The sequence below is a fragment of the Notechis scutatus genome, chromosome Z, assembly GCF_049901735.1.
Source record: "Notechis scutatus isolate UNSWTSFEM ecotype Mainland chromosome Z, rNotScu1.2, whole genome shotgun sequence".
Taxonomy (NCBI): domain Eukaryota; kingdom Metazoa; phylum Chordata; class Lepidosauria; order Squamata; family Elapidae; genus Notechis; species Notechis scutatus.
The window spans coordinates 77,774,310-77,910,448 of NC_142025.1; the positions used below are offsets into that span (position 1 = coordinate 77,774,310).

The 136,139-nt window shown below is 36.4% G+C and overlaps 1 protein-coding gene across 16 annotated transcripts; it reads left to right on the top strand.

Moving 5' to 3' along the window:
• Window positions 1-27,144: 27,144 nt before the first annotated feature.
• Window positions 27,145-116,135, top strand: IKZF1 (IKAROS family zinc finger 1). Of its 16 annotated transcripts, XM_087946451.1 has the most exons (10): window positions 27,168-27,326; window positions 45,928-45,981; window positions 57,029-57,148; window positions 86,149-86,208; window positions 89,660-89,914; window positions 98,064-98,231; window positions 99,484-99,609; window positions 103,235-103,369; window positions 105,861-106,381; window positions 115,347-116,135. In XM_087946451.1, the coding sequence occupies exons 1-10, from the start codon at window positions 27,179-27,181 to the stop codon at window positions 115,407-115,409; spliced, it is 1,650 nt and encodes a 549-aa protein (XP_087802577.1). In that variant the 5' UTR covers window positions 27,168-27,178; the 3' UTR covers window positions 115,410-116,135. The 16 variants fall into 16 exon arrangements, with proteins under 16 accessions (XP_087802580.1, XP_087802581.1, XP_087802577.1 ...); XM_026678352.2 differs by lacking the exon at window positions 86,149-86,208; XM_087946446.1 differs by lacking the exon at window positions 115,347-116,135 and having other exon boundaries at window positions 105,861-107,737.
• The last annotated feature ends 20,004 nt before the right edge of the window (window positions 116,136-136,139 follow it).

A 136,139-nucleotide genomic window follows, 5' to 3' on the forward strand; every position in this document is an offset into this window, starting at 1 on the left:
ATGCTGAACAGGAAAAAAAAATAGGAAGATGGTTTTAGCTGAGCCCAATGTTATAGTGTTAGTGTTCTTAACACTAACTATTGAACATCACACAGAACTTTGGCCACTGTGTGCAGCACAGATTCTCATTGTGCTACATATTAACTGGCTGCAGTTACATAATACACATGAGTTCTGTGAAGAAGAAATTTCTTTCCCATACCTAAAATGTCTGGTTAGAACAGGGGTGTCAAACTCACATCGTCACGGCAATGTCATGTGATGTATCGGGACTTCCCCCCCCCACCTTTGTTAAACTGGGCGTGGGTGTGGCCAGCACATGATGCATCTGGCCCCCGGGCTGGGAGTTTGATAGTCTTGGGTTAGAAGCTTTTCACTCTCATCCTCTCCATAGGTGACTCTCCTGTCTTGTCAGAAAAATATGCAGACTTTGCAGATGTAGATGTCAGGATGAAGAGAACTCTACAATTCCTAGCATGGCCCATCAGAACAGATGAGAGAGTAGCCTCTGGAAGGACAGTCTCTCCAGCTCCATCCACTTCTGGTTGCAGGACTTGCCAAGTAGTTTGAAAAAAAGGTTGGGAGAAGACAATGAATGTTGGCACAGATAACACAAGAAGGGGAGGCATTCTACCTCTACATTAAAGGGCCAGTTGTTGGAAAGCTACCAGCTAGGCTGGAAGGAGAGTTCAAGCAGAAACCCAGCTTGGAATCATTGCACAGCGATAAGCTTGACTTCCCCCAAGATCCATGAAGCCTCATCTAGTCATTCCCAGGGAAATGCAAGCAGTCAATGGAGATTCTTATAAAATGAGTAAAAGATAACCAGCAGTGTGTTCCCATTTTTTAGTTTTCTTTACACAAAGGAGGGAAGATTAAGTCTAGTATGGGCAATGATATAAGAAGTTATGAAGACAATCTTAAAAAGATCTCCAAAAGCCATAAGAACAACAGGTGCTGAAGCATGAGTTAAGCCCAGGGAGGCAGGAAAGTGTTAGAAAAATATTTAAACTGCCCTCCCCTGACTTTCTTGCATATAAGAAGTGAAGAAAAAGCAAAGTAAGAATAAAAGAATCAGTCCCCTAATCACCCTAGTTGTTCTTCTCTGTACTTTTTCTAGTCTCAACATCTTTTTTTATAGTGTGGTGATCAAAACTGGATACGGTGCTCTAGGTGTGGTCTTACTAAGGCTTTATAGAGTGGTATTAGTACCTCCCTTGATCTTGATTGTATCCCTCTGTTAATACAGTTTAGGATTCCATTAGCTTTTTTGGCTGCTGCTGCACACTGTTGGCTCACATTTAACTGATTGTCCACCAAGGCTCCAATATCCCTATCACAGTTACTGCTATTGAGCCTGGTTTCACCCAGTCTGTATGTGTACTTTTGGTTTTTCTTGCCTAAGTGTAGGACTTTACTTTTCTCTACATTGAATTTCATTTTGTTAGATACGACCCAGTGTTCTAATTTGTCAAGATCCATCTGGATCTTGAGCCTATCTTCTTGGGTGTTAGCTATTCCGGCCAGCTTAGTATCATCGGCAAATTTGGTAAGTTCCCCTTCTATTCCCTCATCTAAGTCATTAATAAAGATAATGAAGAGTACCTAAGATGGAACCTTGTGGCACCCCACTGCTTACTTCCCTCCATGTAGACTTAGACCCATTAAGCACTACTCGTTGAGTACGACCAAAATTTTATTATGTTTTATTTAAAAATTTATTTAAAATTTTTATTTTATTACAACCAAAAATTATTTATTTTGGGACCAAAAATAAATGTAAAGATAATTAAACTAACGACAACAGGAGCAGTAAGGTGACTCAGTATTAACTGCATTACTCATAACAAAAACAATGAAAAGGTGGATATCTTCTGCCTTTTAGGTTTGATCATCAACAGCAAAGTATCCATCCCAGAAATATATAGAAATAAATAGAAATAGAAAAAGGATGGCAAAGAAATAACAGACAGTAAGAAGAAAAGATAATTGTTTAACTCATTCTTTGCATCAGTCTTCAAAACAGGGGAGGAAGGGGTCAACAGACCCAGGAAACTACAGACCAATCAGCCTAACATCAATACTTGGGAGTTATAACTAGCAGCCAGCAGCCAGAGTTTGTTAAAAACAGATCATGCCAAAACCAATTTTATTTCATTCTGTGACAAAGTTATTATTAATACCACTTTATAAAACCTTAGTAAGACCACCTCTGGAATACCGCATCCAGTTTTGGTCACCACATTACAAAAATTATGGTGAGACTTTGGAAAAAGTGCAAAGAAGAGCAACTAAGATAATTAAAGGCCTAAACCATATGAAGAACAGTTGTAGGATTTGAGTTTGGCAAGTCTGGAGAAAAGAAGAACTAGGGGGAACATGATAGCAGTATTCCAGTATTTGAGAAGCTACCACAAAGAGGAGAAGGTCAATTTATTTTTCAAAGCACCAGAAGGCAAAACGAGAAACAGTGATGGAAATAATCAAGGAGAGAAACAACCTGAAATTAAGGAGAAACTTCCTAACAGTGAGAACAATTAACAAGTGGAACAGCTTACCTTCAGAAGGTTTTGGTTTTTAAGAAAAGTCTGGACAGCCACCTACCTATCTGAAATAGTATAGGGTCTCCTGTTTGAGCAGGGAGTTAGACTTGATTGAGTGAGTGAGTGATAAACAATCAATTTAAACAATTGATAAACAATTGATAAATTGATAAACAATTGATAAATTGATAAACAATTGATAAACAAATCGATAGACAAGCACTTGCAGAGTTCCAGTGAAGCCTTTGGAAAATATATTCAAATACAGTGATATGTCCACACTAACCAAGAATTGCCCTGACTTTTTTTTCTGGGACACTCTGTGACTTGGAGGAAGCTGGATAGAAAGAGTACATTCACATTTGAACTTTAATGATGAATAAGATTTTTAAGGATACCATGGAGAGCCAGGAAAACAGATAAATGAATCAAAGAACAAATCAAGCCAAAATTCTCATTTGAAGGACTGAATATCAACATTTGGGCACATAATGTAGAAATTCATTTCCATTAAGAAATCTCTAATACTTAGGAAAATCAAAAGAAAATAAGAAAGAATTTGCTAGTGGCAAAATAGATGGACTTAATTACAATATCAATAAATGCACCACTGAGAGACTTAGAAGTCACTTTGAAGACATCTATCCATATGATCATTAAGAATTGACAGCAACTTGATGGCACTTAATCAGCATTCATTCATTCATTCATATATATATAAGACTCATTATACCACTATCCTCTTCCAAAAACAGAGCTAAATTTATGTTTGAGTAATGGATAAATACAGACTTTTATTTGTATACTTCTGTAGATATGATCATTCAGAGTGATATTCCATGTATCTAATGAAGTCACCTCTGGGTTCACAAAAGTTTATGTCATAATAAACACCTTCATCTTTCAGGTGGCCAAGCAACAGCAATATTTTAATATGCCAATAGATATTGCATATCAGAAGCTAAGTTATGATATTAGTCAAAAGTCTCTTCTTGCTTGAATAGTCTATACTTTAACAGTTTCAACAGGATGAAACACTGGAGTTTGCTTCATATATGTACATGAATTTAAAATTGATGGAATTTAAACCCATGAATATCTAATTTACAGTCCTCTCCCCTAAGACTCTCTTTTGGCCCTTAGGAGGAAAAAAAGTTCAGTTCTGTGAGGAGCAAAAAGCCTTTTCCATATTGAAATATTTGAATAACTTTACAGCAGTGGTGGAATTTAATTTTTTTTACTACTGGTTCTGTGGGCGTGGCTAGGAGGGCGTGGCAGGGGAAGGATACTGTAAAATCTCCAGTCAGAGGTGGTATTTGTCAGTTCTCCGAGCTACTCAAAATTTCTGCTACTGGTTCTCCAGAACTGGTCAGAACCTGCTGAATACCACCTCTGCTTTACAGGTTTAGTTTTAAGCAGCACTATAGATATAGCTTTAAGCAGCTCTCATAGTATAGGGGAAGGTGTCGCTATTAGTGAGAAAGAAGCCAAGCCCAATAGCTTCTTCCTGTTTTAGAATGCAATTGCCTTGTGTTGAGAGGGTTTCCCCCCCCCCCCACCCAATAATATAAAAATGTCACTTTAAGGAACCACATCCTGGACTACAAGCTTGCCATAGAGTTACCCAATCAACTTTGCCTTGCACATTTCTAGCATGCAACCCCTGATGTATTCCTTAAATGTTTACAGTATATACTAACTGTACAGTTTAAATATTTTAGCCTAACTAGAAGTGGTAATAGTAGTGATAAGGACAGAGGTTTAAGTACAACAGGTTTTATGTTCCCCACAAGAACAAAAACCTGCGTTAGTATGTATTTCAAATTAAGGTAGCTTAAATCTTGGGAATTCTGGACTCCTTCTAATGCAGTTATAATCTTACTCAGGGGTGGGATTCAAAATTTTTAACAACTGGTTCTGTGGGCGTGGCTTAGTTGGTGGGCGTGGCTTGGTGGTCATGTTATTGGCTGGATGTGGCCAATTCAATATCACTCACATCGAGGCACGTATCTCCTCACCTGGCCTCTCATGACTGTTGGTATGCTGCAACAGTCGTAAGTGTGAAAAATGGTCATAAGTCACTTTTTTCAGTGCCATTGTAACTTTGAATGGTCACTCCACACAAGCAAAGTACCAGCAAAGGAAGGGAAAAAAAACTGTTCCTGAGACAGGAAGTCTAGTCCTGCCAAGAATGTAATAAGGGTTAACGGAGAGGCAGTTTCTGTAAGCAACACCAGAATGTTTCCTTCCTGCCTTCCTTACAGGATTAGGCCAGTAATTTCTTCTAACAACCGGTTCTCCGAACTGCTTAGAATGTTAACAACCGGTTCTAGCGAATAGGTGTGAACTGGTAGAATCCCACCCCTGATCTTACTCATCTAACAATATGTGCCATATTGCAAAAGACTTAGCAAATTAAATTCAACTAATTGGAAAGCTGCAGGCACATAATCATGAATCTCACAGTTTATAAATCAGTTTATCGTATTAGTAGCTTTTTCTGCTGCAGCATCAGGTTCAGAATTTCCAGTTTGAACTTTGTTGTGACTCTATTGAGGCCAAGCAAAACTGTTGATTCAAACAATAATGGGGACATGAGTCTCTAGTCCATTTGTATTGACAGGCAGATATAATTCCTCATGGAAAAATAAAATTACATTTGTCTGTTTATCTTCCACTCTTTATCTAAAATAGACCTAAATAAAGTGAGGTCAAGCAGGAATTTTTAGATTTTGATGTGTGAAGGGATAAAATCAACACATCACATTTCTGCTACAATAAACTCACATATCAATCTTTTACCACCCCAAAATATTTTTATCATATCCTTGTGCCTTCCACAGGAAGCACTGCTAGCACGCTTAGATACTCTGCCCTTCACAGTGACACCAAAATTGAGGCAAGTGTACTCTTGTGCCTAACATGTATTTTCCATTCCTGGAACATAGAATTAATTCTTCATCTGATCTGACTAGTCCAACAGAAATTTTGAGTGTATCCTCAATGACCATGAACCACAAAGTCATCAGAAAATTGGCCAAATTCAATACTGGATCTAAATATGACCTCAGTATCCTTGTTTCTTCTGCAAACAAGACATTAATGATGGAATATTTATATTTTATCTCTGTACTTTAGAGATCTATTATTTTACATAAGCCAATAAATATAAATATAAGATTAACATAGTAAATGAACACTGGATGAGGAAAAAAAAAGCAGAAAATAGATGTGCAGGATTGCTAATTTTCAGGGCTGCAATGTTTGATGGACTTACTTTTGGCGTTGTTGGTTTTTTTTTTTTTCCACTCTAGCCTTCACACAGGAAGATGAAGTCAGAGAAACAGGGAAAATAATTACTATTCATGACTTTTCAGATGAATAATATTTTTCACCAAATTCAGCTGCGAGCTGTCAAGATCCATTTGTCAGCACAATACAGTGTGAGTAGGTAACTTCAAGATTATTTGCTTGTCTGAAGGTAAGTCCAGAAACTCAATAGCTGTGTTCTCATGTGATTCATCCACTCAGGCACTTCTAGTTTTCCTCTCATACAAATTACATAGAAGTAAGTTTGAATTATATAAACTAATTATAGTGTAATGGGGCAGTTGTAGTAAATGTTTCTTTTTCTGACATTTACTCTCTACCTTCTAATAGTCCCAATATTATATTAATCATCCTCTGCTGATTTTCTTTCTACAACTAATTTCCTCTTCATAAAACTCTCCTTCATCATGTAAGCCAAGGAGCACAAGCCACAATGATTGGTACTGATATTATATGAGAAACTACCATTCTGCATTCATTTGCATTGCTTCTGGGATCAGTAGAAGCATGTTCTATAAAAATGAACAGCCATGTTCTGTAAATGTTGTTTAAAAATCTCTACTTAGAAGAGAAAGTCATTGTTTTCTGCAAAGCTAGGTTTCCAGGAAGTAATACAAGAAGCTTGATAATATGCCTGTTAAAGGTGCTGTAAATAGACCTGCATGAGGAGTAAAGGAAAGTCACAGCCTTTGATGTCTATATATGTCTTGAAGTAGGACAGCTTTGAACAGATGGCCTCAAGTGATGGAAGTATCTAGACGTAGCAAGAGAACATTTCTATTGAATCTTGCAATCAATATCCCTTCATCCTGCAAAAAAGGAACTACCTCATAAAACTTTGCCATTTTAATTTTTTTTACTATGGACGTTTAACAGTTGTGAACATTCATGTGCAAGATAATAATTCTTGTACCAAAATAATCAAGAACTAGCTATATTATATTTATGATATAATCAGGTTATAAATTATGATACAATGAGTTTAAAAATGACTGCAGAGGGGAAATGTTCAGAAGCTCAAATCTGAACTAAAGGAGACAGGGAAAAGAAGAAAAGGGAGAAATTATTTTGCAATCTACCATCCACTGACCAGAATAATGGCTTACAGCTTTCCCCTAGGGATTGTTCTCTATAAAAGCCCAAATCTACTTTCTTGTTAATCTTTTTCTATAAATGCAAAATGCTAAATACAAAAACTTTTTTTCTATAGTTCCATTTCAGTGAGAATTTCATTTGATTTTAGGACTGATACCACATTGGTCACCTTTGGGATTGCATTTCCTGAAACAGAGAGAAGAAGAACAGTCCTGTTGTTGCTTCTGGACTTCTTGTCATTTTGGGGATCATCAGACATGGCAGTCTCTAGAGAGACTATTTAGACTGGGGTTAGATAGAACTAATGTATGGTGGTTCTGCTAAGATTTGAATTAGTGTTTCAAGATTCTGGCAATATCTATCCAGCTCCTGATATTTTCATATATGGTGTTTAACAGATACATCAAACCACTGGTTGAGATAATCTGGACATTTAGTCCTTATTATATGATTACAGTAATGGACAGGAAAAAGCTAGTGAGCTTAATCTATATCAGACCCAAAAACTGATGGGTGTTTTATCTTTTCAGGAGGAGGACATTTTGTCTATTTTAGAAGAGGATAGTCTCCTCATCAAGCATTAAGTGTGATCTCTTGTGAGTGCTTCTAGATCAGGGGTGTCTAACTCACACCATCATGGCAGCGTCCCCCTTCACTAAACCATGCATGGGCATTGGCAGCACGTGACGCCTCTGGGCCATGGGCCGGGAGTTTGACAACCCTGTTCTAGATCCATATTTAGATTGAAAGACAAATGAGAAAATAACATGACAAGACATGAAAGTGAAATGGCATGCAATGAAATGAAATAAAAATGAAGTGCCAGCTTCATACTTAGCTAGAAAAATGGTAATTTAATTACAATATTTTATAATTTTGTAAGATTATTTCAATATGTTATATTTAGGATTGCTTTTGAAGATAATTCATAAATTCCAGATAGTACCACATTAATGTGTAACAAATATTCAAAATTTTATTTACAGTTCAAAACCAAACACAAGAAAAAGATCAACAGTACAATAGCTGTAAAAAGATTTTTAAAATTGTGAGAAAATCCTAAAACAATTAATAACTAACAATTAATAACATGAAAGAAGGAGCTTCTACCTCTAGGTCTGAAGAAAAACAAATTGAAGTTCCATATGGGAGAATTAGACATCTACAAGTTGTTGCCCAAATAAATAGTACCCAAATTCAGGTAAGAGAATAATTAAGATTTAAATATCTAGGAAAAATAATTGTGCTATAAAAGAGATATGAAGCACTGAGTGTTATGATTACATTGTTGCTGCATTGTTTTAGGATTATGTAAATAATATATAGTAAATTGTTCTGTTTGAATTTAAATGTTTTGGATATAGATTTTATTATGTTTTTCAGCTAATGTGTTATGTTTCATGCTTAAACAAATAAACAGCAGGAAAATGTGGCACATTAGGACTGTTTTGTAACGGAAATTCAACTTTATTAAAGAGTTGGGACCACTTTTCTAAGTGGCTGAAAGACAGCTACAATTTTGTTCATCAGCTTTTTGGGAGAGGGAGCTAGAGAAAAGCCCATGGTCCTAATCCTTCCTCTTTACCCCTTTAAATTTGGCTTAAGCTGTTTTAATATTGAAATATACTGTCAGATGCTAAATCATATAAATTTATGATCTGTATTGTTTTTAAATAAAAATTTAAGCATGATGTTCTATTACGAAAAGTAGAAAAAGTGGAAGCCTGCATTGTCTGTATCACCTTCCTTGAGAAGTTGTCCTTCTTCAGGAGTCTCCTCTCAAGTGCCAGGCGGTCAAGTGGAGCCACTGACGCTTTAGATGTTCCAAGACCCTCTGGCTTCTGAAATTAATGTTAAGCATGTACAAATATGATTAATACCATATACTTGGTGTTTCCTGTGACACTCTATGGAAGTGAAAATTGGACTTTGAAAGGTAGGAAGTGTGGTTGAAGCCTTTGAATGTTGGTTTTGGAGAATAGTCCTGAGAATATTGTAGACAGCCAAGAACACAAAAAAAATGGATCATTGAAAAATCAAAATCAACTCACGAGTTCTCACTCTAGGCACAAATTCCTTGGGTCAAATTATCCTACTTTAGACTCATTATGCAAAGATCAAGTTTTCTGGAAAAGACTGTAATATTTGGAAAGGTGGAAGGAAAGGAAAGAAGAGAATGACCAGCAGCAAGATGGATGAACTCAGTTACTGTAGCAATGGTTGCTAATGGAAGACCTGAATGACCATGCTAGAGGCAGATTTCCCTGGAGAAAATCCATCTATGGGGTCAGTAAGAGTCAACAATTACATGATGGCATGTAACTGTTTATTTTATATTTTTGTTCTATACCTCTCAGAATAATTTCTTGTGAGATGGGTGACCATATAAATTTGATATATAAAAATAAATGAAATAAATATAAATCAATCAAAAATTACAATGGTCAAACGTGAGAAGGTGGCACTAAGGAGTGCAAATCATATCAGGCCTCTAAAAAAAAAAACCATCTAGAAGACTGGGTTCTCAGAATACATATAAAATTATTAGGATTAAGAATCTTGCAAACTGGCTATGTGGTGTTTGGCATCATATTTATCAGTAAGTTTGCTAGGACATAGCTTCTTTCATCCTCTTGCTGATTACCTCTTGAAGCACTGAGGAGGTTGCAACTTGATTCCCTGAAAAATATGCAAATGTTCTGGACTTATAATACCTTGTAAATTACTGACTTCTTTTCTAGGCTTTGAAAACCACATATCTTTCTTGCTATCATCCAAACAGTTGCTCCCATCCTGGAAAGATAGACCAGACTATTATCAATATCTACTGGAAAAAAAATAAAATTATTATTTCCTTCTCTGCACTCTTTGATCTCAAATCACTTGACTTTGCTCAAAAATTTACCTACCATTTTCAGCAAACTAGGCAGGTGCAAATTGTATGTGTAAATTTGCAATCCTGTGACTTTGCCTGGAATTTCAGCCCTCCCTGCCTCCTCACATTCATTGGCTCAGTATTTTTGCCTTTTATATAACCTGATTGATTCACAGTGATGTAATTTTAATCCTTTGGTTAAAATATCTAATTCATAAATAACATATGCATTTCTGCATCTTATTCTTCATTACCAAGGATTTATACGATTTTTAGAAATGGAATTATTTGCTGCTCTTGTTTTATATTCTGGGAGATTAATTGAAGAAGTCCGTTTTTCTGGAGGTGTCTTTTAAATGCAATTCTCTATCTTCAGTCACATAATAATGATTACATTTAAATCTTACATAATATCTTTCTATGAGACATAATTATTATACACATAATTACACATTTACTAGTCAGTGACCATAAAAAAGATTATATAATTACAAAGAGCAAACTAGCTCCCAAGGAGATAAATATAAGGCATCTTTAATTGTAAAATTGAGCACCTCCTTTTTGACTAACAAACTCATTCTGTTAATGAACCACAGAAACTTACAGACCCTCCCCAGATTGAGGTACTATTTTGTTCATTTGCTCAGTTTTGTAAACCTTTCTTTATCTTTAATAAAATTAGAAGTTGCTACAAAATTGGCATTTGTTCATCCATTCATTCTGGAATTTGTTCTTCCCGGCTTTTTCTTTCATGGATTGTGGTGAATTATCATAAGTGGGATGCGATCTAAAATGTTTGCTTTTTTAAAGATAGTTGGCTTGCACATGGTCAAAACCATTGCAAATGAAACATTTCCTTTTCCCCCCTCCTGATCTGATAAAGAATTGCACTTTCATATTTAGGCAGATTACAGCTTTAGAAATTATTTAATATGAAATTAAGATCTACTTCATCTTTTAATTCTATTATAGGTAACATAGCTTGGCATCATTTAAGCAATGAATATCAGATGAAGACAACTAATATTTCTTTTTCTACATGTTTGTTTAGCTTCCCAAAATGATTTGCAACATTTCTTTATTTGATTTATATGCAGAGTTAAATCCCATTCTAGACAATTAGCCTATTACCTAGCTAATTATCAGATGGGAAGTCCAAGTACATCTTTTTTTGTGCATGTGTGCCTGGAAAGAAAGACAGGATCAATGACCTCAGATTAGTAATCTCTTGGACTAAAAGGCAAAGTAGCAGACAAATAGAGAGCATGAAGTAAATCATTTTCTACCTTTCATGTAGTCATCAGGTCTAGAAGTTCTGAAGAATTAATAACACTGGATTCAGTTCCAATAGATGGCTCACACGTATAACATGAATCTTTCAGCTCAGGTTTTCTTCTGTTCTGATTATATATAAATTGATTTATTCTCTAACCAGTTTTTAGATGCACTAGTAGAAAAGTGAAAGAAATAAAGTAAAGCTGAAGATGTTGGAGTGAGGAATTTGCATTTTGTTAAAGGTATTAAGTGCACTAATATAGGTAGTCCTCAATTTATAAAGGTTCATTTAGTGACCATTCAAAGTTACAACAGCCCTAAAAATGTGACTTATGACAATTTTTTCACAAGTGGGACCTTTGCATCATCCCCATGGTCATGTGATCAAAATTCAGATGCTTGGCAACTGATCCGTATTTATGACCATTGCTGTTTCCCAAGGTAATGTGATCACCTTTTGTAACCTTCTGACAAGCTAAGTCAATGGGGAAGACAGATTCACTAAACAGAGTTGCTAGCTAATCACAGTGATTCATATAACAACTGTGGCAAGAAAGATCGTAAAATGGAGTAAAACTCACTTAACAAACTTCTCACAACACAGAAATATTGGACTCAATTGTAGTCGTAAGTTGAGGACCATCTGTACACTAGAGCACCATGATGACAATAAACATAGATTGTTGAGGGGAAAAATACATTCTTGTGTTGCAGGGGGCCCCAACTCCCAGTCCACTGCCTGTTGGGAACCGGACCACACAAGCAGTGGTCGGGCATGCAAAGCTTCATCCTCTCCATTGCCACCTGCCGCTGCCACTGGTCAGTGGAGCCAGAATACTTGGGGACCAAGCATTGTATTGTATTTAGAAATAAGCACATACCAAATTTAAAAAAAAAAAAAAATTGAGGACAAACTAATTACATAGAATAAGAGTATATGGCTAAATGTCTATGGAGATTCTCAGTCATCCAGGTCACAGTTGTACAAAAGGTACTTTTTATCAAAAGGACATTTCACTTCTTATCCAAGAAACTTAATTGCTTCTGACAGGATGCGGGCAGGGGCGGGGAATTGAAGGATCATTTTTCTTTGCAGTGATCTGGTCATTAGCACACTCTCCGAAAGCCATTGAGACAATAGGGAATTTATCTGTGCACTCAGGTTCTCCAAAGACATTTAGCTATATACTACTGTCCTATATAATTAGTTGTCCCCAATTCTGTATTTTTTTAAAAAAAATTGGTATGTGCTTACTTCTAAATGTAATACCATAGCAGTCCTCAACCTTTCCGGCTCCACAGAACAGCAACAGCAGTGAGCTGCAGTGGGGAGGATCGTTTTGCATGCAGAACCTACATCTACATGAATCAAATGGATGTGGAATTTTCTTGGAATTCCTGAAAGGATTGCATTGTAGACAGGAGGTGGTGTCTTATCCCTCCCCCTCTGCTCAATTTTAACATAGAAAGCCTTTTTTTACCCCTCTTTCAAACCAATGGTCCTCTCTATCCACATTCCACAAAGTCTACATTCTGGACAGAGAGGGGTAAATAGAAAGATGCTCCTCATGCATTTTTCATTTTGTCATATCTTCATAGGCATAAGTCATATGGATCTCTTTGTCTAAGGTCCTGATTTGTACCTAGAACACCTAGATCTAATGATGGTGGAACTGAGTAGTCACATAATATCTGGTATGAGGACCTCAGAAGACTAATTTAATACCACTAGCTAATGTAAAGAGATTGGTTCTAGTTCCCCTTATAGTATAGGTAAATTGTTGCTAAAAGGGTCTCTTGGTTCTTCTATTATCAGATATTCACTCTTTGGCCTCTTTCTTAACCCTTGACTGTCCACATATTGTTCTTATTTTTGATCCTAAGTGCTACAGAAAGGAGGCACATCAACACAGCATTTTCAGACATAAACTAAGGCAATTATTTCCTTTGCTCTGAGGTAAACAGAGGTCCTGAACTCTACTCTGATAGGAAGTAAAGTGACACTCCCAAATGACATAAAATATGCTTGGTCATTGGTAATAAAGCAATTTGGGATCTTCTAAGGAAAACTGCAAAGTTATGCAACTAAGTGTAGATTTAATTACTACACAAATAGGAAGTTGGAACATGTTTAGAGGTGAGAAAAAACATGTTATGAAAGTGCAACATGTGAGGGGAATCTAAAGAGTAGGTTGCATTTAACCCAAAGAAACTAACTTAACCACTTTCAGAACATAGTATGAAGCAATTGTTCTTGCTTTGCCACTAAGGAAGTGAGGCTGACTGAAGAAAGTAAGACTCAACTTGTTTATCCAGAAAAATGTCATAATTCCAGAAATTGTGAGTCAAGCAACGAAAATATATTGCCTGTAGAGACTGAGGAATCTTCCTTTTTAGAATATTTTGAGAATCTTGCTTGCAGTGATACCAGATCCAGAGAAACATGTCCAATAGACAAAGTGATTTAAAAATACTTTGCCAGTCTACTGAGTTTTCCCAGTTCATAAGTGTTAATTCAGAATGTAAATGTATTCAGTCTACAGTGATTAGATAAACCACAACTCAACTATATTTTTGAACACTCTCTAATAAACCCCAATACATCAGTCTTATGTTACTACAGACATTATTCCTTATAAATACATTTTGCTAATGCTTTTGAGCTGGTACAAGTTGCAGAGATGGCTGGAGCTATTTCTCTGTTATTTATCTGAAAATTTCTCTGCAGCCTCTCTGATTAAGAAAAGACCAATGGGAGGAGCTCCTTGAGGAATGAATTGAAGTGGAGAAATCAGGGATTTGGACATATCTGAAGAAAGGTAGTAGGATATTACACAAATTTGGCCACTTCTTAATTTAAGCAAGTGAAAGAACCGTAATCCTACTTATAAGAAATTTAAGGGTTTTTTGTTTTGTTTTACTATTTGAAAAAAAAAGTTTGAAAATCACTTATTTTCATTGAATAGAATAAGTATGATTAAAAACATGTAAAATAGCATGTCATTCATAAGTTTTCTCCATTTCGGAATATGAAATAAGATTCAGTAGGTGCACCTTCTCTTGAAAGGCTAAATCTAAATCACATATAAAGAATAATTGTATAAATACTTTTATATTTGGCACGCTTAGAAGAAGAGGCGGAGGCAATATAAAGCTCTAACAGGCTTTATTGTTAACTTGTAACTCAGCTGCAGCTGAGAGACAGCTGATTCCGTTTGACAGCTCCTTTTATAGGGAGCTGTCAAACGGTCCAGCCAAACAGGGACTTTCCCGGGTCCCACTTAAACAGCGGACCGGAGTGAGGATTTGCTGGCCGCAACAAATACCTACTACTAAACAGATTGTTTTAGATTATATAGTCTGATTAAATTTAATTTAAAGCAGTCCTTTTGCAAATTAGTATCCTCAAAAGGTACTAAATGTTATCTGTTACGTCTCTCAGCTATCATGGAAATTTAAATTGCCAAGATTATTGTAATAACATTCAACAAATTTATAGGGCATTGTACTGGAAAAAATTAAAAATGATAGATTATCATCTGCTTATAAAAATTTGGAGCACAAAGTTGAAGATTCAGTACAAACTTCATGTGACTATGAATTAAAGTGGAATCCATGACTATTTGAAAATTCAATTCATATATATAATCTGAATGTTTCCATCATAAAGCCTTGACATTTTAGTCACTCTCAGTCCTATGGTATAAACCTCTATCATCTTGCATACCATAATGATTGTTAATTATCATGTACATTAAAATATCCTGGATTTTTAAATTTTGTTTTCTTAATTTGCCATTTAATAAAATCAGCAATCACTTCTTTCTAAAAAAATTGACACTTTTTCTTTGTTTGATTTTGATTTAGTTCTTTGCTGATTTTCCTCATAACAATGGGTTATGACATAAATTGGGCTGGGAGAGAATGACCGGCTCAATGGCTGAAGATGGGCCTGAACTTCGGGTGTTCCAACTGTTCTATCACTACATCACACATATTTTTAAATGTTATTTTAAACACCTCTTTATCATTTATTGCTATCATTTTATATTACATTACTTCTTAGAGGAACCCATGGAGATGTTTCTATTCTTGTGTCCAGTTTGTACTCTTAATTTAAGGAATATCTCCTGATTAGGTGCTGGTCCCAACTAGAATCGACAATGTATCCAATATCCAGATATTTTTCCTCACAACAACAATTGTTGTGGGTTGAGCTCAGCCAGAGTGACAGGCCCATAGTTACCCAGCTGGCTTGTACCTGAACATGACATTGTGGGCTGAGATAAGATGATTGGCACAAAGTCATCCAGGAAGCTATCATGTCTAAAGGCAGAACTAAATCTACTGCATCCTGATGCCTTAACACCGATGCCTTAACCACTAGATCAAACTATACTATTGTATATTATTAGACTGAATGATTCCATTGTGTAATTCAGTATTTTATAGCTTCTACTATGGCATATGATAGTCATTCTCAAGTGCTACACAACTCACACAATAGATTCCTTTACTCTGTAAGAATGTGCCGTAATTGTCCAGATCTTCAGCTGATTCAGATGATTTTAACAGCAAAGAAAATATTACATGTTTAAGAACATGTAATATTTTAAAGATCCTGAAGAATATGAAGGTCATATGTAATGTTTTGGACAAATAGTGGTGCTAGATCTCCTTTGATAACACATGCAGTATAAGATTATTGACACATTGTTCCAGACTCATTGCTATGGATAGTAATCCAGGCACATGAATGGGTGTGGCTAGCTACAGGAAAAACAAAACAACTTCAATTCCTTACTTGCTTGCAAATATTGCATAATAAAGTTTGCTGCAAATAAAATTCAGTACACTCCCCGTTTGACACTGTTTCTAGTCACTTCCCATTAATACAATTTCTTTTTCTTCAGAATTCATGAAATAAAGTTTTCATCCTACTCGTCTTAACTTATAACAGCCATTGCAATCTTGTTCTTTGCATGCAATTGTTTTATGTTGTGGTTATGAACACTTCTATGGCTTTCTTGAGCGAACTTAAATTAAGCATCTACAATATAAATGTATAGTGTTATCATTCTCTAGGTACAACTTGAAATTTCTTGTGAATGAATCCTGGAATACTGTTTCTCTGGGCATCATTTGATAGCATTCTGATGGCCTTTTAATCAGCTTTCAATTCTCATACATAGCTTGTGCAGTTTTAAAAGTATGTCAGTGCACTGAATATATAGCACCTTCTAGGCCAGGGGAGTCAAACTCACGTCGTCACAGCAGCATCACGTGATCTATTGCGACTTTCCCCCCTTCACTAAACTGGGTGTGGGTATGGCCAGCATGTGACGCATTTGGTCCGCAGGCTGCAAGTTTGACAGCCCTGTTCTAGCTGGTTTGGTAAGGAGAACAGTGTTTGGTATGCAATGGTACTATCTACAACAGAGAGATTCTATCTGGCATAGCATAGTGTGAGTATGCTTGGAATAAAGCTGGATTCAGATTGTAGTGCAGTATAGTGATCAATACATTCCACAAGTGATCAGTGCTAGTTTTACCATTAGTAGGAAATGTTGCATAGGGCATGAATACAATTAACGCTGCTAAAGCTAAACTAAACTTCATTGATCTTATGAAAAACATTATGAGAAAATCTCAATCAGAGAAAGCTGTTCATTCAGTGATGATCAATTTTTGTATGACACTGCAACTTTAAGGAGAAGTAACATTAAAGTTCATAAATTAACAAATAAAATGAATAAAAGAAAAACCTGCATATTGTTTGTCTATGAAATAAGAGAAAAGGGAAAGATGTAGTATGTTTTGTAGAGTGGAATTAATGAATACATGTAGGATATAGATATTATGAATGAAAGGGCCAAAATGTATGTCAGAAAATATGAATTAGTTTCATCTAGGTGTTTGGGGAGGTGGGGTGAAGGTGGAATCCATAGGTTGGTGTCAGTTATGCTTCAGTAATTCTAACAATGGAAATGAATGGGGGTGTAGAATTATTCAACATTCCAAACAAATATAGTTCAAGAGAAAAAGAATTGTTGGTTTGATTGTTTATGATGAAAGATAGAGAGTGAAAAGTAAAAGGGTGGTGATAGAATATGGGATCAACCACTTTTCATTAGTGCAAAGTTCAATCTTTGGAAAAATGGCCTCGAAAAAAGGAAGAAGAAACAAGAATGAAAGCAAACATTCATGTAAGAAGTAAAATTATAAGTCCTACATTAAAAAAGTATTAGGAGGCAATTAACTCTTCCAATGTGTGTATCAGTTCAATTTCTCTGAAGAGATAATGCTCTTGGATTGCGAGGGGAGGGGGCACCACAGAAAAAATTATTTCATTGTAGCAGTCCACCTCACTTCTTATGTGAGGAGGACCTGGAAGAGGGTCTTATTGGAAAATCTTGAAAACTGGGTTCCATGTATAGAAGATCCTGGTTCTAAGGAGTTCAAGATCTAAAAGGTCAAAATCAGTACTTTGAATTAGGTCTAGAAACAGCCAGAGTAGATAATAAGGAAATGTCATAATACAATTGCACTGATCAGCCCCAGTAAGCGATCTAACTGCTCTATTTTAAACCAAAGGAAGTTTCTAGATAATTTTCAAAGGCACCTCCACATATAATACATTGCAATATTCCTGCACTTAAGTGTAAGTGCAGATCTCTCCAAAATAGGCAAGGCACCATTCAGCTGGACAGACAAAACATCCACAAACAACATCTCGACTGAATTAAGTTTGGATTATCCAAGTCATTATGTTACAAAATTCTATAGAAATGTCAAGAGTTTCACTAATGGGCAGTATGGAAGTATAATAACACAAGCTATGGATGAGAGAATATGCATGTAAGAATATGATTGCTAAAAAATGAGTATGAACATAAGGACCTTCTTCAGGGTGCAGAAACACTAAAGAAGTTTAGCTCTCTTCTGCATGTGGAAGGGAACTCCTTTGGGGAGGTGCAGGCAGAATTCAGATCTTACTGCACAGATATATGAGGATTCAGTAATTAATTGCCTTCAGATATCCTAATTCTACCCCATAAAGAATGATACTAGTTTCCACATGGCTGTAGCCTTTCCCAAGACATCTGGGGAGACAACTCCAAGATAATATAATGAGTAAATTGGTGATCTCCAACATGTGAAAAATTATCTTACATTTTTAATCTAGTTCTTATTCTGTTTGATTAAAAAGTACATATTTTTAAATTGATTTAAATTTAAATTCTCATGAATGAAAAGTACTTTTTCATGAGAGTCCCTATCCACGGTGTGTATATTCAGTTTTTCATCATATAATAAATTTCCATTGCTTTGCAAGTTACCTGCCTTCCACATTTCTATGAAATTCAAGGTAAGAGGCCACAAGGAAACCCATTAGGTTTTTTTCAGTTGTTGTTGTTAGTCACAAAGTCATGTCTGACCCATCATGACCCCATGGACAATGCCTTCCTGTCTCTACCAAAGTATTTGAGTTTCATCTTCAGGATCTGGCCTTCTAAAAAGCAGTCAAGTTGATCTTTTCTAGGACTGATTGGTTTGATTGCTTAGCAGTCCAAGGGACTCGCAGGAGTCTTCTCCAGCACCATAGTTCAAAGGCACTCAGCCTTCTTTATGGTCCAACTTTCACAGCCATATATTGCAACTGGGAAAACCATAGCCTTGTCTATACATATTTTTGTTGGCAAGGTGATGTCTCTGCTTTTTAGTATGCTTCTAGATTTGCCATTGCTTTCCACCCCAGGAACAAGCATCTTTTAATTTCTTGGCTATAGTCCCCATCTGCGGTGATCTTGGAGTCTAGTAAAATAAAATCTGTCACTACCTCCATTTCTTCCTCATCTATTTGCCAGGAATTGAGAGGACCGGATGCCATGATCTTAGTTTTCTTAATGTTGAGTTTCAAGCCAACTTTTGCACTCTCCTTCTTCACCCGCATCAAGAGGCTCTTTAGTTCACTTTCTGCCATTAGAGTGATATCATCTGCATATCTGAGGTTGTTGATATTTCTCCCAGCTATCTTAATTCCAACTTTTGATTCATCTAGCCCCGCCTTTCTCATGATGTGGTCTGCATATAAATTAAATAGGCAGGGACAAATTAAAGACAATATGAGAGTAATCTTGGACACTTTGGAATACTACGAGGCACATCCTGAAAAACAAACGGCTTTGATATTTCTAGATGCACAGAAGGCATTTGATAATGTGAATTGGCGATTCATGTTATTACTGCTGGAACAGATGGGCTTTGCTAGAAAATTTATTCAAGCAATAGAAGCTATATATCATAAGCAAATGGCAAAGGTAATGATAGAGGGAGAACTGACAGACTCTATTGATATAAGAAAAGGAACAAGACAAGGGTGCCCACTATCACCTCTGTTGTTTATGTTAACTTTGGAAGTGCTAAATAGAAATATTAGAGATGAAAAGAATATAAAAGGGATGAAAATTAAAAAGGAAGAATTTAAGTTGCAAGCATTTGCAGATGATCTGGTTTTTATCTTAGAAGACCCACTAGAAACAGCATCAAAATTGATAGAAAAGATAGACATATGGAAAGGTGGCTGGTTTGAAAATAAACAAAGATAAGACAAAGATCTTGACAAAGAATATGCTATCAAGACAAAAGGAAGAACTGGCAGACCTATTGAAAATTCAGGTCACGAATAAGATCAAGTACTTGGGGATATACTTGACAGCAAGATGCAGTACACTAAAAGAGAATAATTATATCAAACTTAAACAGCAGATAGCACTAGATTTGGCAAAATGGGAAAATTTACAACTGTCATTAATAGGGAGAATATCAACAATCAAGATGCATATATTACCCAGAATTTTATATTTGTTTCAAACAATTCCAATTAGGCTTGGAAAAGACTATTTTGAAGATTTAAATAAAATTGTGTTTAAATATATATGGCAAGGTAAGAAAGCGAGAATAAAGTTAAAACTTTTGCAAGATGCTAGAATAAGAGGAGGATTTGGTTTGCCTAATTGGGAGTTGTATTACCAAGCTACACATTTGATGTGGGTTAAGGAATGGATAACATTAAGAAATACTAGATTGTTGACATTAGAAGGACATGATCTGTTGTTGGGGTGGCATGCTTTTTTATGGTATAAAGGAACTAAAACACAGGGGTACTTTAGAAGACATTATATACGGGAGTCTCTGTGGTTAAACTGGGAGAAGATTAAAAGACAATGTTATTTGAAAATTCCAGTCTGGCTATCGATTATTGAAGCATTTCTTATCCTATAATATACAAAAAGGAACAAACAGTTAGATATGGTAAAATATTGAATGAAAAGGGTGAACTTAAATCTATACAAAAACTAGAGGAACAAGGTATAAAGATGAATTGGTTTTCATATGCGCAAATACATTCAAGGTATGATAAAGATTCTAAAACAGAAGGTTTCTATGATAAACTGACTGATTTAGATAAGATTTTGACAGGTACTGATGAAAAGGTGATTAAAAAATTGTATGGATATTTATTAGAAATTAAACTAGAAGAAGAACAAGTTAAAGAAACAATGATTGCTTGGGGGAAGAATTTTGGATATGGGATTGATCTAGAGAAATGGCAAAAATTGTGGTCTCAAAATTATAAAATGACAATGTCAACAGCATATAAAGAAAAATTGTATAAGATGTTTTACAGGTGGCATTTCCCCCCGACAAGAATAGCAAGAATGCTCAAGAATAAATCCGAAAAATGTTGGAAATGTCATCAGACACCTGGCTCATACTACCATATGTGGTGGACTTGTGCGGATGCTAAAAAATACTGGACTAAAATCCACACGTGGTTGGAAAAAATGACAAAAAAACATATAGATTTGAAACCAGTGATATTTTTATTGGGAATTTTACCTGAAATATATAGTAAAGACTTGAAAGACCTGATTGTAAATGTATTAACAGTGGCTAGGATTGTATTTGCTAAAAACTGGAAAAATGAGAAAACACCATCACAGGAGGAAATCATTAAGAAAATATTGGAATGTTCTGAAATGAGCAGATTGACATTTGAAATTAGAGAACAGGATGATAAACAATTTTATAAAGTTTGGGATCTATTCTATCAATGGTTAGACAATAAAGTATAGTAATCAAATATGTAGACTTTTGGAAAATACTAAATATATAAAGATGTATTCTTTCCTTATTATACATCTACAAAATGATTTTAGGATAGATTTGGGATGATAATATGAATTGTCACAAAACAAATTAAGTAAAATATGATTATTTCCTAAAGCATGAATGAATAAAAGTATAGTCAAATGATTGATTAATAATGATACCAATGTATTTAATATTGGATTGAAAATACGAGATCATATACAATGTAATTGTAATTGAAGACTACGAAATGGAAGCACAAAACAATTTGTAAACCAACCGGCACACTGTATGTACATATATGGAAGATGACCTGATGTTTTTATGTTTTGTTCGTTTATGTTTGTTTTAAAAACCAATAAATTTTTTTTAAAAAAAATGTCTGATGGGTGGAACCTTTGGCATTGGGCCAAAAAAGAGAACACAGTTCTCTTCACCCTGTTTTATTGGCCAGGCAAACTAAGGTGAAGGTATTTTCTTGTTATTTTAACATTTTTCCCCATCAAGATTTAAAAATCTTGTCTCTAGTGATTACATACATTTAATAGTTACATAAAATAGTTACATCAATTTCCCTGTAGTATTTTTCATTGGGCAGGAGAGGGTTAACATAGTTTAACCTTCAACCTTCCCTCCTTCTCCTGGCTATTTGGTTGGTCCTAGACAGGCAAGGAGGAGATACATTCCATATTTTTTTTCTCTATAAATCAGTTCTTATCGGCATGATTAACTCATCTTTTCATATCAATTCCTCAAGGATACAAAAAGACTTTAACATGTGTACATACGTACACAAAGACAAGAGAAAAGGAAAATAGAACTCTTAGGTTTACACACTCTGGTCATTTTTACTGTAAAACTAGAAAAGATAAAAATCACAATAAATATATTAATTGTTCAGTGATTGTAAAATACAAAGAAGTGGAAAAAGATCAACGTTACTACATTTTTTCCTTCTAAGTACCTTTATTCCTGCCTCCCACAGTGAGAATCCTTTTATTAGATCTCTTGCAACAGTGGACCAACTCTCTCTCTTGGAGTCCTCTGGACTGAAAGACATTTTTTCAGCCTTACATCAATCCTGAGTTTTCAGACAAAAATGGTCTGGGAGGACTTCTTTTTACAGAATACAGGCCCCTCCTTCTAAGCAGGACTTCATTCAGAGATGGAGATGCAGCTGCCCAGGTGTGAGCTCTGTATGTGTGTGTGTGTGTGTGTGTGTGTGTATGACTGTGAACTTGGTACCTCACAGACATTCTGCCATTAAAGACTGGGGGTGGGCAAGATGAAAGGGCAATAAATAGTGTGGATATGTGATGGGAAATAGGAAGGAGGGAATGACAGGTGATAAAGACCAGAGCAGCCAGATCCTATTTGTGCCAGCACCCCATGGGCAGGCACCCTGGGAAATATGCAGATTATCCCAAAACATCTCAGCATCCTCAAAACATCTTGGAGAGCTCTGGTTGGTTGAAAATAGACTGGATATGTGGGGTGGGATGGGCTGTGGGCAACCCTTTTTTGATACCTTGGTAGGAGAATTCAGAGCTGGCTTGATTTTACTGCAACCAATACCTTTAGTAAAACAACCCTTTGCTTGAACCAAATGGAGTCAAGGGATCAGATTGGAGCAGATCTGATAGTAAGCCGGTTCTGCAGTTGTGGTCAACCTGGAAAGGAAACTACCTCTACTATGGAGGCTGTGCAAACAATGGCATTGGAGGAGACTACAGCTGAATGCATGGTCCCGCACAAAATGAATGAGTTTCCCGTACAAAAACTGGCATAGTTAATCCCCCTTTTTTCCTACAGGCCACCCACAGATCATAATGTCCATCAATGGACATTATGGTCACCACTCCTGTCCATTTTGTTATAGGAAACAGCCTGCCATGCCAGGACATCTGCTTGGTGTGTCCTTGAGATTATCCTTGCATTCTATTCACCAATCTACTTTATCACAAAAGCTTGGGTAATACAGTAATTTGGGTGATAACTGATTTGTTTTCCAAGCAAATGCACTTTACTGAGTACCCTATCAAAAAATTCCCTCCTTGCACATTTTGGCTAAGCTATTTGTGCAGCACGTCTACCAGTTGCATGGTGCTCCAGAGAGAATGATCTCAAATCACAGAATCCAATTCCCTTCCCAGTTTTGGCAGGAGTTCCTAAAGCTTCCTGAAGCCACTCAGGGGCTCAGCTCCTCACATCATCTGGCTATTAATGGGGGTTGTGAATGGACCAATGGCATCTTGGAGCAGTACCTCAGATGTTTTATTAATAACCAACAGGACCATAGGACAGACGTCCTCCCTTTTGCAGAGATCACCTACAAAATTTGGTGCACAGTAGCACCAGGTTCACTCCATTTAAAATGGTTGCAGGACAAGCCCTGAATTACCCCAGGCCACCCCATTAATAGTATTACTGAAAGATTGGGTTGTGCAGTTACAGAACACCTGGTCAGTGGTGATAAAAACTTTGGATGAAGCTAAGGAAGCATACAAAAAACAGGCCAGTAAAAATTGCATTAAGCCAAAGGACTTTAGGGTAGGAGACAAAATCTATTTATCTACCAAATTCTTATAATCTAGAAAACTGTCCCAAAAAATGGGGCTGAAATGCGTTGTATCTTTCTCTATTAAAAGGATTATTAACCCAGTGACAGTAGAACTTGAGCTGCCAAAAATGCTCAGACCCCTATACCCGGTATTTCATTATGGCCTATTGAAACCAGAAATCACATCTTCTTTGCATTCTGAACCGCAAACCATTATAATTGAGCAGAACTTTAAAGTAAAAGACATTTTGGACTCTTGTATACATCAGGGAAAAAACCCACTACGTGATATCCTGGAAAGACTTTTCCCCCTCAGAAACATACTCAGAAACTGAATATGTTGACCAGTGGTGGTATTCAAAAAATTACGGGTTCTGTAGCTTGGCTTGATGGGCGTGGCTTGGTGGGTGTGGCAGGGGAAGGATACTGTAAAATCCCCATTCCCTCCCCACCAGGGAGTGAAATTCAACCACCTCACAACACCTCACGGGAGATGGTAGGGACGATTGGGTTTGGTTCTCCAAACCAAACAATCTCCCCTGGTTGGCCATGCCCATGCCCACCCGGTCAGACCCATGTTGGCAATAGGGCTAATACTGGCAGCAGGTAGACTGATGCATGCAGGGAGGGAGAGTAGTGCACAGGAGATCGCAGCATCGGAGCTCTTCCCAGGTGTTCCCTGGCCTGCAAGGGGAGGGCACGATCTCCTCCTCAGGAGTCACAAAGCACTCACTGCTCCTCTGCCACCTGCCAAGCCTCCTCTCCACTGAGCTTCTCTTTCTCCTCGCCAGAAGAGTTTGCATGCCCAGCAGGAAGGAGGAGACTTGACAGGTGCCAGAAGGGCAGCAAGCACTTTGTGGCCTGCGAGGGAAGCCCGGCTGGTGGTTTCCGCAGCAACCAGTGAGAGCCAGCCCATTGGGTCCACTTGCACCTACTTGGCACGGTTGATTCAACTGCTGGGAACTCGGGCAATGGAGAAGGTGCCGGAGGGACCCCTGCCCATTGTGACTTTCTTCCAAACCCATGACTACCAAGTGGTGGTGCTGTACAGTGAGGAGCGGGCAGGGGGGAGAGATGGGGGGGGAGGCACCACTTCTCCTTGCCCCTTCCCCTCTCTGGTCAATTGCTGCTTAGTGCAAACCCTTTGCTTCCCCCAAAAAAGTGTCAGAGAGAGAGAGAGAGAGAAAGGGAGAAAGACAGAGAGATGAGAGAGAAAGAGAGGAAGACAGACAGAAAGGAGAGAGAGAGAAATGAGAGAGGAGAGAGAGGAAAGAGAGAGAGATGAGAAAGTGATGTCGACTTGGCATGCCCACCCACCCAGTCGCATGACCACCAAGCCACACCCACCAAGCCATGCTCACAGAGCTGGTAGGAAAAAAATTGAATTTCACCCTTGCTCCCCACTCCACTAACCTGTTTTCCAGCTCTGTTCTCCTGTGCAGAGCAACAAAAGAAGACCCAGCCAATCAGCTGGGACTCAGGAGGCAGAGAATAGATGGGTGTGGGGCCAACCAGAGGTGGTATTTACCAGTTCTCTGAACAATTCAAAATTTCTGCTACTGGTTCTCCAGAACCTGTCAGAACAGAATACCACTTCTCATTTCAACTCCCAACAAATTAAAGCCCTCAAACTGCTTTAAAAATTCCATGACTGATACCCAGATAAGCCCCATTGAACTGTACTAGCCCAGAGTCCGCAGTGACAACAGCAAGTGTTTCTGGGGACAGATGGCAAATTGGTCTGGTCAGTACATGAGTTTTTATATATTTTGGGGGTTTTGTAATTGAGATGTTTGTCTCTGTGTGTCCTTTATTTTTTAATTGTGTTGCAAGATTTCTATTATGGTTTGCAAGATCATGATCAGCCCTAAAGGTAAAGGGGAAATGCAAATCATAGGTGTTTTTCTCCCTGATCCTGTCCATCTAATCTTGTCAGTCTTTTGCTTCCCTTATAGCCTTCATAAAATAAGATCCCTTTAACTATTTTTCAGATATTCACCAAAGACACACACACACACACACACACACACACACACACACAGAGAGAGAGAGAGAGAGAGAGAGAGAGAGAGAGAGAGAGAGAGTCTTGGCAGCATCTAAATTTGATAAATAAAACTAAATATACACATACACACATAAATATCTATATACTTATGAATAAATTTCTTTAATAAGTTACATTATAGTAACAATTAAACAGGGCTTCCAAACTTGAAAACAAATCAGAAGCTACAAAGTATCTACCTTATCAGAAATTAATAAAGATTAATAAATTAATAAAGTTTCCATGGAATGAACCACTTCCGTGGGCAGGACTTAATTGGGTTATTTCCCCCCATGGAATAGGCACCAATCCCATTTCTATTAAGTGTCCATATAGTGCTTAATGTTGATGTATTTCTTGCCTACCTTTCAGAATTTTAACTATCACAGAATGAATCACAATTAAAATTTGTGCACATAAATTTGATAAATGAATAAATAAAATTATTGGGTCATTTTAGCATTTATCCATTAAACAGGATCCACTCAAAAGAACAATTAAAAACTCATCAGAAAATGAATTTTTCTTGGTAGAATCATCATGGCTGCATAGCTACTTTGCCTTGACATATTATGTGTAAAAATCAGTAATAGAAACTAGAGGTATCTTTCAGGAACATATTCAACACCCCATCACCACTGACAGGCTACAGATATAACAATAATTCTTAATAATACTTCCCACATGGGAATTCTGGAATACGCAAAATGTGCAGTCTTTGGTACATTTAATTGAAAGTATGTTGAACTGAATTCAGTGAGTTGGATCCAAACACAGACCTATATAGAGAAGACTTGTTTTAATCTGGAGACTAAATCTATCAGTCGCTTCAGCTTGGATCTTATGCTATTAAGACCTTTTCTAGCTAACTGTATTTAGACCCAGGACATCATTTCCAAGACTATTCAGAGAAAAATGATAGGCTAATATGGGATTCCTTTTTAATTAGGATATAAGGGCAACCCTCCATCATCTTGGGCTTTAATGTATACTGGTGGTGAAGGCTCCTTTTTCGCCAGGCTCACTATTGAATGAAAAGACCTATCTTTCTCTCTCGATTTTTCTTTCACCAACTAAATCAATACTTCCACACAAGGAGCATCCATCAGGATCCTAGAAGGCAAAGTGCGCCCTTGCCCCGCTTAGGAGCCTTTGATAACAGCAGAAGGGGTGTTGCCTTCATCATCTGACAGGCATGACAAGTCCCCCGCGCGCTCTCCCTCCTGCCCACAAATGAAAAAGCTCCGCGCACCCCGGTGCAGGGGCGAAAAGCCCGTAGGAGCCACCGGCCGCCTGCAAAGATGATGCACTGGAATGAGGAAGTGGAGTGGCGAGGGGAGGGACTGAGAGCGGAGCTGCCTCCTGTCGCTCTGCTTGGCCGTGGAGCCGCAGCACATGGAAGCGGAGAGAGCTGGGCGAGTTCTTTGCATCCAGCTCCGGCCAGAGCAGGTACTGTATCTTCGCGCCGGAACGCGCCCATCTAAATTGGTCCTGTCTTATTCTACTCTTCGGACAGATAGCGGTTTTCTTTCTTTCTTTCTTTCTTTCTTTCTTTCTTTCTTTCTTTCTTTCTTTCTTTCTTTCTTTCTTTCTTTCTTTCTTTCTTTCTTTTCTTTTTCTTTCTTTCTCTTCTTTTTCTTTCTTTCTTCCTTCCTTCGCTCCTTCTTTCCTTTCTTTTTCTTTCGGAGCTGTTTACTCTATGGCTGCAAACTTTTTTGGGAAGGGAGTAAAAAGCAGAAGTTTTATTAAGTAGTGAGAAGCAGACGGAGAGGAGTGAAATGGGTGCGCTTTGAACAAGTGCTAGATCTCTCTCTCTCTCACACACACACACACAATGAACAAATATCGCGCCGAATTCTCTATTCGGATGAGGGAAAACTTTTTTAGCGCCAGTCTGGCTTTAAACCTGAGAAGATAGTTGTTTGTTTCTTGGGCCGAGTTTACTTCTTTTTCTTTTCCCATTACAAATTGACCCGTTAGTTGTAATCTGTGAAAAGGAGATTATGAAGTTTTGCTCTTGCTCCCAAAACCTGAATTTCTGAAAAAGATAAGCAAAGGGATTCCTGTATACTTGCATTTTAAACTCTAAGGGAAAATGATAAGAAATTCAAAATAAATTCGAGGCTGAAGGGCTGAGTGGAGGATTATGAAAAACATTAAGCTGTAAAAAATAAAAGCTATTTTCAGAAATATTTTCTGTCATTAATTGGGGCAATTTCTCCCTCTTTTTAAGCTGTTGCATCACCCAAATACAAGAAGATGAACATTTTTTCTGAACTTTACAATTATATTCTCTCCCACTCTCCCAAAAAACAAAACATGAGGTAAAAAATCAAGAATTCTTAAGATACCCAATATTAAATAAACAAGTTAAACCCTAAGTTTCCACAAAATGCCCATTCCAACACTTTGGAGTCAAACCAACAGAGTCCTGAGTTGCAGGCATGCACTTCCAGTGTTAGCTATAAATAATCTGTTAAGGTTTATTCCAGAAGAAAATTAAATTTAAGGGCTCTTCAAACTTATGTATTAAAGACTGACATCAAATGAATTTTGTCACAGTACTGCAACACATAGAAAACATAACCAAATACTGGTAGCATGTTTATAAATTCATTTTACTGAAAACATTTTGTCTCCCTTTTCTACTAATGCTGCCTATTAACTAGTAAATTTGTTTAAACAAACAGGTTTGGAAAGTTATATGCTGTATAGTGAGGACTGAAATGTAGCATTTTATGCTCTAATCAGCAACTTTAGTTATTGAAAGAAGGGGAGATTTCAGTTTTCCAATTAGGAATATATTTGCCCCAATAAATAATTTTTCATTTTTATAGATTCTCTATACTTTATAAGGCAGCCATAAGTATGAAATTAGCATTTCTAAAACAGTATTAATTACTGAAGCAAAAAATAAAATTGATTCAGGATATAACTATTAAATCTGCTTTTTAAAAATAGAATTATTGTACAAAGAAAGTTTACTTTCTATGGGTAATGCCATGCAGCTCTATCAATCTTTCCTGTTATGTTTATATATAAAAACAATGAAAAAGTGAGGAATCCACATTTTTACTGGGAGAGATTGAAATAGAACTGTTGTTAAATGTTTCTAATAATCTTCCCCTACCACCTTCCCGTTTATAAAGCTGTATCTCTGGATCTATGAGCAGGAAACATTTAATTTGTACTGTTTAATCCATTCTTAATATATACTGAGTGCTAAAATTAAACTTCGGGCAAGAGAATAAAGCAATCTTGTACACTCTTCTTTCACAGAACATCTACTAAATCCAGTCTGACTTATGAATCAAGAAAAATGGCATTAAATTGAAATGCATAGTTAAGTTGCAGAAACAATTGCACACACTTAAATTTGACATTTAATAGGAAGTTTTAAAAAACAGGATTGTCTGCATGCCCAGATTTTTTTTAACGAAAGTCCTGTTCAAGAGGAGCTGAATTAATAGTCCTTACCTTTCGCTTGAATTCAGCTGGCATAAAATATTGCTGGAGGCGATTGTGATTTATTCCAGATAAGAATAGGTATGAAATGACAGTAACCATAATAATAATCCAACAGCACCAGAGAATGAGTTCAAGAAAGAAATCACATCCATTTTCAGTGAGGTCTTTGAGACTCTGCATTATACAAGTTCTCAGCTATTTATGCACTGAATTCTATTTGGGCTCCCTGATTTAACTTGATTTTCTCAAATATTCTTGCCAGACAAATGTGTTCAATTATTATTATAGTAATTGAATGGAAAATATACTTACAAAATGCTTGGTTTAAAGGATTAAAGTTGTAGTAAGTAGTGCTTTAGTAGTAGTGATGCATAACTTCACAGCTTTTTCATCTTTTTAAGATCGGGCACCTGCTCAGAAAAATGAAAACCATTTATTTTACATCAAAGTCTATATAAAGGTTTATTATAAGTGCACTAGATCTAAAGTAGTTTTTAGAAACAAAGCACTGAACTGCATCCCTTAAAAATGCATGAATGTTCATGTAAAAATACTGATATTTGTGAGAAGTGTTTGTTCTGTACCCCATCTCTGCAAAGGTTTTCCTTTATATCTGCATAGATTCAAAATAAATTTTCTTTTCACACAAATAATCCACAGTAGCAATGAAGGGAAGATTTGGGAATCTTGATAAATATCTTCTATAAGCATATTTTGAAAAGTTTTTTTTTTCTAACTGCACCACTAACTCCAAATGTTTTACACTGAAAATATATTATTAATTTGTACCACAAACTTACAATTTTATTTTTTTAACAGAAAACTAAATTATAAATTAAACAAAACATTCAATCTTAACATTTTAAGATTTAATCAGCATTCTTAGAATTGTAATTTAGTTGCAATATGGGAGTCAGGCTTACATTTCTTCTTGGAAATGTAGCATGCAAATTAATATAGCTTGAGCAGATAGAATTGAATGTAACACAATAGCATATTTAGTGATTGAAATGTATAAATAGATTCAGGACATTTTCCTCTTATTGTGAATTCAAGTATCAGTGTCCCAAACTTTTTCAGATTGGTTGAATGCTGACACACCAAGATAGTTGATCTTTCATACGTAGAGTTAGATCTTTTTAAGACTGTCAAATATATTTGGTTCATTAACATCTCTTTTTAAACAAGCTAGTGCATCAAATAAATCTGCACACTATAAGGCACGCCACTGTAAAACAGACCTATGAAAATATAAAATTTCATTCATTAAAACAAGCTAATTCATTCATTGCTTAAAAATAAAAGTATATTTAATTTATGTTATCAGAAAAAACATGTTCAATATGTTTAATATCAATATTTAATTCATATTAAAGTACAATACCCCATTACAATTTAATGTGCTAAATTAAATACATTAAGAATCCAATACTAACAGATTATTTATAAATATATATAATGGGAAGACCTACTGAAACATATAAACTCTATTCTCTGCAGTGCAGGTATATTTATAAGAAGATATTAGAAAGTTTTCTGTAATTTAGCTATCTCTTTTCAGAGAATAAATCTATTTTTGAAGAGCCAGTGTGAAAATTTATTGAGTCAAGTTCTGAATTTTAACTTCTGAAGGTGAAGAGAACAAAACAAGCATTAAAATTCAAAAGGATGATCACTTAGAGAAGTTAGTTGTTTTTAATGTCAGTATGAACTTTTCAAACAAGAAAAAAGGTTTCAGTGTGGCTTTTTGATTAAGAGTACAACAAAACAGTCTGGCAAAAATATATTGAACCTGAATCATATAACACATTATTAGACTCTGATTTTGATTGAGGAGTGCTGTAGTATTTCAGTATGTTCCTGATGTGCTGTTTCTGGATCCAGAAGTAACTTACCAACTCCATTGTTTTTTGCTTTTGGTTAAAAATGAATCATTTTCATTATGTAGGTACAACAAGCATTGTATTCAAACGTTCTGAAAGTTATGGTGATAGGAAAGTCAAAGACAAAAGTAAATTGTTCAAAGGTAGTTTGGCACTATTTCATCAATCATAAAAGATACCAGCCCTTTAATGAATTATTGTGGTCCAGTATAAACACATGTTGGGATATGTGGCATAGTTTCCTCAATTATTACTGGTTTCTTAATTTGAAGGATTACTTGAATTTGCTTCATAACCTAATGTTATTAATTGGGGATAAAACTGATTTTTTATAATGTAAAAGATAGGAAAGTAAATTGTTCTCACATTACTTGCAGAAATACAAGCTGCTGATTCTAGCTTTCTGGGATTTTCTTTATTATGTGTGTGTGTGTATAGATAGATAGATGATAGATAGATAGATAGATAGATAGATAGATAGATAGATAGATAGATAGATAGATAGATAGATGATAGATAGATAGATATAGATATAGATATAGATATAAATATATAGATATATAAATATATATCTATATATATATATACATATATAAAATTGTTATATCTATATAAACTACAATTGTTCAAATATTTTAGGTTTATATCATTACTAAATGTTTAATTATGTTAAGGGAGAATGCCTATTTTGGGTCATACATACAAGTTGAAGAACCTGGGTAAAGTCCATTTAATCCAGGAATCTTTTACCCATCTTTGGAGATGCTCTGAGGTGCAGAAAAAGTGCCTATAGTTGAGTGTGTTCACTCTGAAAATAGAGATTGCTGCACAAATTTGCATCTTTGAGGCAAGATTTGAATCTGAATTTTGTTAAACCTAAATAACCAGTACTTGTCAATTTTACATTATTTACTCTAGATAGAATCATGGTTCTTTACATCCCCCAAAGTCAATATATACACATTCATTTTCTGCCTTAAAATATTCATATATCATGGTTTATACTAATAATTATAAATATAAACAAATAAATGAAACAAGAACAATTAAATGAAAATTTTAGTTTATAATCTCATCACACTAGAAGGTTTGACAGCAAGTTGGTATATACGATTTTCAACTTTGTCTTGGAAGTTTAGCTTCACAGGAAAAAAAAACTTCAACTGTTTTAATTTTAATTAATAGATACCTATTTAAATAATCATTGGATCAGATCTACAGGTATGCTGCAATTTAATTGAACTATGTTCAGTAGTTCCCCTGTATTTCTCCTGTATTTCTCCTGTATTTCTCCTGTATCTAAGTCACATTTAAGTTCAGCCTTTTCCACTGAGGTTAGATGTAAACAAGATCTACTTTTTTATTCTGATTTAGGTTTTCATATTCAATAATAGATCAGTTTGTAAAGAGAAATGTTTCCTTCCTGAAGTCCTTTTGCATAGATGACTTTTTGAGGCTGTAGCCTCACAACATTGCAGGTTAGAATTATAAACTGACCGAGAGAACCAAAGACATCTTTGCAGTGTTTCCTCTAGAACTAGAAGATACACAGTTTTCCATTTATATAAACTCCTCTTGCTTCCTTGGATTTCCCTCCCTTTCTTCTACAGCCAGGGTGTCCTGGCAATTTACTTCCATTCCTCCCATTTTCCCCAGCCACTTGAAGGTTTATAAAAACTTATTTAGTCTTTTGTGAAATGAAAACACAATGAAGAACAAAGATGGGGGTGCCAGGTCGTTCCTGATTTTTGTGACCTTCCCAGGAAGGCCAGAAGGAATGCTGCTGTTGTTTAAAGATTGGAGCACAAGTAGTGAGAATACTTGCCTAACCGTATGAAAATGTTGCAAAGGTAAGAGATGCAAGACCAGTGTCTATGTGGAAGTGATAGCCATTCTCCAAAGAGATGGACAGTAGATTCTGAAACGAATTCAGACACCTACTTTGCAACCTGAAATCCAAATAACTCCTCCCACACTAAAGCAAATGTATTAAAAAGAAATCTTGCTATGCATCAGACTCTAAATCCTGCCTTCATTGCTTGCTCTGTGAGATCATCTGATGTAAGCCATTTCATCACCTTGTAGTAGAAATAGAAAAAGATGCAGACACGCATAGATTACTCTGTCTGTATTTCCATTCAAAGTAAAGTTTAAAAGTAATTACTGACCAATATTTGGTTTAGATTTACTTCCGTAAGGAATATTATCAAAGGGGCGTGGGGAGCCCCCATGGTTGAATAAGTATGAAGCTAATAACTGGAATGCAGAAATATTATCCTTTTTTCAGAAGATTTCCTCAAAATGTTTAGATACCTTGATTTAAGTGTGTAGTTTATATGTCTGTGAAATTTACAAAATCATTTTTAAATCAATAATCCTATAGTGCTTTTCAGTTCTATTAATATCTATCACTCTTTGCCATCTCTCTTTAAAAAAAAAATCACTTAGAACATTATATAACCCTTCAAAATTCTGTCTCCTCTTCAGTCTCAATCAAGTCCAATTTTCCTTGATTAAAATGTGTTCCTGCAAAACTTAGTTTTATGTCAACTTAATAACTACAGAGGAAATAAATGTGAAGCATTAACTTCTGTAATTTGTTCAACTATATTGTTTAAATTTTATGCCTATAACAGCATTAAAGCTCATGTGCACCAGTATCTATAACTACCTATAACTTTCTAGGAGATTTTTACTCTACTTTCATACAGAACTACTTATAATAAGCTCTTAATCTATACCAAAATTAAAATATGAACATGCTGTCTTGTTTAATGGGGTGAACTTTACATATTTGTTCATCAGTTTGGCAATTTAGTTTCAGTGGCTGTAATCTCAGGGAACTCAGGAGAGGAAGAAAAGGGGGCTTATCAGCTGCATGACAGTGCTAGTTGATCAGCCCGATTTGTTTCTATGAATGCTGATCAAGTAAAAGCTATGTTGCACTCACCCATAATAAAGAAATGCCACAGGAGTCATGGTATATGATGAGGATTTCTCAGTGAATAGTCTCTGCCATATACACTTTAGAATAGCAGATAGTTTATATAAAGCCTTTAGAATAAAGAAGAATTAGAAATAGAGCCTATCACTTTAAATAAATACAATACAAATATTTCTTATTAATTAATCTGTGTGGAATGCTTACTTATTGCAGAAAATCAAATATATGGCTATCCAAAGTGCACAAATGAATCTTGCTGCAATATGCCTATGCATTTCTACATTAGTATTCTGTTCCTTCCATGAACCAACTGCCACATCTGCCACAGAGAAGAGAGGGTTGATTTATTCTCCAAAGCACCTGAATGCAGGACAAGAAGCAATAGGTAGAAACTCATTAAAGAGAGAGCCAACCTGGAACTAAGAGAAACTTACTTACTTACTTACTTAGTGAGAATAATTAATCAATGGAACAGCTTGCCACCCGGAGTTGTGGGTGATCCATTGTTGGAGATTTTCAAGAAAAACATTGGACAACTATTTTTCTAGGATGATATAAGTTTTCCTGCCATGGGCAAGGGGTTGGACTAGAAGACCTGTAAAGTCGTTCCAGTCTTGTGAATCTATAATTTTAACTCACTTATTTGCCTACTCACAAATAAAAGTGTAAATTTTGGTAAATACTATTCTGAAATAGAGCTTACTAAGTCACTCCTGCTAAGACAGGTGCCAACATAGTTTTAACTTCATGCATCATTAGACTTCCCTGCCTTGGTCTTTTTCCTGTATTCTTAGTGTCTGAGATATCAGTTCATGAGCATATGGCTCTCACACCCATTTTACCCACTTAACATTGCTTGAGCACTCCTTTCTAGTGAGCTGCTGCTTTCATTTTTCAGAAAAATCCATTTTGCTGGACATTTAGATATTATTTCTTTTTAAAATTATTATTGGTAGACATTTTAAAGAATAAACAGACCCCAAAAAAGAAACAATAAACAGAGAAAAGTACAATAAATGAGATTAAATTTACAGATTAAAATACCATCAATAATTATATTTACAATATATTATTATATAATTATGAATAACTAAATATATTATCAACATGATTTCTAATGGTCCAATGGCCCTTTGTGGCCCTGGAATAATGCCAATTGCTTTATAAAGTATGCCATTATCACTTGAAGATTTTTCTAGAACAGGACTTGAGATTGATTGAAATTGGAAAAAAAATACTTTCAGTTTTCCCCCAACTGCAGTATTATTATGTTAATACCTCTAAGCCATATGCAAACCCAAAGTTATATATGTCTTCCCAAGAAGTAGACACTAAATTTTGAGTTAAAAGGGGGCACATTATTTTTTTTCCTAAAGGGAAACATAGGTCAATTCAAATGAAACAAGTAATACTGAATACAGAAGGTAAATATTTAAGTAGCTTTACTTACATTTGTGGGAAAGATTTAAAATGAACATGTCTTTTCCCTTCCCTCATCAACAATGAATCTTTCTTTGTGGCTAATTGAAATAGTGAAAAAGCCTAATGCCTGGTCAGAGACCATAGCATCAATCATATTTAATCCATCCCATTGAAATTAAGGGGATGTCACTCATTTAACTCTGACCTGGAGTTAGAGTCAGTTAGTTCTTAAAACAAGTTAACTTGAAAGAGCTGGGTCATGGAGGCAGAAGGTAAGTTGATTAATTCATTTTAGGAATCATTTCAACTATTTAAAGTGCAAAAATCTAAGAGAGGTTTGTTTTCTTTTTAACATGGAATTCCAGTCCTTAAACAGTCCTAGAGAAATTAGAAAGCAATGTCAGAATTACGCATTCCATTAAACATTTTGGAATACGAATAAAACAGGTACACTCTTATTGTTATGCCAGGATGTTTTGTAATTTCTTTAAAATCTTACCTTTCATGTAGCCTTTTTGTGATCCAAATACAGCCACTTGTTTGAAGAGAGCACTAGCAGGCTCTTTTCAAACAAAGATAACCTACAGTCTTACTTAAAATGATACTTTTCTGGATTGGTAGCGATGTGACTATACTGACGCAGACCAAATCAGGGCAAAATGGGACTTCTTTATCCCTTATTTTTGTACTGAATTAGCAGGTAGCAAGTGGTGTTTTTTTTACTCCTCTATCATAAGCTGTATGTGTCAAAATGTCTTCTTTTATCCAAATGTTCAAAAATCTAATCGACTTTGCATCTGGTTATCCCACGTTGTGATAGGTTAATTTTACCTAGTAAATTGAAATAAAAGTAATACTTATGGAATTTGCACATAATCAAAGACTAGGAAAAACTGCTTTAACTGGACAGTGTACTGATCTCAAATTCATGCTGCATGAAGCAAATTTCTTTATCCTGGGAAAATGATAAAGAGTTAGACTTGCATATGGTTACTGATGTCACTATATAAAACAACTTGCATAGGATTGGGTTAATTTATATAGCTTTTTGACATTTGTAATAATTTTCCCATACCATATTTTTAATATTAAAATGTGAAGAGCAAATAAGAGAATTTAAGTGCCACTTATAAAGGGAATTTATATTTTCTATCAACAGGATGTAATGTGAATTAATCTAAAATGAGGGAAATGTTTTTAATAAATTATTTTCACAAAACATCTTGCTAACATGTGAATTTGATAACAAGAAATTAATTCAGAATAATGAATTATATAGAATTTTCTGTACATATTTGTGTTTATATTTTTAATTTTTAATTAAAAAAAATGGAAGCAGAAAAGCTTCAAATCTGGCCCTTGAAATTGAATTCCAGTTAATACAGTGCGGCTTTCTTTCATGGATATGACTGTGATTTTAGTCATATTCCAATTTGGGGAACAAGGGGAATTTTCAAAAAGAAGGATACAAATTGGATTCATTAGGTAGGTAGTGCCTGATGTGAAACAGTATGCTTATTACTATAACCGTCAATTCATCTAACTTCCTGAGAAAGAAACTATGACTAAATATGCTCCCTTTTTTTCTATAAAAAAGTTTCATATAGACGTGTTAACACTGCAGAGGAGGAAATGAATTGATCTTAATTATAAACTTGGTTTCTTGCACATCTTGATAATCTTGGATAGAAAACTTACTTAATGGAAATTTGAGAAAGAAAGACTACTATGTTTCTCAGTTTTTGTTTCTAGAAAGGACTTTTTTTGTTAGTTATTATTTGTAGTATGCTGGAAAGGAAATTAAAAATAGAATTAAAATGGTTCTAAAGTAGAATCTTTCATTGGGATTGAGAGGTCTATTTTATTAAATTCCAGTAATAAAGTTAATTATCAGCTGCTAGTAGAGATATTGAATACTTTTAATTAAAGACAGTTTTCAATTTTGGACAAAGGTTTCCAGCACATTCATCCATAAGAATCTGTATTTAGTTCAGCAAAATTGTCTAAGTGTAGGACTGCCCAAACTTATCAATGCATGTCTGGGTCTATATAGGTGGATAGAGCTATTAAGATAATAAAAGCTTGGGTTTTGTTTTGTTTTGTTTTGTTTCATTTTTTATTTTTGTCAGGTCAGTGTTGACTTTTGACAACCACCTGGACTAATCCCTGCAGTTTGTTTTGGCAAGGTTTTCCAGAAGTGGTTCATCATTACCTCCTTCTTAGTAGAATGGCTGATCCTTGGGCTAGTTTTGTGCCTAAGGCAGGGCTAGAGTTCACAGTACCCCTGTTTCTAGCCTTAACTATTACAGCAAACTGTAATGTAAGAGCCCAAATGCTTCTCATTTATTATCATTATCAAGATATCATCCCAAGCTTTGCTCTTTGCTCTTCAGGAGAGATTGGCCCTTCCACAAACCAGAGAGAACAAATTGTGGAGGCTGGAAGCTCTTTCTGTTGCCAAAAATGCTGCCACTTAATTTTCCTGCTGACACTATTTATCATGCAATTGCTGCTCTTAGGGTGGCAGGGACAAATGTGTTACTTTTTAAAGCTGCCAGTGGGCTGCCCAAAGCTGCATGGTAGGCTGCATGTTGTATAGACCTGCTTTAAACTAACATTTTGAAGATCCAATCCCTGTTTGAGTGCTGTGGCAACTTCCTCAGCAGGAAATGGCCAAAGAGTTTCCAGAATGGCTGATGAATATGGACATCTTTTTCTGAGGAGTGTTTACTCAGATCAAAACTTTGAGACCACGTAATAAGACTGGTGATCTTTGTTTGGAACAGTGCCAGCACGATAAGTTAGAAGAGTGCAGTGTGTGATGATTCTCCTGGTGGTAGACTGATAAGTAAATGTCCTTCATAATTCTTCCCAATGCATTACCCATTAGTCCTGATTCGGGGAACAGGCAATACAGCTGAGGATTTCCTTCTATTTCCTGCTAATTGGCCAACTTTTTGTAAAATATATAAGAAGGATAAATACATCATTTGCTGCCTCATATTTTCCCTATGTTACCTACTCTACAGGTAATCCTCAATTTATGATCATAATTGAGCCCAGCAATTATGGTTTTAAGTCATGATAGTTGTAGATCACCACATGACCAGACCTGATTTTTTTGCAATGGTTGTTAAGCAAGTGTGGAGGTCTTATGCAGTGGTTCATAAATGAACACAGAAGTTGTTAAGCAAACCCATTGTTTGCTACTGGACAATTTTTGCCAGAAACCATAAGTAAATCCCAGTTTCTGACAAAGACATCATAAATAATAATCATGAGACTGCAGGACACTGCAAACAGCAATAAATGGGCCAGTTGCCAAATGACCAAAATGCAGTCATGTGACTATAGGGAAGTTACATTAGAATTTCAAAAATAGGTTGTATGTCTCTTTTGGGAGAGGTTCATTAGAATTTCAAAAGGTCACTGGGCACTAGTCATAAATTGAGGACTATTTGTAAAAAAAACAAAAAATGGAATGTTGCAAAGCAAAGTGCCTGCTTCCCATTCTTTAAAAAAACCATTAACATATACACAGAGATAATATTAGAAAATTTAAATGATGCCAGTCTGAAAACAATAATAAAAACAAATTGGAATGGCATTGAACACCTTCAGTGGGCAGAAAATGGGGTGGATACAGTAACCTTTCTGGCAAATAGCCTGAAAGCAAATAGCCTTCTCAAAATAGCTAGGCCTCTTGCAGTAGCAACAAGTTGTGATCACTTGCCCTTGAAATTCCAGTAAACCTGGGCCACGTGAACCTTTCTCAAGTTTATTAAAATGGCTGATGTAGTTATATGCAACAGTGACTGGGTTCACTGAGTGATAGGCTTTGGTGGTAAAGATACCATATCATAAAATACCTTTGATATCTGTACTAAGTTTTCTTACCCAAAATAGCTTGCTCTGAAGAAAAACCTTTCAAATCAATATATTGACCACAACTGCTAATAAAATAGAGAAAGAAACAAAAGAAAATAGAGGGGAACTATTTTATTTCTTGCTACATGAAGTAAAGGAACATAAATCAATTGTATTCTCAATATTCTACAATCCATAAATACACTTGCTTAATACTTCCTTAAAATAGCTGACTCTCATCAACACTTAGGGCAATGAATTCCATATGCTCAATGATATGAATCACAGTTTTTCCTTTTATCCATTCAAAGTTTGTACTGGGTGACAATTTGTACTGGGCAAGTTTTAATGGTTTTACTAGTTTAACAGTTTACCCTACCTAAACTCATGGCGTACTTTTTTTTTAAATAGATGTCACACAATGACATCTAGATGTCACACAATGTTGCTATAATTTTTTTAAAAGAGTGATTTAAAAAAGAAATTTTTTGAAATGATAACAGTAGATTCTTCCAACTTTGGATAGACTCAAGATAGTTTTATGAGTGGTTAATAATTTATTTGTTGGTATTAATTTGATAAAATTTCAAATTTTTAGATATAAATTTAGAGGGCTTTTTTCTGAAAGATTGTTATTCATTGCTGTTTCCTGAGTCTTTACTCTCTTTTTTCCTAAATGCCATATAGAGTTTTGTGAATAAGGTTAGGGAAGCCAAGTTTCCTCCTGATAATTCCCATAATTGCCATTCATTCTGATGTAACTCGCAATGAACTATTGAAAGATTTTTCTAATATTTTGGAAAAAATATTTTCAAGGGTACCAAATTGGGGAAGCCCTGGTGACAATTTGTGCATCTGAGTCCTGGCTTGGGTATGATAAATTGTGTAAAGTTCCTTCACAAATGGTCAGGATAAATATCTATACTGTAGACCAGGGGTCCCCAACCACCGGTCCGCGGACCGGTCCCGGTCCGTGGAACAACTCCTACCGGGCAGGCTTTGGGCGCCGCCATCTTTTTGATGAAAGTGCTTCCGTGAGCTTTTCCGGGTGAAAGCTCACCGGAAGCACGCTTTCATCAAAAAGATGGCAGCACCAGCGCTTCGATGAGCTTTTCCGGGTAGAAAGCTCACGGAAACACATTTTCATCAAAAAGATGGCGGCGCCAAGCCCGTGAGAGCTTTTCCCGGTAGAAAGCCATTTCTACCCGGAAAAGCTCACCGAGCATGCGCCGCCATTTATCCTTTGATGAAAACTATGCTTCCAGTGAGGTCACCGGAAGCACTTTTTCATTAAAAAGATGGCGGCGCCCAGCTGATGCTGGTACCGGGCCGCGGCGTAAAAAAGGTTGGGGATCACTGCTGTAGACTATGTCTTTGCAATTCATTCCGATTTTTCTAAGAGGCAAAACCATCAGTGTAGTAAGCAGAGTATAAAAATATTTATTATCAACTCTACAAGTTAAATTCTAAAGACATTTTAGGGCAAATTAAAAAAAAAACATGCAAATTAATGGTAATATCATGAAGTTTACATAGACAAGAGTTTTTATGGAGGTGCCGTGATGCTTAAGGCTTAAGTCAAATCAGCCTTGCCCTTTTTGTAACTAATTTGATTTACAGTACTAAAGCAATGTTTTGTGACCTTTGACATAAATATATTGTTGTAAAGTGGACTTTTATTTTCTTTTCATTCTCCACATAGCATATGTTTCTTTAAAAACATATAAAGGGTAAAATAAAGTCATCTTTTCACTTTTGGGTTAAGGATAATGTAAAGATAATTGTTACTCTCTTAAATGGTTAGAGATCATATCTGCTTTGCTAGAGTGTTATCTAGGTAGACAGGATTGTCAAACTGATCTGCAATACACATTTATGTAGGAGAAATTCCTATTGTCTTTAATGAAGCTTACTAACAATACTATAGATTTGCAAATAAGCTCCACTGAAAGTGGAGAATTCACAAAAAAGGCAGTGAAAATCTTGTTTAAATTAAGGTAATAGAGTTCAATGTTCCAAATGACTTGGATGGAGGATCATGTTATTCCAATCTTTAAATATACTGAGAAATTCAAAGAATGTTTTCTTGACATAGATTGGAACATATATAGCAACAAATCTAAAACTACAAATGGAGCTGCAGCTTATTCTGGTTGAATTCCATCTGGGAAACATATACAAAACATAAATTGCTGCAAAAATAGAGTATTTTGGTGTATAATGTTACATCTCAGGATCAAATAGATTTTAATGTTTTCTTGGTTCTTAACTAGGATTGAGTCAAAATCTTGTAATGGAGACTAGGGAATTTTTAGCTTTTGGTCACTGCCTAGGTACCAGTTTGTCTATGAGAGAGTGCTCACCCTGCTCCTTAATAAATAGTAGGTATGATCTGGATCAAAACTACTAATAGAATAAATGTTTCAAATCTCATTTTGGGGGGATCCCAGTTTAACCAGAGACCTGAACTGCAGTACTGAGTGACAAAAATCTAACATCCATAATCTCTATTACTCCAAGATTTTGCAATTATGTTCATTTTACAATTATGCATTTCCTTTATGGGAAAGCTGTGCATAATGGAAATTTGCCGTATAATATGCAAAACAACATTTGAGATATTCAGTTCCAGTGTATTATATTGCAATTTTGCCTGTGGATTTTAAAATATATTAGTATCCTATCCTTAAATAACAAGAATTATTAGAAAGGCAGAACAATAATAAAATAATTATTATTTGTCCATATCACAAGAAGGAAAGTAATAATGTTGAAGCAGTGGATCTTTTCTGTTTATGTACAATTTAATTGATGTGCATGTATAAAAAATATATATTTCAGTTGTGAGAAGATTCTGGAAAAAACATCATTTGGTTACCAGGCAAATCTAGTTTTTTAAGATAATTGTCATTCATATGTAATATAAAATAAGTATATATAGATATATATTTTAAAAATATAAACTATGATATTACCAAAGATGAACTGTTTTAAGTTTCTTGACTTCAATATAAAGGTATTGCATATTTACAACCAGGGGTGGGATTCTACCAGTTCGCACCTATTCAGTAGAACCGGTTATTAACATTCTAAGCAGTTCGGAGAACTAGTTGTTAGAAGAAATTGCTGGCCTAATCCTGTAAGGAAGGCAGGTAGGAAACATTTTGGTGTTGCTTACAGAAACTGCCTCTCTGTTAACCCTTATTACATTCTTGGCAGGACTAGACTTCCTGTCTCAGGAACATCTCTGGAGTTTTTTCCCCCCTCCTTTGCTGGTACTTTGCTTGTGTGGAGTGCCCATTCAAAGTTACAGTGGCACTGAAAAAAGTGACTTATGACCCTTTTTCACACTTACGACTGTTGCAGCATCCCCACAGTCATGAGAAGCCAGGGGAGGAGATGGTGCCTCGATGTGAGTGATATTGAGTTAGCCACACCCAGCCAGTCACATGACCACCAAGCCACGCCTAACAACTTAGCCACACTCACAGAACCGGTTGTTAAAAAATTTGAATCCCACCCCTGTTTACAACTCACCCATGGATATCAAGGTCCTTTGATAGAACTGTAGCTGATAATGAGAGTTATTTCCTTCTGTTTGCCTGCTAATTTGGAATATTTATTACAATACAGGTATAGTGAAGTGAAATCTGCAGAAACAAAGCTGGTTTTGTATGCACAAATGTCCTTATATGTATAGAAAAAGGTAAAGGGCTCAGGCCCTATATGTATAGAAAAATCAACTTTTATTTTACTATGTATTGATTTTTAAAAATTATAAGCATCTCTTTTCACAATTTGTGACTCTGAATGGCATACAACAATGATAAAAAGAAAATCAAGATCTAAAAAGGGAAAAGTGAAAACAACATAAGAAAGCAAATACAGGTAGTCCTCGACTTACGAATACAATTGAGCCCAAAATGAACATTTTACATTTGTTGTTAATTAATCACTTACAAGTGCTTAGCATTAAATGCATTATAGCCCCATAACATATGGACGTCTTATAACATATAAACCATCCTCATATGAACATGTCTGTTCCTGTGAATCTTTCCATATGTGGCTAGTCCTATCACTAAGGACAATGAAAAGCTGGCTTGTTGTTCTAAATAAGGCTCCTGTCCTCAGCTGATAGAGAGGGCTGTTTTGTTGCTGATAGTGAAGTACACAAGTTTTTATGCATCCTCATCTCTTTTATTTACGGGTTCTGTGGTATTTTAAATCATAGGTCTAGACTCCTTTTCCAAGCCGTGGAATAGTCAGTTCTTCATTTTTCCAGGAGTGCCATCTATTTGTAGGATGTCAGTAGGCTTAACTTTCAGCAAGAGAAAAACCCTTATACTTTTTCCCTTCTGAATTCTGTATAGGTATTTGCCAGATAAATGTTTGCTAAATATTTGCCAGTGCTCAAAAGAAATATGTTTTAAAACTATCCAAACCTTGTACAAACCTTGGGCGGAAAATCCATAATAGATCCAGAAATATCTGTTTGAACAAAAGAGTGACAATTGAGTAAAATTGAAGGAGGAAATAGAGATTGGTTTGTCTCAGATCAAAAGGTCTATGTAATTCTTGTATCATGTCTTCTTTAAAGGAATTCTGAGCTGCATTTTATTATTCATTTTATTCATTAAAAAAGTGACCCCAGTATTGTGAATTTTAGCATGAGATAGTCTCAATAAAATAATTCAACATAATTGAAAATAATTTAATTAATTTTAAAAATACCAAATAGTTACCATCATTATAATGTTATCATTTTTAATAAAAAGTCAAAATACTAAAAGCAGCACTCAGGAATGATTGACCTCAATTCAAAACTTGATTATTTAGATAATGTCAATTATTCAGTCAAAGGGAAGAACATTCATTGCTCAGGTACTACATATTCCAAACCATTTAGGATTTTAAATGTCTTGAACAAAGGCCTGATGGTTTCTTTCAAGCTAGTGTTAAATGGATTTCAGAATGGATTTCACTGCTGCATTCTATCCTTGGGAGTTATAGAAATCCCGTAAGTTCAGAACAAGTCATAAAAGTTTGTCCAGAATTCAATATACCTTTCCTAACATCCAGTTCCAATAACTCAGAGCAACATAACATTTGACTCACCAAGCCAAATGCAGCCCACCATCTGTATTTTTGGCTTACTGGAATTTGACAACAATTTTCTTTTGTAAACTAAGGAAAATAAGGATTTCATATTTTTTGTTCAGCTTTGTAAGTCCCAAGCTAACCAACTGAAGAAAACAGTATTCTATTAGAAATCATTTGTATATTGTTCTTCAAAGATAGTTTCCAAAGTTTATGTAACAAATCTATCAAGTTAGAATTCTGTAGGTATCTGAAAAAGAATACTGGATAAAGCCCTTAGTAGTTTAAAGAAGGTGTAGGGAGCCTGATCTGAACTGTGTTTCTGAAAAGAGGCTACCTGTGTTATTGAATGAGTTCATTCTTGAACTCATAAATGCTGAGAATACCAGATTATTATTTTTTTTGCCAAAGAGCCAGCAGATGTCCATCCAGACTCTAGAGAACTCAGACCTCTAGCCTTATGCTCCAAGGCCAGAGCTAGGCTTTATTTCTGCCTCACTACCTTGGGCATGCTTCTCCCTGGTGTTTGTGACCACTTTGCAACTTTATTCTTTGGAACTTTACATGTTGAAACAGAAGGGCAAGCAGCTTCCCACTATTGGTTGCGTATCTGTGGAGTCAAGCCATCTGTCAGTAAAACAGAAAAACCTAAGTTCCTTTTCTCTCCAGAGTTCAGTTTGCTATTTTGGGGAGGGCTTCCATTCCCCATGTGGAAGAAAGCTAGTGTGGTTTGATGCAAAGATGGTTGAAAAAGAGAAGGCCAAAAGACTGAAGCTGCTGTTTTGCCCATCTGCCACTGCTTGAGGTGTATTCATTATTAATGGAGGTAGTAGCGTTGCTGTTCAGATATGCAGGCTTGCCTGGGTAAATGAGACATTCTTCAGCAAATTGCTTCGGTTTTTGATTGCTGATTGTACGCGTGTCACCAAGCTGACTCAAGGTTCATCGATGCATGCTCAGTAAATTAGAAAGAACATAACTATGGATCAGCCAAGAGAATGAATTCTTTGCCTACAATGACCCAGGGCCATTTAATTTTCTGCTTAATTTTGTTGCAGTCAGTTTGCATTTTGGGTTATTATGCAGTAGGAAATTAACAATAAATAACAAATTTGGTCCTCCTGTGCTTGTAATGATATTTTTATAAATCTTTGTAATGCTCTTTTTAAAAGGATCAAGGTCTGCACCAGGCTGATACCCCACAAATATGCAGGATTGGAAAGAAAAGGGGGGTGGGCATTAGTCCTGGCAGATAATCTCATAGTTAAATAGCAACTCCCTTTTCTTTCTTTTCTCTCAGCTTTCTCCTATGATTTTATATTTCACATTAAGCTTAAGGTATTTCTTTTTTCTTTTTTTTTTCCAGATAATTTAAGGAAAATGGAAACAGATGAGGCTCAAGATATGTCCCAAGTTTCTGGTGAGATGGGATATATATAAAGAACATGACTAAAAAAAATGTGGGGAATCTTCCACCCAACTTCAAATTTGTTTGGTTCTCTACAAGACCATAGCTGTTATTGTCAGGATAGGTGCTTCAATATTTTGTAATGACTATTTGCAGATCAGGATATCATTAATGTTTAGCATTTCATATCAAACCCAATAATGGTTTTTTTTAAAAAAAAAATGAGGGGGGAATTGAAAAATGAGAAGTATACCTGTTGGTATGGATAGATCTTCCTTTCTCTCACAGAGCAAGGAGCTGATGTGACTCGTATGTTACTTTTTAAATTCAAAACTAGACAGATTATACGTTTCTTTAAATATGAAACACAGAAAATATAAACTGGAGAAACAATTCTTATTTTATTTGTCAAGTACTATCTATCAATATTTTTCTAAACGTAATGACCTTTTGTTTTATAATTAGTCTAAGACTTGATTAGATTTCCTTGCTTAGATTTCCTTAGATTTGAATTTTCATTTTTATGTAGTGAAATTGGCTTACACAATTTTTTGTGTGAAAGTGATTTGTTACATTTGGAAACAATTGTAAGGGGAGACACTTGAAGGGGCATTACTGTATGAGGAGAGAGAAAATAACATGCGAATTGGAAATCTACTAAAGACCTGGGTATTTCATAGTCCATTAGAGCTGGAATTTTAATCCTTCTAGATACGTCTACAATATATATCTCTAAAGACTATATAAAACATTTAAGAGATAGTCATTAAATTGTACATATTAAAGAATAAATAATACCCTTATCTAAATGCAGTAGACAAAAGACAAAATTAAGATTTTTATTGTAGCTGAGTAACCAATACAGAACAGAATCATAGAATTTTAGAAACGCAGAATCATATTGCTGGAAGGGATCTTTATATAATCCTGGAAATAATTGTCCAGCATTTATTGAAAACCTCCAGTGGTGGAGCACCCACAATTCCATGAGGCAAGCTGTTCCACTGGTTAAATGTTCTCTCTGTCAGGAAAATGCCTCTTTAGTTCTAGGTTGGATTTCTCTTTGATAATCTTCCATCCCTACTTCTTATCCTATCTTCAAATGCTATGGAGAATAAATTGACCCCTTCTTCCCTATGACAGCCCTTCAAGTATTAGAAGATGGCTAACATGTCACATATAAAACTTCTCTTTTTTAGGCTAAACATACCTACTTCTAGTAGCCATTGCCTCTTGCGATTTAGACTCCAGATCACTTATCATCTTTGCTGCTCTTCTCTGCATACTTTGTAGGATCTTAGCATCTATTTGTATTGGGATGACCAGAACTGGATGCAGTATTCCAAGTACTATCACTTCTTGTGAACATGATACTATCCCTCTGTTAATGCAGTCTAGGACAGTATTGGATTTTTGACAACTGCAGCACACTGTTGATTCATACTTAAATAATAGTCCACCAGGACTCTCACAGGCACTGCTCTAGAGCCCGACACTGCCTATTCTGTACCTTTTCTTGTTTTTCCTGCCTAAATTACTAGACAATCACTTGTATGAAATGGTATAGGGTCTCCCGCTTGAGCGGGAGGATTGGACTAGAAGAGCAAAGTCCCTTCCAGCTCTATTCTGCTTGATATTTATACCACCAAACTGCATCTTATTGCATGGAGTTCAGTGCTCAAGTCTGTCAATATCCTTCTGAATCTTGAGTATATCTTCCAAAGTGTTGGCAATTCCATCCAATTTGGTATTATCAATAAATCTGATAGTGCCCCTTCAATATCCTCATCTAGGTCATTTATGAAGATATTGAGTAACAGAATAACAGAGTTGGAAGGGACCTTGGAGATCTTCTAGTCGAACCCACTGGTCCAGCAGGAAGCCTAATATCATTTCAGACAAACCTGCTGTCCAATCTCTTCTTAAAAACTTCCAGTGTTGGAAAATTCACAACTTCTGGAAGCAAGTTGTTCCACTGATTAATTGTTCTAATTGTCAAAAAATTATCTTTAATTCTAGGTTGGTTCTCTCCTTTATTAGCTTCCATTGTTTCTTGTCCTGCATTTAGGTATTTTGGAAAATAAGTTGACTCCCTCTTCTTTGTGGCATCCCCTATTACAACATTGCTATCCTATCACCCCTAATTCTTCTTTTCATTAAATTAGACATACTCAATTCCTGCAACCATTTTTTATATGTTTTAGCCTCCAGTCCCCTAGTCTTCTTTATTACTCTTCTCTGCATTTTTTTCTAGAGTCTCAACATCTTTTTTATGTTGTGACCAAAATTGTATGCACTGTTCCAAGCGTGGTCTTACCAAGGCATTACAAAGTAGCATTAATATTTCACATGATCTTGATTCTATCCCTGTTGGACTGCTTTGGCTTTTTTGGTAGCTGCTGCACATTGCTGGCTTATTTATGTAATAGTCCACTAAGACTCCAAAATCCCTCCCACAGTTACTACTATTGAGCCAGCTATAACCTATTCTATATGTGTGTATTTGGTTTTTCTTGCCTAAAGGTAGAATTATACTGGGCCCAAGATGAAACCTTGAGGTACTCCACTGCATTCGTCCCTCCACCAGATCTGCATCATTGAAGTGGCTAGTCAGCCAACTGCATAACAGCATAACATTATAACAGGACAGAGTATAATCTTAAGAATGTCAGCAAGTATTACTGGTCTTCTCTTTATGTTAGACACTCTTAGGTTCTTTATTGTTTAGGCTTTTTAATAAGGTTGTTTCTGAAGTGTTGAAACCCCCAAATCACTCTTTAAGCTCAGATTGCATTTTGGAAAAAAATGAATCCTTAAAAGCAAGTGATATGTCAATTGTATACGACTTTTCAGATTGTGTTTTTTTCGAACGGTGTGATAGATATGATTTTTCTGAGTAAGATCTGTGTAGTTTGTACAAATCTATAGTAGGACAGTTAAGATTCTTCTTGCCACAGTTCATGGATCAGCATTTAGGATGCTTTTTAACTGTGCTCCCAGCCACTGTGATCCCAGGTTGTCAATGCTATTGTGCGATAGAGCCTGTTTACTTCCAGTTTAGCTGTATGAGTCAAAATGAGTTATTTGAGACAGTTTTGTCTTGTGGTTAGGGTACCTGGAGAGAAAGTGAGAGACCATGAGTTCTAGTCCCTCCTTAATCATGAAAGCCAGCTGGCTGACCTTGGGCCAGTCACTGTCTCTCCAGCCTAACATGCTTCACAAAGTTGTGAAGAAAAATAGAAGGATTATTAAGTATCTTCACTGTATTAAGATGTTTATTGAAAAATAATAAATGTGTGATAGAAATTAAATACATACATACATTCATACATACTTTTCCATATTTCAATCTGTGACAATGGAATTGTGCAACTTGAGGTAGATTGCTTTCCTTGCTGCAGAAACTCCTGCCTTACCCCATTCCTCAATACTTTAGTATGCCCTGACCAGAATGCTACTGTGGCACTTTCCATTGCTGGGCTGATCTCCCTTTCATGAACTCCTTGGTACCTTCAATGAAAGCAATCATAAGTCATTGTTCAATAGTTCTTAAAGTCTCCTGAAATTTGTGGGAAAGTAGCCATGGCTGTGTTAAATTGCTTTTAATTTCTCCAATATAAATTATACCCACTTGCTAACTTTCTGCCCATGATATCACCTAGATCTGGCCTAGACTTGTATTTCTAATCTAAGCTACAAAATTACGTTTGAGTTCTGTTCACTTTGTGCTTACCATTCCATAGGCCTATATTAATATAAAATGTAATGGGGACAGAATAGTTTGAAGAGTGAACCTAAAGAATTTTAAAATCTTGTATTTATATCTAAGTGGAAAATTCAGCTAAAACCAAATTGAGGAGGAAATGAAATTCAATTTTTGCAGTATCTCATATGTGTGGTTTCCTGTAAAAACACCTGCATCAGAAAGCAGGATAGGGCTTGGGTGGAGTAAAAATTAAGTTTTTAGCAAGTCTTTCGTAAGCCGGATGTTAGGAGAGGGACAAGTGACTTGTGACATCACTTATTTCATGCTAAGATTTGCCATTAAAAAATTGGAACAAATTAATAGAGAAAATTAGACCAAATTTAATTGAATTTCTATTTAACAAAGAAATATTTCTCTGAATTCCAACTGCATGGAACAGACACTAGGCCTGAGCACATACACAGTTTGTAAGCATCAGAGAAAGAACTTGTTACCAATGTTTAGCTTAGGTAGTCCTCGACTTACAACAGTTCATCTAGTTCAAAGTTACAATGGCACTGAAAAAAGTGACTTATAACAATTTTTCACACTTATGACCTTTGCAGCATCCCCATGGTCATGTGATTTACATTCAGAGGCTTGGCAACTGACTCAGATTTATGATGGTTGCAGTGTCCCAGAGTCATGTAGTCTCCTTTTGCAACCTTCTGACAAGCAAAGTCAATGGGGAAGCCAGATTCACTTAACAACTGTGTGACTTAATTTAAGAATTGCAATGATTCACTTAAGAAATAAGGTGAGAAAAGTTGTAAAATGGAGCAAATTCACTTAACAAGTTTCTCACTTAACAACATACATTTTGGGTTCAATTGTGGTCATAAGTTGAAGACTACCTGTACTGGATATTCAGCATGAAATAATATAAAGTGTATATTTTTACAATACTGAATGCTGGCTAAAAACAGCACCACTGCACTAATCCATTATGGCCTTGTTCTTTACGGGATTGGTGAGTGCTTCAGCTCACAACTTGGAAAAGGTAATGCACCTTGCCCACAGGAAGACATGGTCTGAAATCCTTATGGAATTACTGATTATTTTAAGCAGACAGAGAATAAAACTGCTTTCTTTATTAATATAACCTTGTATATTTTGGGCAGTATAGTAGATCCTGTTTTTCCAGAGGGGGTGGGGAAAAGATAATGAATGTTACCAATTATCTCCTGCAAAAATTATGGTGAAGTTTAACATTGTAAGTAGGCTAGTCAGCCCCATTAGGTAAACCTGCCTAGGAAAACCACAAGAAAGGCTGACATTACTTTTATTGAGATTGACCATAATAACAGAATCTTGCAGGTCTGTTTTCTTTATTATCTCCCTTCTTGTACTTCAGTGAATTGGGGAGGCATATGCCTGAACCACTTCTGAATGTTATCTGTTTTGATTTTTTTAAAAAAGCTTCAGTCTCTTTTGTCTAGGTAACAACTTATTCAACAGCATATTCATATACAATAATTTTCCTTATTCCTTATCAAGTAGATAAATGCAATTGGCTGATAAAGGATGCAGTTTTTGCTTGTTTACTTTTGTTTAAACCAGAAGTAAACAACATGATTTCCAAAGGCAAGATTAGTAAATTGGTTTATGAGGAGCATTCCCTGGATATTATGCTGGAAAGATGTGGCCAAGGAAATGGGTGGATTTAGAGATCTTTCCAGTGAGATTTTTTACTATCCGTACTTTTACACCTGGTGTAAAAGCACCTGGTGTACAAGTGCCATTTGGAATTATCATTTCCCAAGACTTGACATAAACCTTAGCCTGTGTTTGAACACAACTATTATATGCCTTGTAGTCCATATTTACCAGATGATTTTTCTCTGTAACTAGCTGAAAGGAATCCGTCTCCTTCCATATGACATTTCATTGGGTGCCAGGTTTGTGTTAATTTGAGTAGAAGAACATTTTATAAAAAATGAACGTTATTGCCCCCAGTTTATGAAAGTTATTGGTAAGAAACATAGAATAACATTTCCCTTGACCAGGGAAGTCTATCATATGAGGAAAGAGAAAGTTGGGAAAAATGTATTTCATCCCTTGGCAGATGTTTTGCTTGGAGAGTTCCCACCCCCTACAGGTTCATATACTAAAGGATCGGGTCAACAGCAACAGTGATGGATTATGAAAGACATTTGGTCTAAGAGAGGATGGAAAAATCTCAGTGAAAATGTGCTGTCTTCAGCATACAGAGCCCTATACGACTTAGCCTAAGTTACCTACTAGATTGCATATTTCTATACAAGCCAATCTATCCTCAAATCTTCAATGGAATTCCTTTTGTAAATCATGACACAACATTAAATCAATTATCATTACTATTTCTGTATCTATGTTGAGAAACCACCTGTTATTGCAGCTGAGCCAGGACTGGTCCTTTTTTGTTTATAGGAGGATTCAGATTTTTTTAATGCTGCTATCTTTTAGTTGTTAAGGTACCTGTTTTTGTAAGATGCCTGGAGTATGCACGCACGCGCGCACACACGCACACACACATACATGCAAATAACTTGGGGAACAACAGAAAAGTAGAACATCCAGATGTCATTAGGCAAGAAATCAAAAATGAATCTGCCATTATTGTACTCCTGTCAGTCATTTCCATTACAGTGACATCTTTAGCACACTGTGATTTCATCAAAGTGACAGTGTGAAATGGGTGTGATGATCCTGATGTTTGACATAAGCATATAAAAGTCATGACTTATGAAAACTTGTCATCTCACCTCAAAAGAACATTCTGTAATCTAACACTGCAGAATATGCAATTATCAAGGAGTTGGAAGAAATATTATAAGTAAAAATTACAATAACTGGTGGTTTTAGCTTAAAAAAATGAATGAAGTAAGATCATGTTGATATTATACATAGTGTCAGAAAAAATGCTTCTCAAAAATATTAGAAACCAGGACCATCTAAGATCATACAATTAAGATGAATACACATTAAGTGCCATGTTAATACATATTAACAGATAAAATATATAATAACTCAGTGTGTATATTCATCACATTTAATAGATGTGTCTGCTTGGAAATTTGCATATTTTAGCAATATGTTATGCCTGTCATCATGTGCACTCCTTAATAGGTCTTGAGTAAGAATCCATATTTAATAACTAAATGATAAATACATAGTTTCCTCTTCTTTATCACTTGAGGCTAATTTATTGCAGCTAATGGCATGGTTGTGGTTTCATTGTTTAGGGAAAAAAATAGGTCAAAATTATGGCTAAAGATACCTGAAGCACCATAGTTTTGTCCTCTTGATTTGGAATAGCAGATAAGCATTATCATATTATATTATATTTATAGCATTTCTTTCTACTCCTAAAAGAGGTTAAGCTGTAATGTTCTTTTATATGTGTAGATTAAGATACGTATATATGCATGTGGGAAGGTGCATTGTATATGTAAGAGTCCAGACAGACACAGTCATAAGTATAGTTTCTAAACGATATTCAGATCCTGATAGTTTCCTCTGAGTCAACAACATTATCCGTCCTTTACGAAGTAGGAGTAATTGTAATATATATGAGCCATTCAGCAGGTAATGCCTAAAAGGTAGAAACTTCCTAGCAACATGGGATTAAACCAGAAGGAAATCCTTCTGCTTCACTTACTGTGTAAGTAGGAAAAGGATCAACAGCATATTGGCTGACAAAAGGAAAAAGCAGAATGATTCCATGCCTTAAAATAGCTGTAAATTTATATTTAAAATCGTAGATATACAACCATAGATTAATTTGAAATGAGTTTCCTACATGATAAGCTTCCCATTCACACTTCTGTCCACTACAGAAAGCAGTCTTTTTTGAAATGAGCTATTTCCCTACTCAATTGAAAATATGATGACAGTGACCCAGAGATTACAGTGTATCCTCGACTTATAACCATTCAGTAAGCAACCATTCAATTCAATCGAAATAGAGTTGGAAGGGACCTTGGAGGTCTTCTAGTCCAACTCTCTACTCAAGCAGGAGATTCTATACCATTTCAGACAAGTGACTTTCCAGTCTCTTCTTAAAATCCTTCAGTGATGGAGCGTCCACAACTTCTAAAGGCAAGCTATTCCACAGGTTAATTGTTCTCACTGTTAGGATGTTTCTCCTTAGTTCCAAGTTGCTTCTCTCCTTGGATTAGTTTCCATCCATTGTTTCTTATCCTACCCTCTGGTGCTTTGAGAAATAAGTTGACCCCCATTTCAATCAAAGTTTCAGATATGCTGAACTTATTATATGTACCCAAACTTATGCATTGAAGAATCCCAATGGTCAAAGGATCAAAATTTGGCACTTGGCACTCTGCCAGCACTTAGGATCACAGAGGTGCTTCAAGTCCCCCATCTATTTATCTCTCCCCCATCTATGCACTCCCCACCCTTCCTTCCTTCCTGTGCTCCACTATCCCAGGTGACCTTCACTGTCGTCTTAATCCCACTGATGATGAGATGTTCCCAGCTTAGCTGCTGGGCTGGGGTGGTGGTAGGGCTTGGCCCCAGAATTGTGGCATGCCGAAAAGTTCTATTGTGCTCCACTTCTAAGAATTGCTTTTTTCTTTTTCTTTTCATCAAGTGAAACCCAGGCTCAGCCAATACAGCAGCCAGGCCAGGTACAGCTGTGGCAGGGCAGCAAGGGTTTCAGACTGCAGGTGGCAAAGGCAACTGCGGCTAGAACTGGGGTGAGGCAGCTCTGGCTTTCGTGATTGTGGTAAGCAACACCAGAGCCACACAGTTCTGGGGCTGCTTGCCATCCCACAAGACAGCATGCAGGGCAGCCAAAAAGGCAGAGAGGAATGAGAATTGGGGGTTGAGTTTAAGTCAATCCAATATCTTACTGAGGCTCAGGGCTGGGAGTAATCAAGTTCAGAATGGTTTGGATTGAGATGGGTGGGTTCTTGCTTTATGAGTCGTATTTGTTGGCCCTGTCAAGATTACAATTGTTACGTGATGTGGTCATATGATGTCTTGCTTTATTACAACATTGGTTAATGATGGAAATTCTGATGCCAATTGTGGAGGGCTCCCTGTATACTGTTATTATCTGATTTATGCAGCATATATTTCTCCTGTGATTTCTTTCTGTATGCTTAATTTTTTCTTTTGTTCTAACAGGTGAAAAATGAATACTTAGCTATGGTATATTATAATGGGATCTCTTTCATAAACCCATTACAACTTGTTTGGACAACTCTGTTCCATAACCTCTTTTGAAAAATGAAGGCTAAGAATACCAGAATAGGGCTATCATACTTAGGCTGCAAAAATTCTGAAGGGCACTAGATGTATGCAAGGAAAATAGATTGTCTGCTATTCCGCCCCCAAATATATTATATCACTCTTCTCTGTTATTTTGTGGTCTGTCTTTTCTTACAGAGTGAAATCAAGATGTTATGTCACCATTCGCAAGAAATGTTAAAAAAAAAATTCCTCCCATTCAGGGATCAAATGGTTATTTACAGCCAAGATCTAGTATTTTTAATTGAAGTATTGTCAGTCGGATAACAAAAAACAGACTCCCCAAGCCAGGCTTCTGGGACTTTATCTTGGCTAAAAGAATTGTTTGATGTGACTAGTATATGATTTGCCAAGCTGAGATGGCATGGCAATAGCAGGTATGGCCCTGCCAGAAAACTAGTCTCAGAGTTTTGTTTAAGAAATTTTTTTCTAACTAAACAGAGAGAACAAAATGCATGGAGCAGACTTGAAACATGTATTTGGGACTGGTTGCTCTCAAGCAGCAAAGAAACATGTTTGGAACTCAGATGTCTAGATGCCATTTAAATATTTTGTCCCAGTGCTTACTTCTTTGTTTGCAATTGCACCACCAGCTCCAGTTATTATTATGAATATGCTTCTTAAAAATTAAATAGGGAATGACTATTTTCCCCATCTTTCCATTTTGAAAGTAATCTGCTAGAAAATGTTAGTGTGATTACGTATCTATTAGAATTGCCGCACAACTCTGACTTATCTGGGTATAACAATGTAAACTATGTAAAGGCATGAAATATGAATACCAAACACTTCTTGGTGCTCAAAAGAAGAGGCAATATGTAACACATTAAATAAAATGTATTTATTTACTTGGTTATATATTTCAAAAGGAAGGTTTTGCTGAGGAATACCCAAATTAGAAAAACAAATTCTGTTTATTTGACAAGTACTGGTAAAGCGGAATTTAGGAATAGCCAGCAGCAAACTAGTGTTTGCTTTCATGTTAAAGCTATTTACACAAGAAACAGGCTAATGTCTTGTAATTGTTACAATAAAAGTAGTTAAAGAGTGCATGTTATACGTGTATTCTCCCAAAAATATACTTCAATCATTTATGCAATACTTCATAAAACATTGTGCAAAAAAGGTAGGAATGAAGGAAAGCGGAAATGAATGTGCACTTCCCTTATCTGTCCTTTTTAAACATTTCCTTTCAATAAATAGAGGATTAATATATGAAACAATGTGGAGTCAAAATAGAAATAGGTCCAAAAAGGTGTTCCAAATTCTCCATAATCTGTTCCTCCTTACTCAGCAATCAGATATATTAACCCTGTTGCTCTTAGGGTCATACAAATCAATATGAAAAGTTAATCATTACTGCAACTTTTCTTGACTTCAATAGAATTTAATTGAATATAGACCTGCTTCAATTCCATGTGTTAAAAGAATTGAAAAGAATGATAAATTTTTTTGTACTGTGACTTGATACAAAAGGAGAGAACACAAATATACTTAAAAATCTTTAGGCTTTGTTCAATTCAAAACCTGCCTTTAGTTTTAAAATACCCTGTTTCTCCAACAATACGGCCTCCCCCAATAGGAAGTCCCAGCATGTTTTATAGGCATGAAATGAAATTAAGCCCCTCCCCCCAAATTAAGGCCTATATTAAAACATGTGAAATGGGAGGGAATGGCGGGGGGGGGCTTGCCGTTAGGAAGTACTTTTGTGGCACACCCGGATATGGTGCTGCCTGCGTTGACCCCGATACGAAGTGCCCCACCAACGCCAAGGTCAACATCCAAGCCGTCGCTGCCCGCCCGCCCAAAGATGCAAGGGGGGGGGGGGAAATTAAGTCACCCCCGAAAAGACGGCCTAGCCATTTTTTCAGGGCTCAAAAAAAAATAAGACCCGGTCTTATTATATGAGAAACACGGTACTTGCTAATCAAAAGCCAACATCATGATCTGCCTTGTTTTTTATGGTCTTGGAATCACTATCCATATTACCTGTATCTTATTTGAAAACAAAAATAAACAGAGAACTTTCCTAACTCGGTGGGATTGCTCTTTTATTATCAGGAAAAGAAAGTCCTCCAGTAAGCGATGCTCCAGATGATGCTGATGAGCCTATGCCTGTACCAGAAGATCTTTCCACTAGCACAGGAGGATTGCCAAATTCTAGAAATGAAAGAGTTTTGGGTAAGGTTGTTGATACATGGGATTATTCTGCTCTGTCATGCATAAGATGTTTCACCTATACTTGGGAGGAAGATATTTAAGTCTGTACTCTCATTTTTGACAGCCCCTTTTTCATGTTTCTTTTCTGTCTTAAAAAACATTCAGATTTAAAAAAAAATCAGACAATACTCTATTTTTTAAAAAAAAATCTGTTCAGATTTCCCAAAATGTTTCATAATGAAGAACTAAATGTATAAAAGCAGGGATTATAGTGGGAAAGGATTGGAAGTCATACATGTTTTTCTAGAGCTAACATGGCTTATGGTTTAAAATTTTAACATCTTTAATTTAAATAGAGAGAGTACCTGGAATATTTATTCGTAATGCCAAGTCATATAAGTTTTTGGTCTTTAGTTAATGGATTGAAACTCACGGTTGGTTTCACTCATTGATGCTTTTTCTATTGTTTACATTTTAAAAAAAGAAGTGAGATAAAAGAAAAAGGATAGATGGAATGGGGAGAGAACAGTAAAAAGATTGCATTAAGGGAGAATAATTAGTATTGCAAGCTACTTCTGCAGCAGCCAACTGCCTGCAATTTGGCAGATCAAATCTCACTAGGCTCAAGGTTGACTCAGCCTTCCATCCTTCCCAGGTGGGTAAAATGAGGACCTAAATTGTTGGGGGCAATATGCTGACTGTAAACTGCTTAGAAGGAGCTGTAAAAGCACTCTGAAGCAGTATAAGTCTATTGCTATAAAAGTGAGAGAGAAAGAGATGGGGAAAACTACTAATGATTAATTTTAGTTATAAGGTAAAAAAAAAAAAAATAGAGGCTACTTACCTAAATCCATGTTATGGGTTTCTTCCTCTATTTATATCCAAAATAAGAGAGTGCATCCATATAAATAAAAAGAAAGACAGCTAAGTGTTCAGCTAGTATACACATATACATCAAATGAAGTAGAGGGGTGTGTATTTGTCTCCATTGCATAAGCTCACAGTGTACATATATGCATATGCAATACCTATACAGCATGTATGTATGTGTACACCCGCCTCTACTTAAGATTAACAACTCTGAATTTAGTTATGCAGAAGGCTAAACTTCAATTATTTGTTGCTTAGCTGGCAACAGAAATCAGAGCAAATCCCCTTCTAACTTGAGATCAATCTTGTTATGGGGGTGTGTGACAAAGTCAGGCTGGAGAAGGCAATACTGGCGGGCATAAGTTTGTTTGGAAACTACTGTTTTCCAGAGGACTGAAGCCCATTTATTACTAGATGCTCATAAAGAGAGTTGCATGTCATTCCTTTATTGAAATAACTTGTCTGGCTTCCAGTTTGTTTTCCAGGTAAAAAGCCAGGATGGTTTAAAGTCAAAATAAAACCATTTTTCACCTATAAATCTCCCAAAATTTGGGTGGTCTTCTTCCATGTCCTCAATCTACCTGATATTTAACTTGTTCAGACTGTGCCTGAGGAGTGTGCCTTTATAGTGGCTGCATCTAGACTCTGAAGTTTCTGTGTAGTGTAGGCTTGTCTCATTTACTCTCTACTGTACAAATAGTTCTTAATCCTTGACTTAAAGGACTTGTTTAATGGCTGTTCAAAATTATAATGGCACTGAAAAAAACTCACTTACAACCAGTCCTTAACACGAATGTCACTGTATCTTTGCAGTCACATGATTAAAATTTGGATGCTTGGCAACCAATCAACATGATGGTTGGAATGTCTTACGCTTTGGTCACATGATCACCATTTGTAACCTTCCTGGAGGTCTTCCAACAAGCAAAATCAATGGGGGAAGCTGAATTTGCTTAATGACTGCATGACTCACTTAACAACTGCAATATAAAGATCAAAAAATGGGGGGGGGACTCATTTAATGACCACATCACTTAGCAATGGAAATTGCAAGTTCCTGTTGCAGTTGTGGTTGTAAGTTGATACTGCTAGCAACATTTCCAGTGGCCTCCAAAGAAAATCTGCTGCTTTATTATTTTTGTTTTTTAATCAAAATTGTAGGGATCATCTACTTATTATTTTAAAAATTGCTGTTTTTATTGAGTCTGCAAATCACCACTTTACACTATACTATATAGAGGATAGTGGATAACATATAGTGTGTGTGTGTGTGTGTGTGTGTGTTTACCTACCTACACAAATTGTCCCATGTTTCCTAAAGTTCAGTTATACAAATAATTCCTTATGACAGTGTTTTGGCCATACTGGGAGATTTCCTGCTTTGCTACATGTGAATGTGCATGCATCTATGAACTAATTAGTGTGGTTTCTTCCCACTCTATGTTTCTTTTGATTCCAAGATAAGTAAAAAAGAGATAAGGCAAAAACTTTTTATCATGACAGTTGCAGCACAGCCATGAGGAAACATTCTTACACAGCAAATGTAATGGATATAGTTGCTAATGTCTATAAAACATTTACCTCTTTATTTTTAGAAGAACAAGCCGAACTAATAGTATAGAATGAATTATAGGTTTGGGAATTCTTTTTATCACTATTCTGTAGAACAGTAGTTTGGGACTGAAACAATTTTGTCTTCTCAGATTTTACAAATAAATCTATCATCACAAATAACACGAATTATATCTTAACTATGGTTACTTCTACCATTGGCCGGTGAAGTTTACCAATTGTTCAGTATTTTTATTTAGCTTATTCAAAGAAAGAAAATTATATCTGGAGAAGAACTAGACCTTCTTCCACAACATATACCTTGTCCAACAAGATGGAGCGATGACATCAGCAAGTATTGTGGGCCCAGTTCAGTCAGAAAAGAACTGGTACAGAACTCTTTCTAATCCAGTGCCCTGCTCAAGTAGGAGACCCTAAACCATTTCAGATAAGTGACTATCCAGTCTCTTAAAAAACCTCCAGTGATGAAGCACCCACAACCTAGGAAGGCAAGCTGTTTCACTGGTTAACTGTCCTCATTATTGGGAAGTTTCTCCTTAATTCCAGGTTGCTTCTCTCCTTGATTATTTTCATCCATTGTTTCTTGTCCTACCCTCTGGTGTCTTGGAAAATAATTTGAGGCAGCCTCTCACATACTGCAATACTGCTATCATGTCCCTCCTAGTCCTTTGATTCTCTAGACTAGCCAAACTCAAATCCTACAACTATTGTTCATATGTTTTTGTCTCCGGGCCTTTAATCATGTTAGTTGTTTTATGTTGTTGGATAGGACCCATTGTTGAAGTCTATCAAGATCTTTTTGGATCCTGAGCTTGTCTTCTCGGGTGTTGGCTACTCCTGCCAGCTTAGTGTTGTCTGCAATTTTGATGAGTTTGCCTTTTATTCCCTCATCTAAGTCATTTATGAAGATATTGAAGGATACTGAGCATGACAGAACCTGGGGTACCCCACTGCATACTTCCCTCTATGTAGCTATAATACTATTGAGTACAATTTGTCGATCAGTTACAAATCCATATGGTGGTGATGTTGTCTATCCCACATTTTTGTAGCTTACCAAGAAGTAGGTTGTGGTCTACTTTGTCAAATGTTCTGCTGAAGTCTAAATATACTGTGTCCACATTATTTCACTGGTCTACTGATTTAGTCACTTTGTTAAAGAATGAAATAAGATTGGTTTGGCATGATCTGTTTTTAACAAACCTGTGCAGGCTAATAGTTATAACTTTATTTGTTTCCAGATGATCACAGATCTGTTTTTTGGTTATTTTTTTCAGCATCTTTCCAGGTATTGATGTTAGGCTGATTGATCTGTAGTTTCCTGGATCTGTCTCCCCCCACTTTTTTTAAAAAAAGATGGGAACCACATCAGCTGTTTTCCAATTATCTGGTAGTTCCCTGGTGCTCCAAGTTTTTTGAAAGATATGGTACAATGGTTCCGAGATAACATTTACCAGCTCCTTCCGAACTTTTGTATGTAATCCATCAGGTCCCAGTGATTAATATTCATCAAGGCCAGACAGGTGTTATCTTACCATTTTCTTGCTTACCTTAAGTTTTACTTCTATTCTGTCTTTTACAGTTGGGTTTTTGATAGGTTGGGTTATAGTCTGTTTTTTGTGTGAAGATCGATGCAAAGAATGGATTAAGCAGCTCTGCTTTCTCTCTACTGCCTGTTACTTCCTTACCATGTTCTGTCTTTAATGGGCTGGCTGTTTTCTTGACTTTTTTCTTCTTATTTATATGTTGAAAGAAACTCTTTTTTATTATCTCTAACTTTTATTACAAGTCTTTGTTCATTCTGAGCCTTTGCTTTCCTGACTTCATCTTTTCAGATTTGGGCTATCTGCTGATATTCTGCCTTGTTGATGACCCAAGCTCTGTAAAGGACCTGGGAATACTCACCTCTAATGATCTAAGTGCTAGAGCTCACTGCAACTACATAGCCAAAAAGGCATTAAGAGTTGTTAACCTAATCCTACGTTGCTTTTTCTCTGGTAATATCTCACTACTAACCAGAGCATACAAAACATTTGCTAGACCAATACTCGAATACAGTTCATCAGTCTGGAATCCTTATCACGTATGTGATATTAACACAATTGAGAAAGTCCAGAAGTATTTACATTATATTGAATTCCAGTATGACGTGGTCACTGTTCACCTAAGTCTCCACTCTTCTACCCGTTGTAGAATACCTTATGCCACCAGACTCGAAATTCTAAAACTAGAAAACCTCGAATTACGCCGTCTTCGGTCCGACTTAAGCATGGTATATAAAATCATACATTGCAATGTCCTACCTGTCAATGAATACTTCAGCTTTAACCATAACAACACAAGAGCACACAACAGATACAAACTCAAAGTAAACCGCACCAAACTTGATTGCAGGAAATACGACTTCAGCAATAGAGTGGTCAATGTCTGGAATACTCTACCCGACTCTGTAGTCTCTTCCCCAAACCCCAAAAACTTTAACCTTAGACTGTCTACTATTGACCTCACCCTTTCCTAAGAGGTCTGTAGGGGCGTGCATAAGCGCACCAACGTGCCTACCGTCCCTGTCCTATTGTTTCTCTTATTCTTTTATTTTTCTTATATGTACCCATTTCATATATTCACAACTATGTATACACTTGTACTTATTATCTTGTAAACAATTGACAAATCAAATAAATAAATAAAAATAAATAAATAAATAGTTATGTGTCCCTTTTCCCACTTTTTGTACTTATCCTTTCTGCCTGCTAGTTTATTAGACAGATGTTTTGCAATCATGCTGGTTTCTTCTTGGATTTCTTGTTTTTCTTTTTTCAGTGGTATTGTGTTGCACTGTGCTTTTATGAGCATTTATTTATTTTATTTATTTATTTATTTGATTTGCCAATTGTTTACAAGATAATAAGTATAAATGTATACATAGTGAATACATGAAATGGGTACATATAAGAAAAATAAAAGAATAAGAGAAACAATAGGACAGGGACGGTAGGCACGTTGATAAAAATCATATTTTTAGTGTTTTCCATGCTTCTGGATTATTTTCCCCTTTTGGATTTTTATTCATGATATTTTGCTTGGGCTCTCTCTGGGTTTGTTAAAATCAGCTCTTTTAAAGTTTAAGATACTGGTTGGGTTATATTCTATTGCTTGTATTTACATTATATTGAATTCCAGTATGACGTGGTCACTGTTCACCTAAGATTCCAGCAACTTCAACTCCCTCTAGCAATTATTTTTTATTAATAAGAATTAGTCCAGTATAGTTTTTCATCTACTTTCCTCCTCTACTTTTTGGACGACAAAGTTGTCATCTAAGTTGGTTAGAAATCTGTTTGATCTCCCATTTGCTGCAGAGTTTGTCTCCCAGTTGACATCAGGGTAGTTAAAGTCTTCCATTACTACTGCTTCCTACATACATTTATTAATTGATTAGCAAAAAGTTCATCTATTTCTTCTGCTTGGTTTTGTGGCCTGTAGTATACGCCTATAGCAATCTGATTTCCCCCCTTTTATATTGACCCATATGGACCCAAGGAGGTTTTCATTCTTGGTTTTGTGTATTTCTGTAAATATCTAGTGATCTTTTATATATAATCCAACTCTACCTCCTCTTTTGTTAGATCTGTTTCTTTTGAATAGTTTGTATCCTTCCATCAGTACATTCCAGTCATGAGTTTCATCCCACCAAGTTTCAGTAATGGTAACTATATCATATCTGCCTTCATGCATTAATATTTCAAGTTCTCCCTGTTTGATCCCTAAACTTTAAGCATTAATTAATAGACATTTGACTCCTTTATAAGTCTTGGGTATATTTCTTATATCTCCTACTTGGGATTTCCATCTTGTCCATCACTCTCTACTTCATTATGTCTTTCTTTTTTATTTCTTGGCAAAAGGCATTGTATTGGTTGGAAACATGCAGAAAAGTCCTTCATCCCGCAGTGGATAAACAATGGCTAAAATGATGATGATGATTTAGTTTACTACATTTTAACAAACACACATTGGTTATCATATAAATACTTCATGTTGGTAGTGATCATTTGTGATCATTAGAAAGAGGCTTCATTAAAGGAAAAAAGCTTCCTTAAACAATTTTTTCAGGAAGTTATTTTTGCCATTCAAAATGGTTTATGAAATACAAATATAATGAAATACAGTAATGCAATACATTTGAGAGTTTTTTTTATTCAGTATACATAAGAGCAAATCTGATGTGGTATAAGGCTAGAAAACGAGAGACAGTGAGTCCTGGCCCCCCCTTGGATACAAAGCCAACTGGATGATCTTGCGCCAATCACTATCTCTTAGTCCTAGGAAGTAGGTGAGTATTATTTTTGAGAAGAAAACTGTAAGGACTTGTCCAGTCATCAGGAACCCACCGACTCAAAAGTGTACACACACACACACACACACACACACACACACACACACTTTCTATAAGCATCTGACAGTATCAACAAATTTTAATATAACAATAGGTACTTACATATATGATATTCAGCTTTGTTCGGGTATTTTCCCACGTCATTATAGTTGTGCTTTTAAAGTTGTAGCAACGTTTTGGCAGAATCTCATCTGCCATCATCAGGCTTCTGTATTGTATTCGTCTGTGAGTCAGACTTTCACAGTCAGTAATAGTAGTGTACACTTTGTAAATAGTTGAACAGTATTGAGGGAATTATTTGTTTAGCAGAGTGATGGCTTTTGGGAAAAAACTGTTCTTGTGTCTAGTTGTTCTGGTGTGCAGTGCTCTATAGCGTTGTTTTGAGGGAAAGAGTTGAAACAGTTTATGTCCAGGATGTGAGGGGTCTGTAAATATTTTCACAGCCCTCTTTTTGACTCGTGCAGTATACAGGTCCTCGATTGAAAGCAGGTGGGTAGTAATTATTTTTTCTGCAGCTTTAATTATCCTCTGAAGTCTGTGTCTGTCCTGTTGGGTTGCATAACCAAACCAGACAGTTATAGATGTGCAGATGATAGACTCTGTAGAACTGTATCAGCAGCTCCTTGGGCAGTTTGAGCTTTCTGTATTAACTGTGTTAATATCAGATACATAATGTGGGTTCCAGACTGATGAGCTGTATTCCAGTATTGGTCTAGCAAATGTTTTGTATGCTCTAGTTAATAGTGTAATATTACCAGAGAAAAAGCTATGTAAGATTAGGTTAACAACTCTTAATGCCTTTTTGGCTATGTAGTTGCAGTGGGCTCTAGCACTTAGATCATTAGAGATGAGTACTCCAAGATCCTTGACAGAGTTTGGATCATCATCTTGACTATTCAGCCTGTATTTTATTTTCTGATTTATTTTTTTTTGCCAATATGTAAGACAGAGCATGTATTTGTTGAGATTTGAAGTTGCCATTTGTTTGACCATTCTGATACATAGTCGAGATCTTTTTGAAGGGTAGCAGTATTGTCTGTGGCATTGAACAGCTTTACATCATCAGCGAAGAGAGCGCAGTTGCTCTTAATATAATCACTGAGATCATTTATGTAGAATATGAAGAGAGTTGGTCCTAGAACACTGCCTTGGGGGACACCACTGTTGACAGGTACAGAATTTGGTAGGACGCTCCCAATTTTGACCATTTGTTGTCTGTTTGACAGGAATGCTTCTATCCAGTTATGCAGGTGTCCAGAGATACCGTAAGATTTTAGTTTTAGGAGTAGTTTGTCGTGTACCACTGAATCAAAGGTTTTACAGAAGTCTATGTAGATTGCGTCTATTGTTTTGCCCTGATCGAGTTATGTAGTCCATATGTTTTTGCAGTGTAAGAGTTGCAGATGACAGGATAGTTTTTTTCTGAAACCAAATTGTTTATTAGAGAGTAGGTTGTTTGTCTCTAAGTGGAGGATAATGGATTGGTTAATAATTGATTCCATGACTTTACAGGTGATGCAGCATAAGGAGATTGGTCTGTAATTTTCAACTGGGCTGCGGTCTCCCTTTTTGAAGATGGGGATGACCGTGGCTTGTGACCATAGGTTAGGCAAGGAGCTGGTCCTGACTAGAGATCCAGCGCTTGCCCATTGCTTTGCGGGGCCCTGCAGGGCTGGGTTGTCTGTCTGCTCCTGTTCAACATCTTCATGAAGCCTTTGGGTGAGATCATCCGTCACCATGAACTGAGATATTATCAATATGCTGATGATACTCAGCTGTATATCTCAGCCTATGGGTGAGCTAAGTGATGTCATGGCCTCCTCTCACAGTGCCTAGAACTGTGATGGTGAACCTATGGCATGCATGCCACAGGTGGCATGCAGCGCCCTTCCTGTGGGCACATGAGCCATTGCCGCAGTTCAGCTTTACCACGCATGCATGCATGCCTCCCACCGACCAGCTGGTCATCGGGTCTCTGCTGTGCATGCATGGGGGGAGGGATGCATGCATGCGGGTCACATGCGCACATGTGGATGTGAAGCACATGCGCAGGGGGTGGTGCACGCATTGCATTTGGGGGGTTTGGTCACACACTCACGCACTTTGGGCACTCCGTCCAGAAAAGGTTAGCCATCACTGGCCTACAAGCTGTTAGGGGCTCAGAGGTGGTATTCAGCAGGTTCTGACCAGTTCTGGAGAACCGGTAGTGGAACTTTTGAGTAGTTTGGAGAACTGGCAAATGCCACCTCTGACTGGAGATTTTACAGTATCCTTCTCCTGCCACGCCCACCAAGCCACGCCCACAGAACCAATAGTAAAAAAATTGAATCTCACCACTGTAGAGACTGGATAGGGAGCAATAGGTTGAAACTGAATCCCGACTTGAAAAGCATCTGGAAGCTTGAGTTGGTGCAAAATGCACTAGCCTGCATCACTTTGTGCAGACCTTGGGGTGCACACACATTTCATCTCTTGTGTGGGAGTTGCATTGTTTGCCAATTTGCTTCCGGGTAAAATTCAAGGTGCTGGTTGTAAAGTTTAAAGCCCTTCATGGCTTGGGACCAGGTCTCTTGCTGGTCACATCTACCTGAGCTGCTAAAGTAGGGAGCCAAGGAATATTGTGGGTCCCAACCCCTAAGGAGATACATCTGGCAGGACCCAGAATAAGGGCTCTTTCCATGGTGGGTCCGTCCCTCTGGGACATCATCACTCCAGAAATTAGACAGGCCCCTCCCACTCTAACACACTTTCAGAAGGTTCAGAAGATGTGGTTCTGCTAGTGGCTCTGGGGAACCCAGAACAGGATGGAGCCCATTAAATGGCTGGTATGAATGTGTGTTGTTGCCAGGGTGGGGGTTGTTGTTGTTATTGTTATTGTTATCATCATTATTGTTATTATTGTTGTTGTTATTGTTATTGTTATTGTTGCTATTATTATTATTATTATTATTATTATTATTATTATTATTATTATTATTATTATAATATTTCTTTTATATTGTGTTTTTATGTTCTATAAGCTGCTTTGAGTCACCATGTGCGTGTAGGCAGCAATATAAATTTTCTAAATAAATAAATGAATAAATTTACCTCCAGAAGTTGTGGATACTCCAACACTGGAGGCTTTTAAGAACAGATTGAACAATTATTTGTCTGAAATGGTATAGGGTTTCTTTATTTTGGACTAGAAGACCTTCAATATCCCTTCCAATTCTTTTTGTTATTCTATTCTGTTATGTATTGGTGTAATTGTTCACTGACATTTTGAAGGTTTTGTGAAGTCACAGACCTGTCTCAAGGGTTTGACTATGTTTTGCTTTAACTTTGCTAATGATTAAATCAGTAGATGGAAACAAATGCTTGAGAAAAAAAAATAGATGCTATGATTTGTAATTTGTTCAAAAGGTAAAATAATGCACAGTCTCAAAAATCAATCATTTGAAGCATGGAATTTATGCAGCATTTTAGTTCTCCATGGCAATTCATAACACAAAGGAATAGATCATAGAAATTCTCAACATAGGGAGGGACTAAAAATGGGGAATAATAAAGGAAAGATAAGCAAACATATACAATAGGCAGAGATTATGGATGAATCATATTAATGTAAGTTAATTAAGTAGAGCAGAATTCCACTGAAAAAAAACATTGGGGAGGACTTCTTAAATACTTTATGGTAAGTATATGTCAAGCAGATATCTTATTATTGCACAATTCAAACTGTATATCTGTAGAAATTCATTTAATTTAGTGGGGCCAGCAGCGCAATTCTACATGTCTTCCCAGTTCCAAGAATTTAAGTTTATTAGTCCTACTGCTACCCAAGAATTGCAATCTTCGTTCTTTGCTTATATAAAACCCCTGTGAAACAAAATTCCTCCTCCCTACTTAGTATCTGTTAAGTGTGCAAAATTGATGCATCCTAAAACCAAATAACACCCTCAGCAGTGGAGAAATTTGCCGATGATTATCACTGATCTTGAGGAAAGAAACGAACGGAAAGACAAAAAAAAAAATCAGCTTTCCGTGCTATGCAGGGGAGGAAAGAAAGATGGTTCTGGCTAAATGTGGAGATATGAGAGCGTGCACTCAGTTGTGTGGCTTTTTCAGCTCGGATAATGAGGCTGCTGATGTTATCTGCAGCGGGAGGAAGTCATTTTTATCTGTGAAGCACATCGCTCCCATTCTGATAAGTCCTGTTTAGCTGGGGACTTCAAATTATCTAGCAGGATCTTTGGCTTAACAACAGCAACAAGTTCAGCTCAGGTATTTAGGACCTGTCACAAAGAAAGTATCCTTTTAGCCAAAAAGGCTCAGAGAAACAATCTACTTAACCATAGGATTTCTGGGCAGGACAGTTTGAAGGAGGACATCTCTAGGCTTGGCAGGCTGAATAAGCACAAGACTTTCCTGTAACTGTCTTTCACAAATATTGGGAGAGTCTTAATTTCCAAATCAGTCTTAAAGAAAAGCTGTTATCATTGGAGCCATTTTACCAAAGTTCTAGCTATTATTTCCAGACAGTTAATTACAAAACAAATTATTCAAAGAATAAGACTTTTTATTCAGAAACCATTGCTTTGAGTTCATAGGAACATTTACTGAAATTCTACATTTTTAAAAATAATCACAGAAGTTCCAAAGCATGTAATTTTAATAGAGATTAATCAAGAATGAGAGATACGGGGTTTATTTTAGGATAAAGTGGGAGAAATCAGGGAATATTAGTAAAAATAAAAGTTAAATTTAAACAATGTTGGTGAACAAGCTCTACATTTCTGCTTTAATACCACAATGTCTCTGTCCTCAGAGTGCCAACCCTTGGACAACTAAACAGACCCTTCAAATGACACAGCTACACTCTGCTTGCACGGACAGATTTCTAGTCCACCGCCACTTCATCCAATTAATTTTTAACAATAGTAAAATGAAAATAATATCTAAATGAAAATAAAGTCTATTCTAAATGAATGGGAACAAATTTATTTAGAAATAATAACTTGCTCATAATCATTATTTAGGGAGGTCCCATATGTGCAACCTCTCCATTCTGTCTGAACTCCTTACCTGAATGCTTCAGTTTGATGGAGTAGGAGCTTCATATGGACACAAAACATTCAATCAATCTTTAAAATTTTCAGCCAATCAGTAAACATTTTCACATTCCCAAGGGCTGAGAGACTAAAACTTTAATATTAATATGAAACCCATATGGGATTTATATTTTTGTCCTTGGAAGAAAGTTGTATATAGCTATAAATTTATTAGATACAAACTTCTTTCAAACTGGATATGTTATAGAAAATTGTTCAAATACAATCAAAAGATGATTCAATTGGGTCACGATGCTACTAAAAATTAACTTTTCTCTTTCTGCCATTTTCATCTACTCTAAAGCTGCTATTAGCTGTAACTGTATAAGAAACTGCATCCATCAAAAGCTTTCACCTTAATTTTATAGGATAGAGGGATTGTATTATCAGGATCTTTCTAAGATCTTTCTATTTATATTCTGGTTCACATGAAGAAGATAAAAAAACAGAAGAAAGGATATTAATATAGAAATGTACATATGGCTACTCTTTTCCCCTATCTTGACATATCTTTTTCTGCCCTTTTTAAATAGAAAAACAGAATTACCCCTTACTTCACATCCTTGGTCTCTGGAGATTCACCATAGGTTTCAGTAGTGACAGAGAATCAGAGACTGTTCTATATTATAAGCATGGTGTATATAAGAAAAGAAACAACACTAACTTGAGTTGTATATTAATAATTTCTTATGTTTGTTATTTGTACATGATCTTCTCAATGTGCAGTGAAACTTTATCTTTGTCCTACTATAGAGCATTTTTTTCACCCCACTTTTTGTTTTAGGTCTCAAACTTTTGCCAGTAAAAAAACAATAGACCCAGTATCTTGAGGAATATGACAATCCTATTAAATAATAACACAGTGTACCACAGTTTGAGTTGTCCACATGTCAAAAGGGGATGGTGAAGCTATCTTTTTTCTTCAACTTTTCAACAGGGGTGGGATTATCCATGATGTGATAGTAGATAGATGTAGTCAAGTTGTAGAGATAAATTAAGAGAATGCATTGAAACTTCAGTTATTAAGACCAGAAAGAGTCAGCAACAATTCAGATTTGATCAAATAGTCAAGGTTCAAAAAGTGATTATCTAAGTCAATTTCATCAGAATACTAAAGTTTTGCCACCTAGAATCATTCTGAAATCAGGAGATGCCAAAATTGAATTAAACAAATTGAATAAACAAATAAATAAATTTAATTCAGAATATGTATAAGTTATGATGGTAAAACTTTTAAGATGTCTGAATGTTATGTTTTGAAAATAACAAGAGTAATAGATCTTAATTCTGACAAGTTTCAGCCAAATAGCTTCCGGTATTCACCTATTATGCATTTTAGATATTCCATTCAATATTTTGCAAATCCCATTTTTGCAATCACATTTTTTTAAAAAAAATGCTAGTTTGACAAGTCCATAATAATTGTTTTCACCTTCAGGCTGGGGAAGTCAAAAGCTTCCCCTTCCTTCTAATTGCTTATATTTCTAATATAATTATTTGACGTGTCCAATTGAAGCAAGAAAATAAATTCACATTTATTTTTTTGAGTAATTACACTAAGAATTCTTCACAGAATAACCTGGTTTACCTTGACAGCAAAATCTAATTCTGTTTTACTCAAATCAGAGATAATTCTCTGTAATTTAACTTTTCTGACTTGTGATTGGACCTTGACATTAATTTGATTTCTACTGAAATTAGTAATTGTTATTACTTGTTAATTGTTGATTTTGGTACATCTACTATAAGATTGAATATCTGAATTTAGCACACAGTCAAGCAGTCTCTCTTACAGCAGTAATTTCCTTTTCATCCTCACTTGTTTTGAATGCAGAGCCTCATACTGAATAGGGACATTATAGTTCAATTTTACTGTTATCCGCTCAGAACCAAGCCCTACTGAGGCCAATAGCACTTACTTACTGTATAAGTATGTAAATGGTTGGAATTTGGGACCACTATATACAGGCCAGCCAACCAAATAGAGGAAATAGATGAACTTTGTAGGTTTGTAAGAAGTACATTGCAATAGTAATGAGGGACTTTAACTACCCTGATATCAACTGGGAAACAAACTCTGCACCAAGTGGAAGATCAAACCTAGCAGACAACTTTGTCTCCCAAAAAGTAGAGAGGGAACTAGGGGATCAGCCGTATTGGACTTAATTCTCACTAACAGAGATGAAATGATAGATGGTGTTGAAGCTCCTCTTGGGAGGAAGTGATTATGCAATGTTGGAATTCAACATTATACAAGCACAAGCAATAGAACAAAGTCAAATTAGAGTCTTGGACTTTAAGAGAGATGATTTCAGAAATTTATAGAGAACTTGGGAAGGATTCCAAATTTATAGAGAATTTGGGAAGGATTCCAAGGATGAGACTCCTCAAGGGTAAAACAAGCCACAAAGCTTAGGAAATTTTGAAAAGTGAGATTATAGCACAATTCCAATGAAGAAGGAAAATAACATATCTCAAAAGAAACCAGCATGGTTGCACAAAGAACTCTTCGATAAATTGAAAGACAAAAATGACAAGTATAAAAAGTGGAAAGATTGGCACTTTACTGCGGAAAGCTAAGGCTCTAAATGAACAAAGGCTTGTGACAAAAAATAACCAAAAAAAGCTTCTTTCAACATATAAAAAACAAGAAAAAGGTCAAGGAAATGATTGGTACATTAATGGGAGAAAACAGCAAGAGGGTGAAAAGCAAAAGGGAGAAAGCAGAACTACTTAATTCATTTTTTTGTATCTGTCTTTACACACAAAAGCAGTTCAACCTATCAAAAACATTACTATAAAAACAGATTGGGAATACAATTTAAAATAAGCAAGAGAATAGTAAGAGAATTTAGACAAATTCAAATCACCAGGATCAGATAGATTACACCCTAAGATTCTGAAGGAACTTGTAGATGTGATCTCAGAACTACTGAACCATATCTTTCAAAGATCCTGAAGCACCTAGAAACTACCAGAGGACTGGGAAAAGGCTGATGTAATTCCCATCTTCAAAAAAAAGTGGGGGAGATGGATCCAGGAAACTACAGACCTATCAGCCTGACATCAATACCTGGGAAGATTCTGGAAAAGATAATCAAACAATGAATCTGCAAACACCTAGTAAATAAAATTATAACCAAAAGACCAACATGAGTTTGTCGAAAACAGATCATGCCAGATTTTATTGCATTTTTTGACAAAGTGACAAAATTAGAGAAATGCTGTGGATATAATTTACTTGGACTTCAGTAAGACATTTGATATTTTTAGCAGTGATTTAGATGAGGGGATATATGGGGAACTCATCCAATTTGCCAAATGACAGCAAGCTGGCAGGAATAGCCAATACTCTGGATGATAGGCTTAAGATACAGAAGAATCTTGCCAGATTTGAACATTGGGCCCTATTTAACAAAATAAAATTCAATGGTGAAAAAAATAAAGTTCTACCTTTAGGCAAGAAAAACCAAATACACAGGGATAGTATAGTATAGGCAGCACCTGGCCCAATAGTAATAATTGTGAGAGAGTTTTTGGAATCATAAGGAACAATTACTTAAATATGAGCAGTATGCTGCAGCTGCCAAAAAAGTCAACACTTTTTGACTAGGCTACATTAACAGAAGAACAGAATCAAGATCACGTGAAGTGTTAATACCATTTAAAATGCCTTGGTACCGCCACACTTGGAATACTGCATCCAGTTTTGTTTGCCACAGTGTACAAAAGATGTTGAGACTCTAGAAAGAATGCGAAGAAGAATAATGAAGATGATTAGGGGACTGGAGGCTAAAACATATAAAGAATGGTTGCTGGAATTGAATATGTCTAATTTAATGAAAAGATCTAGAGGTGACATGATAACAATGATATAATATCCTAGGGGGCTGTCAAAAGAAGAGTCAATCTATTCTCCAAAGTACCTGAAGGCAGAAAAGAAGCAATGGATGGAAACTATAGTCAAAAGAATAGCAACCTAGAACTAAGTAAAGATTTCCTGACAGACCAATTAATTAGTGGAATAAGTTGCCTCCAGAAGTGGAAGTTTTAAGAAGAGATTGGACAACTATCTGTCTGAAATGGTATAGGGCTTTCTGCCAGAACAAGAGGTTAGACTATAAGACCTGCAAGGTCCCTTCCAACTTTGTCATTCTGTTATTTTATATAAACCATAATTGAAAGGGGTAAGTTTTGAAAAAGATCACTGCCATGATCTTGCTTTCTTATAGCTCCACTACTTTTCATGGAGATTAGACAGAAAATTCCCTTCAAATAATTACCAGTTATCTGCATGAAGCAAATAAAACAAGCACTGATGTAGACCTTTCCATTGGTAAGCCCCAAATCTGTGATTATTATTATTTATATAACCTATATTAATTTATGTGCCTATCTGCTTGTTGGGTCTTTATTGCTTGCTTTCTGGCAACATCTGGAATCATGTCTTTCTATGAGAATTAGAGGAGGAGAATTAGAACACATAAATGTTCTTTAAAGAAACTTAATAGTTGAAATAGTCATGCAAGTGAAGAAAGAAAGATTATAGTATGAAGGGAAGAGTCTAATAACTACGTGGAGAAAGGGACCTTTGAGTTTTAGGCTCATGGTAAAATGTTTTTTAGAGTATGGTGCTATGGATGTCTTCTCTAAATGAAGTCCTACAACTTACCAGGACAAACTCTGACAGAAATGGATGGGAACCATTGCATCCATTGTATTCCATGTTTTTCATAGCAGCCATAAAAACTTAACTAAGCACAAAAATATTTACCAATCTTCTGAATAAGCTCACAAACAGGCTTTTGAACTTTAAAGCAGAGAAGTTTGTTCTTTGTATCTAGTCTCCTTTAAACAAGCAAGATACAAAAAGTAATTTTATTACTATTAATTTGAGAATAAAATCATATTTATTAGCCATTTTTAAATTTCTCTGTGGTTCTAAGAGAAAAATACTCTTAACTAAACATATCTTGTATAGCAGGGCTGAGAAGTCCCTTAGTGCTTGTATACAGAAATATTTTTCTGACTTAATAAATTTAAATGTTTTAGAGAATAATATAGAATAATGGGGCAGGAAGGAACTTTGGAAGGGACTCTAACTTCCTGTTAGAGCAGAAGATCTTATACCATTCTAGATAAATAGTTGTCCAATTTCTTCTTGAAAAACTCTAGTTTTCAAGAAGAGAAGCTGCACTTGTCCTCTTTCTCTTTCTCTTTAGATAATATCTTAATTAGTGGCACTTATAATGATATAGTTTCTAATATGAAATGCTTATAACCATATAACTATATAACATATACAAAGGAACACGTGCAAGACTTATTCATGCAACTTTCCAATTTGTTTAAGTATAGAACAGGTGTCTCCAACCTTGGCAAGTTTAAGACTTTTAGATTTCAAATCCTGGGAGTAGAAATCCTGAAATAGAACACACACACACACACACACACACACACACACACACACACACACACAAAATTTGCCCTTGCTTCCAGGCTATACTGTCATAACAAACTTTGGATGCAGCTCACTTTTGGTTTCCAGAAGACGTGGAATTTTCATAGCTATTGAAGATAAAACAACTCACAAAAAGAACTCAATGTTCTAAACAACTCAATATTTCATATAACTTTTTCAGTGTTCATCTGAATGCACTGAAAATTCTTCCAGAAACTGAATAAATTTCTGCTCATCTTTCCAGCCAAAAGTAACATCGTAGTCAAAAAAAAAATTGACTGCCAGTTTCCCACAAACCAATCAACATAGTTCTAACCGCAGGCCTTCCTTATAGTACAGAACAGGTGCAGGGCAGCAAATGATACCTGCAGAACAAACAGTTTCAGATGATGTAGTCCCTGAACTCCTACAAAACCCCATTCTTCCTGTGTGAATAAAAGATGGCTATGTGAAATTCATTTTCTTTTTTTATACCTTTTGCTGCTTACATTTTCAAATTTGCGCATTTCCTGAGAACAGAATGATCCTCCAATTTGGGGCTGTGGCTTTTTTAGGGTTATGTTTTTCATATTGAAACATGGAATGAGAGTGGTTATCAGATAGGTTGAGTTAGAGCTCTAGCAAATTACACATTTATATAGCAGCTGCAGGAGCAGTTACTAGCAGCACTTGCAAAAGGCATGCAGGGATGGCTTGCCACTCTTGTCTAATTACCTCTATACTAGAAATATTCTGCCTGCTTTCATATACTTAATTTCTCTGGAATACTAGTTATTAATATAGGAGACACATTTGTCTAGTGCTTTTCAGCACTCTCAAACAACCTGTAGCGTTCTAAACTAGTTCATACTCTTGCTCATCCATGGATCCCATTTTCCAAAATGTAGAAGTGTCCATTGAAGATATAAAGGAGAACACTGTGGCAAGAGACTCCCCATTGATCCATGCATTGGCCGGAGAAAAAATATGTGAAGTGTGCTTGATTTATTCTTTCCTGGCTGAAAGATCATGTGTATAAAATTGTAATTGAGAACTGGGATTGGTTTTGCCTTTATGCTTTTTCCCTTCCAATAAGTTAAAATAAATGTTTTCTCACATCACAAATTCACATACTTAGATGATGCATTCAGCAGAATATGCCATGAATAGTCAGGGGAAGTTGGGTATTTAATTCAATGGTTGAATAACTGGGATCCATTTTGCAAGGGATTGCGGGGCATGCTGGTTTCCCCAAGTTATATAGTAGTCCTGGAACAGCCCAAGTCCAATAGCAGCTCATATTGATTTCCTTTTCACATTTGCTAGCCAGTTTCTTTGCAGAAATAGTGTTCCAGCAACTGTTTTCTTTGTGTGAAATTCACATTTTAGTGGCATTTCCATACAAATATTTTGTGCAAGCTAGAAAGTAACTTCAAACTTCTACATATCCAGAGTGTCATCACTGTTGAAGAGCTGAACTTTTTATTTTTAGCTTGGCTGCAGTACAGTTGGAGCTTCAGCAGAGCTGGCTTTTGAAAAACTATAGCACCATGTCCCCATTATCTGGCCTCATCCCAGTTCCTGTATTTCAGATCCAGAATGGGAAGAGTCAGAGTGAGTATTTTGTAGCTTGGGCACAATTGCCCAGATAATTCATCAGGACTGACACTGACAAGACTTTGTCCATTTTAGTTCAGAGCAGGGGAAATCTGTGATGAATTCAACATGAAATTCAAGGAGGGGCCTCTATGGTCAATTCTTTTGTGAGCCTTTTGTCAGTTTCCCCCTTCTTTTCAGCTCCCGTTTCAAAAGCGGGAAGGAAGGGTGCAGAAATTCTGTGACCATGGAAGTGGGAGATGGGATGGTGATTTTTGTTCCTCATTTCAGCATTTCACATTTTATTTTGTGTATTGTTTATTTATATCCCACTTTTATTATTTTTACATATAATCCAAGGCAATGAACACATCTAACACCTTTTTCCTATTTTCCCCACAATAACAAATCTGAGTGAATGACCCAATATCACCCAGCGGCCTTTTCTAGCTAAGACAGAACTAGAACTCATATTGTCCCACTTTCAGCCTAATGCCTTAACTGTCAGCGTTCCAATGAAACTCCCCATTTCATTCAGCAGTCAGAAAAAAAAGTTCATTCAAATTAAAAAAATATATTAAAGAAGTCATATTAGCACATCTGGGAAAACCCAAATCTGAGAGTTCCGGGTTTTCCCTTCCCAATTGAAATTCAAAAACCCCACCCCCTGCACCCAACAATCCATCACATGGTCCAATCAACTATCGTTCCAACTGGAGACATTCCTCCACACACTTCTCTCCAGATGCAGGGTAACTTATCCTTGACTTATGAGTAAAATGTTGTTGAGTCTAATCTTCCACCTCTCTATGAAATCCCCCCTCCCAAAACCCCAGGCACTAAATGTGGCAGCCTTGACGCTTCTAAATAAAATTAGCCACTAGACCAAACTGGCCTAGTTCAATCCATGGAAGTGATGTTAATCTTGGATTTTAAATACTTCTGGGTTGTGGAGGGGCTAGAGATTGAAATGGTAGAAGTGTGGAAGTGATTACAATGACTTACAGTCATTGTTTGAGGAGGTCCTTTCCCTCTCCACAGTTTGACATCCTGGTGCCCAGTCCTTAGACTCAATGGAATAATGATTTGAACTGATATGACAAAGTTTATATTTTTATTTGACTCTTGAGGGATTCCTTTTCTTTTTAAGCATTTTTTCTTCTTGGCCATGTGACCGTTCCTTTAAAAGATAAGTTTAGTCAGGCAAAAATTCCTCTGTATATCCAAAACTTATCCAAAATCATTGTTAAAAAACTACCAGCTTTGACTGGTTCAGGGGATACAACTGAGTATGTTGTTGGTTAACTAAATAAATCTGTATGTAGCATGAACTAGAGGTTCAGAATAAAATAATAATAATGGGAGGGAAGATAAATTGCCATACACAGCCTCAGTTCTTTCGCACATTTTCTGAACTGTATTCAGATGTGTATGCATTTCACTGGTCTTATTCCATTGAAATGAGTTCTAGTTTTGCAATTATTTACCTTTGATTATTAGAATAGAATAGAATAGAATAGAATAGAATAGAATAGAATAGAATAGAATAGAATAGAATAGAATAGAATAACAGAGTTGGAAGGTCTTCCAGTCCAACCCCTGCTCAGGCAGGAAACGCTAAAGAATTTCAGACAAATGGTTGTTCAATCTCTTGTTAAAAACTTCCAGTATTGGAGAATTCACAATTTCTGGAGGCAAGTTGTTCTATCGGTTAATTGTTCTAACTATCAGGAAATTTATTCTTAGTTCTAGGTTGCTTCTCACCTTGATTAGTTATCATCCATTGCTTATTGTCCTGCCTTGAAGTGCTTTGGAGAGTAGCTTGACTTCTTTGTGGTAACCCCCGAGATATCGGAACACTGCTATCATGTCATCTCTAGTTCTTCTTTTCCTTTGTTCATGTCTGTAGCAAGGAAAAGTGATAAATGTGCATATGTAAACAAACTAATCAGGCTCCCCTTTTTAAATGTGTGATCTTGTGATACATTATGAAGAGAAGGGGAGGGGAGGGGAAAAGGTTATTGCCCTATAGTGTCATTCCTCTCTCTTTTCCTCAACCATCCAAAGTTGCTGGAAGTTGGGGAGCATATAAATTCAATACATTATTATCAGGGGTGGGCTTCAAATATTTGAGCAATGGGTTCTCTGCCCGTTTGCTGGGTGGGTGTGGCCACAGTGGTCTCCTGCACCATGGCTGGGAGGGTTTTTTTTTACCCTCCCCAGGTTCCGGAGGCTTTCCTCGAGCCTCCGGGAGGGCGAAAATGGCCTGCCTAGGCTCCAGAGACTCTCTGGAAGCTGGAAACTGGCTCATTTCTGGCCTTCCCGAACTTTGGGAAGGCCTGTTTTTTGCCCTCCCTGAGCCTCCGGGTGGGCCCTGCACTTACCTGCATCCAAAATGACCTGTGTCATTTTGACCTGCATCCAAAATACTCCTGGGAGGGGCACGGTGGGGTGGGCAGGGCCAGCCAGGAGAGGGATTTGGGGGTTCTCCAAACTGTGCAGAATCTTAGCTAGAGGATCTCCCGAACCCCTGCGAACCCCCAGCAGCAAACCCCTGATTATTATTATGATTGTCACAATCAGCCAGATATTTTAATTGGGGTTGATATTTTTGTCTATTGAGTCCTTTCTAAGTCCTTTCCAAGGACCTGGAATAGGCAGATATTAATGATGTTGAAGACATTGTCACAAGTTATAAGCTGTTCTGTGTAAACCTGTCTTTTGCAATTGACTGATGGTGATTTTGTCAATGCCAATAGTGTTCAAGTGGTACTCCAGATTCTTTGGGATTGTGCCCAAGGTGCCTATTACTGGTACTGTCTGCTTTCTTTTGCCAGAGTCATTCTACCTTTATTTTCAGGTCTTTCTATTTTGTGATTTTCTCCAGTTCTTTATCTTCTATTCTGTTGTCACCAGTATCCATTTTCTTATCAATGGTTATTAAGTCATGGGTGTTAAGTATCAGGTGCTTGTTTGTCTGGATTCTAAAGTTTCAGTGCACTTTCGTTTCTTAATTTTCTATTACTTTGTCGTCTAGTATTATTATTATTCCCTTATGGATATCCCAATGTCATGGTGAAAGGTTTGTGGTGCTTTGATGTTTATTATTAAGGCCGGTTGTGCAGTTAGACTAGATTTGATATTTTTTTCCACTACTTACTGGTATTATTAACTAAGTTGAAAGAAAAGTTATGGACCTACTAGTGTTCATTCCTTGTAATAGATAGAAATAAGAATAGCAAGTAGGAAAGAGACCAGAATCTTCCAAATCTAAATATTGGCTTTTCTCTGGGTTTTCAGTTGTACTACTGTTTCATTGTGGCTGCCTGACTGTAATTAGTTAGAGCTTATTATATATAGGCCATCCTGCTGCTTGCACTTTTTTTCAAAATGTGCCCAAAGTCTCCAAAAATATGATGAACCATGTTGTTTTAAAATTTTGAAAATAACTGCTTAGATCATGCCTTTCAGCAAATTATTTGGATCACTCAAGTTCTATTAAATATTCCCACCTGCATTTGAAATGTTATTTGCCCTCTTGCTATCTATGTGAGATTATTGGAGTACTGGAATTATATAAAAAATCTTGTTCCTAATGCTGTTTCTGAAAAAGTGTTTATATAAAGAAAGAATACTATTAACATATTTTTCAGTGGGTTTTTTCTTTCAACGTGCACATAAATATAACTGAATACCAAAGGTGCTTTTTCAAGAGGCAACTGGACTTCTGTTTTTTCTTTGAAGATGTTTTACTTCTCATCCAAGAAACTTCTGAAGAAGAGTTGAAGAAGCTTCTTAGATGAGAAGCAAAACATCTTCAAAGAAAAAACAGAAATTCCAGTTGCTTCTTGAAAAAGTACCTTTGGGACAATCAGGACCTGGATGACTGAGAATCTCTATCGACTTTTAACTGAATATAACAGAGCTATCTGTAGTGCTTTTTTAAAATGTATTTTAGGGCCAGACTGAAAATACTTGCTTTTTCCCAGTGAAATATGTCAAAGTAAACAGGGGGTTAAGTATTGCACTAAAAGAAAAGATTTATTCCAGCTAATTCTTTTCCTGTGCTGGAAAAAAAGAGAAGAAGAAACCCATAGCTAGAATCTGCAAACCGTTCCTGCTGCATGGAAGTTTCATTCTGAATGAACAGGATGCCAAATGTCACAATCTCAGTGGAAATTGTTTTGCACTCTTGGGCTCAGTAGCATGACCGCTTATTTTCATCTTTCTCTACGCACATTAATATACTACATTTTGCATGTAACAAAGTTATAATATATAAAGGGTATGGTTGAGTATTGCATTTTCTAAAAAAACCCAACAACCCTACTTTTGACTGCAGCATTACAGCTAGCTAGAAGAGCAGCATCAACATTGCTGTTGAGTTGTATTTGCTAGGTTTTTTATGGCTATTCCATTCATTGGTGAGTCATAGGCAGCTACAGTTCTGTTGTGCATAAACTTCTCTAATACAACAATCCTGTTGCTTACCACTCATAAAAAATAAGGACATCCTTATCCTTGCCTTTAGCAAAAGCTGTCAGCTATCAGTCTCTTTACAGTAGCCCACTGCACATCTGTATTTGTTCATTTTGACCAGGCTTTAAGCTATGTGCCTGAAAGCCATGCTTATTTTGGATAAATAATATGATTTTCCTAATAGAATGCCAAAATATTTTCCTGTCAGATTCCCAATTTGTCCTTTTGACTGTGAATCATATGCAACCAATGTCATAAATTCATTTGGAGTAGATATTTAAAGAGGTGTTGACAAATAACTTTTAAACCATAACAACACAAGAGCAAACATTAGATACAAACTCAAGGTTAATTGCATCAAACTTGACTGCAGAAAATACAACTTCAGCAACAGAGTGGTCAATGTTTGGAATACTCTACCTGACTCTGTGGTTTCTTCCCCAAACCCCAAAAACTTTAACCTTAGACTGTCTACTATTGACCTCACCCCTTTCCTAAGAGGTCTGTAGAGGGCATTTACCAATGTGCTTACCGTCCCTGTACTATTGTTTCTTTTATTTTTTTTATTTTTCTTATATGTATCCATGTTTTCATAACTATGTTTTTTACCTATTATCTTGTAAGCAATTGACAAAAATAAATAAAAATAAAATAAATAAATAAATACCTATCTGAGAACAAAAACATCCACTGTAAAAACAATAGATAAACTGTAAGAAGAATTGGAAGGAGAATTCCTAATCTTTTTTGATACATACTATACTGGTTTTTGTACATTGAAAAACCTTTCAAAATTGAAAGCTGGGTTATTGTGGAAGAGATCACCTTTTTTTTTTTTTTTTTGGCTAACTTGCTATTTTGTTTTGTTTTTCAACTAAATAAGCCACCAAGTGCAATTCCTGGTCTGGGTTTCCCTTTCTGTCACTTCTCCATAATTCTTTGTATTTCAGTTGGGGTCTCAGCTGCCTGCTGCTTCCTCTTTTTCCTGCATTCCTATATTTCATTATTTGCAGCTTCTTCCTCTTCAGCAATATGAGGAGGATGTGGAAACCCAGTTATATTGTGAGCTGCAAATCAGCCTTCAGTATCCGAGAATGCCTGCTATTGAATGTTAATGCTGTGTCTGCATCGAAGAGAGAACTGTGTACAAAAGTCAAATGAAGGAATTAAAAAAGGCACAAGTCTTTCATGGCATAGGCCTGGTTATTTGAGCAACTACCTATCTTCATTGGTATCACCTCAAGTTGATAGTGTTGGCATACTCCAGATTCCTTCAATTAAACAATTTAATCTATCAGGACCCAGGAACCTTGTCTGCTCTGCTATATCTGTTCTCTTGAATGAGGTTCCTCTCAAGATCTGGATGGTCCCAACCCTTATAACAGCCTTATAGCATTCCAAAGGGCCTAGAAGACCTTGCCCTTCTCCCAGGCCTTGGAGTAGGACAGTTGATACCCTCTTTGTTGGAAGTTAGTTGGCGGTGGGATATTATAGGATTTGGCAGATTCCTCATCTTGCTTTTCTTTTTCCTTTTCCTTTCCCTTCCCCTTTGTCTGAATCTGATTCTGTTGTTGGCTTGTTTTTGTTATATTGTTTCTATGTTATTTTGGTACCCTGTGATCACTCAGGTCCATTTGGAGTTGGACAGCATTAAAATAAAATATTTATTATGTCATAGAACAGCAAGAGGCAGCATCATGTCAAATGCATAATACATAAAAATAAATAAATAAATCATGTGTTTTTGCTAAAGTTCTCTTGTTCTCTTTGCATCAACAGGAGATGATAGTTCAGTCCTACTTGTGTCATTTGTGCCTTTTTCAAAAGGATTTTGTTCTTGAGAAAAAATTACAAAATGAAAGCGAATGCTAAAGCATGGAATTAAACCTTAATCTTATATTTCCTAGATTCAATAAGAGAACATGAAAAGCAAAATAAATTCTCAAGTTCTGTCTCTGTAACAGGCCAACTTAGATCTACCAAGTATTTTGGGAATTGATTCTTTTCTGCCATTCCTCCTTTCAGAGCTAAGTCAAGAAAATGCAATGAAATTAATACCTGAGAGCGAACAAAAATGATTGTCTCCAATCCAATGCTGATCAACTCTTCTTGTTTCCAGAGATGGCCTAAGGACTTTTAATGTCTGAGATGTTTGGTCATGAACAATTCAACTAATTAAAAGATAAGAGAATTATAAAAGATACAGAGAGAAAGAATAGCTCTCTTTCTCCCATCAGAGAACTTCTTGCTGTGGCAAAGCAATATTGTCAAGCACTTTCTTGGATATATTTAAAACAGCTTTGTCTTTTCCTATATAGCTGCTAAGGAATCCTGGGAAAAGTAAGGTTGCTTTAAAAAGTTCCAGATTGTTTGCAGCCCTGGAAGGATTTATTTTCTGGTTTAGGAAAAGAGTTGTAGTCCAGGTTGAAAAACAATAATTTGGGGAACTCTTCCCTCATTCTGCTTTCTGCCACCTGAATTAAGAGCCCTCTAGTATATTCATCAGCAAGTGCAATCTTAATCTTTCTAGCAGTTTCATATCCCCCATGAAATATTATTCTTGAGCTTGATTTTCCCTGCTTACAAAGGGAGAACACATCAGATTCTTTTCTTAACTCAATTCTGACATTGGGTCTCAAGTGAGATATTACTCTCTTTAACCCTATGCACGTATATAAAGGTTTTAAGACTATCCCCTCCAAACATGGTTAGAACTGTTGGGAAAAACATCTGTCTGCAAAATTGCTCTATCATACTTTAATCAAATCTCTTCACAGAAATGTATATGTACATGTATATGAACAGCTTTGATGGCCAGATATCTTTTCCTTCCTATCAACAATTCAGATTTTTTAGCAAAAAAACCACCTTAAATTGAAATCATGGAAGGAGAGGCGATAGAACTAACAAATTAAGTCTTTCCTCTTTCTATATAGAATGGAAACAAAAGGTTTTCTTTTACCTGATATTTATATTTCAGGTGCAAAGACTGAAAAAAAATGAAACTAGAGGAAGCATCAGGTTGGTTTATGGTGTTTTCTCTTCATTATGTACGAAGATCAGCAAGCATGAAGTGATCACACTGTAGAGCAAATAAAGTGCTCTGAAGGTTTGGGACTAGAAACAGTGCCAAGTGGAAATATCCAAGCCAGATCAAGCTGATGAGGAAGAAAAAGCTAAGGGAGAAAAGAGGAAGTACTATGGAGAAAGAAAAAAAGCCAACAAAAGCCCAGAATTGCTGCTTTTGTGGATGTTGCACAGGAGAAAGAGAAGCAATAGGTTGAGATTTCCAGTTAAGTTAGATGGGGGAAGGAGTGATTTGCTGGCTCAGCTGTGCTTTCCTAGTTCCCTAGGGAACTTGAGGTTCTTCAGCTTCCATTACAATACAGCTCTTTGGTTCTTTGACAGCTCTTTGTTTCTGCTATCCCCTATGGCCTTCCAGAATAATATCTGTATGGAAACAACTCATACCCAAAACTTTAGGAAACAAGAATCAATCTTGGTCAACTGTTGCCTATTTTTAAAACATGATGGGGGAGGAAACCATAACTAAGCAAAATGAATAGGTAGATTATAATTAACCATAGAAAATCACAGTCACTGAATCATGATAATCTAGCCTTTCCAAAGCACTCCTTACCTTTCAGCAGGATTCTGTAGAGTAGATTAAAAAGTAATCAGTTTTTAACATGTGGCAAATAATATGGCCATTACCAGAAGTGAGTATTTAAAAAACCCAATTCTTTCTAAGCTAAACCCCTCTACTTACAAAGTCTAACTTTCTGCTTAGCAAACTAATATGGCATTGGCTAGGTGACATGACAAGTAATATATAACTGGCTTGAAAAACATGGGTCCTCATCAAACTAGTGGTAGGTATCAGGTGAGATGCCATGTTGCTATTGATTGGGTGCTTGAGAAGGACTAAGGATGACATGAAAGCAATCTTCCAGTACTTAGGGCCTCTCACAAAGAAGAGGCAGTCAATATATTCTCCAAAGCACCTGAGGGCACATCAGGAACTAAGTAGTGGAATATCATTAAAGAAAGTTACAACCTAGTACCAAGAAGAAATTTTCTGACAGTGAGAATTTATCAGTGAAATGACTTCCCTCCAGAAATTTTGAGTGCTCAATCACTGAATATTTTCAAGAACAGATTGGACAACCATTTGTCTGGAATGGTATAAAATCAAGCAGGAGATTGGACTAGAAGATTTCCAAAGTCCCTTCCACCTTGTTATCCTATGTAAGAATCTATTAAATGATACAAAATTGTGAGATTTTTTAAAAATACGTAGGAAATAAAATAAATGAATACAATTCATAATCTTGAGAAATTGCCCCGAAAATTACAAAATGAACATTCAACTAATAAATGTAAAGTTCTTCAGAATCCACTGTAGAAATATTGAATGAGAAATAACAATTATGTGGACAAGATTTTGAAATAGTAGTTGATTACAAACTGAATTTATATCAGTAGTTGGATGTGGCCACAAAGTAGACAAATAGTATCTGAGCAACTTTTAGGAAAGATTTAGATACCTTGAACAGATTCAAAGAAGGGAGATAAGGATGGATTAGGAAATATGACACTAAGTTCTATAAAGATGTACAGATGAAATGCAAATATTTAGTTTTTTAAAAAAGTGAATTTCATCCTTAAGTACCAAAAAGAATGTCACACAGGAGATCTATTCAATCCACATATCCCAGAATAATGGATTTACATTATAAGAAACATTTTGAATTGGAATTTTTTTTTTAATAATAAGACAATAGAATCCATTATCTAGATCACAGGTATCAAACTTGCCATGTCACGTTACTGTAACGTGACATATCATTATGGTTTTTTCTCTTCGCAGAGCTGGGGTGATCATGGCCTGTGCATGATGCATCCAGCCTATGGGCTACCAGTTTGACACCCCTGATCTAGATGATAGGCTTCTTTTTATTGGATATCTTTAAACAAAGGATTAATAACTATCTGGATGATTTAATTTAACTTAGTACATGGAAAGTGGTTGTCCCCCATTCCATGATTCTAGGTTTTAGCTTCCTTACCAAAGCAAACAATTCTTTCCCAGATCGACCATACTATTAAAGATAGGTCTTCTAAATATTATTCTTGTGTTTTAAGTTCTATTTTAACTTCACTTTCCAATTCTACATACTGTATGATGCTTATAAATGTTTAAATGGTCTTATTTTCTAGATGAGCATACAGTACCAAAAGCCTAAAATCCCTTTTTTACAAAAAAGATGGTTATCTTACAGTGTAGAAGAAAGCAACCTCACAGGTGCTAATTAAAGTGTTTGCTTTTTATTTATTTTAAAGCGGAATTGCTCTAAGCACTTAAACTGTACTGAAAAATTCCTTACATTCTTCCAAATTTGAAAACACTTATTTAAATATCAAGAGTTTGCCTCCCTATTATTCTGTCCTCTATTTTACCTCTATGAATAGTGATGCCAGTCTCTTTCATAAAAACAATGTCTTTTATGATTCTTCATCTTGTGCTGCTTGACCACCTTACAATCTAGCATCCTCTTTACCTTCTTTATTGCAGCTGCATATGGGGCTGAAAGCTTTAAGGATTTTCACACCATCATCCCCAAATCTTTTTCTCGTAAGTATTCTGTGGGTATGATGGCCAGATATTACTTAACTTTTTCATCTGTGCGTGTAACTTCTGTCACTCATATATTTCATTTGTCTATTTTTTATTGTTGTTCTTGCCTTTGTCCTTTAACTTTTACCTCATACTATTTTTTTCAAGTTTACAAATAATGTTAGTGTTTGTAACACATACATCAGCTTAGAGAAAAGCCTAATTTATCTATATGATAAAGGAAAAATTCTAGTGTATGACTAACTACAGGGGCATATGAAAAATACCACTTATATCAAGAAAGAACTAAATGCTTAGTAATATCTTTTCATAGGGCCCTGTAACCATTAAATAAAAAAGGACTTTGAGTAGTACATACCATATTTACTTTTCTACATACAGAAGTGCATGGCTCATTGGTTAAGGTTCTTTTGTTTGTTTGTTTGATTGATTGATTGGTTGATAAAATAATTCTTATGCCTTGATTTCAGATTTCATAATGATGAGAAATAATGCAGTGGTTGGTTGACTGCAAATCAGATCAGAAAATGGAGGGCTAGGCACATGATACAGTTATTAAGTCAAAACTAGCAGTGGCTAAGTGGGAGAAGTGGTTATGAGATCAGACTATTCTACTCAACACTGAAAAATTACAGGCCTGGGGACACAATTTCAATAGCACCACTTGTGTCTTACACTAGTAATATCCAGATTCAAGTGCAGGCTAAAGTTTGTATTGTTAAAGCATTATATACCAAGATTTGGGGGGACCCGGGGTGGGTTTCTACTGATTCTGTCCACCTCTGTAGAACTGGTAGCTCTGAAGAGCAGCAGACATAGAACCGGTTCTATGTCTGCTGAAGTTTTTGCCCACCCACCCATCTGGGCTCTTACCTGATCTTTATTTCCTGATTTGTCAACTTCAGCTGCTGAACGAGGCACAGCTGCAGTTAAAAAAAAACAAGAAAAGAGGCTGTTTCAAAGGCTGCTTCTCAAGCAGAGTGCCAATGACAATTAACAGGCACGCGGCTCACAGCGAGCAGGGAAGCTCATAAATCCCGAACTGGTAGTTAACCCTGTCGTATCCCACCCCTGGGGGGGAACTCTTAATCAAATATCATTGTCAGTTAATCAGAAGTGCTGTACAGGTGGCCTGATTTGGCAGAAGGCTAACAGAAGTTAAAATGTGTAATATTCCTCACATCTCTTCTGTTTGATTTGACTCATAAAAAATAATTCACCCACTGTCAAGTATCTGTAATAACAATTGATATCACTTTGATGGTATGTGGGATAGTAGCTGGGATACGGTGTGTCTGCATTTTTGAAATGCATTTTTGAAACCTATATTATTTTAGGACCATTGCAGAGCATGTCTACATACAAGGAAGTTTCACTGTGCTTAGTGAGATTTACTTCCAGACAGAATGAAAATATTTTGTTTTTAAAACTGGAAGAAGATAAAAAACAGACTGAATTTGATCTACACTTAGTCACACTTTGAGTAGACACACTGAAATCAATAGACTTATGAATTAATCATGATTTATTTATCCCATTGATTCAATAAACTAATTCTGGTTCCAATTAAATATATATTTTCAATTATCCAGTTTTGGTATGATAAAATAAATAGCAAAATGGGAAGATGGTGTATTTTAGGATCTACCAAACATGGAGAAGTTGACAAAATTTACATGTAACAGTGTCATTGTATGATCACATGAAAATCAATTTTGCTTCTCAAATATTATCCATGACCACATCAAGTCTGACATGATTGTGATTTTTCACTTAATGATTGTGTCATTTAGCAATGGAATTGCTGGATAGAGTTGCAGTTGGTAGGTGAAGATTACCTGTATTATTAAAGGGATAAAATCCTACCTACATGAAGCATACTTACATATTGGTGGGGATGACATGTTTGTATCCTCTCCAATATAAAAGATTTCTAAAATCTTTGAATGAGTGACCCCTTTGTAGATAAATAAATGCAAATAAGCCTCTTTATACACGAAAAGATAGCATGTCAGAAATACAATTTTTAACTTTATTTCCTCTTGATGTATAGTTTTCTTTCTTCAGTATTGTTCATCTGCCTGCTTTCTGCTCCCAGACTACCCCTATATTGTACTGTCAAAATTCATTTTTAGTGGCACGATTTTAGCAAACTAATAAATATTCTAGGGAAGATAGACGGTTAAGAAATTTGAATTATAAATAAATATAAAATAATAAATAGAGTCCTAGTAAGGCAAAATATTCAAAGTAAAAGAAGAAGAAAAATGAAACTGTTTGGGCTCTATTTCCTGATGAGCTTATGTTTCCCCTTGTGGCCTTAGTAGCCCAAACATTTTTTTTAAAGTGCACCATCCAAGCTAACATCAATTTCCATCTGCTAGGTCAAATATAGAAAAACAGCTTTTTCTTTCTGTTTTCATTCCCTAGATCACTGACTGCTAACTTTTTTCTTTATTTTGAGTTCCAATAAGTCAGGGCACCACTGTAGTATGTGCTACTGCTATGGTGGATAGAATAGTATGATGAATAGAATTTATGGAACATAAAACAATAGAATCTCACAAGATTTCATGTTCCAACCTGAATTCTTGGCAGATTTTTAGCAAGAACAGTTATATCATTCTAGAGTTGTCAATTTCTCAAAATGAGGACCATTATTAAAAATACTTTATATTTTAATACCTACTCCAGTGACTGCCTAGGGCACAGGTAGAACCATGGCTCTGGACAAGTCATACTTTCTTCAGATATGTGCATTTGGGCACACTTCATTAAGTATATTCCATTGCCTCCTTTGTCATACATGGAGTCTCTGCTAGGTTGCTTTAAGGTTTAACAAGGCTTTGGCAATCCAAATCTATGGCAAATGAGCTGAGAAAGGGCTTGATAAGTTAGTCTTGTTTATCCAGTCACATATCAGTCATTCTTTTCTTTTGGTAAATGAGCAGAAAGTAATACAGAAAAGCATAAAAGTGAAAACTTACCAGATGAAATAAAATAAAATATTATCAAATAAAATTTGGTACAAAATAAAATAATAAGGCAATAAACAATCAATAATAATACATGTAATTGATGGTGACAAATATTACATCAATAAAATAAAATTTGGCCACAGTCAAATGTGCCAACATGATCATATATTAAAGAGCTATAGTGGCTGCCAGAAACATTGATAGTTTCACCAGTTTGCACATGACATTGATGAGATTTGGGCATGATATGAAACTTAAGAGTTATAAATGTAAATATTTTAATATTGTATATGTATTTTAAATAAGTCCATTCCACCCATGTAAGTACATTAGTAATTTGTCACTTAATTATATCGTTAAGTGTATTATTGAGAAATGCTTTCCTTTATGCTGTTTCTTTCCCACAATGATTTTGATTGGTTTATTTAAAAAAAAAACCACTGAGTGGCATCCTCTATTGTTTCTTTCAGCCAGTAATATTAAAGTAGAGACACAGAGTGATGAAGAGAATGGGCATGCCTGTGAAATGAATGGGGAAGAATGTGCGGAGGATTTACGAATGCTTGATGCCTCTGGAGACAAAATGAATGGCTCACACAGTGGCAGCAAAGCCATGTCAGGAGTTGGAGGCATTCGACTCCCTAACGGAAAGCTAAAGTGTGATGTCTGTGGGATAATTTGCATCGGTCCCAATGTTCTTATGGTTCACAAGAGAAGCCACACTGGTAAGGTCTAGCAGAGTTTTTTTTTTCTTTAGCTACTAGAGATTTGTATTCGAATTAATCCAGTACTGTGCTGCCCACTCCTATCTTGAAACTCAGAAGGTTACTAGACATTACATTACTTAACACATCCAGACCATACTATACTATACCATGCCAAGAACACCAATATCATACCATAGCTAGTAGTGTCAAAAGCCATGAAATGGCCAAGGAGAATTTTAGGCTAAATTTCTAATTGATTCCTTTTGTAAATCAACACATAGTATCATCAGGCTATGCCTTGTCTTTGAACCAGGCCAGACATAAGATCAAAATAATAGCAGTTACCAAATTGAGAAATTATCTTATTTTCCATTCACTCAATAACCATATTTTAGAAACAAAATAATAATTACCAGAATCAAATATCCAAACTGATTTTCTAATTAAGATTTAAATGTAGTGGGAATAAAGTCCTCTAAAATTAATCCCTCTGAGGTTTGAATAGTAATTTTAATCTTCCAGAAAGATTCTGCTTATCTGGAAAAAGATAGATCCAAGGAGTAAGTGGCAAATCTTAAAAAGACAAGTAGTTTGCTCATGGCATTTGCATCAGTGTATCATTGTCAGCAGACAAATTATCCCCCTCCCATAATTCATATTGTGAATTGTAAGGATTATGTGAATCCCATTGTACTTTCTGCAACAAAAAACGAATGATTAGGTTTCCAATGCCATAAACTACTGTTTATACTACTAGTGTTTGGTTATGGACACATGTTGATAGAGACTTTGATGGGGCTTTGAATTTAAAAGGCAGAAGCCAGACAAAGATCTTAAATATAAAAATATACAGTATTCACTAGATTTCAACTAAACCATGGACACATGAATGGGGACATAACCAGAAATGGCAGTCTTACAGGGCATTTTTTAAATACTATATCCAGTTAAATAGTTTTAACAATGGTACTTCGCTCTTTCCTTCTCTAGGATACTTTTTATTTTTTACCCTTAATATATTTAAGATGCAGCCTTAAAACCTCTTGTATTATTTGCAAATTACAGACAGAAAGAGTTAATTCTGATTTTTTTGGTCATCTTTCCATCATTTCATCTTACCTCTACTTTGCTAGGTGATCTGAATTTTCTTGATTTGACCAGCAATCCTCTGTTTCACCCAAGTTTCATGTTTCTATACAACACTGTTTTCTGATCCACAGGTTAGATAAATATTCTTGTCTCTAGGTTTTCATTTTTGATTCTAGGTTTTAGTCTATGAAATAATTACTTATCTGCTTATTTTCTCCTTTGTGATCTAATTTGTATCAAGAGGGAATGCAACAAGTGGGAAGTGTGTTTTGACTTCATTCTGGTCATGGTTGTGTGTTTGAAAAGGCCACTGAATTAGAGGAGAAATTTTAACTTTTTAGGCAGGGGATTCTGGTAAAGAGGTTTTATGTTGATTCCTGTTACCATGCTTCAATATGCTGGTGAAGCTAAGTAGCTGTGCATGCTCCGGCATGGGGAGATATCTGGGGGTAGCCACAACGTAGCAGATAACCATTCCCTCGTATCAAGCATATCTTTTGAAGATTTTGTACAGATCTTGTCCTAAGAAAGCAAAAATAATTATCTCCAATCCTACTTTTTCAGTAGCAATTGTGAAAATGGCAATTTCATGGTGACATTTCAGCATGTATCAGATAACAGTATGAGGTTTATGGTTTCAAATATTTACTGTAACTCCTGAATATTCCATAAGCTGTATGGGAGCATAAACATAATAAAACATTTACAACTTTCATGGTCCCACTTGTTCTGAAACAACTTTAAAGATTAAATCCATAGCACTGCGTAACCTAAGTTTTTGGGGGGTTCCTTTCAGTCAGTATTGACTCCTGGCAATTATCTGGACTAATTCCTTCAATTTTTTTAGGAAAGATTTTCAGAAGAGATTTACCTTTTCCTTCTCCCCAGAGCTAAGAGAGGGAGTGACTGGCCCAAGGTTACCAAAATGGCTTTGTGCCCAAGGTGAAACGGGAACTCCCTGTTTCTAGCCTTGTGCCTTAACCATTAAACCTAACTGGCATTAGCATTAGCAAGTAACAAATATAATGAATGATTGATATGAATTAAAAGGTGAAACTCCAATCCCCAATATATCTGCCACATGTGGTTATTTCCAATATATCTGCCACATGTGGTTATTTAAAACAATACTTGATATCTTCTTTTTTTAAAAAAAAGTCCTAAATATAGCTGAGATTATCTGATTTTTTTCTCTCTTTTCAAAGAACAAAGGTCTTTCTATAAGTGCCTGACAGGTTAAAATACTGACACTTTCTGCAGTTGATTGAAATCATAGCACATAAGACTTTTTCTAGACTGTAAAAGGCAAGGAGCCTGCTTTTAATTAAAATGGTTCACACAAGCTTTTTTAGGCTAATTGCTGCATAGGTTTGGAAAGATTAAAACAGATACTGTTAGAAGATCATATAATTTGTATGTTTCTTTATTCTAATAGGGAATATCATAACCATAGAATGACTACTACCATATTTGATTTAATACTCTGGGTCTATCAAGGTCATAATAATATCCATAAATACATTGATTTTGAATTCCACAGTTTTCATCATTGATTTCACTGTTATTTTTGACGTAGCAAATGATCAGTAGATGACATCTAAGTTGAAAAAATATTTCAAAAAAGGCAGTAGCAAAATATTTCCATGCTATTCCAAGAAACTGTTCTTAATTTTCCCAAAAAGTCACCAAAAGGTGAGTTAACCTGAAAGTTGACTTCCTTTTAAATAAACAAATAAGAAATTAGATAATTAAATCTACAATATAGTATTTACAACAGAAGACAACGGTTTTCTCTACATCAGAAAACAATCTTTGTAACTGAATTCCTCATTCTTAAAAAGCTTATAACATATTTTAAAATCATTCCACAGTTTAGTCTTTAGTTATGTATTCTTAAAGGAAAATATCTATAGTACAAAATCTTAATTCTGTGTGGATATTGCTTAATTGCAATTTTAGGATTGATTTGCCAACTTCTTTTTTGGATACTGTTGCAACTTTCTAGCACTTTGCTTCAGTCTGTTTCTCCTAGGCGACATGTGTTTTTACTCTTTCACAATGTACATCCTTAGTTAAAGGAAGACACTTTTTTTTCAATATTCTACTTCTATCATATTTGTCTTTTTTCTTTTTCAAAACTACTTTTCAAATAATTTTCACATGAAGCCATATCAAAACAAAATGTGTCAACTGAACAGAGAATTATCTTCCAGTTGGTATATGTCCCTACCACAGAAACTAGGCTTCACAGTGTAGACGGTAATCATTCTTTTCTCAAAGTTTGCTGCTGTTTCCAATTTCCTGATTAGGGAAGCTGATTTTTTTTCCTAGAACTCTACCCGTTCAGTCCTTTCCTTTGCCTTTGGTTTCTGTTAACGTGCAGTATTGCAGGCAAGCCCTGCCTACAGCCTGGAGTTCGATCCTGCTGGGGCTCAAGGTTGATTCCAGCCTTCTATCCTTCCACGGTTGGTAAAATGAGGGCCCAAATTGTTGGGAGCAATATGCAAATAATTTTTTTACATTGTAAACCACCCAGAGAGTACTGTAAAACACTGTGGTGTGGTATATGTCTAAATGTTATTGCTATTCTAACAGACACATGCATGTTTATTAGTGAAGTTCTTCATGGAGTGGAGATAAATAGATCATAAAATCATTGAAACATAGGGCTGGAAAAGACCTTGAAGTTCTTCTAATTGAACTAATTGCCCAAAGCAGAAGGATTGTATCCAGGACAAATGGCAGCCCAATCTTTTCTTGAAAACCTCCAGAGATGGGGTAATCACAATCCCAGGTGGCAAACTATGCCACTGATTCATTGTTCTTACAGTCAGGAAATTTCTTCTTGGTTTTAGATTGAATACTCTTTAATGAGCTTCCACCCATTGCTTCTTGTTCTGCCCTGAGATGCTTTGGAGCAGGGGTCCCCAACCACCGTTCCGCGGACCGGTACCGGTCCGTGGAACAAGTCCTACCGGGCCGCTGGTTTGCTGGGCGCCGCCATCTTTTTTTGATGAAAAGTGCTTCCGGTGAGCTTTTCCGGGTAGAAAGCTCACTGGAAGCACTTTTTCATCAAAAAAGATGGCGGCGCAGCGCTTGGTGAGCTTTTCCGGGTAGAAAGCTCACCGGAAGCACTTTTTTCATCAAAAAAGATGGCGGCGCCCAGCTAATGCCGGTACCGGGCCGCGCCATAAAAAAGGTTGGGGATCACTGCTTTGGAGAATAAATCAAACTCCTCTTCTTTGTGATAGCTCCTCAACTATTGGAAGAAGTGATTATATTATTCTTAAGCCTTCTCCTCATTAGGCTAGATATACTTAGTTCCCTTAACTCTTCATCTTACAATTTAGCCAGCACTCCCCTTATCATCTTTGTTGCTCTTCCCTGCACTCTTTCTAGGGTCTCAGCATCCTTTTTGTGATCATCATGGTGACCAGAACGGATGCAGCATTCCATGTGTGGCCTCACTAGTGTGATATAAAGTAGTACTGTCACTTCTTATGATCTTGATGCTATCCCTCCACTGATGCAGTCCAGGACTACATTAGCTTTTTTTGGTAGCAGCCTGCTCACTAATACTTAAGTGATTGTCTACTAGGACACCTAGATGCCTCTTAGTGTTACAACTATTGAGCAAAGTACCACCTATACTATAACTGTCCATTTGGTTTTTTTACTCATGTGTACAGCATATGTTTTATATAGTTGCACATAATTAATTTATTCATACCTGGGAATCCTGATGATATTCACATTATGTTGCAACAGAAATACGGCTGGCATTTTCTGACAAAATGTTCATCCTCAATATACCTTTCCAAACAATATGAAATATCCCAAGTCCTTTTCAAGCATTTTCATAGAATTTTCCATGTTCTTTGCAGTAAGAGGGGCAATGTTACACATTTCCTCATTTATCAGCATCCATATTGAACTGTACAATATTCCAATTAAATGGGAATGTCTCCAGTTTCATTATGTGTAGGGAGAGTAATTTTAAAAGTATTTGCTGCCTTTTGGAGATTAAAATATGTGCAATTCCTGCTAAATCTACATTTAATGTAGATTTGTTTTCAATATATTACTTTGTTAAAAGATGTCACTTCTGTACCAATTCCAGACTCTTTGAACCAATCTTGACTCCTGATGACCACATGAATAACTCTATATAACTTTCTCTGCCACATTTTTCAGAAGTGATTTGCCACTGTTTTCTCTGAAGGGCTGAAAGTGAGTCATTGGCCCTAAGTCACCAGCAAACTTCATGCCTAAAGTCGAAACTAGAAGTCTATCTCATCATTTCTAGAGAAAGACTTTTAGCCACTGAACCAATCTGGTTGTGTTTTTAGATAAAAGAAATGGGTTTTTAAAAAAAGACATCTGGCTCTTTATCCCTTTGTTCCTTTCCAGAGAATTGTAGAAATAAATGGCAAGGAATGGAATCCCAGGCATGATTCTACATCTACATTTTATTGACCCTTTCTTTATTCATAATGATTGTGGATCTGAGAATTGTAGTGAAATGCCATCAATTAGCTTTTAAAAACCTTGAACCACAGACTAAATTCTGAAGACTCCGAATCTGAGGAAAATTGAGGAAAAATAACCCTAATACAAATGTTGTATGGTACATGTTTATTACATTTATAGGCAACCTTTTTCAATTAAATAAAGTATATCTCTTTTGGATCTCACAATCACTTATCAAGTTGATTGAGCCGAAGTATAGTTTGTCGTGGAAGGATATAACATTGCCTTAATGGCCAAGAAATCAGTCAGCATGAATTTTCTAAAAGAAACTTTCTGGTCAATGTATCACACTAGTTTTAAGAAAAAAATTTAGCAAAACTATGGGAGTTTGACTTGTTAAACTTTAACATACTGCTCAATTAGAGTAATTAGATTAGAAGGCAAAAAGAAAAAAATGATGACAAAATTATTATTTTACCAGTTCAATATTTTAAATTCAAATTCCCCTTGATATAAATTTTCCTTTGGGAAAGACCATTTATTGGTTACATCTAACATATTTTGAAATGTATTAGCTTATTAAGAAGAATGTATCTAGAAATATCTAGTAATTTATCCGTTAGGAAAAAATGTTTAAAAAGTAATTAGGAAGGATTATGAAAATAACCCTTCCTTTTGGATCTATTTAGATGCAGATCAATTGCCTCATTGCCTCTTACCTTTATTAGACAGGATCTAAGTGTTTATATCAAAATGGCATATTTCAGCATTTAATGGGGACCTGTAATACTGGGCAGGAGCAATAATTGATAGAGAAGAGAAAGTGGGTTAAAAAGTGGATAAGGCAGGGACACCTACTGTATAATGTGGATAAACTTGTGGAATGAGGGAAAGAGATGTTGCTTGGGAAACAATTGGACAAGAGAGGCAGGATTCCCAATGGCTTAGCAATCAGAGAAAGAAACTTAGGAAGGACCTGCTCTAATGCATCAAGATGTTAAAAGTGGTGGCAGGAAGTTTGTACTTTCAGATTTGTAAGATTGGTGTCAGCCTTCCCAGTAAACCACACAGGAAAAATTATTAGATGAGTTAATTCAAGTTTATTGTGAGGGTATTTTAACAGAAATGTGCAAATCTGAAAGTACAACTTCCTGTCACCAGTTTTAACTGCTTGATCAATTAAGATGAGTCCTTCCTAAGCTTTATGCCACTGGTCTCTCTTGTCTGATTGTTTCCTAGGCAGCAACTCTTCCCCTTGTTCCTCAAGGTCATCCACATATTTTATTACAGCACCTCACTAAATTCCTCTGCTACATACTAGCTGAATTACTATGAGGTTACACAAAGGATATGGAAGAAAGGAAAGGAAGTGTAATTTAATGTACTGTTAATTAGGTTTGGCTAATAAAATGTAGAGAGAACAAATTTAAACTGGTCAAGAGGGAAAATAAAATTTACCTTTGTTGAAGTTACTTTAGTTCTGGCATGTTAGCAAAATAAGGAATGCAGGAGAATTGTAATAGATAAGCAGGGGTGCTTGATTAGCTACAAGACAATGTTTTCTAGCTTCCTTTAGTATCTAACAAGCATCTATCTTGAATTGTAACTAATATGTAAATATTACCAAACTGTAATTAGCATATTAGTCTCTTAAAATGCTCAAGGTTGATTGGCCATGCTAGTAAAATATGGCCTAACCAAAAGAGCCTATTCTCTTCAAAAGATAATTTTAACAATAAAAAAGTCCCATGTATAAATCCTAAAATGTGAATCAGACATTAATTACTCTGGACTGTTTTTTTAAAAGTAAACCCAAAACAATCAAAGCAAAATAAACAAGTCTGCAGTCCATCTCTGATATATCAGCAATGAGAGTTAGGAGTTCTGTGTGGAAGATGCTGTGTCTCTTTTGCTCTGTCTTAACTTCCTTTTTTTAGTCCATCCCACTCCACCCTACCCCACCCTCCCACTCACCCATCTGCCCCCACACTTTTCTGTCTCTTTCCTGATTTGGCTGCTTAGGAACAGTCAGGTAATGGAGAAGAAATTGAAAGGGAAAATACAGGGAAAATGTAAATGAAAAGAAGTTATTATAACTGTTATAATGAAGTGCCTTTCATTTAAATATAAGAATGTAACGCTGAAATGAACTTGTGATCCTGAAATGCATTTTTAATGAGTTTCCTTTTTATTTTGCTGCTTCAGTGGCATATTTTAAAGACCCTTTGAAAAAAGCCACATTAAAAAAACCCACCAAATGCCACAACATGCAAAATTGGATATTGGTTTATTCCAAAACTGCTGATCAGGAAGAGTGGCTCTTCAACACAAAATGTTGCAGTCACTTTATTTAAATGAGTTTGAATTTGCATTGTGATGTGCCATTCTGATTTAGAAAAAAAATTAGATTTTCAGATCAAATTGACCCAGCCAGTGAAGCATTAAGGAACTGGCAGGTTTAGTCTGAAAGGCTCATGTTATATCAAACCTGCAGCTGGTGGAAGTCACAGAGCGCCAGTTGGAAAACAACTTTCTCACTGAAATCATCCTCCTATTACCTTGTAAGAGTTTTGTTCTCACGTATTTTTCCCTCTCATTCTCCCTGTAGGCGAACGCCCCTTCCAGTGTAATCAGTGTGGGGCATCCTTTACTCAAAAGGGCAACCTTCTCCGCCACATAAAGTTACACTCCGGCGAAAAGCCCTTCAAGTGCCACTTGTGTAACTATGCTTGCCGTCGTAGAGATGCTCTTACGGGCCATCTGAGGACCCATTCCGGTAGGTTCCATGATAGAAAATTCTAGAAAGGTTTTGCTTGCTACTTGGCCAAACCAAATTATATCTACAAAATGATTTGAGATTAATGCTAATTTAGTTCAGGTTTCTTCTAACCTCAATTGAAACCAAGGGCCTACTAGACATTTAGTTAGTTGCATTTCAGTTAAATTTTCAGACAACCTTGCACAGAACAGAACAGAATAACAGATTTGGAACAGTGTATTTCCTGTCAGTTTATATGCAGGCCAGCAGTCCTTATACTTTTTCTCCTGATCTTTTGCCTATCTGTGAGATCACAAGAGTTGTCAAGCATATAAACAAACTATATATTTGATTCAGAACTGTTTATTATTTTTAATAAATGCTTGACCATGAGTTAGCACTGAAAAACGTGATGAATCATAAATTAGCAAATTTATTACATATGGTCAACAATTCCATAGAAGAGCCTAACTGAAATATATAGTTATAAGATATAGGTTGTTCCTTATATTCTTATATAGGATATATCCTTATATCCTTACATAGGAACAACTTGCTTCCAAAATTGTGATTGCTCCAACACTAAAGGCTTTTAAGACAAAATTGGACAACCATTAGTCAGATATGCTGTAGAGTCTCCAGCTTGAGTAAGGGGTTGGACTAGAAGACCTCCAAGTTCCCTTCCAACTCTGTTATTCTGTTATTCAGTTGGGGAACATGGGTTTATTTAATAACTAAAAACTTACTCTAGATAAATCTGTTTTATAAAGATAGAATATTGGACAAAATTAGCAGCTAAAATTTCTTCACTATTAGATATAAACATTTAATATTATCTGCATAGAATGCAGGTTTGAGCCTTTGCATTTTAAACAGTTTTCAAGTTGACATTTCATGTTTATAGTTTTTCTTATAGAAAAGATGCAAAATAACTTTTTAAAATGATTTTAAAAACCAGGAAAGTTTTATTCATTATTAAATTTATTTGTATTAAATTCAAACCTTCAAGCCAGAGTTGAGCAAATTCTAATTTGACAATTTTTTCCTCTTATTAGTGGCACTTTTTCCCCAGATAGTTTGAGTCAGTAGGCCTGTTTTCATTACAACATGACCGAATTACTTGCCCCAAAATTGCAGTAAAAATTATCCTTTGCATTCTTCAGGATGGCTGTTGAGTCTGGCTGTTTGTTCATATTTGATTCACATTATCTGGACTATATTATCCCAGATCTCTTTGAGTTTCTACAATAAATTCCATTTCCCCCTGCAGTTGGCAAACCTCATAAATGTGGATATTGTGGTCGGAGTTATAAGCAGCGAAGCTCTTTGGAAGAACATAAGGAGCGCTGCCACAACTATTTACAATCCATGAATCTTTCAGGTGGCCTCTATCCGGGTAAGAATACAAAGCAAAAGGCAAGATTAGCTTCACAATAAGATGCAATTATAAGGCCCAACTCTATGAGTAGTCCAGTGCTCTCTTGGAGCTGCAAGAAAGTTCAAGATGGAAGGGATTGACCGAATTCCTAAAGGCAGAGAGATTGAATGTGAGAAATAACTATTGGCCTCTTGTCTGGTGACTATTTCTCAGTTGAAGTTATTCCCTCCTGTTTTTCTTTGCCTTATCTTTGAATAGCTACTTTTGTGCTGCCCACTTTCTTTCCTTTGCTTACTTTCAAACAGCTACAGCTTTTGGAAAAAAAAATTATAGGTGATTTTACTGTCATAGCAACAAGAAGCTATTTCATCTTTCTGTTTGCAGGTTCAATAGTGTGATCATCTATCTTCCCTGCATTTCTCAATCAGCAATACTCCTTTCCCCCACTAGCTCTAATACTGAATACTTCTCAAGCTCTTTCAATATTAGATGTATGAAGTGAAATGAAGTAGGAATATCTGGGAAACCTCCAAACATGAGATACAATTCTTTTATCTTCCAAGAAAAAAAGTTCTTTAAGATGGAAATTATTTTAAAAACAACATTCTTTCTCCTATTCCTGTTTCAGCACTTGTTAATCAATCATTTCAGAGATTGTATATCATAAGATACAAACACACACACATACACAAATGAATGCAGCCATTCATTTGAAAGGAAGGTGACAATTCATGCTTATTCCATCTTTACTGAATGCACACTAAAATATAGACATGCATTAATGTGCATAGAGAAACAGATGAAGGCCATTGTTTCTTAAAGTTGAGTTAGTTGTGGTTATCTGAGCACTTCAGTTGCATACTAATTGCATATTGGAATGGATTGGATATGAATGATAGACAAATCTTCTTATACACCTTTTTTAAAAAGCACACATTCATTTTGCCAGAAGGCTGTATTTTCTGAAGGCATACTTTGGATTACTGGAAACACCATCAAACACTATGTGGCAAGTAAGGTCCTTTCGGGTACAAATACAAACTGTGTTGAGTCCCTATAACAAGACTATATAAAGCATTTTTGATACACCTATTACTGTGCATGATGAAAAAGAATTAAAATTGCTTTGATCCTGTCAATGTATTTTAACAATTTGCTTGCTCATAGTTACATTTCTTCTAACAAATTATATGACTCATGGCAGACTACAATAAAAATTATCAAATCTAAAACAAACCCAATTAAATAAACAAGCATATAGCAATTCACAAAAGCAGAAGTAACTCAATGACAACAATATAATTCCAACTGCATCAACTACTTCAGTTATCGGCACCATAAAAATGGGTGTTCAGAGTCCTGCAGTTTTCACTTTGTAACAGAATACCAATACCTGTGCTAACTCAGCTTTCAAGTAAGCTGATCCATCATGTGGGAGGCACTAGGGCCTCTTCAGTCTAAAAATAATGATCAGCTTAGTTATGACATATATGATGGATATGATGGTTGTGTCAGGTGGAAGTTCTGAAGATACTTTCTGCAGATTACCATGTCAGAAGGTTATGTTGCTTTAGGCCTCATATGCAGATAGCAATAGCATTTAGACTTATATACTGCTTCACAGTGCTTTACAGCCCCCTCTAAGTGGTTTACAGAATCAGCATATTGCCCCCAACAATGTGGGACCTCATTTTACTGACCTTGGAAGGATGGAAGGCTGAGTCAACCTGGAGCCATTCAGAATCAAATTCTTGGAGTAAGCAGTGAGTTAGCCTGCAGTACTGCATTCTAACCACTGCACCACCATGGCTCTTGGATTATCTATCACATTTTCAGATAATCTAAAGTTAATGTCTGTCAAAGTAATGCTGGAAAGCAGCTGTGATACTTCTGATCGTTAATGTTGTGAGATATTTTCATTTTTGCTAAGTGGGAAACTTTTAAATATAGCAAATTGATTCAAACAAAGGATTACTTTTGTTTCTAGATTAAAGTGAGCATCTATGATACTGTGTGCTAAATTATTTGTTTCAAAAATGATATAAATAAGGAGTGTACTGTGACCAATCAAAATATCCCAAATGTGCAGGTATTTGAACTCACCATATTTATTAATCAGTCTAGATGACACATAAATCAAAGTACCACAACAGAAATAAACCAAACCAAATTGGGCTACATTTTTTCATGCTAATTTGTACATCTAACTCAGTATAGATTATTGGAAACACTTTCTAGAGAGCCAGTAATACAATGATTGCACAAAAAGTTTGAAAATAATTTGGAATCAGTTGACATAAGTCCCACAAAAAGCTCAGTGGAATGAACAGTGATTCAAGACAATGCTTTAATAGATAGCCAGTGATTTACAACCAAGTAGAAAATAGAAAAGGTTTAGGTGTTGAGATGATGCAAAACCATTTTTTGCACAAGAACAGTGGATTTCAACACAGAATAGGAAATATGGGTGGTAGAGTATGAGTAGTATGTGAATCCCATCAGGTAACCATAGTAAGAATACTGGATTGTCTAAACTCCTTTAGGAGATACTAGTAAGTATCTCCTTTGCAAATATACATAACAAATGGTTTGTACTAAAGAAACAAAAAAATGAACTTCAGAATCGGTTTCTCTTCTGGAATAGCACTATGGACAGAGCTTTTTGAACTGCTTTACAATGAAACAGCAACTTGAAGGATCAGAAACTGTTATGGGAGAGGGACAGAATTCCCTCCCACACTGAAAACGGGAAGTAGAAAATTATTAAAGATCATTGCTTCATTTAATTAATATTGAGTCTTTCGATTGATCTTCACTTCAGACTCAAACCTGGAGTTTCACAAGCCACCTCTAGCATACTCTACCGAAAAGACAAGGAATCTGTAGAATAACATCTCTAGAATTATTCTACAACTTCTTTATTTCTTAAGAAGATAGCTAGAGAAAAATAAATCTTTCTCATAGCAAAATGAGATGGTCTTCCTTAATGAGGCTCTGCAGTAGAATTCAATGAAATATTTTTCTGATTCTCCAGGAAATATGCACAATAAGGCCTCCTGGTTAAAGAGAAAACATCCTATTTCACTTGATTATTAGGTAGGACTTGTTACTCCCTGCTGGAGCCTAAGAGAGAAGAATCAGGGAGTTATCACAGGGCATTTCCTCCCTCTACACTTTTGCTCTATGCCTATCTTTTATATGTTGTTTTTTTTAAAATAGCAACTGTGCACTCACAAAGTCACTGGTTACCAGTGTCACAAAATATGCTGCACTTTTGTTACTGTTGATTTGTTTTTCACAGAAGGGCTTTGTTTTTAAAAAAATAGTTGGGACAAAGAAATGGATGAAACCAGAAGGAAAAAGTAAATCTAAGCTGAACTGAATCTTAATTCAAATTAAAGTACAAATTTTTCATATAATTATATCCATATATTTAATGCATTTCATATTCCCTTGCATTAAAAATGACAATGAGTACTTGGATTTTGCATCTCTGTAGAGGATTTAGTTATCATATACTCCAAACTACCTTTCTTTTTGTTGCTTCTCAGCTTTACAGCCTGACTGCCAGCAGAGTTTCAGAAAAAAATTGGAAATAAGTGTGTCTTAAAACATCTGGTGTCCTTTAACACTTTTTTTTCAGTCATGAAAGAGGAAACCAGCCAAAGTGAAATGGCTGAAGACCTGTGTAAGATGGGATCAGAGCGCTCCCTTATGCTGGACAGACTAGCAAGTAACGTCGCCAAACGTAAGAGTTCTCTGCCTCAGAAATTTGTTGGTAAGAACTAAATGCTGCTCCCTCTTTTTTTCTGGTAGTATTTTTAATTTTAATTTTATTGCCGTATAACAATAGAAAGAGCAAAACAATTAATCAAAAATGTGGATTCCAAACTGCTCTTAGTAGTGGTGAAGTAAAATATATGCAAAGATTTTGGATCAGCACTGACATGATTGAAAGTGTCCAGAAAGTGTTTTGCACTTGCCACTGATTTGGGCTGTGAGGGAAGAAGACAGCATGAACACAGAAATAACTTGTTTATTTATTTATTTATAAAATTTATATGCCACCCATCTTATATCCAATGACTCTGAGTGGCTTACAACATAAAAACATTAGAAACATTAATAATATCCAATATAAAACAGCAGGAAAAAAAGATTAACAATCTTAGAGACAAAGAAGGGTGCTGGTCACATGGGAGGGAGGTGCCATTGAACTTTATTAACAAATCACCTCAGAAGTGGTATTCAGCAGGTTCTGACCAGTTCTGGAGAACTGGTAGTGGAAATTTTGAATAGTTCGGAGAACCGGCAAATACTACCTCTGACTGGAGATTTTACATATCCTTCCCCTGCCACGCCCACCAAGCCACACCCACAGAACCGGTAGTAAAAAAAAAATGAATCCCACCAGTGAACCACCTCCAGCATGAAGCTTTGCACATAGGGAAAGATATGTAAGATGGGAAAATATTATCTGTACTTGGGGAAATCTCTGGAATGCCAAAACTCTGCATATCATCCTCCTTAGCAATCTGACATGGAATCAATTATTTACCAAGAATGAATCTATGTCTATTCAAATCCCACCATTCCTGCCTTGGCAACTGGTACTGATTGAAGTTAATTCACCACCTTGAAGAGTCATGGATTCACCATTCCTAAAATTGTACTTCTGAGAACTTTGTAGTATTCTGTCTCTCTGGAAAACTAGAGTAATTGAATGAGAAGTAAGGTCTTGGGAAAAATCATTTTTTTTCTGATTTCCCCTATGTCTTCTATAATCTCCCCATTTTTAATGAAAGTCCAGTAAAGTAACTCTACTGGTCCAGTGCTTATTCTGATTAATTCAACATTATCTAATTTCAACTAAAAAGAGAAAATTAATTAATAGCAACACATGAGGTATTGAGAAAATCCAGCTTTTGCAACCAAATCTACTGACTATATCTAAAGTTTACCGACATAAATGTCTTAATTTTTATAATGTTGCTTAGAAATAGAATGAATAATACCTATGTTACAGTGTGTTTAGTACACAGAAGATATTTGTGTATGTGCAAAATTTTTACTAACATTTGAAAACTATTCACCCAGTTCACTCTACCTAGCTTCTTATCAGTGCTTCTGAAACAACATTAAAAACTACACAAAATTCGTATGTCCCATCAGTATAATGTTGAGCACTTCAGTAGTAATTCAGACATACAACAAAAATGATTTCATAAAACTCTTAGTCTTGCAGAGCACAATTCCATGCTACAGGAATAATAGCATTACTAATTTCTGAAGAGAATGATATTGCCAAAAGCATAGGCCTGGCATTCAGGAGATGTGATACTTGTGTTTCCTATTTCTGCCTAGAAACTTTTGTAATATCAGATGATATTACATTGTAGATAAAAATTGCTCACAGACTTTCTTAGGTTCAGAAACATTATCTAAATAAAGTGCCATGAATTTTTCCAGAACACAAAATCTATGAATATGGAATAATCAGGGATTTTCAATAACTTTGAGAAGAACACTTTTGGTTATGGATTAGTCCTGGCATGGGACTAGGAGAAGATGCAATTTTCATGCTCTCACTTCCTTTTTGTCATAATGAGAAATCTTGCCAGTTATGAAGACTTAAAAGAGTAGTGTTTCCTGTCAGTTATTTACAGTGTGGCGTAAGAAGATAACTATAATAACAGCAAAAATTTAAGTAAGACCTAGATGTAGGCCATAAAACATGAAGGCTTATCAAAATGAAATCAATTTTATTAGCCACAATTCTGCTTTGGCCACAAGAAAGAATCTCTTTTTCCCATTGGGTGGTGATTCTGACAGCTCAAATATATGGTGCAGCATGTGAAGGCCCACAGTCCAGAGAATCAGATTTTGTCTCCTAACAAAAGGAGTTAAAAAATACAAAGGCACCTACATTATTCAGCAGGGAGGGGGGGGAGGAAGAAAGGAAGGAAAGAAGGAAGGAAGGCTTCAAATGATGACTTATATTAATCAAACAAAATAATAGTCACAAGCATGTAAGAAAATTGACAAGTTCAACTGAATTCAGTTCAACTGAATTCTGAGATTCTGCTAAAATGTATTAGAAATATTTCATTTTAGAATATTTGCCTTTATGCACACCTTCTTAATTTACTATCATTGTGTGTATATTTTTCATATTTTCCCGATGTCATTATCAGCTCTAATTGATCAGGCCTGATGTTTTGAAAATTTTTTCAAAACCAAGAATAACTCTGATATACTTTGGATTACAGGTGAGAAGTGCATATCTGATATTCCCTATGATGCAACCACCAATTATGAAAAGGAGAATGATATGATGCAAACCCATGTCATTGACCAAGCTATTAATAATGCCATCAATTATCTAGGGGCAGAATCTTTGCGCCCTTTGGTGCAGACACCCCCTGGTGGCTCAGAAGGAGTGTCTGTCATCAGTCCAATGTATCAGCTTCACAAACCCCTTGGAGACAACCATGCTCGAGCCAATCATGCAGCTCAGGACAGTGCAGTGGAAAACTTACTGCTACTTTCTAAAACCAAGTCCATCTCTTCAGAAAGGGACCCTTCACCCAGCAACAGCGGCCAAGACTCCACTGATACTGAGAGCAATAATGAAGAACGTAGTGGTTTAATATACCTAACCAACCACATAGTGCCTCATGCACGGAATGGCCTCTCCATAAAAGAAGAGCACAGGCAGTATGATGTCCTAAGAGGAAGTAATGACAGCTCCCAAGATGCTTTCAAAGTAATCAATGGCAATGGGGAGCAGGTAAAAGTCTACAAATGTGAACACTGTAGAATTCTTTTTCTAGATCATGTAATGTATACCATCCACATGGGTTGTCATGGGTTCCGTGATCCTTTTGAGTGTAATATGTGTGGCTATCACAGCCAGGATAGGTATGAGTTTTCTTCCCACATAACTCGAGGGGAACACCGTTTCCACATGAATTAAAACTTTTGCTGTACTTAGTATTTGGATCTAAATGAAGAGCAGCCATAAATAAAAAGAAAAAATACAATGACCAAAATAGTATTCAATAAAAATACATATCAGAAATCTGGGCTGCCAGAAATGAGGTTGTCTTGTAGCATGCATACATAAGGCAATTTTATATTGATAATAGTGGTTTTTTGTAAATGTAGGTAACCAAAAATGTTAGTGTAGTAAACAGAAACTTTTCGTTAAGTGAAAGAACTTTTTTCTTGCTAGCAAGTGCACTCCCAGCCCCAGTCCCTATTGAAAGCTGTTAATTGTGCACACTCATCTCTGAATTTGACTGAAATGTAGAAAGGTATAATTAGCACGTTTTTATGCAGATGTTTTGAAAATACACTTTTAACACATAAAATTTTTGTAATAATTTGATGTGTTCCTTATATCAACAATCTAGACTTAGAACAGGTTAAAACCACTCATTTTTTTCCTACTCTTTGTCTCAGCGGAAACAATTTTTTTCTAACTGATAAGATGTGAATGCTCTGATCCCATGATTTAGTTAATGGAAGCAGAGTATGGCCAGAAGAATTTAAAGTTGTATTGCTCTGAAAAAAGAGCAGCAATGCTGTTATGTTAATTGTAGATATCATTTTCATGAGTTATTCAAAGAAAAATCTACTTGCACCAATTAATTTGTGAAAGAATGAAGTGCTTTGCCCAAATCCAGATCCTTTAAGTAAAAATATCTTCAAGGACCAATGATTCAGTTTTAGTAGAACTACAAACTAATCTTAAACAGATTCAGTGTAAATCAATTCCAAAGTCTGACTGGTGAAATATTTTTAAAAAGCCTATTGTATAGTTTGAAACAATTACATATATGTTATATTTTGATCTGTTCTTGCCTTATAGCACTGCAGTATTCTGTTTCTCATGCAGCTGAGTTTATAAAACATGCTGGGGAAGGAATATTGAGAAGGGACATAGTGATGCTGTTCAACAATGTTTTTTTCTTTCTTAAAAGCACATGATCATCACCTGTGCAACTTTTAGGCATAGAAGAAGGGAGGATATTTTATTAGGGCTATTGTGTGAAATTTCATGTTCACTGTTGAATATTGATGCTGGTAGCTTTCAATCTTATTAGTTGCAGATCAATATTGATAAATAACATATGACAAACTATACATATTCAGCGTAGCCTGGTTTCATTTAATTCAGTTGCATAAGGCTGTTCATACATATCCAAACATTTTATGTAAAACATGCCCAATTAGGATAACACCATTTTTATAGACGATTTGGCAGATTATTGATAAGTAGTTCATCTTATTGCTGATTATAAAACTGATGATAAAGTCTCCACCAATACACTGTGGTTTTAAGGCTGCATCTATTAGAAAATAGGGAAAGCTACAATGTTGAGTTATTTGAAGGAGATGTTTTGAAAAATTCAGCACAGGGGTATCTTTGTACTCATCCTTAATTGGTTCCAGGAGGTGCGACAAGCATTAAAAAGATGAGGATCAAATTATGTGACTTATCATGACTCTTTTGGCTGGGAAGGACTTCTTAACTGTTCCTTTTTCCCATGTCAGTGTCCTTCCCAGCATGGCTGACTTCCTGTCTGCCCTCTGTAGCTGTCTCCCACTTCCTTTTACAGCATTTTTCCCAGCATGGCTGACTTTATGTTTGCTTGCTGCTACTATACCCCACTTCCTTTTGTGGTGTGTTGAGCACCAGGCAATGGTGAGTACCAGAACAACATTTTCCCATCAAACTGCGTCGAGTACCAAATTCGATGAGTTTTGAAGCAATCCAATACCGAAGCACCACGTTAAAGTTAAATCCTACCAAGTTAAATCCTATCTGCAAACCCATGTTTTGTTCACTTAAAGTGCATTTTTGTTTTTGCAAGTTTTGTCTCTGTTCTTCAGCTTGAAGAATTTTGTGTGCATCAGTTTGGTAACAGTGAAAGATTGTTCATAGATTATATAACTCAAGTTTATCGTGGGTATATGTTGAATACGGAGTCACAACCATTTCAGATTCACTTTGATGCACTTTTTATCAAACATTTTATCAAACATTTGTCATACTCTGCACATTTTTAGTAAACATTTTAAAGTAATGAACTATACAGCTAAAATTATTGCCCTTCTAATTGGCCTCCTCTATATCTTTAGTTTTTAATTTCAAATTAAATTTGTAATTTCTAAGAGTGGTTTTTCACTGCCTTTATTCTCATTCATCATTTTTCATAAGCACAAATTTCCCACTACATTGCAGACATTGATTTTTCCCAAATGCATATAGACTGATCTATGTTTACATTCCTTGGAATTTGAGGCTTGGCTCCATTTACTGATCAAAAAAGTCAACTCATAAGTAAACATCAGTGTGATCGGGGTGGGATTCAAAAATCCCAGCAAAATCCCAGAGGCCCAGTTGCTGGGTGGGCGTGGCAATGGTGGGCATGGCCTACCAGAACTTTCTGTTTCCAACTTCCGGTGTGCCTCCAGAGCCCAGGAGAGGCCGTTTTTGCCCTCCCAAGGGTCAGGAGGCTTCCCCTGGGCCTCTGAGAGGACGAAAACAGTCTCCCCCAGCTCTGGAGACCCACCAGAAGCCGGAAACAGGCCCATTTCGCAACTTCTGGTTTTTTTCTAGGAAGGCCATTTTTTTGCCTTCTTAAGGGTCCAGAGGCATCCCCTGGGCCTCTGGGAGGGTGAAAACAGCCTCCCCCTGGCTCTGGAGGCCCTCTGGAAGCTGGAAACAGGACCGTTTCTGGACTTCCAGAAGGCCCATTTTCCCCCATCCCAAGAGCCTCCATGCAGACCCTGCACTTACCTCCATCAAAAATGGGCTGCGTGGAGACTCCTGGGAGGGGAGGGGTGGGCAGGGCGGGGCCAGCCAGTCAGTTGAAATACTGGTTCAATGAACCAGATGTAACTTTAACATCCAGTTCACCCAAACCAGTACGAACGGGTAGAATCCCACCCCTAAGTGTGATGATGATACTCTGAACTAGGTAATCCTAAACAATCTTCTATAGTTTTAAAGTCCACAAGACATAAGTTTAAAATTAATATATGATATCTTTGTATGGGCATCAACTATTGTATGATCAGAGTTTATGGTGTTTCTTGTTCTATTTTTTTTCCTTTAATATTGAAAGCAAAAATATACTTTAGGGAAGGATAATATTAGTGATCTACACTGAATTGACAAGTCCCATCGTTGGAATTGTCATGTTTGCCACACCACTGTTCAAAATAAGTCTTGTTTTGTTTGAAAATAAATGACCAGGATTTTATTTTTATGTATAGTTTGATAAATTGATACTAATTTAAAATTTCTTTTGATAGAATGCCTCACTTCTATAAATAGCAACTGATGAATGCTTTTGAGAGCTTACACTTCAGCTTTATTCTGGCACTGCCTTGTATTGCACACATTTTTGCTGTGGTTTTATACTGTACTTCTAATAACTTTCTTTGACCAATGTATTTAAAACACAATGAAGTGACTTTCATAAAAACTGTAACCTTTTGTCTGAAGGCAAAGATGAATCATTTTATGATAAAGAATATTTGGAACATTTCTTCTAGGGAATAGAAAGTATAGCATGATGAACAGTCATCAGATTCTGGCTAAGTATGTATACATGTAACTGTGTTGTGGGAGGAAAGAAAGGGGGAATTACAAAAAGAAAGAAAGAAAAGGTAAGAATTTGTAAAGCAAATACTACCAAAGGGTCTCTTAATGCCAGGGAAAAATTGCAGTTTCTATAAGTAGTTAAAAGAATTAAACTCTTATTTTTGGCATATTTGTAAAAGTATAATGGGCAACGCCACAAGGTGCTCATTGAATGAGGAGTCTCACAGAATAACCATCAACAAAAAGTAGTAAAAGGACTAATGGAGCTTTTTGTAATTAAAACACTGTTGTTAAAATTATAGTGTGGAACTACAGTTTAACTGTTGAACTATTTTGTCCAAAAATCAAAGTTACTCCTGTTCAGCACAGATCACACAGTATTCATTATGAGCCGTGGTGGTGCAGTGGTTAGAGTGCAGTACTGCAGGCTACTTCTGCTGCAGCCAGCTGCCTGCAATTTGGCAGTTCAAATCTTACCAGGCTCAAAGTTGACTCAGCCTTCAATCCTTCCAAGGTGGGTAAAATGAGGACCCAGATTGTTGAGGGCAATATGCCGACTCAGTAAACTGCTTACTGTAAAGCACTGTAAAGCAGTATATAAGTCTAAATACTATTGCTATTGCTATTCATCCTTACCCTTTTACTGCTTTTTGTTGCAATAAAATTCATTATCATCTCTTTTTTATTTTATTTTATTAAGAGCAGTTTCCTCTTAATTTAAGAAGAAAGAGGCAACTAACACACACACACACACACACACACACTCATACCTTGCAAGAAAACTTTAATTGACATTTAGACTAATTTAAAGATAAATTAGTGAACTACTCATCCGTTTTTTGTTTCGTTTTCATGAAGCAATGTAAGGGATTACATTCACATAGGAAGCTAGTAATTAAAAATATAGTGGAAATCAGAAGCCACTATTGCCTTTTGGTAAAACAGTAGGAGACAAGAAGCCTAATAATCAAAGAATACATTTAAAGGAAAAAAGTGTACTAAATAAAATGATTGCAGTAGTATCTAAGCAATATACTAGAGAAAAAGGCAACAATTATAAACAACTTGTTTACATAAAGCATGAGGAACTTGGGATTTCAAATGCTACTGAATTAATATTTCCTGCCGGTCTTAGCCAATGATGAAAGACACTGAAACTAAAGGCCTCTAAAAAATGTCATATCCATCTCCACACTTCTTGCTTATGATCAATTTTGAATATTCACATTTGATGTTGGAGCTTTGGTTCAGGTTAAGGTTTTAATTGATTTCTCATGCAGCTTTTGCATATAATATCTGATGATAAGAATGCCTGTACTGATAGTCATGACTTAAATCATGACTAAATATGTCATGGAACTGTACTAACATGTACTAACATCAACATTCAAATATTTTTACTACCGGTTCTGTGGGCGTGGCTTGGTGGGTGTGGCTTGGTGGGCATGGCAGAGGAAGAATATTGAAAAAGCCCCATTCCCTCCTCACTCCAGGGGGAAGATTACTGCAAAATCCTCCCTCCCCACCCCAATAACCTGCTTTCTAGCTCTGTTCTCCTGGGCAGGGCAACAAAAGAAGACCCAGCTGATCAGCTGGGACTCGAGGGGCAGAGAAGAGATGGGAGTGGGGCCAGTCAGAGGTGGTATTCCAAACTACTCAAAATTTCCACTACCGGTTCTCTGGACTACTCAAAACTTCCGCTACCGGTTCTCCAGAACCTGCTGAATACCACCTCTGACTAACATATCCTCAGCCAACACATATAATGGCTCTATTACTTTTTTTTCAGATCTAAGCAAGAAGAGGGTCAAGTATCTAACATTTAGGCCTGTTGCTATTCTTGGATCACTATCAGTTTAGGCATAGGTTTTCAGTTATTTTCTGCTTTATCAGTATAGGAAGAAATTAAAATAGATTCCATGGAGCAAAGGAATCTAACAATTTATATCATGCCTGCACAAATTATTGCTTTTCTCACTATTTATGCCAACATTTCTCACTATTTATGCCACCTTACTCTGGCAGAAGTGTCTTACCCATTCATACCCAAATGGAGCCCTTAGAATAATCATACAGATTTTCAGTTGTGATACAGATGGATCAACTTGGGGAAATTAGGTAGGTAGGTTTTATATCTAACAGCTATTTTATAGCTAAAGACAACTGATTTTCAGATCAGTAAAGGCTTGACATTTCTCCCATTTTCTCACTAGATTACTAGAATGCATTATAGTTATATTTCCTTTAAAAACATCTCAAAAACTTCATTTAACCTTCAAATAGTAATGGGTATTAGACAAAAAAAAGCATGGAACATCAATCCTTTGCCAGTTAATTGCCAGTCGCTATTAAGCCCAACATTAGAATCCTGGTGCTTATTTCTGAAATTCTGAAGTTGAGATCAAAGTGTTTTATAGCATATTGTATTCCATATACATCTGCCCAGGATTGTAGTTATGTTCCAGTATGAATACTTCCAAGACTCAGCTTGAAGCAGTACAGTTCCAACATACTTCACTTGTGATTTTTTTCACCTTAATTTAGGAGCATTCAAGAACAAAATTGATTCAGTTTGATTGTATTACTTTGCAATTTGGCACAATCCTGCCTCTATCTTATTTTTGCTTATCTGATCAGAGAAATGATGTCTTTTTCTCTTCCCGCACTCTACAGAGCTGTAAATCTCTATGTTTCAACTGCTCATCTTTGTGTAAAGCTCTTCCAAAACTCTGCTCTTCAAAAAGCTGTTATTATGGTTATGTGAAACTTTAGAAATTCCAAATGCACAATTTTAGCAAGATGCATTGTATTTAAAACCGATAAACAATAATAGAAGCAACAATTCATATCACATGGCAGAGCTTGCTGAAATATTATTCCCTGAGCCCCCTGCCAAAATTATCAGATTTCTGGAAATTATCAGTTTTTAGTTAGACATAAAATTTCTCATTATCCACATTATTTAATATCTAAATTATTGACTTTTAACATTCCTAAATATTGTTCATGCCTGCTCCTTTCAAATCTTTACTTAGCTATGTTCACTTAAAAGTCCAATTAAAACCTAATGGCTAGGTGCAACAGCACAACATACTGAACACATTGCTAGTTTCTTGTGTGAACACAGCCTTTGTTCTTCAATATAACTTTACAAATAAAGATTGTTTGTTCATTTATTCTTCACTGCCATTCAATTCTAGGCATGTTATGAGAACACATCATTTGACCTTCAGTGCCAATAATTATGCAAATAAAGATTGCTTGTTTATTTTTCACTGCCCTTCATTCTAGGCAAATTCTGGGCATTTCACTGTATAAAATAAAACTACTACAGTAAAATGAATATAAATACAATAAGAGAAATAAACAAAAGGGCAGATCTAGATACTTATTTCAGAATATATGTGACAAGAAGCCTAACAAGGGGGTTCCATCCAACCTACTTTAAGACCTGGGTGGGGAGACATGTTTTTAAGACCTCCCAGAATGCCCTGGAGGATAGGAGACATACAGCACATAATGGCTTAATTCAAAAACCAAACTATGCATATTATGTGAGCATTTTTCAACATGGAGGACTGTCCCTTCAGGATTAATTTATTATCTATAACTAGAGCCAAACTGAGTAAAACTTATCTAAACTTATCTAAAACTTATCGATGTATATCAGGTAAGGTCATATATTTTGTATATCCTAAGAATTTTACCAAACTCTTATAAACATACAAATGAAACTGAACTGAAAGAAATAATTCTTTTTATGTTCTCAGTCCATGGAATAACTATAAGTTGTAGGAAGTTTCCTAGTTTTTATCTGGTCCCACCAGACATAAGGATCATGTATAGCAGAAGCCAGCTGCCATGTCCTCCCTGCTACAAATCATAAACCAACGCCTTCCTGTCCCTTGGGAGAGAGAAAAAATAAGGTTCTGGTTTGTAAGAAGTTCAGAAAAAAAAATCTACACCTTGCAGTAGATAGCAGGCCTCAGGCTGGCTGGGTGAGGAAGTTAATCAGCGTAGTGCAGGCTGTTTGGGATGAGGCCCAACAGATGGTTACTCTCTGAAATGGTAAAACGGGAAGCAGATGTGGCCACTGCTTCTCCGCATGCATAACTGGGAACCAGCCAGTTGGGGAGAAAATTTGCATAACAGGGATAATTTGGTATCAAAACTACCGCCTTGAAATTATCTGCATGGATCTGAATGCAGTCAACTGTTTTTCACTTCTTGTTTCCTACTGAGTTTGGTCAGATTGAATTTCTCAACTTCTTTACCTATAACTAATTAATTCAGATATTATCACACATGTGAATATAAACTGACCTAAGGCAAAGATTTCAACTTGAGGAAAATGCAGATAAAGTTCAGCAAATCTTACTAGAACAAATGATGTGAAAGATTCCAAGTTCAGGCAAGATAGCTAGAAAGCTAAGAGAGAGGAGAAGAAAAGATGGGTAGAAAATATGGTTGAGAAGGTTTAAGCCAGACATCCAACAGGTTAGCTTTTTAGTTATCTTTATATTTGCCAAGAAGAAAGGTAGTATGGAACTATTCCATTAATTAAAAGAGGGCATATTGAGATATTTTGACTTGATTTTACAATATCAACTTTTTATCTGAGCCAAATGATGTGCCGAAAATGAACATATTTTAATAGGTCAGAGCAAGTGTTGTGTTCTTTTTCTGATGTTCCTGGCACACACTCAAGAGTAAACTGCAACTTAAATACTATTTACCATAAGTTTTAGATACAGAACATAGAATATTAGGGTTACCAGGGTCCGTGGGAGTCTTCTAGTCAAGCAAGTACTATATCATTCTGAACAAATAGCTCTCCAGTCTCTTTTTAAAAACCTCCAGCAATGGTGCACCCACAACTTCTGGAGGCAAGCTATTCCGCTCATTGATTGTTCTTATTGTTAGGAAATTTTTCCTTAGTTCTAGGTTCAATCTCTCTTTAATGATTTTCCACCCATTGCTTCTTGTTCTGCCCTCAAATGGAGAATAGATCAATCCTCTTTTCTCTGTGAGAGTCTTCAAGTACTGGAAGACAGCTATCATATCACCTATTACATCACCATATCAAAGCTTTTACAGTTCTCCATTTTTCTTCCTCCTTCCTCTCTGTCTCCTGCAGTGCTTCACTATATTGCAGCAAACAATTTATGACCAGTTACTTGGTGATCGTTTGAAGTTATGATGGTTCCCCCCACCAAAGTTACTTATGACATGACATCGAAGTTATGATGGCTATCCACACACAGATCCACAGTCACATGATCACATTTTGATCACTTAGCAACCAGCTTACCTTTTACAGCTGTCTGTATTATTCCATTGTCAATCATGATTTTCAACAATTTGCCAATTTCTGGCATTTATTTTCAGAATGCCCTCTGACTAAAATGGATTTGCTTAAGAATTGTGCCATTTGCTTAATGACTGCTACAAAAAATTATGTAAAATTGGGTTTGATCACATGGTGACCTTCTTAACAATGCAACGACCTACCACCATACATCTGGGTTCAGTAACAGTTGCAAGTTGAAGACTATTTGTATTGCTAAATAATGACATGGTAATTACATTCAAATAGGTAGATATTATATGCCTATGATAATTATGTTTTGCTGGAAAAAATAAAGGAAAAGTTGTAAATCTGAAAGAGATTCATAAGGATAATTGTTAAAGGTTATAATTTTGCTTTTAAAGGAAATTCAAGAGCAAAAGCAAGAAAAACTTTACAAAAATGCATAAAGTCAAATAGTTTGTGTATTTTTTTTCCAAAAAGACAACACTTTTCCCATATTTTTTACATAAATGTGAAAAACTGTGCATTAAGTAGAACTATTGTACAGTAAAAATTAACTTGCCAAAATATAACAAAAGTGAACTTCTGAAAAGTAAATAAATCTAAAAGACAACTAAAATTGTGTGTGTGTGTGTATGTATAATTTATTTTAGCTTTCTGAAATAAATGCCCTATAAAATAGAGAATCACATGTTTACTGTATCTATGTTTCAAAGAGATGTTGTTCTTATTCAGGCACCACTTTGGACTTCTTGTATCAAAATTCAAATTTGGATCATCCAAAACAAGTTGGATGACAGCAATAGCATTTAGACTTATATACTGTTTCACAGTGCTTTACAGCTGTCTCTAAGCAGTTTACAGAGTCAGCATATTGCCCCCAACAAACTACCACCTCATTTTACCCACCTTGTCGTTGGAGAGGCCAAAAAAGGGACCATAGAAACTTCCGGAGCAGAGTGCTTCTGAATGCCAGGGAGGCCAAAAAAGGGACCTACAGAGGTCTCCAGAGGGCACAAATGGGCACGTTTTTGGCCCGCAGAGTGCTTCTGGTCATGGGGGAGGGCAAAAATGGGGTGCACAGAAGGTTCAGGAGACCAAAAACAGGTGTGTATTTGCTCTATAAGACACAGAGATATTTCCAGCCACTTTTTGGGGGGGGGGGGAGAATGCATCTTATAGTCCAAAAAATATGGTATATATTGGCACAGATCTGGTGAAAACCGACTGAATAATTCCATACTTTTCACCTAATTAAAAGTGGAAGTTTGTCACTTTCCCAAAATGGTCCAATTAGGATACTGTCCAATTGCTGCGTGACTTCAGTCCCCTCCTTCCGAACACCTGTAGGAATGTCCTTAGTTCCAAAGGGAAAATATTTTGTTTTGATTACAACACCCCAACTATCCCTATTCCCCCCTACCTATCCCTCTTTTCCAGTGTGTCAACACTGAAGTCTCAGAGTGGCCTTAGTCAGGCCAGCTTCAGGGTTGACAAAAAGTTTTTAATATTTTATTGTTTTATTCTTACAGTATTTAATCTAGTTTGTAATCCAGAGATCTTCATTCATAGGAAAACTCAGAAATATAATCAACAAAAATATAATTAATAAAGCATCAAAGATATACTTTAAACTCTTACCTTCTTTCTCTTAATTGGGAATGCTTTTTTAGTGTCAATCTTCTGTGCCCTTTAATAAAAACTTAATGACTTTGGTAACTGAATGTTTCTAGAAACAGGGAAACCTAATGGGATGTTACTGAAGATCTAAAAACATGACCAATTTAGGAAGGAAAAAAGAAGCAACCATTTTTCTGGATATATTCAGGCTGGCACCATGTGCAACCTGTGCCTAAGCTGAAGTAAATGGAAATTGAATTTGGTGAATCAGGATCAGATTATTTGTTCTTATCACAGAACCATAATTATTGACATTTCTTGGAAAAAGCAAAACATGATCCTCCAACATTTAACTCTATTGACTGGAAACTGACATGTATTTTTCTTTTAAAAGTCAGCCACTTCAGGAATAAATAATTAGCTCCTAGCCAAGACATTAATCTCAAATGCCTGAAAGGAGAGAAAGATGGCCTGCAAGACCTCTATTAGATGTTATGGCCTAGCACTTAAATGACTGAGCAATATTTTGACTATTGGAATCAAAAGAAATGTACTGGAAGTGTAGAGAACTGAAGGAAAATTGAGAGTTGCAGAAAATTGGGTGGAAAATTAACATCTCATATACAGTAGAAGTTGCTTTTCCTCATATTAGCCACTCTAAACAAATGTAGTATGGAATTAGGATATGACTTTTAAATAATTTCATTTTTATTTTTGCTTGAAGATATATTTTACAAGTGGTAATTAGGTCCTGGTATAGTGGGCATATGGGCATCTCTGTATCTTGAAAGTGCATCCCAGAAAATTTTTGCAAGGCCATTCAGCCCATTTCATCCAGATAGCTGTAAATAGTTACATTCCCTGCTCTCGCATTAAACACATTCACTTATAGTGAGAATGAGATGAATGAAGAGGAGATGCCCAATACCAAGTTTTAGGACAATTTTCTGCTATTGGAACATATCAAAAAGAATCAAATTAAAACATCTATTATGAAAGTTGCTTTTTAAATGTTTCAATAAAAATTAAGACATCTGTCAGCATCTCTGAGGAAAATAAGCCCCTCCTCTTGCTTTGATTTGAGAAGTGGAAATCAAGTCATGCATAGCACCTTTTAAAAACGTTTTTGCAGGATTACTGAAACTGGTTTACTAGCTCTGCTCCTGGACAGCCCTATTAAACAATGCAATTACCTTAGGATTGTTTTCATGTGCTGGATAAAATAGAACCACGGAACATTTCTAATTTTGTATTTAGACTAACAAAATGCACTCTTCAGTTTGTTCTTTGTTCCTGCTTATTGATACAAAAGCTATGTTACATGTAATGTAGCAAGCCGAAATCCAAAGGTGATTTGCATGCCTTTGATCCTCATTTTGCAATGTCAAAAATCACATGTGTTCCCATTGTTTCCTTTGTATCGAAATCAGTTTAGAACAAGTATGGTTTCCAGGTTCTAAAGAAGATGTTAAATCAGAATTTAATATTGGTTCCTTGCAGAGGTTTGTTCTGTGGTTAATAATTGTAGTTTTCTGAACAGATAGAATGAGAAGCTAATGAAGATGCTGCAATGTAAGGAATGAAAAGTTTTCATACATAGGTGGCCAACTATCTATTTGCTAATCCAAGTTGGATTAGCTGATACTTTGCTTTGTTTTTCCTTTATATTTTCCATGGTTCCATTCAAGATAACTGTACTACTACAAAATGAACTTCATAGTTTTCTTTATCAAGAGGGGGCAGAGACTCACCTTAGCAACTGAACTAGGTATTTAATTTTCTTGCATTAAGGTATTTTTTAATGGACCAATGCCAATAGGAAAAAGAGAAACCTCAAATAAACTATGTGGAGAAGGGGTGGTACTTCCAGAAAATAGGGGAAGAACTTTTTACACGCTATTCGTCACGTTCTCCGGGATCTAAACAAAAGAGGCAGAAACACAAAACAACCTAACAGCCTCTTCCCTCTGCTTCTGCTTCTCCTAAAGAAACTGCTTGCCTAATTTCCTTTACAATGAAAAAATGTGGCTTTTAAAAAGAACATGATTTCCACACACACTGTGGCTTATATGTTTTTGGAAGCTTGCCTAGTTTGGAATAAATATATTAATTATAGATTTCCCCCACCCTAAATTCCTATGCGTCTTTTATCTAATCTCTGTGTGCTGTCCACTTAAGGTTGGTGCAGATGTAAGCCTCAAGATATTTTTATTACAAAATTTTATATCCCACCTCTGCTTCTAACAGAGTTACTAAGGTAGAATTGGTTCAATGATTAATTAATAACACAACTTTTTATTAAAAAATATTGTTTACACCTTTTATTTGAAACTGAATATTTAGGATGCACTTAAGCAGCCACCTAATTTCTTCTGCTAGTTTCATTGGTCTGCCTACTCTGCTGTTTATAACAGAACTTGAATGCAAAAATGATCCACATGATGCTATTTCCTGTACTACAAGAAGAAGCTTTGAAAGTTAAACTTTGTGTATCCACTAGCTGTTATTATACCTATTCTTGTAAGTGCTTCCAAACAAAGTCCTATTAAAAAGTTTACGTGAAAGTTGCTTGTTGAAAGAAAAAAAAATACATCAGATTTAAATAGAAAGCTGGAAAAAGACAAACCATGGAGAGAAAAGTATGTAGACAAAATGTAAAGTAGAGAAATGTAGAGTATTTAAATATAATGTAGTGATGTACTTGAGTAATTAAATGCAATGTAGATTAAATGTAGAGAACAAATGTAGAAAATAGTAATGTAGAGAAAAGTAAGGTTTTACACTTAGAATGATTAGAGGTGACATGATAGCAGCTCCAATATTTTCCAAAGCACCAGAAGACAAGACAAGAAGCAACAGTTGGAAACTAATCAAGGAGACAAGAACTAAGGAGAAATATCCTCTGACAGAATAAAACAGTGTAACAGCCTCCCTTCAGATATAATGGGTGCTCCATCACTGGAAACTTAAAAAGAGACTGGATAGTCATTTGTCTGAAATGGTATAGGGTCTCCTGCTTGAGCAGTTGGTTGGACTAGAAGACTTCCAACTACCTTTCAATTCTGTTATTCTGTAAAGTGATACTGATATGAACAAGATACCTCAGTCATATAACATTTAGTAGCTGATAATAAAAACTATCATTAATTACATAAGCTACCTTTTCATTAATATAACCCTTACACTAAGCAGATCACTAAAATATGTATTTAATATTTTGCATTAGGGACAACTTCTCTTACAATTGAAACATTAGGACCAAAAAAGACATGTCAATCACAAAGGATATGTCAACGCATATCTTATGGAAGCTCACTATTTTATTCCCAAGTGATCTAAAATATTCTAACATACAAAGAGGAAGGTTATTGAGTACAGTTTTTCTATAGGAATTATTTTGTACAGTTTTAACCAATACTCTCTGCCAAAACATCCATCCAATATATGTTCTGTAGAAGCAGCTATACGCCTGCAAGAATATTAAATGAATTGTTAAATATTATTTTGCATAGGAATTCCTATGCTGAATTTTCATAATGTGCAGAGATGAGTTGGGAGATTCATTTAGTGCTTATGATTCATCTGTAAGTATTGGTGGATGTTCTCTGAAGAGCTGTCAGCTGATCAAGGAGTAGGAAAAAGAGAAAGAACTATATGCCTGCCATGATGCTAAATACCAGAGGCTCAGATTAAATCAACTGCTCATGGAAAATCATTGGAAGGGCATGAAGATAATAGTTCTCTCATTTTATTTTTTCTAACAGTTTATATCCAAATACAGGATATGTTTTTCATCTTAGATATAACATAATAAGGATTCTGAAATGATTCAGAAGAGCATCTTCTTTGCAAGAGTAGAAGTGTAGCAGTGCCAACTGCTGTATTCTAAGGACATAACCAGTTGTCCAACAAAGTTTAAATGATGCCCACTCAACCTTCTCCACCTGCTCCCAACCACCAATAATCCTCATCTGCAATGTTTCACATTCTCTGATGCAGGGGTGTCAAACTTAAGGCCCGTGGACCAGATCCAGCCCACAAGGTGCTTAGTTCTGGCCCATGGGACCACACTGGAAACAGCAAAGGACTGGCCCATGGAGAGCCATTCCTGAGCTCTGTTTTGGCTGGCAGAAAGTTGGAGGAGGCCATCGCAGCCAAAACAGAGCTTGGGAGCCCATTTTCGCTGGCAGAATGCTGGGGCCACTACAGGCACCCCCCGACACAAGTGACATCAAGCTGGCCATGTCCACCATGACCATGACCATCCTGGCCCTCTCCAAGGTCAAACACAACCCTGATGCAGCCCTCAATGAAATTGAATTTGACACCCTGCTCTGATGGAATCTGCTTAATTTCATTACAGGCACATGCTGCACTCAGTTGGCCACTCTATGTTCTGGCAATGCTCTCATTATCCATGGCCTATATTCTAGTTTTTTTTTTTTTTAGGGAAGGCCTTCTTAATACTCACTGAATGCTATCTGATTGCAATTTCAGCCTAATGCTTTTCTTGTTGTTTCTGCCTATGTGATTAAATTATGAATCTCCCTTAAACTATGTATTAATAGCCCCAACTCTGCCCCTTGTGCATTTGCATGTGATGTTGTGACATAATGTAGGCAAAAAAGAATGGGTCCTCAGCCATGACACCACCACACATTTTGCTATTTTGGCATCACTGTATCCAGTTTCAGATGCTCACTTCCTCCATCCCTGCAAAATAGTTTAGTTTTGTATCACTTCCCAAGCCATTAAAAATGTATGGATGGAAGACAAGGGGCAGTATGTGTTTCAAAGATGTTTCCTTTTCCTTGAAAGCTTTTTCAACTAGTGAAAAATTACTCCTAAAGATAGGCGGAATTTAAAACAAGTTACACTTGAGTCAAGCTTGACTCAGTCTTCTATCCTTCCAAGATCAGTAAAATGAGGGTCCAAATTTTGGGGGGCAATATGCTGACTCTGTAAACCACTTAGAGCAGGTGTGTCAAATTCTCGGCCCACAGACCAGATGCGTCATGTGCTGTCCACACCCACGCCTAGTTTAGCAAATGGGTGGGTTGTGATATATCACATGACAATCTGTCATCGTTGGTTTGACACCCCTGACTTAGTCCTGTAGAGCACTATGAAGAAGTGTACAAATCTAAGTGCTATTGCTATTAAATGTACTCATCCACTTCTTCAATCTCATAGTTAGTATCCAAACCAATGCTAATTACATTCTTTTAAGGATCTGTGTTTTTAAGAGCTACACATATAGCATGTCCTTTTAAGTTAGTTAAGTGGACAGAAATTTGAAATGTTCCATCAAGTTCTGTAACAATAATCTCACTTCTTATTTTTCTTGGATGTACTTCCTGTTTGTGCAGGTGCACAAACATACTGATTCTATTTCTTTTTTTTCTCCTTTTAGTCCACTCATTTGCACTCCCCTCTACTTTCATTTATTTTCAGAGTAGAAAATAGAAATAACTAAAGCACTTTTAACATTAACAGGCACCTGTAACTGCCTAAAGGCATTTATTTGAGAAAATGCCTCCATCTGCTGGCAGAATATTCAAAATTGTTACAGTAACTTAGAAATGAGAAACTTATCACTTACGGCAAAACCTATACACATAAACAGCAAAATATATAGTCTTTTCCATCAGACCACTTCACTTTGAAAACATTTTGCAATGGCAGTTATTTTTATAGCTTAAACCAAACTCCTAGGCATTCCTAGGTACGTAAGACATTGGGCAATAGAAAAGAAACAGTAAACCTTCTTTAGTTCCAATAGTAATTTATTCCTGGCCTCATCATGGTTAGGAGATAATTCGTTGTTGGTGCAAAACAACAATTTTCAGATCCATGAAGGGATATGATAATGATGCTCCAGTGAAGATTTGAGAAGAGGAGACTGTATACACATAGATGGCCAGTAGGTAATCTGGGCTTCAGTCCTATTGGAGCAAGCACCATGAGTTGAGCCCTAAATAAATAATTGGTACAGCTATATTAACACAAAGGTCTGGAGAAAATACACTGGTAAATTCTGCAGCACTTCATACAATGCATTTCATTTGTAGAAATCCCTTTTTCGTATCATATTTAGCAATTTCATCCCCATTGCTAAATAGTAAATACCCCAATAATGACTGGTTTTGCTTAAATTTTCTTCCAATTGCTGGAAATATAACCAAACGAAAGGCAGATTGGAAACAGGGTGCTGGGCTAACTCCTAGTTTTTGTATGCCTCTGTAGGATGGCTGGAAAATGCTGATTGGCTCAAGAAAGCAACCTTTATGGAAGCATTTTTGGTCTTTGCCTGTTGAAGTTATCATAGAAGAGAAGAAATAATTTCAGTATATTCAATTATGGATACTTTGCCTTAAACATTCATTTACCCATTATTTCCCAACTTTTTAAAAAGAAAGAAAATGCTGAAGAATAAAAGGGTGATCATGTTTTCTCTCTTTCTCTTTTCTATGTTATAGATGGCCATAAGGCACCTACAGGAATGGTTGTGGATGAAAAAGTTCTGGGTGATCTACCAGACTACCAGACTTAATCAAGAGTCACTTGAAAAAGCCACCTAATCATATTTTGATTCCAGGAACTACGTGAATTCACATAACTTCCAAGTTACATGATTAGACTGGAGAACAAACCTAGGAGACAGATGCATTAATAGCATACACAAAGTTATCATGAGAAGCATTGAGGCAATGTTTTAGCTTACCAGATTTTTCTGATATGAGATAATTTCAAAATTGATTCACATTTTACTCAAGATCTTAATTGGATTCAACAATTAAAGCCATTTAATTTGAGGACAATTCCTTTTTATTTAATTCTGAGAGGACACACAGCAAATCAAATAAAATTCCCTTTTGTCATCTGGTGATCCTCATTCTGAAAACCTTAACTCTCTTTTTCTGACTTTTGTAGAAGAAAATAGATTTTTAAATTAAGGTGGCAAAAATATAATGTTACTAATAACACAAAATACATGCATAGTCTGTACAGCATCCATACTTATTCATATTTATTTATAATTTATCTCAAGGAATTCAAGATAGTGTACAAGAGAGTTATCTTACATGTTATTCCCAAAAACAATGCTGTCAATGAGAGAATGACTGGCCCAAGTCACTCAGAAAGTTTCTATGATTGAGGATAGATTAGAATCTGGATCTCCTGACCCCAATACAGCATCTGAAACATTGCTGACATTTAATAATCCAATTCATGGAAAAATCAACACTGATTAAATAAACCAGCAATGAATTTATATTTGTAGAAGCAGCTAGTTTCACTATTTCAAAGTATGTCCATACAGTTTTCTAGTTTTAACAAGTTTTTTTTTTATGAACCTGATCATTGCAATCATACTGATTCTGCATCTTAATGTACTTAGTTTTTTTTAAATAAAAATGCAAGTGATTTCAGACCCCAATAGAGCAATTAGCTTAATTGTTAATGAAAGTTCATCTTTCCGAGACTGCTGAATCATTACAATTTAGAACAAGGAATGGTGTATGGGTAAAAATAGTGCTGGTTGTTATTCAACCACATAAAAGACAGTTCTGCACTTATTCTCTAAGTTTAATCAGGCAAAAAAATAAAGAAGAATTATATTTGTGCATCTCTTGAACACATTCATTAAAATAGATTCATCTGCATCATTTCCTTTAAATTGCAATCATGTCCTGTTTTGTGGCAGTTGTCAATATTTTGCAAAATTATGCTATTTTTCAGTTGTAGTAACAACTGAAATAATAGATAATAGAATACAGATACATTATGTAGTCACCTGTCCTCACTAGCAGATTATATGCCTTACAAGGCAATACCAAAATGCTCATATTAGTGAAAGATCATCACAGGTGCAGCTTTATTCTAAACTCATGTTTATTCTATGAGCAAAAAAGGCAAGAATAAAATACTGATGACTATATATTGATACAGCTTTATGTATTCTTTTTTATTTCTCTTAATTCCCAGGCATGGGATAGTAAGTTTTTATTTCAGTGGTGGATAATGAACATTTGTCAATACATTTTATATACCTCCTAATAAGGGAAATGTTTGCATCAGTATATTGGGTCATCTGAATTATAACATCCACAAAGAAGAGGCAGGTGACTTATTCTCCAAAACAGTGGTCACCAACTGGTGGGCCAAGGACCACTGGTAGTCCGTGAGAAAATTTTGGTGGTCCACAGAGAAATGTCTCCCCCAAAGCATTTCTCCCAAAGCAATTAATCCAGGCTGCACAGGAACACAAGGCTGCACCATCCACATGGCCTACCCACCCGCTGGTCCCTACCCTTCAGCAAATCTTACTTTGAGTAAAGCCATGCGAGCTGGAACTGGAAGGTAAGACCAATGGCGGGGAAGATAAATCTGCCCCGAGGTGACTTGCTGATGGTGGGAAAGTCAGTTCCATATTCCAGAGCTGCAGTAGTCACAGGACTGGCCCTTTGGTCATCCTGGAGCAGCTCCTCCAGTCCATGGCAGGCTGGTGCACCCAGTGAGGAGAAGCTGCACCAGGATGACCAAAGGGCCAGTCCTGTGATTACTGCAGCTCTGGAATATGGGACCAACTTTCCCACCAATATCAGCAAGCCACAGTCAGTCAAAATTCATATTAGTGGTCTGTGGGATTTAAAATTATGAATTTGGTAGTCCCTGAGGCACAAAAGATTGGCAACCCCTGCTCCCACCTGACGGCAAAATGGGAAGCAATGAGTAGAAGCTTGTTAAAAAGATATCTAACCTAGAACTAAAGAGAAATTTCCTGATTGTGACAATGATTGATCAGTAAAACAGCTTGCCTCCTGGACTTGAGGGTGTTCCATCACTGGACATTTTCGAGAAAAAAAATGGGGCAACCATTTATCTGCAGTGTATAAAATCTCCTGCCTTGGGCAAGGAGTTGGAGTAGAAGACATCCAAGGTTCATTCCAGCCCTATGATTATATGTTCTAAAATTCTTTCAACAGAAGGCTAACTCAATGAATCTAGGAAAAGAAGTAAGAATTTAATCTGTCAGTCTCAGTAAAAAGATGACAATCTTAAAAGAATAACTGAACAACAGTAGCAGTAGGAGTATGGTCACATTTACAAATTATGGCTATCACTTAAGTTTAAATGTTGAATTGGCATCCTCTGATCAATTCTTAAAACATATAATCTAAGGAATAATCATTAGGTAATCTATTTATCATCTATCAATCTTTTGTGTACACCCTTAAGGCAGTTTTGATTCCTGGAGATTGCCTAGACTAATCCCTGCAGTTTTCTTGGTACAATTTTTTAGAAGTGGTTTTTCCAGGATTGTGAGTGAGAGACTGCCCATTTATATCTGTTCCATAGTTTCGATGTATCTAATAAAATGATGGACTTTAAAATCATTTTATAAGGTATGGTATATTGAAACTATGGAACAGATATAAATGTAGACTGAGTCTCAAAATACCTCTATGGATCTTAACTCAAGTAGCATTTTACAGAAGAGAATTGATAGACAAAGATAAATGATTGATATACTGGAACATACAGAAAACTAAGGAGAATTCAAAATCAAATCAGAATGATAGAATAACAGAAGGAACCTTGGATATCTTCTAGTCCAACCCCCTGCTCAAGCAGGAAACATATACCAGGGGTCTTCAAACTTGACAGCTTTCAGACTTGTGGACTTCAACTCCCAGAATTCCTCCTCCAGTCATGTTAGCTCAGGGATTCTAGGAGTTGAGGTCCACAACTCTTAAATTTGCCAAGTTTGAAGATCCTTGTCCTATACCATTTCAGACAAATGGCTGTCCAATCTCTTCTTAAAAGCCTCCAGTGATGGAGCAACCACAATTTCCACTGGTTAATTGTTCTCACCGTCAGGAAACTTCTCCTTAGTTCTAGATTGCTTCTCTCCTTGATTAGTCTCCATCCTTTGCTTCTTGTCTTGCCTTCTGGTGCTTTGGAAAATAGGTTGACTACCTCTTCTTTGTGACAGATGTTCAAATATTGGAACACTGCTATATGTCATTCCTAATCCTTTTTTTTTTATCAAAGAGAATAATTTGGGGGACATGGTAACTGTCTTCCAATATTTGAAGGCCTGTTACAGAGAAGAGGGGATTGACATTCTCCAAAGCACCAGAGGCAAGATAAGAAGTGATGGGTATTAAAGAGATCCAATCAGAACAATTAATCACTGGAATGGTTTGCCCCCTAGAGTGGTAGGTGCTCCGTAACAGGTTTTCAAAAATAAACTGGACAAGCATTTGACAGAGATGGTATATGGTTTCCTGCCTTGAGGAGAGGGCTGGACTAGAAGACCTCTGAGATTCCTTCCAACCCTATGATTCTATGATTCTAATTACTTTTTGTCTTTCTGGCTAGGTCTGACTGGTAGCACTGGACACTTCACTTATTGCCAAAGATTTTAAAACATTAACCAAAAAAGTATTGGTTGAAGAAAGATACATTTTCTATGGCACTAAAAAGCTGATTTTTCCAAATATAGCAGACCCTGATATAATGCAAATGGGATAGTCCCAACTGCAGATTCCTTTCATTTTTTAAAAATTACCATTGAAAAATAAGAGTTAGGATTCAAGTTATAAATAAAGGGAACAGCATCTTTATTAGCGTTTACAGTTGCTTATGTAATGGGACTGTTCTGGAACATTTTGGCAGCCTACATGAGCTGTCAAAAATACTGTATATCATCACACAATTTTAAAGGGTAACAGAGTTGGAAGGGATCTTGAAGGTCCTCTAGTCCAACCCACTGCTTAAGCAGGAGACCCTATACCATTTCAGTTAAATGGCCATCCAATCTCTTTTTAAAAATCTCCACAACTTCTTGAGGCTTCTTCCTGATTAATTGTTTTTTTAACTGTCAGGAAATTTCTCCTTAGTTCTAGTTGGCTCTCTCTTGATTAGTTTCCATCCATTGCTTTTTCCCTGCCTCATATTTTAGAAACTGCTATCATATCATTCCTAGTCCTTTTTCCTCACTAGATTACACATACCCAATTCCTGTTCTTAATGTTTTAGTTTCCAGCTTCCTTATCATCTTTGTTGCTCTTTTCTGCACCCTTTCTAGAATCTCATCTTTTTTGTATTGTGGCAACCAAAACTGGATGCAATAAGTATGGTCCTACTAAGGCATTATAAAATGTATTAACACTTCACATGATCTTGATTCTATTCACCTGTTAAATGCAGTCTAGGACTGCATTGGCTTTTTGGTGGTTGCAGCACACTGCTGGCTCATATTTAAGAGATTGTCCACTAGAACTCCAAGATCCTAGTTATAGTTACTGCTGTTGAGCTAGGTACCACCTATTCTGTACCTGTGCATTTGGTTTTTTTTGCCTAAGTATAAAACCTTACCTTTTACACCAATGAATTTTCTCCCATCAAATTACCTGTTGTCAAAGCAGATTGCCACTTGTCACTGTCACTTTGTTGACAGCCTGCCAAAATCAACGTATTTAAAGTAGTTATTAAAGACAACTGCTCTAACCTACCAGAGACAATATCCACACAGTATTTGTTCTGTGCATTTTGAACAGATTGGTATTGTAAACATGGAAGATCCTTGAATTTCTCCTTGCCTATTGAATTCATAAGATACTGTATATGCACAATGTTCATTAACTTTCTGTCCTAATAGGAAAGTGCCAGAAGAAAAAATTGGGCTTAACAAAATAAAATTCAGTTAAGATTGTGCACTTAGGCAAGAAAAACCAAATGTACAGGTTTAGAATAGATAGAACCTGGCTCAATAGCAGTAATGATTAACTAACCCTAACCACTTAAAAATCACCCAGCAATATGCTGCAGGTGCCCAAAAAAAGTCAATGCAAGCCTAGGCGGCATTAAAAGAGATAGAATCAAGAGTATGTTATACTGCTTTATAATGCCTTAGTAAGACCACATCTGGAATACTACATCCAGTTTTGGTCACCACGATATAAACTCTAGAAAGAGTACAGAGAACAGCAACAAAGATGATTGCGGGGCTAAAGGCTAAAACATATGACAAAGTCACTAAATAACTGTTCAAAGTTTCTATTGTATATATTCACTATACACGGCCCTGTTTCCAAATTACAACAGCTGCAGTGCCCCTGTGCTCATTCACGCTTACAACAAACCCCAGAGATTCTGTAACCCCCTGCCTTTCTTCCCCACCATCCTGCCCCAACAGGGCCCCTCGGCACTTGGGCATGCTTCCCATGGAAGCAGCTATTTTCAGCGACCTGACAATTCCTTGCAAAAATAGTGACTGCTTTCGGAGTTTTCTGACCCACCAGCTTTTAGAAACCTTACCTTGACTTGAGGCTGAATAGTAGAGGAATATCAGCAAGCGAGAAAAGCAAAATTTTCTGCAAGTTTTTTCTTGAACTGGAGAAAAAAAATCATCTCTAAAAGTTCAGCCAACCTTGTACAACAAACAGGAGGACACTGGGTCTTTGCAGCTGTTTCAGCTGTCTTTCTGACTGCCTCAGAGGCAATCTATAGTCTAGTCTTTAAGCAGAGGTGGGATTCAAATTTTTTAACAACTGGTTCTGTGGGCATGGCTTAGGTGGTGGGCGTGGCTTGGTGGTCATGTTATTGGCTGGATGTGGCCAACTCAATATCACTCACATCGAGGCACGCATCTCCTTGCCTGGCCTCTCATGACTGTGGGGATGCTGCAACAGTGTGAAAAATGGTCATAAGTCACTTTTTTCAGTGCCATTGTAACTTTGAATGGTCACTCCACACAAGCAAAGTACAAGCAAAGGAGGGGGGGAAACTCCAGAGAAGTTCCTGAGACAGGAAGTCTAGTCCTGCCAAGAAGGGTTAAAGGAGAGGCAGTTTCTGTAAGCAACACCAGAATGTTTCCTTCCTGTCTTCCTTACAGGATTAGGCCAGTAATTTCTCCTAACAACCGGTTCTCCGAACTGCTTAGAATGTTAACAACCGGTTTGAGTGAATAGGTGCAAACTGGTAGAATCCCACCCCTGTCTTTAAGTCTTAGCTGGGCTCTACAGCCAGTTTTAAGGCTTTTAAAAGAGATAGACTTCTCTAAGAAGTTTACAGAGTAGGCATATTGCCCCCCCAAAATCTGGGTTCTCATTTTACATGTTGCTTTCACTGAAGTTTCTAGAAACCCAATAAACAAGAGACTTTTTTTTCCAACCAGCCATTTTATTTCCAGTGTCTTTGTCCCAGCTTGGAACCAGACTGGATTTTTCTTCCTACAAAGCACTTCTGTAAAACACGTTGCATTTGTGTCTCTTCTCCCTCCAAAATATTTGTTGAGTTTCAAACAAGATATATAATCATTAATAACTTTCTCAAGTTTCTTATACTTAAATTTGAAGTTTAAATACGTTGGAATGCCTCAATAGAAGAAGGAAAAAAAGGGGTAAAAAGAAAGAGGGTAATTCAAATGCTTTTGGTATGCTTTTACTTTTAAAACAAAACACCTTTCATTACAATATCACATTCCAAGAGGGGGGAGGGATAATTGAATGTATTGACTGTAAGCCCCAATATATGGATCCAGTTTTGTTTAATACTAGATTGTAGTTAATTTGTCAGATCAAGAGATGAGTTCTAATCTTGCCCAGGGCATGGAGCTAGTTAGATGACCTTGAGTCAGTCACCTCTTTACTTTGAGGAAGAAAAAATTGTCATGTCACTTCTAAAAAAGGGGGAAGTTGTCAAAATGATTTGAAGGGATTGCTTTCAAGCAGGTATATAACATATTATTCTAGTTTTTATATTGTAAGAAATACGTAAAATACTTTTATCCTTTGTGTGTGTGTGTGTGTGTGTGTGTGTGTGTGTGTGTGTGTGTGTGTGTGTGTGTGTGTATATATATATATATATATATATATATATATATATATATATATATATATATATATATATATATATATATATATATATATATTTTTCTGAGGTTCTCGCTGGTATTTGTATGTGGATCTTTGGTTATTCGGGTTCTCTCCCGCGTAAGATTCAAAGTATCTAGGCTACGTTTCGGCGAGGTCCCACTCGCCATCTTCAGGCTGGTGCTTTCGGCTTAGTGCCAGTGCAAGCAGTGTGTGACCGGAGCTGCCATCTCTATATATACAAGTGGTGGGGGATGGTGTGCTGGGCTGGTTGGCTGTGCTGCAGCCTCTTGATTGGTTGATGGAGTTGATGTTGGTATAATGGGCTGTGTAATGGCCTTTTGTTGTAGAGATATCCTGGATCTTGTGCTGTCATCTCCTGGGTCGTTAGCCTCTTGTGTTTTAACGGCTTGGGTAATGGGTTGTGTGATGGGCTTGTGAGTTCTTTTGTTGTGGTATCCTGGGTCTTGCGTTGTAATCTCCTGGGTCGTTTGTGTTTTGATCTCTTTTCGATTAGCCTCCTGTGTAGTAACAGCTTGGGTAATGGGTTGTGTGATGACCTTGTGAGATTTATTGCTGTGGTATCCTTGGTCTTGTGCTGTGATATCCTGGGTCATTTGCTGTGTTGTGACTTCTTGAGTTCTTGAGGTGTAGTTTCTTGAGTTTTCTGATGTGATGTCCTGAGCGGGTGGCTGTGATGTAGCATTTTGGGTTTTTAATATGGCTTTGAGTTTGGGGTCTGGGTCTGTGTTCGTTTGGCTTCGAGTTCGTGGTCGTGCCACATCTTCATGGTGGGGGTCAGTTCGCTTCATGTATGGTTCAGAGGAGTTTGAAGTGGGTAGTGATGCAGCTGCAGTGCGGCTTCTGGTCTGTGGTCGTGTCTCATCTGTGTGGGTGTGAGTCTGATTTTACGTGGAAGTGTGGTGGTGGCATCTTGTGTGGCCCTCATGAGTGTGGGTCTGGTGTCATTTATCATGTTGGGTACTCGTCTGTTCATGAGGCGGGTTTCCAAATGGCTGGTAAGCGGAGGTGTCATCTCTTTTATTCATGCTGTGTGGGCGTTTTTCTATCTCTATGGCTTCTCTGATTATTCTGCTGCTGTGGTGTTCAGTTTTGGCGATAGTTCTGGTATTTTTAAGGTCAATCTCATGTCCTGTGGCTTTGAGGTGTTGGACCAGGGAAGAGGTTGGTTCTTCTTTTTTGATTGAGTTCTTATGTTCTTCAACGCGTGCACTTATTCTTCTGTTAGTTTGTCCAATGTATGTGGTGAGGCAGGCAGTGCAGGGGATTTCATATACTCCTTGGTTTTCTAACTCGATTTTGTCTTTAGGGTTTCTTAGGATGGTGGATATTTTTCTGTTTGTGCAGAATGCTGTTTTAATGTTGTGTTTTTGGAGGATCTTGCTGATTTTGTCTGTAGTGCCTTTTATATATGGGAGGAGGGCTTTGCCGTTCTCTTGTTCTCTGTCTTGGATTTTGGTTGGGGTTTCTTTTTGGATTAGGTGGGTGATCTTCTTTCTTTGAAATCCATTGGCTGTTAGTACGTTGGTGAGAGTGTTTAGTTCGGTTTTTAGGTGTTGTTCATCAGCTAAGCATTTTGTTCTGGAGATGAGTGTCTCAGCTACGGAATTGATCTGTGCTGGGTGGTGGTGTGAGAGTGCGTGTAGATAGCGGTTTGTATGTGTTTTCTTCTGGTAGATGGTGTGTCCTAGGGAGCCATTGGGTTTTTGTATACCAAGACATCTAGGAAGGGAAGTTGATTGTTAGCTTCTGTTTCCATGGTGAATTGTATTTTGGGGTGTAGGCTGTTGAGGTGTGTGAGGAAGTTGTTCAGTTTTTCTTTCCCGTGTGGCCAGATTATGAAGGTGTCATCTACGTATCTGAGCCAGAGTTTGGGTTTGTGATCATATTTTTCTAGAGCTTGTGTTTCAAAGTGTTCCATGTAGAGGTTTGCGATGACAGGTGAGAGGGTGATCCCATGGGTGCTCCTTCTATTTGTTTGTATTTTTGTCCATTGTAGGTGAAGTATGTATTGGATAGACAGTGGTTGGTCAGATCTAGGATGTGCTTGGGGGTTGTATTTGTTTTGGATGGCTGTCAAGGCTTCTTTTATTGGCACTTGGGTGAAGAGGATATGACATCAAGCTAACTAGTAGGTCGCTGGGTTGTAAGTTTTGTTTCTTTATGATCTCGATGAACTGGAATGAGTTTCTTACATGTGAGTTGATGGATTCTGCATAGGGCTGTAGTTGTTTGGCGAGAAATTTGGCTAGGTTTTGTAGAGGTGAGCCTATGGAGCTGACTATTGGTCTAAGTGGAGTTCCTTCTTTGTGTATCTTGGGGAGACCATAAAGCTTAGGGCATCTGGATGATTTCTCTCTGGGTATGATTCTTTGCTGGATTTCTTCACTGATGGGGAGGCTTTTATTTTGGATCTGGTGGTTTTTCTAGGTAGGTGGTGGGGTCTGTCTTTAGGGGTTTGTATGTGGGGTCTAGGAGTAGGTTGGTTAACTTGGTTTGGTAGTCAGATGTGTTCATAACCACTGTTGCGTTGCCCTTGTCTGCTGGTAGGATTATTATGCTGGTGTCTTCTTTCAGGTTACGTAGTGCAGTTTGTTCTTCTTTGGATAAGTTGCTTTTGGGTGGTTTGCTAGTGCAGAGGATGTTGGTGATTTCGAGTCTGATTCTATTAGCCTCATCAGGGTTGGTTTTGGTCAGGCTGGTTTCAACTCCGCATATGATGGTTTCTGTGGGGATGTGTTTGGGAGCAACAGCAAAGTTGAATCCTTTTGAAAGGACCTTGGTTTCGGCTTCGGTGAGGATCTTGTCTGAGATGTTGTGCACTGTTTGTTTCATGTGTGGCTGTGAGGGGAGGAGTTGGTTTCTGGCGTTGTTGTAGTTTTCTGAGTTTGTTGGTGTGTGTGTCTGTCTTGAGGGTGGTCTGTGTTTCGGCTCTCCAGACAGCGAGTTGTTTGGTTGTCCCAAAGTAAGGGGTGAATCTTGTTGCTGAGTCTGAGGTGAAGTGTAAGAAGATCTTTGTTGATTTGGTCTAGGAGAAATCTTTTTGTGTGAAGTTCATTTCTAATTAGGGCCAATTCTGTTCTTTTTAGGATCGTTTGGTGGCTGCTGTGTTGGTGTGGAATTTCAATTGGAAGCTTGTGGGAATTAAATTTTGATCTCGGCAGTTGCATAGGAATGCGAGGTCACATAAAATGGAAGCTCTTTGGACTTCAAGTTTTCATAAGTCCTGGTCAGATGGTGGGTTTCCTCCCGTAGAGGTGCAATATTTGTTTTCTGAGTTTTCACTTGTATATATAGAGATGGCAGCTCCGGTCACACACTGCTTGCACTGGCACTAAGCCGAAAGCACCAGCCTGAAGATGGCGAGTGGGACCTCGCCGAAACGTAGCCTAGATACTTTGAATCTTACGCGGGAGAGAACCCGAATAACCAAAGATCCACATACAAATACCCGCGAACCCTCAGAAAACAAATATTGCACCTCTACGGGAGGAAACCCACCATCTGACCAGGACTTATGAAAAACTTGAAGTCCAAAGAGCTTCCATTTTATGTGACCTCGCATTCCTATGCAACTGCCGAGATCAAAATTTAATTCCCACAAGCTTCCAATTGAAATTCCACACCAACACAGCAGCCACCAAACGCATCCTAAAAAGAACAGAATTGGCCCTAATTAGAAATGAACTTCACACAAAAGATTTCTCCTAGACCAAATCAACAAAGATCTTCTTACACTTCACCTCAGACTCAGCAACAAGATTCACCCCTTACTTTGGGACAAATCCAAACAACTCGCTGTCTGGAGAGCGAAACACAGACCACCCTCAAGACAGACACACACACCAACAAACTCAGAAAACTACAACAACGCCAGAAACCAACTCCTCCCCCTCACAGCCACACATGAAACAAACAGTGCACAACATCTCAGACAAGATCCTCACCGAAGCCGAAACCAAGGTCCTTTCAAAAGGATTCAACTTTGCTGTTGCTCCCAAACACATCCCCACAGAAACCATCATATGCGGAGTTGAAACCAGCCTGACCAAAACCAACCCTGATGAGGCTAATAGAATCAGACTCGAAATCACCAACATCCTCTGCACTAGCAAACCACCCAAAAGCAACTTATCCAAAGAAGAACAAACTGCACTACGTAACCTGAAAGAAGACACCAGCATAATAATCCTACCAGCAGACAAGGGCAACGCAACAGTGGTTATGAACACATCTGACTACCAAACCAAGTTAACCAACCTACTCCTAGACCCCACATACAAACCCCTAAAGACAGACCCCACCACCTACCTAGAAAAAACCACCAGATCCAAAATAAAAGCCTCCCCCATCAGTGAAGAAATCCAGCAAAGAATCATACCCAGAGAGAAATCATCCAGATGCCCTAAGCTTTATGGTCTCCCCAAGATACACAAAGAAGGAACTCCACTTAGACCAATAGTCAGCTCCATAGGCTCACCTCTACAAAACCTAGCCAAATTTCTCGCCAAACAACTACAGCCCTATGCAGAATCCATCAACTCACATGTAAGAAACTCATTCCAGTTCATCGAGATCATAAAGAAACAAAACTTACAACCCAGCGACCTACTAGTTAGCTTCGATGTCATATCCCTCTTCACCCAAGTGCCAATAAAAGAAGCCTTGACAGCCATCCAAAACAAATACAACCCCCAAGCACATCCTAGATCTGACCAACCACTGTCTATCCAATACATACTTCACCTACAATGGACAAAAATACAAACAAATAGAAGGAGCACCCATGGGATCACCCCTCTCACCTGTCATCGTCAAACCTCTACATGGAACACTTTGAAACACAAGCTCTAGAAAAATATGATCACAAACCCAAACTCTGGCTCAGATACGTAGATGACACCTTCATAATCTGGCCACACGGGAAAGAAAAACTGAACAACTTCCTCACACACCTCAACAGCCTACACCCCAAAATACAATTCACCATGGAAACAGAAGCTAACAATCAACTTCCCTTCCTAGATGTCTTGGTATACAAAAAACCCAATGGCTCCCTAGGACACACCATCTACCAGAAGAAAACACATAC

Excerpts from the sequence above, each read along its gene's own strand:
- IKZF1 (XM_087946446.1), top strand. The coding sequence starts at position 27,179 with ATGATGCACTGGAATGAGGAAGTGGAGTGGCGAGGGGAGGGACTGAGA. Across the intron at positions 86,209-89,659 it reads CATCCCCAAATCTTTTTCTC|CCAGTAATATTAAAGTAGAG; the intron begins GTAAGTATTCTG and ends TGTTTCTTTCAG. Across the intron at positions 98,232-99,483 it reads CCATCTGAGGACCCATTCCG|TTGGCAAACCTCATAAATGT; the intron begins GTAGGTTCCATG and ends TTCCCCCTGCAG.